We start from the raw sequence: 103,446 nt of genomic DNA, 5'->3' as shown, positions 1-103,446 counted from the left end.
GGTAGCAACCTCTTCGACCTCAGCTGCAGCAACTTCTTCCTAGAAACATCACCAAAGGCAAGGGAAGCAAGGGCAAAAATGAACTCTTGGGATTTCATCAAGATAAAAAGCTTTTGCACAGCAAAGGAAACAGTCCACAAAACCAAAAGACAACCGACAGAATGGGAGAAAAGATTTGCAAATGACATATCAGATAAAGGGCTAGTATCCAAAATCTATAAAGAACTTATCCAACTCAACACCCAAAGAACAAATAATCCAATCAAGAAATGGGCAGAAGACATGAACAGACATTTTTCCAAAGAAGACATCCAGATGGCCAACAGACACATGAAAAAGTGCTCAACATCGCTCAGCATCAGGGAAATCCAAATCAAAACCTCAATGAGATATCACCTCACACCAGTCAGAATGGCTAGAATTAACAAGTCAGGAAATGACAGATGTTGGCGGGGATGCGGAGAAAGGGGAACCCTCCTACACTGTTGGTGGGAATGCAAGCTGGTGCAACCACTCTGGAAACAGTATGGAGGTTCCTCAAACAGTTGAAAATAGAGCTACCATACGATCCAGCAATTGCACTACTGGGTATTTACCCCAAAGATACAAATGTAGGGATCCGAAGGGGTATGTGCACCCCAATGTTTATAGCAGCAATGTCCACAATAGCCAAACTGTGGAAAGAGCCAAGATGTCCATCAACAGATGAGTGGATAAAGAAGATGTGGTGTATATATACACAATGGAATATTATGCAGCCATCAAAAGGAATGAGATCTTGCCATTTGCAACGACGTGGATGGAACTGGAGGGTGTTATGCTGAGTGAAATAAGTCAATCAGAGAAAGACATGTATCATATGACCTCGCTGATATGAGGAATTTTTAACCTCGGGAAACAAACTGAGGGTTGCTGGAGTGGTGGGGGGGTGGAAGGGATGGGGTGGCTGGGTGACAGACATTGGGGAGGGTATGTGCTATGGTGAACGCTGTGAATTGTGCAAGACTGTTGAATCACAGATCAGTACTTCTGAAACAAATAATGCAATATATGTTAAGAAAAAAAAAGAAGAAGATAGCAGGAGGGGAAGAATGAAGGGGAGTAAGTCGGAGGCGGAGACGAACCGTGAGAGACGATGGACTCTGAAAAACAAACTGAGGGTTCTAGAGGGGAGGGGGTTGCGGGGATGGGTTAACCTGGTGATGGGTACTAAAGAGGGCACGTTCTGCGTGGAGCACTGGGTGTTATGCACAAACAATGAATCATGGAACACTACATCAAAAACTAATGATGTATGGTGATTAACATAACAATAAAAATTTTTTTTAAAAATGAAACAAGACGAAGACTGAGAGGGAGACAAACCGAAAGAGACTCTTAATCTCAGGAAACAAACTGAGGGTTGCTGAAGGGGAGGGGGTTGGGGGGATGCGGCGGCTGGTGATGGACACTGGGGAGGGTATTGTTGTGGTGAGTGCTGTGTGTTGTGTAAGACTGGTGAATCACAGACCTGTACCCCTGAAACAAATAATACATTATATGTTAATTTAAAAAAAGGAAGAAGAAATTTAAAAAAATAAGTCCACTGGAATGAAGTGGGAGTTCCAAGTAGTAGTGGCTTCTCAGTGGCTGAGTTGTGACTGTGTCTCCCTGTCTGGGCTGTTGCCTCCAAGGAGAAAATCTTTCGCGCTCCTGCTGGGGTGGTAAAGCCCAGAATGCAAAGTATCTCTTTTCCCTTATGGTCTGCAATTGACCGAGGATGGTAAGGCATGAGAGCTCCCCCTGCTGGCCACCTCACTCCATTTTAAATGAGGCTTCCTTATTCAGCCTCGTACCTTCTAGTTAGAGAGTGAAACCTGGACAAGAGTAATAATAACAGGCATGTATTGGGTGCCGACTACATGCCAGGCAGTGAGCGCTTTTCATGCAACCACCTAAATGACTCCTCCAAACCCCTCCATTTATTCATTCATTGACTCGATAAGTGCTTACAAAGCACTTACTGTGTGCCATTTCCTTTCTAGCTGCAGGAATACGGCAGTGAAGAAGACAAAATTCCCTGCTCCATGGAGCTGCCATTCAAGAGGAGAGACCAACAGTAAACAAGATGAGCCAAAGGGATCTCAGATTAGATGGCACTAGTATTACTGATCCCATTTTACAGATGAGTAAACTGAGTTTCTGAATTGGGGAAGTCGCTTCCCAGAGTCATGCAGAGACAGTGAGCTGGGATCATAATTTGCCTCCCTGGGTCTCCTCCCAGCTCTGACCTCTGGGTAAGCAGATGAAGCACAGAGAAAGGGAGGGGGAAGAGAGACATCCAGAACAAGGCAGGGCTGCCTGGTACAGCTGTGCAGATCATGCACTGCACAATTCCAGGAGTGCCATTCAGAAAGACTACAATGTGAATGCTGCCCCCTGGAGTTAGAAAGAGCACAAGAATCACAAATCTATGTCATGGTCTGGGGTCAGGTTCCAAGTAAGCCCTGGAAAGAAAGTCTCATTCACCATTGGTCCATTCTCTACAGTGTGTTTTTTCCGTTTAATAATATCTTGTGGCCACTTCTCCGTGTCAGCACATGAAAATCTAGCTCAGCAATTCTCCCAAGGATGGTCCCCAGACCAGCAAGATGACCATCACCTGGAAACTTGTTAGAAATGCAGGTTGGGTCCAGTTTTTATTCCATATGAAATGGGGATCCAGGGGCTTTCAGGCTGGGTCCAGTTTTTATTCCATATGAAATGGGGATCCAGGGGGGCAGTTAGCCAAGGTATGACATGATCTAATTTCCTTTCTGACAGGTGCACCCAACTGCGCCAAGCACCCATTGGCCAAGCACCCATTGAACGGCTTCTCTTTGTGTTCCCATGCAGATTTCCAGAGAGTAACAAATTAGCACACCATTCGTTACAGTTGAATATTGAGGCCAAGAAGTATCTGGCAGTACTAAACAATGTACTATACTCTTAAATTTGCATATACGTAAGCCCTAACAAGTGTGAAATGTAATACCAGTTCTTTACAGTGGCAATTAGAGGGATAGTAGAATTGCCTTTTATTTTATTTTTACAAAAGTACTCAAAGGGATTTAAAATTTCAGCTTTAGGGTAGCCTGGGTGGCTCAGTAGGTTGAGCATCTGCCTCCAGCTCAGGTCACGATCCAGGGTTCCTGGGATCCAGCCCCAGTAGGGCTCCCTCCTTGGCGGGGAGTCAGCTTCTCCCTCTCCCTCTGCCCCTCACCCTGCTTGTGCTCCTCTCTCTCTCTCTCTCTCTGAGATAAATAAATAAAATCTTTAAAAATAAAATAAGGGACGCCTGGGTGGCTCAGTACGTTAAGCGTCTGCCTTTGGCTCAGGTCATGATCCCAGGGTCCTGGGATCGAGTCCCACATGGGGCTCCTTGCTCAGCAGGGAGCCTGCTTCTCCCACCTGCTGCTCTCCCTGCTTGTGCTCTCTCTCTGACAAATAAATAAATAAAATCTTTAAAAATAAAATAAATTAAAAATAAAAATAAAATAAAATTTTCAGCTTTAGTTTTATTTATAACTTTGATTATTTAAATAAAATTTGATCAATTAAAATATTTATTTTGAATAATTGCATTTAAACTTTTGATGTTCACTAATTATATCATCAGTACTGTGCAGGGGTTTTTTTTCTTTCTTTTTTTTTTAAGATTTTATTTATTTATTTGACAGAGAGAGACACAGCGAGAGAGGGAACATAAGCAGGGGGAGTGGAGAGGGAGAAGCAGACTCCCTGCTGAGCAGGGAGCCCGATGCAGGGCTTGATCCCAGGACCCCGGGATCATGACCTGAGCCGAAGGCAGACGCTTAACGACTGAGCCACCCAGGCGCCCCAGGGGTTTTTTTTCTTAAAAAACAAATTTGAATGTCTTATTTTTTTTTTATTATGTTCAATTAGCCAACATATAGTATATCATTAGTTTTTGACGTAGTGTTTGATTCATTAGTTGAAATTCAAATGTTTTAAAAGAAAAACGGTTTTTTGGAAATAAGCTATGAAAAATAATTTTCGGGGCACCTGGGTGGCTCAGTCGTTAGGTGTCTGTCTTTGGCTCGGGTCATGATCCCAGGGTCCTGAGATCCAGCCCCGCTTTGGGCTCCCTGCTCAGCGGGAAGTCGCTTCTCCCTCTCCCTCTGCCCCTGCTTGTGTTCCCTCTCTTCGTTCTCTCTCTCTGTCAAATAAAATCTTTTTTAAAAATAATAATAATAATAATTTTCATTTGTGTCCAGGGAGGGTGGGAAAAGGCCCCTGGCCGACCTTGTCCCCATCCCCCGCCCAGACTATTTCCAGAAGCAGGGAGATCCCTTTCTGGGGTCCACCTGATCCGGAGAGGGGACCCCGGCACCTATGCGGTCTCCTCCTGACCGCCAGGTGGCGCCAGAGTCGTTCATCTCCCTGATCCCGGCAGCAGCCTGCGTGACCCGGAAGCCGTGGCTGGCGAAGGGGGAGTGCTTCCGGGTGGGAGCGAGGTGACCCGAGTCGCTGCTGCGGGAGTCTGCGGCGACTGCAGCCATGGGGGCGCATCTTGCCCGGCGCTATGTGAGCGATCCATCGGGGGAGCCCGACCCCCAGCGGATGCCCACCTTCCCCCCCGACTACGGCTTCCCGGGGCGCAAGGAGCGCGGTGAGGCCCAGTGCGCACGCGCGGCCCGCGGGCGTGGGACGCGGACGCTGGCACCCCTGAATCCCGGGGTCCCCAGGGTTGGGCGCGGGCTCCCAGCGCTGTATCTGCGCTCAGCCTTGACCCCGGCCTGGAAGAGTCCAGAGGACACGCGTGAGCCTGGCTGAGTGTGGAGGCATTCCAGGCAGAAGTCACAGTTGGAACAGAAAGCCCAGGGGCAAGAGTGGCAGTCTGGGGCTGAGAGGCGGTCGGAGCCGGGCTTGGTCTTGGAGGCAGTGGGGAGCCAGCGCAGGGTTTATCACGGAAGGGACGTGTCCGTTGTTTCTCTGTCCAGGTAGCACTGCTGTTTGGGGTGTAAACAAAACAGGAGGGGCCCCCTCACGTCGCACATGCTGTCCTGCTCCTTGCTCTTTTTATGTAGTAATATCACAGGCGTATCGAGAGCCAGCCTGGCCAAGTCTCAGTTGGGCACCGCGCATTCAGCAGGCACTGGCTAAAGGGAATTCCAGCCCGGTGGGAAAGACAGCGGAACCAGGCATATCTCGGGGGCGGCACCTGGGGGTGTCAAGGCAGGCTTCCAGGAGGCGGTGGCTGTAAGCAAGATCTGAGAGGGGTAGTAGGAGTTGGCCAGATAAGATACAAGAAGAGGGGAAAGTCAGTGCTTCCAAGCAGAGAGACGTGGCCAGAGTTGCCTAGTGAGAAGGTGCTGGCTGCTGGGTGGGCAGCGACTGGGAGACCTCTAAGCGGGTGGTGTGCAGAGAGAACGTTAGGAGGTGGACTCCGCTCCAGTGTCCCAAATCCTGATGGTCCTGCAGCCCCACGTGAACCTGCGTCCCATCAGTCCCCCACCTCCTTATGTGAATCCTTACCTTCACCCAGGTCTCTGCTCCTCTTGCTAGCTGGGCTAAACCAAAACTGGGCTCAAACTGGGCTCTCCTTGGCATCTATCCCTGTGCAGCCGGACATCACAGGAGAACACCCAACCTGGCTGACTGCTGTCCCCATGACTCCCCTCGCTGACCCTTCATGCTGCTGGTTTTCCTGCTACCTTCCCTGGCACTTGGCTCGCTCTCGTGCCTTCCTAGACAGTCCCACACCTTCTCCCTCAGACTGCAGCACCTCCCTCCAGCCAGTCACTTACACCCTTATTAAGAAAATAGAAGCAACCAAAAGCGCTCAGCTGGGCTTCCTGCATCCTTGCGACATGGCCTTCTCTCCTGTTACCCCGGACAGTCTGCTCCTGCTCTAGCCAAGCCCCCGCTCCAGAAGAACCCTTTTGTGCCACCTGTCACATCCCCTCGCCTACTGGCTGCCCCAACCCTTCTCCTCGCGCAACATTGGTTTTCCCATCAACATGCAAACACAGTTATTTCTACTGTTTCAAAATCCCCTCCAGCTGTCTCCCCACCACTTCACAGAAGGGGCTCCTGTCCAGCTTCCCGCCCACCCCCACTCTGTCTATATCCCTCAACCCCCTTGTCAGTTCTCAGTTCTCACTAACCTGCTGCAGTTGGCTTCGAAGTTGATCGCTACCACTTCCTGGAAACCTGGTGCCCAGGCCCCCGCACACCCACCCACCTCACTGATGCACCCTCCTGATTCCTCCCCACTTTCCTGTCTTGTAAATGTTGAGGTGCCTTGCTGCTTGGGCCTTCTGTCTCCATTCCCACCCATCCCTGGGGGTCACTGCTAGTCCCCTGGTTTCAAGTGCCTTATGATGCTCCCAAGTTTTTTATCTCCAGCTGGGCCTGGACCCTCCACTCCAGACTCGTGGGCATCTCCCCCTCAGCGGGTCCAAAAGAGTTCCTGACATCCCCACCAAGCTCACCCACATGCTTGGGCCGAGATCCCTGGGGCATCCTGAACCTCTCTTCTCACCTGAAGGCCTTTGCACCTACTGTCCCACCATCGGGAATGCGCTTCCCCCCCAGGTGTGACTCACTCCCCCACCTTCAGATGCCTTTCTGAGGGACGCCTGCATCTAAGGCTGTGACCCACGCCCCAACACTGCCTCTCTCTCCCTTGCTTTACTTTTCTCCCTAATACTGATCATTGCCAGACATTCTGTGATAACCTAGTTCCACCTGTTTGTTGTGTCTGCCTTCAAGGGCAGGCACCTTTGTCTGATGGCATGTTCCCTGCTGTATCTCCAACACCTAGCACACAGTAGGTGCTGTGTAAATCCTGGCTCATGCCAGGGCCCCTGGTGCTGGTTGCGCAGTACTGCCGTGGAAGCCAGCAGGGGGCTGCAGGTGGATACCCCGGCCTGGGGCTCAGATGAAGTGAGGGTGGCGGGGGGGAACCAAGTTGGGGCTCATCCACCTGTGGAGTGGCGATCAAAGCCACGGATGAGAGTGAGCAGAGAGCTCCTAGCAAGAACCACTGGAAGCCACCATTTAATGTTTGGGTGGCCAGAGAGTGGTCCCCAGGGAGCTGTGGGAAAAAGAACATTTGAGAAAGAAGCAGGCAGGAAGGTGAGGAAGCATGGAGTCCTGGCGTCTTGGGAGGCCCTGGTGAGAGCCATGTGTGGGCAGTGCTGGGGTGGAGAGGTGGGGGCTGGAGACAGAGAAACGGGACTGGGAAGCAGAGGGGGGGAAGCCAGCCAGGGGAAGGTGCAAGATCACTGCGGACACCTTTTGGTGCTGATGGGAAGGAACTGGGATCAAGATGTCGAGGGGAGTGGGGGCTGCGGATGCATGATGGCTGGGTCTTGGGCGCCCTTGCCGGGCTGAGAGCAGGCGGGTGCAGGCTGGGGTAGGTGTCCAGGGTGATTTCACCCGTGTGCCAGGCAGGCATGGCACCAGGACCAGGAGCCAGTTCAGCTCTCTCTGAGGCACACGTATTCACTCAGGCGATGCTCACTATTGACCCTGGAGCTGGGGACCATCACTCCGCTTCTTAGCAAAGGAAGTGGAGGTGGCCGGCAGGGCAGAGCTGGGATCCAGGTGCCCTGGGCAGCGCGCCCGACCCTGGCTTGTGGCCGGCAGGGGACGCACTGGAGAAAGTGGTTTCTGAGTGTGGGCTCTGCAGGGTGGGGCTGTCTGGAGAGTGAGCCTGGGGGAGGGAGACCCAGGGAAGGGGAGGCACTCTGCGGTGATGGGGCGAGGGGGACCCTTCCCCTGCCTGGGCCTCTGTGTCCGGAGTGTGGTCTTTGTGCAGCTTAGAAAAAGACACTGCCAGAAGGTGGCCGTAAGCCAGGTGCCACATCCCAATGGGTACGCCCCTGAACCGTGGCTCCCGGGAATCAGGTGTGAGGGTGGGGGACGGGTCTCTGGCAGTCAGACCCTAACAAGCCCCCCACCCCTCGCAGAGATGGTGGCCACACAGCAGCAGATGAACGACGCACAGCTGGTGCTGCAGCAGCGAGACTACTGCGCCCACTACCTCATCCGGCTGCTCAAGTGCAAGCGCGACAGCTTCCCCAACTTCCTGGGCTGCAAGCACGAGCAGCACGACTGGGAGTACTGCGAGCACCTCGAGTGAGCCCCAGACCTGCCCCGCACCCCCAGCCCTGGCCTGGCGCCCCGCAGGACACTGCCCCGGAGACGAGGGATGGTCAGCCAGGCCCCAGCTTGCTTGAAAGAGGAGTCTCAGGGAGCCCGCGGGGTGGGCCAGGCGGCGTGGAGGCCCCCTGGAGGAATGGCCAGGCCCGGCTTCTGCCCCGGGCTCACTGGGGTCAGCCAGCTAGCACCGGCTCAGGCACACCCCACACTTGAGCCAGGCACACAGGTCTTTCCCAGTCACAGGCTTCCCAGAGAGCTGTGGGGCACCCGCTCCTGTACCTTCGGCTCCCTGGGGCTTGGGAGGGCCTGGCCGTGGAGCCTGACGCCCGTTCCCGTCCTCTGCCCACAGCTACGTGATGCGCATGAAGGAGTTTGAGCGGGAACGTCGGCTGCTCCAGCGGAAGAAGCGGCGGGAGCAGAGGGAGGCGGATGTGGCCAGAGGCCAGGGGCCCGGCAAGGTGGCCCCCGAGGTCACCCTGTAGTGGATCCGCCCCCACCCTGTGGACCAGTTGAGAAATAAAAGCCTCCAGGCCCCTCAGCCGGAACCGTGCCTCTCTCTGTGGTGTGCTGGTCCCCAAACCTTCCCCCCCAGCCCCCCAAAGAAAGCCTGAGTTCGAGTTTGGCAGGGACAAGCAGGTTTTATTCCAAGTGCTGGAGAATGGTAGTCCCCGCTCCTCCCCCAGAATGACGTTGGCGCAGAGGGGTGAGAGCCTGGCTTGGCGGACCCTGGGAGGCGGGCAGCAGCTCAGAGCAGGAAGGGGATGATGGGCATGCGCAGGGGTGGGTAGTCTCGGAACTCCTTCAGGTAGCTGCGGTGCTTGCCCTTGGCCCAGATGGTCATCTGAGTGAAGCCCACCAGGGAGAAAAGGGCCACTGTGGGGTAGAGCAGGGGTGTCAGGGAGGAGCTGCACAGCCCAAGTGGGCTGGGCCCCACAGAGGGAGGGACAGCGGGCTCACCTGGGAGACACTGTGTCATGATGGCAAAGCCAATCCAGGACCCCACCTGTGGGGAAGAGCGGTCGGGGGTGAGGGTGGGCAGTGCAGGCTGTTCTCCAGAGGCCTCGCCACCCCCCAGGGCCAACTAGTCCCCCAACCCTTTCAGGGCAAGGGAGTGGGAACCAAACTCCAATGCCAGAGAGGCCTTGAGTGAACGGCGGGGGGGGGGGCATCATGTGGCTGCCCCCCAGCCCCCTCGAGCTGCAAGCCTGGCTTCACCCACCTCCCAACTCCCAGTAAGGCCAGCCCTTCCATCTCCAAATACTCCCACTGCTGAGCCAGGCACCCCTAATAGGGGCTGGCATGTGGGACCCCAGCCCCTGGAGGGAGAGAAGGGAGCAGAGTAGACCCTCACCTCGTAGGTATAGTTGGGGCAGGACACCAGCAAGAAGAGCCAGGTGAAGGGGTTCTTGGTGGGGTATGGGATCTTCCTGGTCTTGGACCCTGGCAGGTAGGCCAGGAGGGACAAGTGAGACCTCCTAGCCCAGTCTGCCCAGCCTGCCCACCACCATCCCTTGCCTGGAGCAGGCCACTCACCAGCTGGCCGCAGGTCCCGCAGGGCCATGTGGATGGAGAAGTTGCCAAGCTGGCAGATCTGTCAGAGCAGCAGGGTCAGCCCAGAGCGCACCCCCGCCCCGACTCCCCGCCCCATTCCCCTCCTCCCAGCCTGCTTACCACGAAGATGGCGAGTGCCAGTTTAACCTGCTGAGCTCCGTAGGCTGAAGAGGAAGCAGAGAGGGGAGGCCTATGAGGGGAGAGCCCGGTGGGGTGGGAGGCTCACAGGGTGGGGCGGGGCAGGTCCAAGGCCACTTACTGGGGGGCGTGTAGAGAGGGTGGTTGATGTAATAGGCCATCCAGGCAGCGAAGCCCCAGTAGTAGGTGCAGTTCTGAAAGCAAGCAGGGCTCGGATGAGGCCTGACCCCGCAGAGGGTGGGACTGGGGATGCACAGGGAACAGGGAGTATCCCGGTGGGTGGGGCTGGGAGAACCCGGGCACTCACCTTGAAGATGTTGCGCAAGGGCATGGTGCCGTGGGAGAAGCGGTGCACGAAGAGCGTCTCCAGCAGACGCTTGACGTAGTGGAATGAGTGGCAGATGCAGGCAAGGCTGGGAGGGGGAGCCGGCTCAGCTGGGGCGGGTCCAGCAGGCCTTCCCCCCCACTCCCCGCATCGCCCCCTTCCACCTGGCCCCACTCACTGCACCACCGTGTGCCGGCTGGACGTGAAGTCGTATTTGTGGCCATAGATGAAGGGTACCCGGAAGTAGAAGAGCAGGTAGATGAAGAGGGGCCCTGCGTACTCAGTCAGGAAGACCTAGGGGTATGGGGAGCAGGTGAGTCACCCCAATGCGGCTGATGGGAAAGGAGGCCACGGCTAGGGCTGGGACTCACCGTCACCCAGCTGATCTGGGCCCCCAGGTCCCGGAAGTAGAGTGTGGCCGTGGTGCCCACGGGCAGCTTCTGCAGAACATCCTCATCCTTCAGGGACTTGCCCTCTGCAGAGACAGGCTGGGGCTCAGGGCTGCCCAGACCTTTGCCCACCGCCACCCAGGAGCCTAAGGGTGGCCAAGCAGACAGCTGTACTCACTGGGGTCCAGGCGGAGGGACTGGCGGGCAGGGTACCACTGCGGATCTGTGGGGAGAGCAGGGTGTCACAGCACACAGCATAGCAGAGCCCCCCGGGACGAGGCGAGGCCTCTGAGGCCCGTGCCTCCAGGACACAGCCGGGAACAGCCCACGCAGAGGCAGGATGTTGTCCTTCCGAAAGCCCGGCAAGGGTGTTCCTGCCGATGGCCACGCAGGGACACCTGCCCCAGGCAAGCCAAGCGAAGCCTGGGCCACTCTGGGGGCACCTCTGCAGGACCTGGGGGGAGAGGAGTGCAGGACCAGGTCCCACCCAGAGGCCCCTGCCCAGAGGGGTCACGGACGGCAGCGCGAATGGGCCCTGGACTTACGGGTCTTGGTGAAGAGGTTCTTGATCTCGGCAATGGTGGCATGGGGCTCCACCTGGGGGAAGCGCAAGCCGCAAAGAAATCAGGGCAGGGTCAGGCATGATTGAGGACCCCTCCTGGTAAGGGGGGATGGACTGGGGGACTGGGCAGCTGCTATGGGAAGGGGAAGGCTGGAGTTCAGGCTCCCGCGTACATGGCCGAAAGGAGCAGCAAGGGCCCCGCCACAGTGGGGAGAGCCGCAGGCCTGAGGGCCCGGTTTTACCAAAGGTAGCCAGGACACCCGTGGCCTGCTAGGAGACGGTTTGAGCATAGGAAGCTGGGCCTGCTTCTCTGCCTCTCCTCCTCACCCCACCCGCAGCTCCCCTCACAGTGACGGCCCTCTCGGGGCCAGAACTCCCTGGGACAGGAGCCCCTTCCCCTATGCCGGGCCTTGGCAGGGGGCAGGTCTCAGACTCCCACCTTCTTCCCAGGCCCCAAAGCCCTGCAGGGTCCACGGAGGCTGCTTCCCCTCCTCCCACCAGGGGGGCCAGCTCCTGGCCACACCCAAGGGCCAGCGGTGCCCACTCCACCCCAAGCTGGCAGCAACAGGCCTGGGGAAAGTATTCCTTGTACGCTGAGGGGTAGGTGGGGAGTCAGGACACAGGATGGAGGGACACAAAGGGTCCAGCTGGACAGCTCCCATCTCCTCAGAACCAGAAGCCCCAGGAAGGAACAGGGACCCGGGCCCCATGCCCTTGGCCCAGTACAGCGGGCGCCAGGGTTCTACCTTGTCCAGGAAGCAGAGCTTCTCGCGCGTCTTCGCATCCAGAATCTCCACCTCGAAGAAGAGAACAGCCTTTTTAGGTTTTTTGGTCGCTTTGGCGGGTGCGATCCCAGGAAGGCCATTGAGGCCGAGGCTGGGGCCGGGGCCCTGGCTGGCCTCCCGGGCCACCATGCTCATGTTCAGGTCCATGCCGCCCTGTTCTGCCCGCTGCAGCCAGCAGCCCCAGCTGCCGGCCGTCAGCCCCCACCACGGACCTCCCCAGGCGAAGCAGCCCTGGGCCGGGCCGGCGTGATCAAATTCTGCTGCGGTGCTGGAAAGGAGCCCGTGCCTGCCCTGGCACGGCTGCCTTCTGTGCAGATGTAACCCGAGTGCCCCGCAGCCATGCCCAGCTAAATATAAAACTGCTCCAGACTGAGCCCCCCAGGAGCCGTGCCACACACCTCCTGGGGGCAACCCCCGGGGGCTGGGTCCCCCTGAAAGTGAGGCTTTCGAGTGGACACAGCCCCCAAACAGCCCAGGGGGCAGGGAGACCCCCTGAGGCAGGCATGGAGGCGCCCGGGCCCAGTGTAAGGCAGGGTCAGCCACGGGAGGAGGGTGAGCGGCCCGCGGGCAGCCCAAGCCCCGGCGCCCAGCTCCGGCCCGCAGAGTTCACTGGGCTTGGAGAAATCCCAGCTATTTTGAGAATCCGAGAGCTAGATCATCCATTTCCCCTTCTGAGCTGTAAGAGACGCTGCGGATTATTTTCCTTGTGCATTTATGTTCCCAGGGAGGTGACAGATTCCGGAGTTATTGGTGCAGAGAGCCTCTCTCTAAGTGTGGAAAGGGTCAGGAAACCAGTAAGTTTCCAGCTAGCATCCCCAGCCTGGACTGATGACCCTTGGTCCCTGCCTCCCTGACCTCCCTCTCCACTCATTTCTCACTAGGTCCACCCAGGCCTTGTTCAAGGCCACCTTTGGGGCAGTCTTCCCACGGCATCAGCCCAACATAGCACCTTTGCCTAGGCCCTGACCCCCGCAAAGCCCAGAGCACACAGCCTGGCCACCCCCCACCCCACTGCTCTGCTTGAGCCTCCGGACAGTGGCCAGACAGTAGCAGAGCAGTGGGGCAGAGCTGGGGCGGGAGAGAGCCCTCGGGGATCTGGCCCACCCATCCCAAGCAGGTCTGAGAAGGCACCAGGAGGAGCAGGGAACACAGGAACTGCTGGAGCTAGAGGGAGGCCCAGCAGGGGCCAGCTGATCCCAAAAGGCCCAAGTGCTCCCCTGGGGGGCTTGGCACAGATGCTCTTAGACATGGGGCCATGGCAGGCAGGGCTGGGTCTGACCTCAAGTCAGCCACTGGCCAGCAGGTGCTGAGAATCCTTCCCAGCCCTGGTAGAGCCTCGGTCAGAGGCAGCATGGGGAAAGGAGCAGGACCAGAAACCCAGGGCAGAGCCCCAGCCAGGGCTCTCTGAGGGTACAGCCACCCACCCACAGCGCAGGCAGCACCCCCAGAAGGAAAGGGCTCCCCTCATACATCCCCCAGTGACAGGTGCGCAGTGGGCAGCAGACGGGACTGAGTCTGGCCCTGTCATTCAGTCCCTGGGTGACCAGCCCCTCACTTCTCTCTGAGCCTCAGCTGGGGGGCAGGTTGGTAGGCGTGTAGCTCCAGGGGCTATAAGGGTCATGAGACAATGCGAGTGAAGCATCAGCACGGTGCCTGACAGTGCCCCAAAACCTGGGGCCATGAGGCTGGGCACAAGGAGACCCGGTGGGAAGGGCACAGGCCTGGGTGCAGATCCCGGCCCCCCTGGTGGCAGGCAGCATGTGAGCCTGTTGGCCCATGTACACTATGCCCGCCCCACACCATGGACGGGAGAGGGCCCAAAACCCAGCCCTGGCCTATGCCACCTATTGATGCTGCACCAGATGGAGTGTGCGTGCTGCCGACTGCAGGCTCTGCCCAGCTATGTGGCCTTGGGGGCACGTTACGGAGCCCCTCTGAGCCACACGGATAACAAAGCCAAACAGAAGGGCCAGAAAAAGGAAACCAGTCCTACTGCCCCGAGTGCCAGGCCCCACCGAGGGGACTTGTGGGAGAGGGAAGGGGCACATGCAGAATGTGCCAGAAAGGGCTAGAATAGCAGAGCCGTGGGCAGGCATAGGGCCTGCCCCATGGCTACAGTATATTAATAGTTCCTGGGTCCCAGGGGGGCAGTGCCCACATGCCTTTGGAGCCTGTGTGGGGCAGGAAGGCAGCACTGAGCCTCCTGGGAGAGGAGGCCTCCGAGTTCCTGCTGAACCACTCAATAGCTTAAAATACAACCAGCCCCTCTCCCTCCTGGCCAGCTGCTGGGGGAGGGCTGAAATCCTACCCCTCTCCCCCAACCTGGGCACCAGACCAGGGTCCCAAGGAGAGTCGGGGGCCCCGACTGGCTGCTGGGAGAGGAAGCTGGGTGGCAGGAGGGGTGGCCGGGAGGGGGGACACTCGCCCAGCAGCCGCAGCCATGGACGCGCCCGGTCCGGTCCCAGGCCGGAGGACAGGAGCCTGCGCCCTCCCAGAGGTAAGCCTGGCCCTTGCGGCAGCACCCAGGGGCCCAACCCACCTGGGGTGGGGGTTGCCTCAGCTCAGGGCCACTTTCCTGCCCCCAAATCCCAGGACCCAGCAGGCCCTCACCCAGAAAGAGGTCTGAAAGGCCCTGAGGGGTGAGGGGGATGTGGGACACAGGACCTCTCTGTACGATTTCTGCAATTCCCCGTACGTCTATAATTTTTCAAAATAAAAAGTGAAATAAAAGTTATGCTAAGTGGCAAAAAAGAAGAAAAAAAGTTATGCTAAGGAAAAGAAGGCAGACAAAGAGTCATATATTTGTGTAAAATGTCCAGAATTGGCAGATGCAAGGAGACAGATAACTGTGTTGCCAGGGGCTGGGAAGGGGGGCAGTGAGGAACGTTGCCTAACGGGAACCTGGTATCTTTTAGGGATGATGGAAACATTCTGGAACTAAATCGAGGTGGTGGCTGCAGGGGGGCAGACGACAGTATGAATGTATTTGATGCCGCTAAACCATTCATTTTTAAATGGTTAATTTTATGTGAATTTCGCCTCAATCAATTATGTTTAGGGGGGACTAACAAGCAGGCCCCAACTACCCATCAAAAAAACAGGTCCCAGGGCAGGGAGCAGCAAGGGTCCCTCACACCCACCGGCCCCCTTACAACTGAGGCCTAAACATGGGGACCTGGTCTTGTGCTTCCCTGGCTCCAGTCCCAGAGCTTACCCTCGCACCGCACCCCTCCCACCCCCTGCCACCCCACCCCCTGCTCTGCGCTGAGCATGCCTCCCACACCCTGTGCTTCCCCCTCCCTCCCTCTCCCTCCCTTCCTCCTTCTCTCTCACACACACACACACACACACACACACACACACTCTCTCTCTCTCTCTCTCTCTCTCTCTCTCTCTCTCTCGCCTGCTAAGCCTGATGCCAGCCTGGGGTGGGGACCCAGGGCAGGCCTAGACCAGGTCAGGGGGTGCAGGCAGCTGCCGCGCACAGCCCTTAGGCAGGGTTCCTGGGCACACAAGGGTAGGCAGCAGGCCCAGACCTCACCCCTCGGGAGAAGACAGGCAGGGGAAAGGAGGAGAGGCCAGCCCTCCTAAGGGAGCTAGAGGCAGGGGAAGGGCTGGGAGGAGTGTTATATTCGATGGATGGGTGAGGAGGGCCACCTGAGCCTGAGGTCCCAGCACTGCCCACGAGCAGGGGGTGTAGCACCGCAGCCTCGGGCACAATGGACACAGAGGACAAGGGCAGGGCAGACGCGCTGGCCTGGGACCCAAGAGTGTGGCCCTGCGATGACAGCTCCACTAGCCTGGGACAAATTCTCACCCGGGCGCCTGAGATTCCAGGGTCCAGCCAACAGCAACTCGTGGCATGCCACGAGGTCAGGGCATGGGGGTGGGGGGAGGGGGCAGGACAAAGGGTGGGGGCCACAGCCCACGCTGACGCGGGGTGGGGACCAGGCTGCAACTTTCCCCGGCCTGGAGGGGAGCACCCAGAGCCACTGCTGAGCAGCAGGGCTCATGGCCTTCCCTGTCTTCATGGAAATAAAAGATGCTGCAGATCAACATAGCACTGGTAGAAACGGGGGTGACATTTTCTGAGCACCGTTCTGAGCCAGTGCCGGTGCCCAGAGCAAGGCTCCAGGGATGAACCCCATCTAGCAGATGAGAAACACAGAGCAGTGGAAAAGCAGAGCAGTTATGCAACTACAGGAGAGGCTCAGGGCCTTTGCACATGCTATTCCCACAGCCTGGATCGCTCACCCCCAGACCCTGCAGGGCTCCTTCCCTCACGTCCTTAGGCCTTCTGACAAATTCTCAAGTGAGGCCCTTCCTGACTCAAAATAGCAACTCCCACATACCAGCTCCTGAGGGCAAGGACTGTTCTGTTCTCAATCATTTCCAGCACCCAGAACAGCCCAGCAAGGAGCTGGGCTCAGTAAAACACCTGCATGAGGCCACTGGGTTTGCCCAAGGTCACACACACCAGGACCCTAAAGCTCCCTCCCCACTACCCTCTGAGCCAAGGCCCTTCCTGCTCCTCCTTCACCACACGCCAGGGGGCCGTGCCCACCTTGCCAAACCCCAGAGCGGCAGGGTGGAAGCTGCTGCCTGGAGCTCTCCCTATCCTGAGCCGGGACCTAGCTCCAGAGAAGCCTCTCTGAGGCCCACAGACATGCCCACCTGGCTCCAGTGACCCTGGCGGACCCAGTATTCTGACAGCTGGACCCTCCTCCCAGGCTCTGGGCCACTACTCACCAAGGGAAAGGGTCAATGACCAAGCCAGCTCCAGCTCCTGGGGAAGCCTGCTGTCTTTCCTCACCCGCAATCCCAACACAGAAGGGGCTCCATGGTGACAGGCTCTACAGGGCCTGGGCCCTTAGAGGCACTACCACAGGCCCAGTGGCCTCCTCACAAGGAAAGCTCAAGGGCCTTCTTGGCCATGTGCACATTCCCCAGGCTCTGAGGTCAAAAAGACTCACCTATTTCCTGGCTGTGTGGCCCTGGACAAGTTACTCAACCTCTCTGAGCCTCCATTTTCTCATCTATAAAATGGGCTGCCCCCACCTGCCATCTCACAGGATTACTGTTAAGATTTACAGGGGTAATAACAACTAAAAAAAAAAAGTACATAAACATGCCCAGCCTAAATATGATCCTGTAAAGAATAAATACTACTAGACCAATACTGGCAAAATAGTACTGGCAGATATGCAGGGTGCCAGGCCCTTTCTCCCCAGATCCTGACCATGGCCATGAAGGGGCCCAACCACAGGACTCCAAGGTCAGAGGGGTGGAGTGATGATGCTCCATCCAGCTGGTGACAGTGCGCCCGAACCCTAACAATAGCAAGACACGTGTGGGTGAGAGGGGCAGGGCTGCAGCGCTGTCCCTCCCACAGCCCCCGGCTGGGCTGTGGCGGCGGCCCTGCTCTCCACCGCCCCCTTGTGGCCGTGGACTCCACTCCCACCTGCGGGAAGACAGCCTGTCAACCTCGTCAAGCTGGCAACTCCAGGGCAGGATGGGACCAGGTGGGACCAAGAGAGTGAGCACCAGCTCGGGCTCTGCCACCTACCAGCCAAGAGGCCTCGGGAGCCAATGCCCCACGTCCATTCATTCCTTCCTTCATCCATTCCTGCCTCCCTTCCTCCCACAACTCCGGCACTGCGGTGAACAAAACCAAGCCCCTGCCTTCACAGGATGGCACCCCAGCCTGTGTGCGCTGTAGGGGAGGGGCGCAGACAACAGCGACATGTTTTGTCACCAACAGTTGTGGAGAAAAACGGAATGGAGGCGGGGAGCCGAGACCATCTTCCACAGAGTGGTCAGGGAAGGCTTCCCTGAGGAAAGGGCATCTGAGCAAAGGCAAGTGGGACGTGAGGGACCAAAGCATGCACACCAAGCAGAGGGAACGCCAAGTACAAAGGCCCTGTGGCTGGACTGTGCTTAGCACAGCTGAGGAGCCCGAAGGCCCAAGTGGCCTGAACAGAGTAAGCAAGGGAGAGCAGGACAGGAAGCCACGAAGGGATGGCGCAGGTCATGCAGGGCCTTGTGGGCCACAGGGAGGGCTCTGGGTTTTACCCTGAGTGGGGTGGGGGCCAGGGAGGGTTTGTAAGTAGAGGAGGGAGGGGACCAGGTGCTCACGGGCACTCCTGGGGAATTGTGAGACCAGGGCAGAGGCAACAGTGGGGTCGGGAGCAGAGAGGTGTCCATGGAGGAGTGAAAAGTGGGGTGGGGGGGGGGGGGGGGAGTCTGAAGTTTCTGACCTGAGCCCCAGAAGGGAGAAGCAGCAGGAGGAGTAGGCACCACCTAAGCCCAGGTTGTAAGTGCTGCTCCTACAGGAGCTGCGGGGCAGCCATGGCACCCAGGGCCCAGGTACCAGTGCCCACAAGGCCTCCAGGCCAGGAGCCCGAGCCCCTCTCAAGCCTCAGTGTCCCCATCTTTACCAACACAGCCTGACCCCCTCCATCTGTGAACAAGACTCAGTGGCCTCAGGGCGGAGTGCACATCCCAGGGCCCCTTGGGACAAAGGCAGGCACAGGCCTGAGAGTCAGCTTGGCTTCCAGATTGCCCTCATCAGCTCCCACTTACACACCTGAAACTTTTGTGCACCCTAAAATGGGCCCTGCCCAATGGGTATGCATTGGGAACAGCAGGCCTGGAGCTAGCTGCAGCAGCCTCCCAGACCCCTCTCCTCATCCTCCCCTTCCAACCGCATAGCAGCTGAGGGAGCAGGGCTGTTAGCTCCACTCTCAGATGAGGAAGCCGAGTTCCAAAGGGTGAGGGCACAACCAGGTCACGCCGCAGTAAACACCTGAGCCCAGTGCACACTCCTGTGTATTCAAGAAAGGCCAGCCCCCACCACACACAGGCCTCTGGGGCCGCACCCCCAGCCAGCGCACGCTTTGCAGAGGCCCCAGCAGAGATGGTGCGAGGCAGCATACCCCAGAGGTCTGCCTGCCAGGAAAGGGCCCTGCAACTGGGCCACGTTGTGTGGGACAGCCGGGGCCGTGAGGGACTGTGCGCCCTGGTGGGTAACATCTTCTCCTGGGCCTGGGGCACAAGAGGCCCGCTGTGGGTGCGAGCCCTGCTCCGTGCATCCTAGGACTCTAGGGAAAGACGCTAAGGCCCTGACAGGTCTTCAGCTGACTGGCCCAGGCACTCATGGCCCCCACAGGCCCCCACTCAGGGTCCAAGGGCTGTGGCACCCAGAGGGTGGAGGCCTGGCCTTGAGCAGCAGAGCACCCAACCGGCTCACCCACTTCACAGATGCAGAGGCTTAGGCACATTTGCCTGGACTCAGCGACTCAGCACTTGCAGCTCCTCTTCCCTTCCACTTTCCAGAAGTATCGAAGTCACACTGCTCATGCCAGGGTGGCTGAGAAGACCTTGGGCTCAGCTGCCAAGAAACCAGCACAGGCCACACCTGCTCCGCCAGAAATACCTCCTTACCCAGTGGCCTCAGCTCGTGACCCCCGTTTCCCTGAGATGCCCGGGGGCAGTTGCCCCAGCCTCCCCGATGTGCCACAGTGGGGACAGAACATCACCATGGCTGGGAAAGGCCGGGAGACACTGACCACCCACCCTCCGGCCCTCAACCAGCCAGTTTCCACCTCCCACCCCCACTGGCCAGACAAGAGGAGTCAGTGTGTGAATGCCAACGTCCCTAGGCTCTGGGATGGGGGCCAAGAGAAGCTGGCGGAGCCCCATGCAGCCCAGCAGCATCCTGGAGAACATTCTCTGGGTGCTTGTGTGACCCCGGGTTGGTCATTGCAAACACACAAAGCCGCACCTGAAGGGGACACTGAACCAACATGGCAGGGACTCTGGATCTCAGGCCTGTTGGCCAGCGGCTCACTGGCACCCACAGCCCACGCACCTCCCTGAGCCGGCAGAGGCTGCATCTCCCCGGCCTCCAGGGAGCGCTGTCCCACCGAGAACAGAGCTGCTGGGGCCTGTGCCATTTGCAAGTGCCTCTGCGAGTAATATCTATCAGATGCCCACCTTGTGCCAAGGACTGTGCTAAGACCTTCACCTGCATAACCCACCTAGCCTCACCTGGGTCTGTAAGCTAAGGACTGGGACCCCAGATAGGCCGCTCAAAAACAAGGGAGCCCTCACCCAAGGCACATAGCCAGGAAGTGCCAGAGCCAGTGCCAACCTGCCTGCTTGGGCCCAAAGCCCCCCCACCCCCCTCACCACCATGATGCAATACCACCGCCACTCTAAAAAGCAGGCTTAAATGCTAACGGGGGGGGGAAGGGGGGAAGGGAGGGAGGGGCCCCTGGATCTGATTATCTGGAAGGCATGCCCCTCACTGCTGACACGCCAACTCCAGCACACTAGTCTTGGAAGGTCCAGACTCTGCAGAACACGTCACTTCCACAAGGAGTGCCCTGCAGGGGAGCCCAAGGGCCGAGCCTGCTCCTCCCCAGGCCTCAGCCTCCCGTGGCCCCAGCACACTCAGGGTACCAAGGGTGAAAGGCCTGTCACCTCCTGACACCACAGAGGGTCCCAGGCAGGCTCAGCAGCTATCTTAACGCTTCCTGCACGTTTTCCTATCGTGGGCTGAGGCCATCATGGGTGGAAAAGCAGTGCCCCGGCGGGAGCAGTTCCCAACACTGAGCAAGACTAGTGCTGCTGAGGCCGGGGTCAGACCAGCCTCCCCTGCCTGAGCCTTAGCTTCTCCAGCTGGTCAATGGGAATGTAAGAAAGAGGACATCACAGAGATGATTCTCGTGGCACATGTGGCAGAAGTTCTGCCCTGTGGTCCAGAACCCTGCCTGCTCGTGCGACTCAGCTGAGGGGCCCTGGCCTGGGCAACCTAGGAGGGGGCCCAGGGTCTCTGAAGGGGAAGCCGGTGCCCACAGCCTCAAAAGCTCCCAGGTGACAGATGAGGACAGCCACCTCAAGCACAGCTGCCTTCCTCAAATGGGCCCTGCCCTCTGGAAGAAGCCCAACATCATTCCCCTGAGGGACTCAGCCGGCCCAGGCCCTCCCAATGGGACCTCACCCATTTCCTGTAGTGGCTCCCCACCCCTTCCTTGCCCTGCCCCCTGGGGGCTGTGAACGCCGAGCACCCAGCCACCACCAGCTCACATTGACCGTGTTAGACTGGCACTGTTACCCCATTTCACAGACAGGGAGGAAGAGGCTCAGGAGCACAAGTCGCCAGCCCAACGACACCTGGCTACAAGCTCCAGGGGCAGGACCCCATCTGTTTTTGCTCCTTAGAACTGACTGCTCTTCTTCCAGGGCTGTCCCTGGCCCCAGACACTCAGGGGATGGCCCAGGTCTGTAACCCTGCACCACCTGGCCAGGTCGAGGTTGGTGACCATGTCTGGTCTCAGCATCCCCGGCCAAGAAGCTGGAAGAGGCAGGAGACACTGAGCCCTGCAAACACAGGTTGATGGGAGCAGCAGGAGGAGTTCATCTAGGCTGACCCCCAACCTGCATCCAGCACTTCTGGCCCAGCGTGGCAGGCAGGTTAGTTCACCCCGGAAGCTCTTCCAGAACAGCCCGCTCTGGGATCCCCGTGGCCAGCCTTATACACACAGCCAACAGCTAATGCCTGCCGCATGCTCACCATGTGCCAGACACATTCTCAACACAAATTATCTCTTTTACTATTAATCCCCTTTTGGGGAAACTGAGGCTCATTCATTCACTACATAAATAATGGCTGAACACCCACTACATGCCAGGCACTGTTAAAGGCTCTGGGGATTCAGTTGTGGAAAGAGACTGAAATCCTTGCCTATATGCAGGTGACATTTTAGCGGGGGGTGTATAATGTGTAATAAAGCTACACATAACATTAGAATATGCCATGTGCCACAGGGAAAGCAGAGCGGGAAAAGGGTACAGGCAGTGGAAGGGGACGGGGGAATGTGTGGCTTTATAGCAAGTGGTCAAGAAAGGCCTCCTGAGGAGATGTTGAGACAAGCCCTGAATGCAGTGGAGGAAAGAGCTACTGAGAAATCTGAGGAGAGCATCCAGGCAGAGAAAGGGCCTGTACAAAGGTACAGCATTCTTGGTGTGTTCAAGCAACAGTGCAGAGGCCTGTGTGGCTGGAGGGAGTGAGCAAGAAGGAGCCTGGGGGCAGGTGACAGGTTGTGCAGGGGTCTCAGAGGCCACGTTAAGACTCTGGCTTCTATTCCAAGTGAGGTGGGAACCCTGGAGGGCTCTGGGCAGAACAGGAATACAACCTGACTTAAAGAATCCTTCTGGACTATAGGGGAATGGAGTGGAAGCAGGGAGCCCAATAAGAATTCTGTCAAAATAAAAGATGCCTTAAACCAAGGGGTCGGCAAACTATGGCCCAGAGGCCAATTCTCTGATCCACCATCCGTTTCTGTACAAGCTAAGAGGTCTTCACATTTTTAAATGGTTGGAAAAATCAGAAGAAGCCTATTTCATGACATGTGGAAATTACATGAAACTCAAACTTTAGTACCCACAAAGTTGTATCGAACATGGCCACACTCGTTGCTTAATGTATCATCTACGGCTGCTTTTCTCACAATGGTTGAGTTGAGAAGATGTCACAGGGGCTGTATGGCCTGCAAAGTCCAAAATATTTACCATCTGACCCTTCACAGATAAAGCTTGCCGACCCCGGGCCTGGGCCTGATGATGGCAGGGGGTGGGCTGATGAGAAGTGGCTGCATTCCAGAAGTCCTCTGATGGCTGAGCTATAGGATTTGCGGACTTTGGGATGCCAGGGATGAGAGAGAACAAGCAGAGTCAAACAGCCTAGGAGTGGAGTGGTCAGAAGGCTGGAAGTGCCGTTAACTGGAGTGGGGAAATGCAGGTTTGAGGGGAAATCTGGGGCTCAGGTTTGGATATTAAGTCAGAAATGCCCATTAACAGCCCCACAGAGCACTCCAGCTCTGAGAAAGCACATAAGGCAGAGGTTAGGGGCAGGGGTGGTGTCTCTGGAAGCTCCACAAGCCTTTTCTGCTGAGAAGTTCCCATTCATTCTCTCCGGAAATGCTTACTGAGCCCCTTGATGTGCTGGACCCGTGCTAGGTGCTGGGCTTGATGAATGGAAAGATCTATGTGTGACAGCAGTGTGCTGGGCAGCGTTCCAGGTGCTGGGATAGAATGGTGGGCACAGCTGAGAGGCCATGCTCCCCCACTGGACCTGCTCAGGGGAACAGGCACAAATCATGTGCCTAACCCGAGGTCAGGATATACCAGGTGCTGTGAAGAAAAGAAAGCAGGGCAGGGGGCCCAGAGTGCCACAGGAGGTGGTCAGGGAAAGCCTCTCCAAGGAAGTGTAATCTGAGCCACAGCCAGAATGAAGCCAAAGGGAGGACCAGCAAGAGGCTCCCTGTGGGAAGTGCAAAGGCCCTAAGGCAGCACAGAGTTTGGCAGGGCTATGGAACATGCAGAGGCTGGAGCAGAATGGACTTGAGGGTGAGCAGCTGAGAAGGCTGGAGAGACAAGCACTTCAGGAAGCTGCTGGAGCGCCACAACCTGCTCTGGTTTTGAGAAAGATCCCTCTCGCTGCCAAGGCAAGTGTGGAAGCAGACACAGCAGTGAGTCTCAGAAATAACCCAGGCCAGAGATCTCAGTGGAGCCTGGACTAGGGCACAGAGGTGCCAAGTGGGGAAAAAGACACTCTAATTCCTGGATCCTGAGACACCACTGATTTAAACCAAGTCATCAATTGGGGCGGGGGGGGGGGGGGACAGACCTACCTATATAAATATGAGATGTATATGTGTATATGTATAAGATGAAGCCCAACTTAAAGAACATGAAAACACCAAGGGGGAAAACTGTGCATCCTGGGATGGAGGGGGGAGAGCAGTAACAAGTTAAGAGGATTTCAGCAAAGAAGTGCAGGGTTTCTGGAATGTTTAACATGCCTACCTGCGTCTTTAAAGGGAATGGTGAATTAAGAGGAAAAGTCTGGCTCCCGCAGTTAAGAGAGGGGTCCAGGAAGATGCTCTTGGCTGTCTTCCAACCTGCAGCATTACCTGTGAGCAGCACCCTGAGCCCCACAGGCCTCTGTTGGCTCCACTCACCACTCGGGTGGAGAGTAAAATGAAGGGAGAATGAACCCAGGAGTTCTGTATGCACGTCCTTCCCCGTGCCTTCTCTCTCCAGGGTGCATGTTCCAGGGCCCAGCAAGGGAGACTGGCAATGACTGTACTTCCGTGCGCCATCCACTGACACCCCAGCTGAGCCGGAACGTGGCAGAGAGTGCAGCCCCGAGGCCCACTCCTCAGACTGTGCCTGGAAGGGCCTGGCAGGAAACATTCTTTGGGTCTCTTGATCCATGGCTTAGCACTATGCATGGGATCCCAACCTTATCCTTACATGAAAACTCAGAGTTCAGGTAACTCTGGGCCAAAAGTGGGGGGAAAAGGGGGGCAAACTCCAAAGTGCCAAAAGATGAGCAGTGACCAGCTTCATGACCCAAGGACAGGAGCCACGCTGACACAGTGAAGCTAGCCACACATGCTCAGAGTCAGAACTGCCAGTCCCGAGGAGCAGCGTGCACCCAAGCATGCAAGAGTCCTTCCTCATCATCGGATTGTGGTGCCTGTGGGGGTGGGGTGGGGGTGGGGGGCAGTGCATCAGTGATGTGGCTAACTGCCTGAGCCTGCCCTGTGCCTTGCTCTGGAGGCCAGGGGCTCTAACAGATATGCACATCATCACTTGTTCCAAGGTATGCACTGAAGCCCCCGCCAGGGGCCTGGGCTTACAGACAGCAAGGGGCTCACATACACAAACTGTCAGTAAGTGCTACGTGCTACGTGCAGAGAACTAAAACAGGAGAGGCGCCAGGGTGGTGAGTGTGGCCTGGATGGGTCAGGGGGATCCTCTCAGAGGAGGTGACATTCAAGCTGAGCCCTGAATGACGAGATTCCCAGATGGGAAGGGCAGAGCCACCTCTCCTGAAACACTGGTATTTAGGACAGGGGTGTGGCGTGGCTCAACACAGCCCTGTCCTGGAGTAGATGGTGGGTGGATTCCCATCCCCAGCCAGGAGATTTTGTTAGACTTTAGTCTCTGCAGTGAATAATATTCAACGACCTACTGTTTCAGACTACACATATCTCCCCAAGAATTCTGATACTACCCTCACTCCCCACCAAGAGATATGTTCCCCCAACCCCACCCCACCCCCACCGGAGCCAGACTCCTGAGGAGTCCTGGGAAACAGCTGCTCCCAAGAAGAATGGAGGCTCCAGCTCTGTGAGCCCCTCAAGCTCCGACTGGCTTCCTGATGCTCCATGACGCTCCAGTGCCAGTGTTAAACCGCCCTCCCCCAAACTCGGCCTATACACCCTCACCCCGAGGACAGGCACCGTTCCCATGGGCCCCGCCACAAAACAGGCATGGCCGCAGCCAGTGCTCCCTGGTCCCTTTAAAAAGGAAAAACAGAGTTCGGAAGGACCCAATGACACAAGCCCTGCAGTCTACAGGGCCCACTGAATGGCCTGGGGACGCTGCTTACATAAGAGCCTGGTTTGAGCAGGGACAGGGCTGTGCCAGCCTGCCAGTCACCGTGACCTACTGAGAGGCCCTTTTATCCCTCAGAGGGCTGGGAAAGGCTCGTGGCCCATCTCTAACTAACCACAGGACTAGAAGGCGCAGGGGAGGGGGGAGCCCAAAACACCATCCACCACCCACTAGTCAGTAATAAGGAACAACTACTCTGTGCATTTATGTAACAAACACCTAACACAAGGGCCCCCTCAAGGACTTAAAAATAAACCACCCTCTGAAAATTTTAACTCAGGCAAAATCAACAGAAAAGGGACTTCATAAAGTCCACAGTTCTCAGGATAAAGTCCACAGGTCTCTGCCCAGTTGGCCTCACCACTCGACAGGGGACAACCACAAAGTCTGGCCTCCAGGCCTCGGCACCTGCGGCCCCACATCCCCTCCCTAAAAACCTTCTCCTTCAGGCCTCAGCTTAGATGAAAAGATCTTGAGGGCAGAGACTGTGGTTAGTTCAGCCAGTATTCCTGGTGCAGGACAGGTACAGAGAAATACACTGGAACAAATGAACTAATGAGTAAATGACAGATGGAAACAGGTAAGTGGAGCCCCAAGCAGGAGAACCCTCAGACCAGGACAACCGGCCGGCATCCCGTGCGGCCAGGGGCAGGCCACTGGCAGGTGCAGTGCTGGCAGCCTGCCGCAGGGCCAAGTGTGAGGAGGAGCGGGCGCCTGGGGGGCTCAGGTGGTTAAGCCACTGCCTTCGGCTCGGGTCATGATGCTGGAGTCCCGGGATCGAGTCCCGCATCGGGCTCCCTGCTCAGCGGGGAGTCTGCTTCTCCCTCTGACCCTCTTCCCTCTCATGCTATCTCTCATTCTCTCTCTCAAATAAATAAATAAAATCTTTAAAAAAAAAAGGATGATGAAGAACAGGCTGACCGTGGCTGGGCTGGACCTGGGGCTCGTGGCCAATGGGCCACCAAGAAATCAGCTTCCCTCGATCAGGATCACTAAGGACTGGCTCAGCCCAACACATGAGACACAGTCCTCAGCCAGGTCCCAGCAGCGGCCCCACACTCACCCTTCTGCTCTCCGGGAGCCTGACCACAGGGAGAAGATGCACTCATTCATCCAATCATTCATTCAACAAGGAGGCACTGGCCAGATGCTGGGGAAGCTGCAGGAATGAGACACAAGGAGTCCCTGCCCTCACGGAGCTCACAGTCTGACCGTGAAGTCCCCAAATGAAATGGGCCAGAAGGAGAGGCACGGGGTGCTGGGGGGAGGGGTCAGGGGTCATACTCCAGGTAGGATGGTCCACGAAGGCCTCTCTGCATGACTTTGAAGCTGAGCTCTCAAGAGTAAGAAGGGACCAGGCAAAAACAGAGGAAGAGTATTTCTGGCTGAGGAACTGGCATGTGCTCAGGGTAGGAATGTGGCTGCGGGTGTTTGAGATGAAAACCAGAAGTGTCGTGATGAATGAGGACAGCAGAGGACAGAGGACAAGTCCCTAAGGGATGGTTTTGAGCCACAAGGGCTAAGATCTCCCCACTTACATGGGAGAAGCCCCTTTGGCTGCTGCGGGGTGGGGAACATGGCCGGGAGGGGCAAGAAGCAAAGTGCCTGCCTCGAGTGAGTAGGGTACGACTAACATCAGATGACCAGGCCCACCTGAAGCACCCACTTCTTGGGATGGCTCTTCGTCACAATAAGGCAAAAAGTGGGTTCTGACTGTGCTTGCACTTCGCCAGGGATCTTCCCATAGAGAAAGAGTAGATTGTCCCAAAATGTGACTTGCAATGTGTGTGACAGCGTACCAAGACTGATCACGGGCTTCTTCCTCCATCTTCTGGGCATATTATTTAGCATGAACCCATCCCCAGCAGCATGTTCAATGAATCAAGCCTCATGGCCTTGTTCACAGGCAAGTTTGAAATCATTCAAAAGAGGTCACGTGCAGAAAGCATCTCAGATAACTTGACTGACCAACCATCTGTCCAATGATTTGTCCTTAACCACCTAATGCTCTGTATCTTGACTGCGGGCCACCAAGTGTGCTGGGCACTTTACATGCCCCAGTGGCCCTCCGAGACAGGTGTCCTTATTCTGGCTTCTTAGGTGAGAACACTGAAGCTCAAGCAGGTAAAGTGCCTGTCCCAAGGGCAGACACTGTGGCCACCAAAGATCATGTCCTTCACGACCACATACTTCATTCTTCCCTGAGTGCACAAGCACCTGGGCCCACCCACAGTGTGAAGCCCACTTTGGTCTAGCAGAACCCTGGCTCTGCCACTCACTGTGGGACCAAGGGCGCATCACTTCACTTTTTTGTGGCCCAGTTTCCCCATCTGTCAAACACAGGTAAGAATAGTCCCTACCCATAGACTTATTATGAGGATATAGTGAGTTAACAGATAAAAAGCACTAAGAGTAAGTATTACACTAGTAGTGGCTTGATGATGATGATGATGATGATGCTCTGGCTGTCCCCGGGTATTAAAACATCCTCAGCGGCCACTGGCAAGGTCTGCAAGGTGTCAAGACGGAGGCTGAACTCAACCAACCAGCCCAAAGTCTCTGGCCAAACCTGCCCGTGAAAGTGCAGGGATTCCTAGCACAGTCCCCACTCAGGGCTTTCAACTCTCCACTTGCCTCCCCTCAGGAACCAGCTATTCAAGAGGTTCTGCGCCGCTCAGGGGAGTCCCACCCCCGAGCTCACCCACGCCCACCTCTTCCACCACTCAGACCCTCCCACTCACCTCCCCCTCAGTCCCACCTCCCTACCTAAGCCCCGCCCTCCCCACCCCTCCCAACCCCAGGCTCTTGGCCTGAGGCACTCCAACACAGGAAAGGTCTTTAAAGCCCACCTGCTTTCCTGGCTTGCCAGTCCCAGTCGGGCTCTCACCTCCAGAATTCCTGGGGGCAAGTCCATCCAATTTTAGGGCCAGGGGAGACCCTCTGCCAGCAGTCCACACTGACCCACAGAGCCTCTCCCATCCTCCCTCCAGGGATGTTCTGTTCTTAGAACAATGGAACAGCCCAGTCCTGCCACCAACAGCCTCTGGAAGCATCAGCAGGGACAGAAACGAAACAGGCAAACCCAGGCTGAAGCCCAGCTACACTGCTTCCTGACTCTGTGACCTTCTGCAACTTAATTTGTTTCTCTTAGCCTCAGTTTCTTCATGTGTAAAGTGGAAGTAACACTTGTGCCCACCCGATTCCTCTTCTATGGATGAGGAATCAGACAGACCTGGGTCTGGATCCCGTCTCTACCACGTGATCTTGGGCAAGTTCCCCTACTTTTCTGAGCCTCGGGTCCCTTATCCACAAATGGGGGGACAAAGAGTACCCACCTCTCAGGTTTTTGGATGGACACAATAAATGCGAACCTGTCCCTGCTATTAATCCAGCAGGATTATCCAGCCCAAGAAGAGGGGATCACAACCAGCATCCCAGCCTATCTGCAAATGTAAACTCAATCCCAAAGGCATTTTTGGAAGGCCTGTTCTTTCGCTGCAGCATGCAGAGGGGTGTGAGAGTGAAGAGACCAAGTGGTGCCCTTGTCAGAACACACCTTTCTGCAAACAGGCACCAAATTTAAAGTACAAAAGTTCAAAGAGACCCACATATTAAAACAGAGGCTCAATAGCCAGAAAAACCCTAATTACCCCTCACTGTTCCAAAAGGACACAAGAATTCACAAGAAAAAAAGTACAAAAAACAGCAGACACCCAAGATCCCACCTCCCAGATTTAACAGATATTTACATTAGATTCCTTTTTTTTTCAATAAAACGGACATAGCTGAGGCCCTCCCCACCCCCTCTCTCTCCACTCCCTCTTTCCCCAAGCAATGGTTCCCCTGTGTAATTCCCACACATTTCTGACCTCTAATTGCAATTTATCCTTTTATTATACAGATATCCATGAGCAGTACATATAAATCTCATCTGGTACTTTTTTAAATGTATAGAATCTTTTGCACCCCGCTTTTTTCCACTCAACAGGATGTCTGGAGATTTATTAAAGGACTGGGTAATCAAACTAGATTTTCTTTCATATACTGGAATTGTGCACAACAGTAAAAATAAATGAACCAGAGCTACATGTAGCACCTCGGCTTTTATGCATATCTTTTCATGATATATTTCCAGCAATTTCGTAATGTTCTTTAATACTGGCCTTTGCTTTCCCAACTAAATAGGTTCACTTGCCCCCAGGGAGCAGCCACAGAAAGGCTCAAGCTGTCCTGGTCACACAATTATTTACTAAGTGGCAGAGTTAGGATTCCACCCCAAGCCTGTCCAAAGCCCACACACCTATGACACAATGACAGGTCGGTCTCCTTTCTCCTTAATTTTTGCCTTCCTGCCCAGTTTTCTGGCTCTAAACAATTGCCCCTAGACCAGAACTCTACTTCCAGAGCGTTCACACACTTATTCCTGTGGAGGAAGCTGAAGCAAAACTTGCCTCAGACAAGGTACTATGTTGGTCTAGGATATCTGCAAAATAAGCACCGATAGAACTACCCTTTTTGTGGGGGTGGAAGATCCTACATGAGGGCAGCGGGGACCCCGAGAGGATGAGGCTTCCTCATCTCCAGGGACCCAGCTAAAGGAAGTGGGCGGTGATCTGGGCTCAAAGAGACTGAGAGGCACCGATCTTCGTGGGAATTAACAGGCTCGTTTACAAGATGCAGCAGCTGTTTTTCCAGTTACCACTGGAATCACTACTTTGACCTCTCACCTGCAATGGCAAAAACAGCAACAACAACAAAAAAATACATCCTGTAGCCTGGGGTAAGCAGGATAAGCAGTTCTCTTATCAACCCTGCTCTGAGCCCAAGACAATCCCAAGGTCTGCTCTGGCCTTCCAAGGAGACGACTTCAGCCAGGGCCCAAGGGTGACCTGTTCTATCTGCTTCGTCTCAGGCCTGAAGGGATACTTTTTCCTGCTGGATCAAAGAGGGGAAATTGACAGTGACAGTAAACTGTTATTGAAACAGCAACAAATCCCCCCTCCAGCTGGAACCCAACCTGCCATAACATCAGACAGCAGCCCTCATTAACTCACTGCATGACACTCGGCGCAATTTCACACCTTTCCGAGCATCACTTCTATCCTTTGTAAACTGCACTTCATGATCTCGAGGTCTCTCTCGGAGCCACAAAGGTCTCTGGAGGAAGGCCATCCCCTCAGTGGACAGGGGGTCACATGGGGTGGAAGGATGGACTTAGTCCTGAAGAGAAATATATTCTTTGACGTAGATCATTGAAAGCTTTACTCAAACTTTGTTAAATGTGAGTGAAAGCATCCCTGCTATTTTTATAGATCTGCAACAAACACCTGAAGTAAAACTAATCTGCTTGCTGTGAAAGTGGGCCACAAGACAAGGGCTCCTCCCACACAGAAACTGTAGCTATCACCTCAGACAGTACTTGGCAAAGAGAGATTAGAATAATATTAGATGCAACATATGTTAAGAAAAAAGAAAAAGAAGATAGCAGGAGGGGAAGAACGAAGGGGAGTAAGTCGGAGGGGGAGACGAACCATGAGAGACGATGGACTCTGAGAAACAAACTGAGGGTTCTAGAGGGGAGGGGGGGTGGGGGGATGGGTTAGCCTGGTGATGGGTATTAAAGAGGGCACGTTCTGCGTGGAGCACTGGGTGTTATGCACAAACAATGAATCATGGAACACTACATCAAGAACTAATGATGTAGGGCGCCTGGGTGGCTCAGTTGGTTAAGCGACTGCCTTCGGCTCAGGTCATGATCCTGGAGTCCCGGGATCGAGTCCCGCATCGGGCTCCCTGCTCAGCAGGGAGTCTGCTTCTCCCTCTGACCCTCTTCCCTCTCGTGCTCTCTATCTCTCATTCTCTCTCTCTCTCAGATGAATAAATAAAATCTTTAAAGAAAAAAAAAATTTTTCACTTTAAAAAAAAAACTAATGATGTAATGTATGGTGATTAACATAATAAAAAAAATTTTTTTAAAAGAATAATATTAGAATATAGAAAAGAATAATAGAGGACACAATACCTAATTTTTTTTCTCCAAAGTCACTTCGGGGTTTTTGTTTGTTTAATACATTTTCTTTTTTTTTTTTAAGATTTTACCCATTTATTTATTTATGAGAGAGATGAGGGAACACGCGTGCATGCTCACGGCGGGGGCGGAGCAGAGGGAGAGGGACGAGCAGACTCCACACTGAGCACGGAGCCAGATGCGGGGGGCCTATCCCAGGACCCCGAGGTCACGACCCAAGCCAAAACCAAGAGTCAGACACCCAACCGAGTGAACCACCCAGGTGCCCCTCCCAGGTCACTCTGAATAGTGGGTTTGAAGCTCCCCCTTCCTTCTGGGAGGGAAAAGAACTCAGCAACATAGAACATATTCTCCAGTCCAAACCATGGGCCTCACGCTGTGCCCAGCTTCTGGAAGAAAAGTGCTCATGTCAAGCGTCCTCAGAGGCCTACTTTACCTGACTACTAAGTAAGATGGCTAAAACTACACTTTGCAAGATGCCACAAGGATCTTCCATCCTGCATCTTTTGTACTGTGGCTTTTCCCCCAGGATTGTAACAGGGTTTGAGAGGGAAAACTAGATTAGAACTTTATTCTATAGGGGCGTGTGGGTGGCTCAGTTGGTTAAGCGACTGCCTTCAGCTCAGGTCATGAACCTGGGGTCCTGGGATCGAGCCCCGCATCGGGCTCCCTGCTCGGCGGGAAGCCTGCTTCTCCCTCTCCCACTCCCCCTGCTTGTGTTCCCTCTCTCGCTGTCTCTCTCTATTAAATAAATAAAATCTTAAAAAAAAAAGAACTTTATTCTATAATCATAGAGTTGAATGGGGCGTCAGAGATTGGATCCTATCTCCTCACCCTTGGTACTATGTCAAAAATGAGTCAGGACGTCTGGGGTAAAGGTTTCGAAGATTCTGGGTAAATTACCAAAAATAGTAATTATAAAAGAGACAAACACAGGTAGTGCTATTCAACTTGTAAACAAAACCAAGGAATCTCACTTATATGTGAGGTACCTAATGTGGTCAACTTCATAGAGATAGAAGGCAGTGTGGTGTGGGCGCCTGGGTGGCTCAGTCGGTTAAGGGTCCAACTCTTGATCTCAGCTCAGGTCTTGATCTCAGGGTCATGAGTTCAAGCCCTGCATTGGGCTCCACGCTGAGTGTGGAATTAAGCGACTGCCTTCGGCTCAGGTCATGAGCCAGGAGTCCCTGGATCGAGTCCCGCATCAGGCTCCCTGCTCAGCAGGGAGTCTGCTTCTCCCTCTGACCCTCCCCCCTCTCATGTGCGCTCTCTCTCTCTCTCTCTCTCATTCTCTCTGTCTCAAATAAGTAAATAAAAAAAATCTTTAAAAAAAAAAAGAGAAAGAAAAAGAAAGCAGTATGGTGTTGCAAGAGGCCGAGCAGAAGGGGGAATAGGGAGTTACTGTTTTAATTGGTACCAAGTTTCAGTTTTGCAAAATCAAAAGGAAAGAGTTCTGGAGGTGGATGGTGGTGATGGTTGCACAATGTGAATGTACTTAATGCCACTGAACTGGACCCTTACACTTACAATGGTTAGATGGTAAATTTTATGTTATGTGTATTTTGCCAGTTTCTTAAATTGAGGAGAGAAAAAAAGTATCTCTATCTGCTAGTTTTCACTTGGGGACCAGCATGGCCTAGGAGCTGGCAACTAAGACTCTGGAGTCCTGAGTTCCTCTCTCTGTTCTGCATTTATCATCTGGAGGCCTTTGGGCAAGTCATTTGACATCTCTGAGACTATTTCTTCATCTATAAAAATGGGAATAATAGCCTCCGATCTCAGACGCCTATGAGGACAACAAAATAAAGTAGCAGAATCTCACGGCACAAGAATAATCACATGCTAAATTATTATGCGTTTAAATAATAAGTTTATTACTTAATGTTACTTAAAAGTCAGTAATGATCAAATAATTAAATTATTAATATTATATTATCAGCTTTCCGCTAGGCGCATCAGAAGACTTCGTTTTAAGGGGAAAAGAAGCCCAAGTTAGGAGTCAGAAGACCTGGGCTTCGAACGGCTGTGCCCATGAGATTTCTCCCTGGTGACACGGAGGAGTTAGTTGACTGAGATGATCTCTTAGATTATCAAAGAGCAAGATCAGCTTTGTTGCTCGGCGGGAGCCAGCCCTGGAACTGCACCTCCCTCACCGCCTAAGCTCGGGAACGTCCCGGTCGAGGGAAGGGGTCCAAAGGTCATGCGCAAGAAGGCTGCTTGCAAAGCCCCTTCCTAAGCCTGAGGAGGCGGCATGGTGCAAGCTTGTACAAGACACCCACGAATCGGGAGCAAACGTCTCGTATCTTTGTTCTTCCCCCGCCAAGTCTATCCCAGCCCGCTGGGGGAGCTGCAAGGAACCTACCAACTTCCCAGACCCTGCAGAGACCCCAAGAAAAGGCAACCCCAAAACAGCCTGGGTTGCAGAATTATAAATACCCCTTTGCACATGCGCATTGCAATTTACGAGTGGCCGCGGGGCACAACACGCGCCCACTGCGCCTGCGCGTCCCGGTCGCCCTTTGGGGCACAGGAGCAGGAAGGTGGGTCCCGTGGTCCCGCGAAGAAGAAAAACGAATGAGTCTGCGGCGGCCGCTCAGTGCGGGTTTTCTCGTTCCTTACCTCATAGTGCTTCATGGTTCCCTCAAACGGCCCCTACTGGGCCTCCTGCCGCTGCTGTCTACCTGCGCGCGACCAGGAACAGAATCCCTCACGCACTGGCGACGGCCGCGCGAGACTAATCTCGGTTCCGGGTCGGCCCCGCCCCTCCCTGCCGCGCGCGCCCCTACAGCCAATCAGCGCGCGGGGGGCTCACCTCCAACCCCGCCCCGCGAGGCTGGGCTTGAGCAAGGACTAGCCGCTCTCGCCATGAGGCTGGCCAATCAGCTTGCGGAACACACCGAGGGGGAGGAGCGCAGGCCAGACGGGACTCGCAGAAAGGTCCTTGGCCACCCACCAATCAAAATGAGGCCTCGGAGCCGCGCGCCCCTTCCCCGCCCCTTGGTGGCGTCACTGTGGAAACCAAGGGAAGCGACGGTTACCTTACAGCTGGGGGCGGGAGCAAAAAGTTGAGTGACAGGAAGGGCAGCATCCGCCTGGCGGGCGGCGCGACTGTGTGAATTCCCAGGTGGGCAGCCCCCTGGGTAATGGGGAGCAACCTGAAAGGGCTAGGTGCTGGGGGCGTGTGCTGGGAAGCCTGGATGGAGAGGCCTTCCGGCGCGGGGACCCTCATCTGTCATGAATGGGAGGGAAAGAAAGGGGAAATGACGAAAAGCCCTCGGGGAATCCCCCAGCTTACAACCTGAGTCCTCGCCCCATTCTGGGGGGTGCAAGCCCCGCCCCGTAGGCCGGGGGCGGACATTTGTCTACCTGTGCTGTCTAGTGTGCTCACCACTGGCCACAGGTGGCTAGTGAGCCCTTGAAATGTGGCTGGTGCAAATTGAGATGTGCTGTAAATGTAAAACACCCACCGATTTCAAAGACTTAGTCTGAAAAGGAGACTGTAAAAAAAAAATCTGATTAATAACCTTTTATGTTAATTATAAGTTGAAATGATAATATCTTGGATATATTGGATTAACACATATTATTACAATTAAGTTCCCTTGTTTCTTTTAACTTTTTTAAATGCCTATTAGAACATTTAAAATCAGGTTGCCTGGGTGGCTCAGTCGGTTAAGCATCTTCCTTGAGCTCAGGTCATGATCTTGGGATCCAGGAATGGAGCCCCATCTGCTTCTCCCTCTCCTCTGTGCTCTCTCCCTCTGTCTCTCAAATAAATAAAATCTTAAAAAAAAAAAAAACATTCAAATCAGAACTGGCTTGCATTTGTGGTTGGCAGTTGTGCCTCACACTGGCTCTATTGGACACTGCTGGTCTGGGGTCATGTCATGCTTTTGCTCCTTTGATTATTTGTCATGAGCGGGCTGGGGAAGTTGGATGCCAACACACACACACACACACACACACACACACACACACACACACACACACACACACTGCCTCCTGCACACACTCAAGATTTCAGGACATGTAGCACCTGGCACACTCCCTCACCTTCTCTCCTTTCTCCTCATTCCAGACCCTGCCCCTGAGCCTTCATCAACTGTGGAACCCTCTGGAACTTAGAGGCCTGACATCAGAGACATGGTGAGAAGTCCTCAAAGGTAAATCACTGATTCACAGGGGAGCAGGGTGGGGCAAGGTGAGTCAGTGCTTAGCACTTAGTCATCCAGGTTCAGTTCTGGGAACTTCTAAAGCTACAGCTTTTGGGGACCTGTGGCTGTGGTCTTCAGAAAGTCACTATCTTTTTCACCAGGCCTATCTGGGCAAAAGAGATGAAAACATAAAAGCGTTTTATAATTGTGCTTTCAAAAACACAGATCTTTTTTCTGTTGGCAGTTATAGGGCTTGAGATCCTTTGTGTCCTGACAGGCTTCACTCCCTGCCCTCATTGAGGGGGACAGGAGGAGTAATCACTTAGAAACCAAAAGTTAAAATCTTACCAAGTTGACTTACTTGAGACATCTAATTGTGAAGTGCCGAGGGGCACAGTTGAACCCCTAAAGTCCATCCAAGTTTTGCTACTTTGCCCTGCCAATTTCCGGCTTCTCTAATGTGGGCTAGGTTGGTGTGTCTTCTGTATTGCTGCATCCCAGCTAGGTAAGGTGTGTGGGGTCCAAACAGATGTCTTTTTGGGCAGAGTCCCCATACATTCCTACAGACTCAGAATACTCTGGAATTTACCCTTCAAGACTGTTTTCCTGAGCCCCACATTCACTCACTAGGCACCAAATCATTTTGTGAACCTACTCTGCTCTGCGCCAACAAGGGCATACAAATAATATCCACCCTCTCCTCACCCACAAGAAGCTCATAGAAAGGCAGGATCCAGCTTAGAAAGGACAATTCCTCTTTGTTTTTGATGGATATTGCAGCTGCAAGGACTCCTTATTGGCCTCATCTGGCTTCCAGTAACCAGGCTGTCAGCAGAAATAATATCCACCTTCAGAATGAAGACTGGCCACTTTGTTGAAACCATTCTTGAGTCTGGCTCCTTTCACTAACATAATGCGCTATGCCTGTCAGTTAGGGACAGCTAGACCCTGCTTGTGTCCTCAGCACCCCCAGCACAGTGGCTAATTCATAACAGTCACAACTAGTTTGCTGAGCCAACTGTAATAAGCCCCTTACGGCAATTTCCAAAGGGGAAATTCCAGAAAGGTCTGGTGCTGTGGCAGTGCCAAAGGATAAGCAGGGGGCTCCTTGGATCTCAGATTTGGGGGAACCCATGGTCATTTGAATGTTGAAGTTCTGGTGTGTCTGTCTCACAAGCTCCTTTTGCATTTCCCAGGTGCAGGTAAGGTAGGATCTTGATTTCTCTGGGAACCTGGCTTGGCTTGTTTTGGGGTATGTGATGGAGCTGGTTGGAGCTGTGTGAGAGAAGGTGAAGCCTAGAGTGGACAAGCCAGGGCTGGTTAGCAACTTTCCACTGTGTCAGGAACCCCAGAGAGAGGCTACCCAAGTCCCTCCCTGTCTTACCTTTTTTATTTGTTTTTAAGTCCATAGAATTTTCTTTTTATTGAGCTACAATTTACATACAGTGAAATTTACCTCTTTTAGTGTACAGCTCTGAGTATATACAGTTGTGTAACGAACATCACAGTTCAAATATGGAACATTTCCACCATCCCCCCAAATTCCCCTGTCTCCCTTTGTAGCACATCCCAGCCCTGGGAAACCAGTGATGTGCTTTCTGCCTTAATACTTTTACCTTTTCCAGAATGCCTTATAAAATGGAATCGCAAGAGTAGGGCTCAGACAGCCTTTTGAGTCTGGCTTCTTTCACTAACATAATGCATTTGAGGTTCATCTGCATTGTTTTCTGTACCTGTAGCTCAGTCCTTTCTTATGGCTGAATAGTATTCCATCCTGTGGCTAGACCACAGTTTGTTTATCCATTCTCCCACCGAAGAACATTTAGGTTTTAATGGCTGTTGATAATTGCAAATCAAGCTTTGATAAACATCGCTCATGGGCTTTTATGTGAACATAGGTTTTTTTTGTTTTTTGGTTTTTTTTTTTGAGAGAGAGTCACTGTCTTTATTTTTTTAATTTTATTTTCTTATGTTATGTTAATCACCGTACATGACATCATTAGTTTTGGATGTAGTGTTCCATGATTCATTGTTTGTGCATAACACCCAGTGCTCCACGCAGTACGTGCCCTCTTTAATACCCATCACCAGGCTAACCCAACCTCCCACCACCCTCCCCTCTAGAACCCTCAGTTTGTTTCTCAGAGTCCACAGTCTCTCGTGGTAGGTTTTTATTTCACATGGTATCCCACCAGGGGTGGGATTGTCGGTTCATATGGCTGTGGTGCTTTTGAAGGTCTTTTTGATGAAGAGAAGCAGAGTTGAAAACTCATTTTCTTAAAAATGAAGCCTTTATCATCATCTGAATCACATTGTACGCAAGCTGAGTGTTTACTGTAAACACTGAGTGTGCTAAACACTTTACACTTCAGCATTTTGCTCACTGGGTGACCTCAGGCAAGTCACATGACCTCTCAGAACCTCGGTTTTCCCACCTGCAAAATACAGGTAACACTAGGCCAACCCATAGGATTACTGCAAAGATTAAATGAATTAATACATATGGAGCACTTGGAGCCAGCTTGGCACATAGTAGGGCCATGTCAGCGTCAGCTGTTATTATAATGTTCATTTCCTGGCCCCTCTCAATTTCATCCACATAGCAACCCTGGGAGTTAAGATCTATTCTAATCTCCATTTTATAGAGGACACACCTAAGGCTCCAAGAGATCAAGCAAGTTGTGCAAGATCACACAGGCAGTAAATAAGTAAATAGTGGGTCCCAGATTTCAGCTGAGGCTGCCTGACTCCAGACTCACCTCCTTTGTTCCTATATCAGCCAGGCTTCTCCCAAAGAAACAGAACTGGGATATATGTGTTTGTGAATGTGTGTGCGCGTGTGTGTGTGTGCGTGCATGCGTGTGTGCGTGTGTGTGTGCGTGCGTGTGTGTGTGTGTGTGTGTGAGTTAAAAGACGTATTTCAAGGCATTGGCTTACATGATTGTGGGTGTTAGCAGGGCAAGTCTGAAATCTGCAGGGCAGATCAGCAGGCTAGAGACTCTTGGCCAGGAGCTGACACTTCTTCCTCAGGGAAACCTCGGTATTATTTGCTTTCAAAGCCTTTCCACTGATTGGACGAGACCCATCCCCATTATCCAGGATCATCTCCTGTACTTAAGTCAACTGATTATAGACATTAACTTAACCACATCTACAAAATACTTTCACAGGAACACTTAGATTAGTGTTTAATTGAACATCTGGGTACTATAGCCCAGCCAAAATGATGCATAAAATTAACCATCTCATCTTCTCTGAGTTGAGAGCTCAAGATCTGCAGAGGTCACTTTTCCAGTAACATTTTGAAGTGTCCAGTGAGTGTCCAGGACAAAAAATCCAAAGGAGAGGTGTTGGGGTTATTTTGTGTATTTTGGGGGGCATACAAAAATTCCTGAACATGACTCAGGCTTACTCAAGGAAGGGGGAGTCCCCAGCCCTAAGTTTGCCTCCAAATACAAAGACACCCAAAGCCCTGTGAAGACCTTTGGAGGTCTTCACATTTGTAACTCTAAATTAAATTTATACTATAGGGCACCTGGGTGGCTCAGTCATTAAGCGTCTGCCTTCGGCTCAGGTCATGATCCCAGGGTCCTGGGATCGAGCCCCGTATCGGGCTCCCTGCTCGGTGGGAGGCCTGCTTCTCCCTCTCCCACTCCCCCTGCTTGTGTTCCTGCTCTCGCTATCTCTCTCTCTCTGTCAAATAAACAAATAAAATCTTTAAAAATAAATTAATTAATTAAATTTATACTATAAAATATTAGCATGTAACCATGAGGAAGTTCACAAGTGCTGGGTTTTCCTTCATGATGAGAACTCTCCTGCTATTTATTTATGTAACTTATTTTTTTATTTATGTAACTTTTTAAAATTTGAATTATTTCTCCCCAATGATGGTTCAGGACCCCTGCTGTACTGTACTGATGAATGTCCAGCCCAGACCCATCATCCTCCCAGGTTGGCCAGTGTGTGCACTAATCCAGTCCTTACTGACATGGTTACCCTCGGTGGGGTCAGTGAGTGCCCAAGGATGGCAAGCATCCCCCAACTGGAAAGCAGGGGAAAGCCATGGTCTTCTTTCTCAGAAGTCTTAGCTTACACCAGGGCAGCAGTCACCAGAATCATTTTGCTGTGGTGCTGCCAGAAAGGGGGTGGCTCAGCAGCCCATCATTCAGCAAGATGGTTAGTCACCCCTTTGATAGTACTTCCTCTGTGCCAGGTCTGTCCTATGCATTTTACAAATGTTGACTCACAAGGCAGGTACAACTACTACCCCCATTGTACAGATGAGGGAACTGAGGCCCCAGATGGTTCAGTAACCAGCCCAAGGTCATGCAGCCAGGAAGTGCTGAAACTGGGAATGAAACCTGCTGCCTGGCTCCAGAGCCAGTGTCACACCACCCTGCCCTCCCAAGCAGGTCTTCCAGGAACCTCCCACCTCAACCACCACCACTGCCTACCCCTTCTTTCCTATGGCCTTCTCAGGGGGTACCCCTTTCTGAGCCTCCTTTCCCCATCAGCCCTTTGACCACAGGCACCCCAGACTCTCAGAGCCAAAGGGGATCATAGACCCTCAGAGGTGTATGACACACCCCTGTCCCCCCAAATCATAAATGTAGTGGGGATAAAAATGAAGCAGGTGCATTAAAAACAGGCAGGAATATTTATGAAGTGTCCACTGCGACTGGGTGCCAGATACTGGCAACTGCAGGCTGGGAGGGAGGTGTTTTAGCATGAAGACCAAAGCACAAGATAATTTCAGATTTCACTGACAGGTGGTCTTGAGAAAACGGTAAAGTGAAAGGCATGAGGAACCTTTTTCCCCGGAGAGATCACTCCGGGGAGGTGAGCTTTGGTCCCGGGGCCTCACCTTGCTTTATAGGAACCTGTAAGGTGAGGACAGGGACAGTCCTGGGGCTCCTAATTGCATTCTCCCCACAGCCAAGAAAAGAGGGCGGGTGGTTATTTTTATTGCCTTGTTACAGCAGTCGGGGTAGGGGGGTACCTAGGGCAAGTAAGGCAAGGTTAGCCACCTTGCTCAGAGTCACCCGGGGCGCGGGGGGGGGGGGGGGGTGCAGTGCGAAGCGGGCGAGCGGTTCTACCGTCACCTGGGGAAGGGCGGGGCAGCCTTGAGGGGCGGGGCCGCATCCAGCCCCGCCCCTTCCCGAGCGGTGTGTCGTAACCTATTGACCCAGGCTGGGGACAGCACACGCGGCCGGCGGGGTCCGCGAAGGCAGTGAAAGAAGGTCGTGATTGGCTCCCCGTAAGGTGGGCGGGGCCTTCGTCGCTCGGTGCGCGCGCCGCGGGGAGGCGTTGCCGAAGGCGGAGCGGGAAGGGGCGTGGCCGCGCGCGGGCGGCCGTTGGCGGCGCAGCCCTGCCCCGGACGTCGCGCGTCGCGGACAGGGAGGCAGCGATTGGTCGGAGCGGCGCGGGGGGCGGGGCGGAAGGTTCTGGAGGGGGCTGGCGGGCTCTGGAAGCTTCCGCCGGACGGGTATATAGAGTCCGGGACGGGGCGGCGGCGAAGCCGGGGTGCGGCGACAGCTGGGCGGCGGGCCGCAGGCGGGGGCTATGGGCAAGGACTATTACCAGACGCTGGGCCTGGCCCGCGGCGCGTCGGACGAGGAAATCAAGCGGGCTTACCGCCGCCAGGCGCTGCGCTACCACCCGGACAAGAACAAGGAGCCCGGCGCCGAGGAGAAGTTCAAGGAGATCGCCGAGGCCTACGACGTGCTCAGCGACCCGCGCAAGCGCGAGATCTTTGACCGCTACGGGGAAGAAGGTGCGTGCGCGCGCGGCTGGGGGCGCGCCCCCGCCGTTTGACAGGAGGAGAAACCGAGGCCCGGGGGCCGGGCTGTGGCATCCCCGGGGGACGCCCCGGGCCCGGTGGGCGAGCGGCCCCCGCCCTCCGGCCACGCGGGCCTCCGCCCTCGGATTGGCGGCCTCCCGATGGGAGGAGGAGTCCTGGCCGCGCTGCTTGCCCAGAAGCTTCTAGCATGTCTGCGGTTGCCCCTCCCTAGGCGCCTCCACCCACGTCCCCGAGCGGTCCCGGGGTTGCGGGGGCGGACGGAGGGGGGACCGAAGCTGAGCCGGGCCCGCGGCCCCGCGGTCCGGGGCTCACCTGAGCCGAGGTGGCAGACCTGGCATCCAGGGGCGCAGGGTGGGGCTTCTGGCTGCGCGTCGGGCTCGACCTGCGAGCGGCGAGCCTGCGGATGAGCGCGCCGATTAGCGCCAATCTCGCTCCGGGGCCCCTGTGAGGGCGGAGTGAGGTAATCCCCGTAAAGTGCTTACCTAACCTGGTGCCAGGCACGTAGATGGCAGCCAGCGCACGAGCGCAGTCCAGGTGCAGGGAGCCGTGGGACCCGCCTCTGCCCGGCCTCCTCGGCGCAGGCCTCTCAAGCCAAGAGAAGGGAACTGTCTTGTCCACTTGCCCGTGGATGACTCAGACTGGTTTCTGGGCTGGGTCTTAAGAAATGAAGTGGCTTTTTATGTAAGGTTGGTGCCAGTTAGTGCCATGGTGTGAGAATTTGAAAAGCTGCGTTTATGGTTTTGCTTTCGTTTCTGCTCCTCACACATTCTTAGTTCTTGAGTATTTCTAAGAGTAAACCCTTACTGAGCATTGATCCTGGAATGTGCCTTTTTCATCTGATATCTTAACGAATTTTTTGTAAGTTTTCATATCTTTGTGGGGAGGATAGGTCAGTCAAGAAGAAGTGGAAATTCCGTGGCCTCTACAGGGAACGCTTGAGCCCCTTGCCACTGTCCTGGCACACTGAAGTACCTGGAGGAGGGAGTCCGACTCTGGTTTAGGGTTCTTTTTACTCTTCCTGACAGGCTAAAAAAAAATTCCTCCCACCCCCACCCTTCATGGTTCTCAAGTTTTTTTTCCCTTAGTGAAAGCTCCTTGATGGGGCACCTGTTGGTTAAGCGACTGCCTTTGGCTCAGATCATGATCCTCGAGTCCCAGGATTGAGTCCCATATTGGGCTCCCCGCTCAGCGGGGAGTCTGCTTCTCTCTCTGACCCCTCCCCCTCTCATGCGTGCACGCTCGCTCGCTCTCTCGTTCTCATTCTCTGTCTTGCAAATAAAATCTTTAAAAAAAAAAAAATTTTTAGAAAGCTCCTCGAGAGAGGAAAGAGAGAAGCTCACCACCAACCGTCTGATATCTTCTGATTTTGCCTTTCAGGTCTAAAGGGTGGTGGCCACAGTGTCGGGAGCGGCGGTGGTGCTAACGGTACCTCTTTCAGCTACACATTCCATGGAGACCCTCATGCCATGTTTGCAGAGTTCTTTGGTGGCCGAAATCCCTTTGACACCTTTTTTGGGCAGCGGAATGGGGAGGAAGGCATGGACATTGATGACGCGTTCTCTGGCTTCCCCATGGGCATGGGTGGCTTCACCAACGTGCAGTTTGGCCGTTCCCGTCCAGCCCAAGAGCCCACCCGAAAGAAGCAAGATCCCCCTGTCACCCACGACCTTAGGGTCTCGCTTGAAGAGATCTATAGCGGCTGTACCAAGAAGATGAAAATCTCCCATAAGCGGCTGAACCCCGATGGAAAGAGCATTCGCAACGAAGACAAGATCTTGACCATCGAAGTGAAGCGGGGGTGGAAAGAAGGGACGAAAATCACCTTCCCCAAGGAAGGCGACCAGACCTCCAACAACATTCCAGCTGACATTGTCTTTGTTTTAAAGGACAAGCCACACAATATCTTTAAGAGAGATGGTTCTGATGTCATTTACCCAGCCAGGATCAGCCTTCGGGAGGTAGGGTGCTAATAAGTAGAGTAGTATGTGTGGAGGGAGATGGTTGGTTTTTGAAGTTGTTAGGTATTTGGTTGACAGTTGTGTCTGAGCACTTTGGAGCCAGGCTTGGGAGGATACAGCAAAAACAAGACTGACCAGGGCTCTGTTTTTCCAGAGCTTTCCAGATCTGGGGGCAAGGTCTTAGCTACAGGGGCCTGATGGTGCTTCCCCTACATCAAAAAGCTTCTGGGCAGGAGTTGAGCATCCTAAGCTACCTTCCATCTAACATTCTCTCTTTGCTCTCTAAGGCTCTGTGTGGCTGCACAGTGAACGTACCCACTCTGGACGGCAGGACCATACCCGTTGTGTTCAAAGATGTCATCAGGCCTGGCATGCGGCGAAAAGTTCCTGGGGAAGGCCTCCCCCTCCCCAAAACGCCCGAGAAACGCGGGGACCTCATTATTGAGTTCGAAGTAATCTTCCCTGAAAGGATTCCCCAGACGTCAAAAACCGTACTTGAGCAAGTGCTTCCAATATAGTCACCTGTGTTTCCCAATGACTGATCAGGGACCTTTCCAGAGCTCAAGGATTTCCGGACCGTTCCACCAGTTGTGGACCCGTGAGAGGGCGGGAGGGCCCAGGGAGGGCTTTCGTACTGCTGAATGTTTTCCAGAGAATATATTACAATCTTTCAAAGTCGTGCACTAGACTTAAGTGGTTTTTCGAGCGATAGGGCGGCAGGTGGTGGGGACAGCAGGAGAAAGCATTCCAGTCCGTCACACTGGTTCCTGTAGCCCTCCTCCAGGCGCTGCCCGTGGGCAAGAGAGAGGCAGACCCACAGCTGGACTTGATGCACCTGTAGTCCCTTGACTTGCGGCTGTTAGGTGGTGTCAACCTGCCATCTTGGTTACCAGACCCTGTACACTCCTCAGTTTCTGTTGTGTGATCGGTTCGTGTTTTATTCTGTAAAATCGTCTCCCACGTCTTGCTCTTCCCCTGAAGAATCCTCTTTTCTCTTGTGCCATCTCAAATTGAGAACCAACTTAGATTGTTTTTGCAAAACTGCCCGGCCGGCGCCCACAAGCAATACCTCTTGTTCCAGCAGGACCAAGGGAGCCAGCCTCACGTGAATGAGTTGCACAGACACTTCTCCCTGGAGGGTCAGGGGCCCTGGACAGAGCAGGGGACCTTCTCAACCCCTGACTCTGAGGCCAAGTGCACTCACTTATGGGTCACACTCTTTATTTTTTATTTTTCTTTTATCTGTAAGGCAATCTTTTGGCACACCTGGGGCTTACAAGTGGCCCAGGTAATTTTTCATTTAATGGACTCTGGACTCTTTCAAAAGGATCTGATCCTTTTGAATTTTGCACAGCTCTAGATATAATCCCTTTTGATAAAAGGGTCTTTGCTTCTGATTACAGGAGCACTGTGGAACGTCTGTAAATATGTTTTTATAATTCTGTGTAATGTTGGTGTGCACTTAAAGGAAACCAGTCCATGGCAGCTGCTGCTCTCTGTACGGGGCCACGATGGAATTCAGAAGGAACCTTGGGAGTTGGGGAGGGGGGCCGGGTTGGAACAAGTGTCTGTTCCCTGCAGGCCAGTCTGGTGCTCAGACCTTTAGACTCATTGTAAGTTGCCACTGCCAACACGAGACCAAAGCGTGTGACTTGTCAATGTGCAGCACGACAGCATTAAAGACTGATGCTAAACCTCAGGGGAGCAGTCCTTCGACTCTGTTTGAGGGTTTTGCTGATGGGCTGGGGTGGGGGTTGGGCGTCCCTCCAGAGTTAGGCAGGGTGGAAGGGAAGGGCCGGGGAAGGGCCGGGGAAGGGGAGGGTGGGCGGGCACGGAGGCAGGAGTCCTCTGCAAGGGAGAAATAAGTCTCCCTTCCTGGACTGCATGCGGAGTAGAGAACGTCATCCCATCTGGACTTGATCCAGGCACCCAAAGAGCCCTGTGGATTTAAGAACTGGTTTTAGGAAGATGGGGCCGGAGTTAATTCCCTTCTCGGTCTTCCAGGGCCCAGTTGCTGGGGCCCAGGGGAGGTGCATTGTCTGCCCTTATGATCCCCCTCCACTCCTTTCTTGCTAGAACAGGCTGGGTGTCAGGCAGGCCCCGGCCAAACCAGACTGGAATTCCAGCCCAGGGCTGACTCCGCCCTGGAGAGGACCCATTTCCTGCCCTGGCTTCATTGGCAGGCCACTGAAGCTGCTTTTCCTTTGGACTTTTTTTAAGGAACTGGTTTTATTACAAGGTAAGTAATTACATAGGCTTAAAACAATGTATTGCTACTTTGCCACAAAATGTCTTGAAGTAAAAACTTAAGTAACAGCCTGTTTAAAATCAACCCAGGAGTGGCTTTCCCTTCCTACTGAAACAATTTAACCACCGAAAATGGTGTAGGAGCTGCGTTGTCCAAGAGAAGTTTCTGCAAGTGATGGGAATGTTTTCTATCTTCTTTAAATGGAAATGCTTTAAGATTCAATAAAATAAATTCAGCTTCTCAGTAGCTCCAGTCACAGTGCAAGGGCTCAGCAGCAGTCACACACAGCCAGTGACGGCTGTTGGACGCAGAAATCCAGAGGGCTTCGTCCCCGGATGTAGGACATGCTGCAGTTAGCCCAGAGGATGCCATCCTAGTTGGGAGGTGACCCTGCACATCAGAGCCAAAAGAGGTTTACCGAACCTGCCTCAGGCACCCAAGATGACATTTACTACAGAATTGGCCCTGGCCTCAGTCGGGGTCACAGACCCCCAGGAGTACCATCCCTGTGCCCCAGTCTCTACTTATGTAGCAGGTCCCTGTGACCTTTGCATCAAAGTCACGACAGAAGTGCACAAAGCCTGTAAGTACACACAGTTCTGAGAACTAGAAATAACCTACCTAGAGCGGTGCGTGGGGCAGTGGGTTTCTTTAGAAAAATGTTCATAGTGAAGAGGACAAAGGACTTGGGTGGGCAGAAAGCCTGCCCCCCAGACCCGTTGTTTTGCCAGAGTGGATTGAGCTGTGTGTGTCCAGAGGTGTTTGGTGTATGTGCTGGCAGACTTCACCCTCGCGTCCTTGGCGTCCCTGGGACGGATTTGCTTTACTCTCCCATGTGGACTCTCAGCACATTTCAGAGCCCCTTCCGTGTCAGTACGTGTGGAGCTGCCTCTTTTTAACCCGCTCACGTGAATCCCCCATACCCGCAGGGTCGCATTATAACATGGTTTAAACAGTACAAAACTCAATGTACGTTTGGCCTGTGAAGAGAAATTGAGTCCCCTCCATCCTCTGGGCTACAGGTCCCTTTCCAGCTGTCTGCAGTGTGGACAAGCCATGGCATCAGAGCACTTTTCCTTTAGAAAAAAGAAGAAAATAGACTTTGGTGCATTCTCTGAGAGTCTCTTTATATAAGCATAAGCATAATTTCTAAATTTCTAGGGTCTTTTTGGCTATGTGATCACAGTACTAAACTCTGGAGGGGACAGAGTGAAAATCCTCTCCCCCACCCTGCAGTTCAAGTCCACCCCCAGCGAATGTCCCCAGTTTCTCGCGTACCTTTCCTGAGATGCTGCACAAATCAACTTTTCTTTCTTTATACAAATGGTAGGTACTGTACCCTCTGCATTTTGCCCCCTCCCATATAGGGGAAATAAAGAGCTGCTTCATGCCTGTTATTGTACACCTTTATTCTGCCAGGACTACTTACCTGGGTGTGAAGATCCAAATCAGTGTTCGGTGGCCCCTACCTCTCCCGTAGCCATCGTTCTTGCTCCCAGATTTGAATCCCAGGACAACCACCTTCTAGCTGTGTGACCTTGGGCAAGTGACTTAGCCTCTCTGTGCCTCAAATTCTTCAACTGTAAAACAGGCATAATAATAGTACCTCTTCTAGGGTTGTAAGGGTTTCCAGAGATGGAGATACACACCCACACGCACACACCAGGACCCGGCACAGAATAAGCACTGTGTGTCAGTAATCATGTGAAGGTTTCTTAGTCCACAGCTGGCAACCCCAAAGGCTGAGGCAAGTCCAAGGTCTTTGGGGGTGAGTGCTCTCAGCTGAGCTCCAGGAACCCAATTCCCAGATGATCCCCTGAGACACTCAGTTCCTGTCCTGGCCCCCACCCAGCCTGAGGAAGCTATACCTGAAGCAGGCTCACTCCTATGCTATCGTGACAACCAGCTCACTTGAAAGATGCCAGAGAGCACCAGGCTCCAGAACTGAGCAGCCCCCAGTTTGAATCCCAGCTGTGTCACTTTGCTGTCATGTGTCTTTGGGCAGGTGACTTCACCACTTTGAGTCTCAGTGGCCTCCTTTAAAAAACGAGACAAATGAGGTGCAGACTTCATGGTGCTCTAAGTGAAAGGTGGGCAAGGTAATGCATCAGGGAAGCAAGGAACATGACATGATCAACTTGGCTTCTGTGCCCCCTCAGGAGGTGCTGAGTTCAAGCTCTGCTCACTGCATTCCCCTGAGCAAATGACAGAATCTCTCACGGCCTCGGGTCCCTCCCATGTAAAACAGGACAATCACCGCAGCTAAGCCTTCTCACTGCCCCCAAGTTGGAACTCAGACAGCTAACCCCTGAGAAGGCCTCTGTGTTACAGGCATGGCCCAGAGCAAGTGTGCAATTAACACGAGCAGATATTTCTAAAGCACTTAGCAGAAAGCTTTTCTCAGGTCTTTTTTTTTTTTTTAAGATTTTATTTATTTGAGAGAGAGCACAAGCAGGTGGAGCGGCAGGGAGAAGGAGAGGGAGAAGCAGGGTCCCCGCTGATCAGGGAGCCTGATGCGGGGCTCAGTCCCAGGACCCCGGGGATCATGACCTGAGCCAAAGGCAGACGCTTAACCGAGCCACCCAGGTTCCCCAAATTTTTTTAAGTAAGCTCTACGCCCAATGTGGGGCTTGAACTCCCAATCCAGAGATCAAGAGTCGGACAGTCTACTGACTGAGCCAGTCAGGCACCCCATGTCCCAGGTCTTCTTAAATATTATTCTTATTAGTTAGTTATTGAAGTACACAACATAGCGCCTGACAATAAGTAATTGTCCATTGAATCAACATTTATTGACTCCCTACTATGTGCCCTGCCCTATGCTTGATGCTGGGGACACAGTGGTAAACAAAACTGGCAAAAATTCCTGCTCTTTTAGAGCTAAGGATTGACTGGGGGGAGAAAGAAAATAAAGATGAATAAAACATCTAATGTACTAGACAGTGGGGAGAGTGATGCAGAAATATAAAACATTGGGGGTAGAAAGTTTGGGGCACTTTTTAAATAGCATGGTCAGTGAACGCCTCCCCAAGAAGATGACATATGAGCGAAGATTTGAAGGAGGTAACTTCTTCGGGTGGATACTGAAGGAAGGGTGTTCCAGGCAGAGGGAGCAGCCTGTGCAAAGGCCCTGAGGCAGGAGTGTGCCTGAGTTGTTTGAGGACCAGCCAGGAGCCCAGTGAGGCTGGAGCAGAGTGAGCAAGGGGTGAGTGGGAGGAAGTGAGGGCAGGGAGTGACAAAGCAGATGGTGAAGGACCTGGTGGGCCCCTGGGAGAACTTCAGCTTTTCCTCAGAGTGAGGTAGGAGCTTGCAAGCATTTGGGTTTTTGCTTTGTCTTCATTTTCCTTTGCTGGGATGGGGGGTGGAGAGTGTCATTTGACTATATAACCTGAAGTCCCTGAGATAACGTCATCAGTCTCTTGAAATTTCAATGCACCAAACTTTCACCTGAAAACAGCACAACACAAACAACAAGTGTCTATATTTTCTATTAAAATGTAGTCCTCAAAGTACATGTACTCATGTTCCCTCCCACAGACCTGAGAATGCTTTCCTGGTCTGCTGATTCCACGCCTGCCTGGGACATCTGACTTCTGAGTTCTCAAACTGTGATGATTCAGCCAGACATCGCCTTCCTTTGTCATGAAGGGAGGAGAGACAAACCTCAGGAGAGATCCACAGGGTCCCCCTCCAGGACAACCCTAGCTTCCTCGAGGTCGCCAACCATGCCCTGGTAATCTATGCATCACCAGCACTGAGTGCGGTGCTTGGCCCAGAACTGCCCTCCGAGTGTTTGTTGAATGAGTAATTGAATGACAAACTGATTAGGACAAGAGGACCGGCAACATCTATCCTATGACCATTCATGTTAGAGCCCCTGCAGAGGAGGACAACCCAGCCCTAGGGGGCTGCTGGTGGTTCCCCTGGGAAGGATCCCCCGTGCCCCACTTCCTCCAGCGCCCACCTGGTAGAAGTGGAGGTTCTCTGGCTCCAGGAAAGCCCCTCTTTCCCGGCCTGTTCCTAATTCACGATTCATGGGTTAGTCATTAGGCACAGTTCCTGAGTGCCAGGTCAACGCTAGGCCCTGGGAGACCCAGTGACAAGGCAATGTGGGGGGTCCTCAGGAAGCTCATTGTCTTCTCGGAAACGCAGACTGAACTAAAACAGAGATTTTAGGTTCTCGTGGCTAGAACAGACAGTAGGAGAGAGTAGGGTGGGGCCTGGCTGGGGTGAGACAGGCCAGGTGCCAGGGCCCTGCTGAGGCAGGCCTACATGCCTGAGGCGGAAGGGAAGCCTGTTGAAAGAGTTTGCGTCAGGAAGGACATGGCCTGATTTGCCTTTGCGGGAAGTTGGAGCTGAGGCCTGGGTGGTTTGTCTCAGTGGGGGCCCACCTTTCCTTGGGAAGATATTGGTGGACATCAACATAGCTTAAGCCTGTCTCCAGATGGACTACTTCAGCAAAGGGTGTTTTGAGGGCGGATGGGCTCTTGGCGGGGGTCTTCAGCAACACAGGGGCAGGACCTGACTCAGGAGCTCAGAGGCGCCCTCTGGCTGCTATTAGGGTTGCAGACCTGGGAGCTGTGCAAGAAGTCAACTGCTGGGGATGATGGGGCTGGACCGGGTGGGGGCCAAGGCGGTGGTGGGAAATTACCAGAGATGCATTTCAAAAAGAGAGCTGTCGGGGCGCCTGGGTGGCTCAGTCGTTAAGCGTCTGCCTTCGGCTCAGGTTATGATCCCGGAGTCCTGGCATCGAGCCCCGCATCGAGCCCCGCATCAAGCCCCGCATCCGGCTCCCTGCTCGGCGGGAAGCCTGCTTCTCCCTCTCCCACTCCCCCCGCTTGTGTTCCCTCTCTCGCTGTGTCTCTCTGTGTCAAATAAATAAAATCTTAAAAAAAAGAGAGAGAGAGAGAGAGAGATGGGTGCCTGGGTGGCTCAGCTGGTTAAGCGACTGCCTTCGGCTCAGGTCATGATCCTGGAGTCCCGGGATCGAGTCCTGCATCGGGCTCCCTGCTCAGCAGGGAGTCTGCTTCTCCTTCTGACCTTCCTCCTTCTCATGCTCTCTCTCTACCATTCTCTCTCTCTCTCTCTCAATAAATAAATAAAAATCTTTTTAAAAAAGAAATAAATAAAGAGAGAGAGAGAGAGAGAGCTACCCATTGGCCCTCCAGAAAACAGCAGTGCTTCTGGGTTTTATCATGACTTTCTGAAATCCAGCAGCAAAAGGCAGGTGCCTGCACTGGGTCTGAGGGACCTGGGGCCGTAGGGCCCAGCCCGGTAAGGGCTACCTCCTTTGCTTCCCCTCCAGGTCCATCCTGCTGAGACCACTCCTGCCAGGCGGACAGGGGAAGTCCAACCACAAGCCACAAAAAGCCAGGCAATTAAACTCCGAGATCACTCTGCCAGGGTGTTGTCCCTCAGCACTGTCCCTCCTTGGTCCTCCCTGTCCCCCATGTCTCATTGTCAGGCGCCACGCTGAGGCAAGTATGACCCACCAACCCAGAGGGATGTCACGTGTCTTGGGGTTGAAGCTAAAGCACCATACCCATGAGTCACTGTTCAACTTTGAGTCAGTGGCTCCCCCCCTCTCTGAGCCTCAGTCTCCCCCTCTATAGAATGGGGGTGATACCCAGTGTGATTATTCACGAAAAGCAGGCAGCACAGGCCCCGGCACATAGTAAGAGCTTAATAAAAGCATCTGTTTCTATCCATTTCTATTATGACATACTGTGTTCATTCATCTCTCTGACCTCAACACTGTTCAATAACACCAGCTGGTGTTCACTGAGCATTTACAATCTACCCAGTACCACCGTAGGCATCTGACACAGAATAGCTCATTTCATTCTAGCATAATCATAACAACTTTAGGAGGTGTGTGCTATTATTATCCCCATTTCACAGAGGAAGAGATTGAGGCACACAGGGTGAAGCCCAGGGTCACACAACTGGTGAGCAGCACAGGTGATGGAGAAAAAGAAGACTGTATCCTACCCCACAACGTGAGGTGGACTAGAGATGGAATAAAAGACACAGGGAAAACTAAAACTGTAGAATGAATAGAAGAAAATATGGAAGAATAACTTTGTGATTTAAGAGAAGAGCCTCCTTAATGAAGTTTCACGTGTGCAAACCACAAGCAGATAAGTCCTGTTATATTGCAGTTAGGAATTTTCTCCCAACGAAGGCTATAATGGATGAAGCTAATCATCATGTGGCAGAATTGGAGAATATGTTTGCAACACCTAATACTGTATCTACCTCACAGGGTCGTTAGGAGAGTTAAACAGTTTAATAAGTGTAAAGTTCTTAGAACAGTGTCTGGCACGTGGTAAGCTCTGTCTAAACATTATTTATCATTATTGAAGCTGCCAAGTGCTCAATATCCCAGCGCTACCCAGTAGAACTATGCAAGCACACGTGTAAATTTTAAATCGTCTAGCAGCCACATTAAAATAACAAAAGAAACAGGTGAGAGGAATTTGGGTAATATGTTTTATGTAACTCAATATATCCACATTATTATTATTATAACATATTGTCAGCATAAAAATGAATTAATGAGATGTGATATTTTATATCCGCTTTTCTTTGTGCTGTGTCTTAGAAATCTGGTGTGTATTTTCCACTGCTGGCCCATCTCATTTTTTTTTTTAAGATTTTATTTATTTGCCAGAAAGAGAGAGAGAGCACAAGCAGGGGGAGTAGCAGGCAGAGGGAGAAGCAGGCTCCTCACTGAGCAAGGAGCCCAATGTGGGACTTGATCCCAGCACCCTGGGATCATGACCCAAGCTGAAGGCAGACGCTTAACCAACTGAGCCACCCAGGCGTCCCTGGCACATCTCAATCTGTATTAGCCATATTTCTTTTTTTTTTTTAAGATTTCATTTATTTATTTGACAGAGAGAGGCACAGCGAGAGAGTGAACACAAGCAGGGGGAGCTGGAGAGGGAGAAGCAGGCTTCCCGCGGAGCAGGGAGCCCGATGCGGGGCTCGATCCCAGGACCTGGGATCATGACCTGAGCCAAAGGCAGACGTTTAATGACTGAGCCACCCAGGCGCCCCTGTATTAGCCATATTTCAAGTGCTCATAACCACATATGGAGATTTCGAGGAGATAGATCGGACTGGACAGTGCAGATCTCGACTCCATGAGGCGCACATGCAATCAACAAGTAAAAGATAGCAACCCAAGTGCAAACAGAGCAAAGATTATGAACAGGCAATTTACAAAAAAGGAGAAACTGAAGGCCATCAAGCAAAGGAGGAGATGCTCAAAGTGACTAGAAATCAGAGAAATGTGAAAGATAGCAATGCTGATGTCACTTGACAGTGAGTCCAAGTGGCAAAAATTAGAAGCTGGGTAAAGCCAACAGCTGGAGGAGATGTGGGTCCATGGGCCCCTCTGCACTGCCAGAAGACGTGACCGGGGACAGCGAGTCCAGGAGGCCACAGAGCAAATTGATTGTGTCCTGTGACCCAGCATCTCTGCATCCAGGTCTCTCTCCTAAGGGGGATTCCCACCAGGTCTCTAAGGGGACATGTCCAAGCCTGCAGTGTGGGGAGCTGGAGGCTGCCTGGTGTCCATCCCTGGGGGACACAGCTGTATGATGTGAGGGATACATCTGTGGAGCACCAAGTAGAAATTAGAAGAAAATAGATATAAGAGATGGGCAACACGGATGGATCTTTAAGGACTACTGCAAAACAGGCAAACAAGTAAGCAGGCAATAAAGTGCTAACTGGAAAAGAAAAGTAAGAAGCCAACTATAATGGAACACCCACATAAAACAATACACATTTTCAGGGGCTCCTGGGTAGCTCAGTCGTTAAGCGTCTGCCTTCCACTCGGGTCATGATCCCAGGGTCCCGGGATCGAGTCCCGCATCGGGGTCCTTGCTCAGGGGGAGCCTGCTTCTCCCTCTCCCACTCCCCCTGCTTGTGTTCCCTCTCTCTGGCTGTGTCTCTCTGTGTATCAAATAAATAAATAAAATCTTAAAAGAAAAAACAATGCACATTTTCTTTTTTTTTTAAATATTTATTTATTTATTTATTTGAGAGAGAGAGAGAATGAGAAATAGAGAGCATGAGAGGGAAGAGGGTCAGAGGGAGAAGCAGACTCCCTGCTGAGCAGGGAGCCCGATGTGGGACTCGATTCCGGGACTCCAGGATCATGACCTGAGCCGAAGGCAGTCGCTTAACCAACTGAGCCACCCAGGCGCCCAACAATGCACATTTTCAAGAAAACACACAAAAAGGGGCACTCTGAGCCTACTACAGTGTTGTACCAGAGATGGGAGGAAATCGGGGGTATTTTCCCCTAATGTTTATTTTGAAATTTTCAAAGGTATAGAAAACTCACAAGAATAGTAAAATGAATACCCACATACCACTCTCCTAGATTCGGTGGCAATTGTTACTACCTTGCCACATTTGTGCTCACGTGTATGCACCATCTCTCTCTCCCACTCCCTCTCTCCATCCGTCCTCTATATTAATATTAATGTATACCATATTTTGATAGTGTATATAAAATATATACATATATTTTTTGTGAGCCATTTGGCAGTTGCAGCCATCACAAATTTACCACTAAATAATTCAGTGTGTTTCTCCTCAAAATAAGAACATTCTCTTATCTAACCACAGTACAATGCTCACATTCAGGAAATTTAACATGGATGTATTATCTAATATCCACTCCACATTCAAATATCCTTGATCATCCCAAGAAAATCGTTCAAAGCTGTTCTCCTTTATTTCTTCTTTTTGAAATTTTTATCAAGGATCCAATCAAGGCTCATACATTGATTTTGGTTGTCACCTCTGTCTCCTTCCATCTAGAACTTTTCCCCAGCATTCCATTCATTCATTCATTCATTCATTCATTCAATTAATGGATTGATTTTTTCCTTTCCTGACATAGATCTACTTGAAGAGTCCAGGCATTTTTGGTTTTTGTTTTTTGGTTTTGGGTTGTTTGTTTGTTGGCAGAAAGTCCCTTAATTGGGAAATATCTGGTTATGCCCTCATGAGTAGATCCAGGTTAAACACTTTGGGCAGGACCAAGTGCTTTGCAGGTGATGTCGTGTCCTCAGTACATCACAGCAAGGGGGTATGTGAGCTCGACCTGTCCCATAACTAGTGATATTAGTTTTGATCACTTGGTTAAAGTGGTGACAGGTTTCTCCACGGCACTTTTTCCAAGGTATCCTTCCCCTACTTCCTCCACTGATTAGCCTCGCCTGAATTAATTATCTCTCTATTGGCTGCAAAACGGGGATTTTCTAATTCAATCTTCCCTTCTGCATGTATTAGCTGTCATTCCAGATTATTTTTTCCAAAGGGGGCAGAGGTAGCACTGAAGTCTGAGCTCCTCAGCAGCTGGGCCTCCCAGCCTCTTGAAGTATAAAATTGGTTAGAGGTGGCCTGCTCTGTGCCCTTGGGCAACCCCCCCCACCCCTCCCTGCGGACTCCTCATCAGTCAACAGGTGGATTCCGGTGGATTCTGCTCAGGAGTCTGCTGTCCCCGTGGCCCCACATACTGTCCTTTTCAGGATGTGCAGAGGGCAGCTCAGATGCCAGGCGCAAGCAGGGCAGTGGTTACCAGTCCCACAACTGATCACTCACTGGGGATGGCAGAGGTCCGCAGAACAGGAAGAGAAGGACAATAGCGGTGCGTGTTGCCCCGGTAGTGGCAGTGTTTGCTAGCTGGGCGGGGCGAGACTCGCAGCCCTCAGAGTCTAAGCCCAGGCCCGGCTCTCCTCTTTCACTTCGCCCCTCCGGAGGACCTGACGGGGCTGGGATGCACAACAGCTCACCCTGGGCACTGCAGAGACCCCGTTCAATGAAGCTTGAGCAGAGTCGCAGCCTTTAGAGAACTACAATTCCCAGAAGACACAGCAAGCTCCTGGTCCAACCCCAACTGCCCCAGAGGCCGGCTTTGAGGCTGAAGAAGGAAATCTCACCTGTCCTGGGAACTGAGAGTCCTCCTGGTCTGTACGAGGTGCGTTTCTGTCTTTGTTTCTTGGACCTACTCCTGCCTGAGAAATCCCAGTTAGGAGGCAAACCTGACGATGGTGAGATCACCTGTCCTCTCACTCATACGTGGGCGCTGAGACCCTGCTCGGTGCCAGTCTCCGGACCCGGGCGGGGGGGTGGGGGGGGCAGTTAGGTGGAGGAGACAGCGTCATGAAATGGCAGAGGCTTGGATTGGTTGGGTACCCTTTGAAACCTAGCACATATGTGCTCAGTAAATATTCGCTGGTCTAACCAACAAGCGAGCAGTCCATCTCGCCCTTGCGTTCCCTTCCATGCACCGTTTCATACAGATTTGCTAGCTCCTAGGATATTGCACTCTCCCAAAATATGCTGTATCTCTCAGTCCGGCTTCCAGGCCTTTTGCGGGCGCTGTTACCTCTACCAGAAGCACATTCAGCTTACTCGTTGAAGTATCTGTAGAGATAGCACAGAGCCTGGCACGGAGCAGGGGCACATGAAATATTTGACGAGTGAATGAATGAATGAACAAATGCCCTTGTCCATTGTACACCCCAGGAAGCAGGGACACTCGGGACCCTCCCTATTCATCTCGATCCTCCGCCCGCTCGCCCGCCTGGAATGAATGCATCCTTTTTATCCGCTCCGAGGATGGCCGGGATGGGGCAGGGGCAGGGGCCGACCGGGAGGAGGATCGGATTGGGGGCTGCCCTCGGCCCCCTCCCAGGTCTCCTAAAGGGTCAGCTTTTCCGGACGTGGGGAGTTTGCCTCTGCCCGAAACTTAGCCCCGGTCACCTGACTCCCACGACCAGCCCTCCCGCCCCTTACTATCCCGGACACCCCAGACCGACACGGAGCCAACAGCACGTGGTCCAGGGGGCCCAGCTTCCCATTGGTTGCTCGTCTCCTTCCTTCCCCGCGATTGGCAGAGGCCCCAGCCTCAGGTTTCCCCCCCTCCGCGCCCTGCGGTGGTACAGCCTGCCGCGGCTTTAGGCGGGGTGGGAAGGTCCACTGTGCCGCGGTGCGGGGGGGTCGGGAAGAGCCGGGCGAGGCGGAGGGATCCCTCTGGAATGTTTCCGTCGGACCCACCCGGGGCAGGGCGGCACGGCGCGGATTGGCTACGAACGTCGGACGGCCGCTCCTGATTGGCGGGGCGCGGGCGCGGGCCCCGCCCTCCCTGGCCGCGGCTGCGGGAGAGGCCCGGGCCGGAGTTTGCGGAGGGCCGAGCCGGGCGTGCGCGGGGAGGCGGCGGCGGCGCAGGTGAGTGCCCCCGCGGGCGGGGCGCGGCGCGGCCGCTTCCGGGGACCCCAGCGCTTACCTGCGGGGTCGCAGAGCAGCGGGGATCCGGCGGATCGAGCGGGGTGGGGCCGGCCCCATGGACAGGGCTGGACGTCTAGGTTGGCCTTCAGGATGCCCGAGGCCCCCTCCCAGAGAGGCGCCCATCGCCCCTCCCGGGGCAGGGTCAAACGCCTCCCGCCGCTGGGATGGGGTCGACAGCCCACCCCGCTCCCTGCGCTCCTCTGGACAGTCCCCGTCCCGATGGGCACGGGCGCGGGGTCGGCATTCTGAGCCCTGCATGGGCACCTCCCTGCAGCCGGCCTCGTCCCAATCCTCCAGGGCCTAGAGGGAGCTGGAGAGGACCGAGGTCCCGATAATAATAATGAAAAAATCACCCCGGCTAGCATTTTTTGAACGCTTCCGTGTCAAGTATTTACCATGCGTATCACTGAGTCTAAACACTCTATGGGAGATGCTGTTACTTCTTTTAGAGGTGAAGCAACAGACCCAGAGAGGTGGAGTGACTTGCCCAAGGTGACACAGCTAGTAAGTGTCAGATCGGGAACTCGAACCCGTGCTTCAGAGTCCAGAACTGGAGTCTCAGCCACTAGATTCGATGGCTCCGTGGCTCAGGTGTTCCTGACCGGCTCCGCTGCCCTGCTGCTGCTCCCACCTCCAGCCATGCACACATGTGGGCCACACCTGCTGCTCTTTGCTTTCCCCCCAAGGGGTCACCAGACACCAGCCCTGCCTTGCCTCCCCTGAGCTGGGAAAGACAGGGACTGAATACCTAAGTAGAGAGTGACACCTGCAGGGGAGATAGGGGGCCCCGGGGTCCTTTGCCCGCTGGGCCCCTCTGGGAAGCCTGGGCTGAGGCCTGGGCAGTAGGCGTTCTCCCCGGAAATACCCAGGAGCCGGTTTTTCAAGACTGAATCAGAGGCCTCCTGCCCTCCTCTCCGAAGCAATATCCTACTGGAAAGGGGAGGCTGGGTGTGGTGGCCCCCCTCCCGCAGCTTATGTCAGCTCCCAGGAACCCCCTTCCCCACTTCCTGCTGCCCCCACTGTGACTCTGCGTGATCGTGGGGTTGTTTAGTTTCAGGCCCTTCGCAGGGAAGAGAGGGTGGGGATGCTGGGATTCCAGCCAGTGTGCTTGGCGCCCAGGCTGACACTCTTTTTCCTCCATCCCTATGTTCAGGTTTGAGGGGAACCTGGGAACTTGGGGAGGGGGTAGCAGTTAGCAACTCCACCACATGTTCTGAGGATAGGAAGGCTCAGAGACTAGTCAGAATGAGGACAGAAGGCACATTCATCCATTCTACAAACATTTATTGAGCACCTGTCATGTGCCAGGCACTGTTCTTGGCACAGAGGACACAATAGTGAACAAGACAAAAATCCCTGCTCTGTGGGAGCTGCCATTCTAGTTGGGGGGAAACAGGCAACAAGCAAGTTAACGAGTAAATAAAGAAGGTATCTGCAGATGGTAGTAAGTGCTATGTGCTATGAATAAAAGTGCTATGAATAAAATATGAGGGGATGGCATGGTAGAATCTGTGGGTAAGGGGGTGGCTTGGAGGAGGTGACTTTGGAGACAAGATCTAAATGAAAAAAGGAGGTAGCCCTGCAAAGATCAGGCAGGGGGCCCATCCCAGGCAAAAGCTCTGAGGCTAGACGGCGCTTCGAATAGTGTGGCTGGGGCACCAGCTGCAGTCCAAGTGGCAATTCTGCAGGGGTCTGTGACTCATATTAAGGAGTGTGGAGCTTTTCCTCCGTAAGGTGGGAAATCGTAGGATTCGAAGCCGGGGAATGACGCGATCTGGTTTACATTTTAAAATAGAGACATGAGGTGAAATAGCAGCCTAAGACTGAAAGACAAGAGTTCTGCCAGGGCAACATGTAATTAAGTTCATGGGCCTGACCCGTCTGGACCACAGGGGCGGTTCCAACAGGCTGGGGCAAGCCAGGGAAGCTGCCTGGAGGAGGTGGCCTAGACTAGGCCTCCTCAGGCGGAGTGGACTGGGATGTTCCTGGGCGGGGCAGGGGAGGAGGCCATAATAATAATGACAATAATAGTAACAGTTTCCTCATAGCGAATGTCAGACAAAATGCTAATCAGGTTGTATGCATAATCTCTTTGGATTCCCATAAGCACCCTGAGAGACAGGAATTCTGCTTGTTTTTTTGGATGAGAAAACTGAGGCCCCATCACATGAAGTGACTTGCCCACGGCTACGCAGCTGGTAAGTGGCAGGGGTGGGATTTGAACCCAGGCCACCCTGCCTCTTCTAGTCTGGAAGGCAAATTCATTAATCACTTACTTTCCTCACTACCATTATTCCCTCCTCACAGGTGAGGACGTGGAAACTCGCCTGAACCAGGGCAGCAAGCCTAGGCAGAGTAAGGAGGTTGGGAATGGGTGATCAGGATGTGGAGGCCCTGGGTAAAGGAGGAAATCTGAATCTTGTCAACTGACTGAAAGGTGGTACAGATGGAAATAGTAGTTAAAAAAAAAATCACCATTTATGGAACGCTTCTCATGTGCCAGGAACTGTTCCAGGCACATATATGATTTCCTTGGAGCTCAGAGAAGTTAAGACACTTGCCCAAGGTCACACAGCTAGTAAGAGGAGAAGCCAGGTTCCAGACTCATGTTCGCAGCATCCCGCTAAGATGTATGAGGGGCTGCAGGAGAACCAGAGGAGGTGATAATGAGGGGTTTGGGATTTTTTTTTGTTTTTTTGTTTTTGTTTTTGTTTTTCTTTTTAAGCATCACTGAGTGCGATGAAATAATCTGAGGAGACAGCATTGGTTTATTCATTCAGAATTTGTTTTTTGTCAAATATTCAGCAAATGCCTACTGTGATGGGTGCTGTGAATAGAGAGATGAAGTAACCAATAAAAGACTAGTATCCCGAATATATATAAAGCGTTCCCACAAATCAATAAGAAAAAAGACGGGCATTACAATAAAAAACAAACTGTACAGTTTTTTTTTTAAGATTTTATTCATTTATTCATGAGAGAGACAGAGGGAGAGAGAGAGGGAGAGAGAAGCAGAGGGAGAAGCAGGCTCCCAAGGAGCAGGGAGCCCGATGCGGGACTCGATCCCAGGACCCTGGGACCATGACCTGAGCCGAAGGCAGACGCCTAACCATCTGAGCCACCCAGGCGCCCCAAACTGTACAGTTTTTAAAAATGGGCAAAGACTTCAAGAGGCAATTCACAAAGGGACAGATCCAAGCAGTTAATAAATGTCTTAAAAGTTGTTAAGCATGGAGCACATGGGTGGCTCAGTCGGTTGAGCATCCAACTCTTGATTTCCACTCAGGTTATGATCTCAGGGTCGTGAGTCAAGCCCCGCATTGGGCTCCGCACTGGCAGTGGAGCCTGCTTAAGATTCTCTCCCTCCCTCTTCCTCTGCCCTTCCCTGCCCACCCTATAAAAAAGAAAGTTGGGGTGCCTGGGTGGCTCAGTTGGTTAAGCGTCTGCCTTCGGCTCAGGTCATGATCCTGGAGTCCCGGGATCGAGTCCCGCGTCGGGCTCCCTGCTCGGCGGGGAGTCTGCTTCTCCCTCTGACCTTCTTCCCTCTCGTGCTCTCTGTCTCTCATTCTCTCTCTCTCAAATAAATAAATAAAATCTTAAAAAAAAAAAAAAGAAAAAGACCTCAGTTAAAAAAAATAAAAATAAAAAAGAAAGTTGTTCAGCATCCTTGATTATGAAGGGAATGGAGGGAGTGAAAACAAAACCACAGGGAAAGCTGAGGGAGATACTCTGTGTCTTTGTGGGTAGACGGAGCACCTACCCTGTCCCCAGCACTATGCTGGGAAGCAAAGGATGAGGGCCACAGAGGTGGGGCTTGTGCTTTTGCTGGTGAGACAAGTCGCCCTTGGGGCAGGGACTACAGCCTTGGCCCTCTCTCTCCCCAGAGCCAAGCACAGGGGCTGGTGGGCCAATGAATATTAGGATCAATCATCCATCCAGTCATTCAGCAAATATTTATTGAGCACCTGCTACACACCAGGCACTGTTCTCTGCCCTGAGAATATAGGGATGAACAAGGCAGACGAAATGCCTTGCCCTTTCAGAAAACAGTGAACAAGACAGTGGATGAAACATATATGCCACCTGAAAGAGATGCGCAAATGAGTTGCAGGGATGCCAGAGGGCAGAGTCAAGTGCAGAAGCACTGAGGCTGGGCTGCCCGTGGTGTGCCAGAGGGGCAGGGACAAGGCCCGTGTGCCTGGCGGAGAGTGGCAGGAAGGGAGAGGAGGGAGGTGATGGGGGCAGATCTTTTGGGGCCTGTGGGTAGAGGGGAGGACGTTGACTTTTACTCTGAAGGAGGTGGGAGCCCTGGGAGGGGTCGGAGCAGCGGACAGGCGTGACATGACTTACGTTTTACAGGATCATTCTGGCTGCTGTGTTGACACACGGCGTGGAGGGCGAGGGCAGAAGCCTGCAGACTGGGAGGAGGCAACTGCACTAGTGTAGGTGAGAGACGCTGGGGGCTGGAGCGGGCGCTACCGGAGGAGGTGTTGGAGAACAGACGAATGAATGCGAGCGCAAACAAATGGAGGCACGAGAGTGGGTGCAGCGCCCTGGGTTTGGCTGAATCCAGGACGGCCCCCTGGAGGAAGAGGTTTTAAAGGAGGGAGCAGGAAGTCCCCTTTACACAAAAAACAGAATTTGGCATAATGGGATCCTCGCCTCGCCTGGCCAGGTGGGGGGAATGTCCCCACTTGCAGAGCAGACATCCCAGGCCCAGGGAGATGGAGTTGCTTAGGGAGCCACTCTGCATGGGCATCAGACAGACCCGAGAGTGCAGCCGGCTCCTGTGACTTTGGACGTGTGACTCGAAATGAAGTCCGAACGCTTTCCCAGTCTGGAAGGCCCGCAGAGTCGACCCCTCCCACCCCCGTCACCTCTTGTCCCGCCCCTCTTCAGTCTCTCATTGCTCGCTGCACTGCAGTTACAGTGGGCTCTTGCTGATCTGTGAGCCTGAGAGCCTGCTCAGAACCCTCCCGTGGCCGCCACCTCACTCAGAGCAAAGGCCTGAGTCCTCCCTGGGCGCCCGAGGCCCTGCTCACTCTGCCCGATCCCCTCCCTGCCCGCACCTCCTCCCGCTGTCCCCCTTAGCACTCTGTTCCAACCCCACAGGCCTCCTTGCTGCTCCTCAAACACACCAAGCACGTCTCCACTTCAGGGCCTTCGTACTGGCCGTTCCCTCTGCCTGGAGCCCTCTTGCCTCACATCCTCATATGGATACTTCTTCCTGTCACTCAGGTCTCAGGTTCAGTTTCACCTGCTCAGAGAGGCCCTCTTTGACCTTGTCTGTAGAAGAACTTGTCTTGTTTGATTGTCTTCATAGCACAAATAGTAATCATAATAGACTTTTACACATGTGCTTGCTCACTGTGCATCTTCTCTGGACTATATGCTCTGGACAGCATGGACAGAGCCCCAGCTAACATATGTGGCACCTGGGAGAGAACCGGAAGGAGGCAGCCCTTCCTCCCGGCAGACACATCAGCTCGGCCTGTAGCTCGGCAAGCAGAGCACAGGCTGAATTTCAGTCCCACTTGCAACCCTGGTCTGGTGCTTTTGCACAGTGAACAACCTGTGTAACTGCGCATGGTGGCCCTGGTCAGGGGCCTTGCTTATCTTACTGAAGGCAATATCTACGGTGGTGCATGGAATATAGTAAGTATGCAAAAAATATTTGTTTTGAAAGGAGGGAGGAAGAAAGAAACAGAATGGAGGTAGAGAAAAGAAAACAGAGGAAAGAAAAAGAGTAGATCAGTCAGGACAGGTTTTGCTACAGTAACAAACAACCCCCCAAATCTTAGTGGCGGAACTCCACAAGGCTTATTTTTTTTTGTTCCTGCTACGTCACTGCAGCTCAGCAGGAGGTTCCATTCATTATCAAATGCAGCCTGCCTGGGAGATATAGATCCCCCAGAGTCTCTGGCTCCAGTGATTAAATGCTTCAGCCCAGAAACATGTGTCTCACAACTCATTGGTCAGAAGTAGTCATATGTCTGCCCAGTCACAAGGAGGTCAGCAAGTGTCACCTGCCTGTGTGCTTTGAAGGGAGAGTCAGAAATTTTTGGTGCACAGCACTAGTGAGTGTCAGTGCCAATAGAAAAATAAAGGGGAATGTAACCACTTTGAGCCTCCATTTTCTCATCTGTTAAATGGGCATAATCATAACATAATGTTGTCCCCACGTCCCGATGCGATGTGAGGATGAAGTAAGGTCACAGCGCAGTTTGCTTGGGGTCTTAGTAGGTATTAGCTACCATTATTACTTCCGTACAAGGTATGTAAGTGCTGGGCCCGGGTTTCGAACCGAGGCTTTTCTGTTCTCCAAATATCTCATAAGGCCAGTAGGGTGCTGATAGTGTGGGAGAGGCGGCCCGAGGCCACTGCCCAGGCCCTGAGCCCATTTTCCTGCCCTGCAGATCTCCTGAGTGTGCCTGCGCTTCTCACTGCTCATGCCGCTGGGACTGGGGCGGCGGAAAAAGGCGCCGCCTCTGGTGGAAAATGAGGAGGCTGAGCCAGGCCGTGGGGGGCTGGGCGTGGGGGAGCCGGGGCCCCTGGGTGGGGGTGGGGCAGGGGGGCCCCAAATGGGCCTGCCTCCCCCTCCCCCAGCCCTGCGGCCCCGCCTCGTGTTCCACACCCAGCTGGCCCACGGCAGTCCCACGGGCCGCATCGAGGGCTTCACCAATGTCAAGGAGCTGTACGGCAAGATCGCCGAGGCCTTCCGGCTGCCAGCTGCTGAGGTACCCGTGGGGGAGCCGGGCACCAGGGTCCCTGATGGTGGGCTGAGGCCCGGGCATGCCTCCTGCTCGGGAGCAGCGGCTCAGATGCTGGAGCTGCACATGCCGAGGCCTGCTCCCCAGTGACTTACGGGGAACTGCAGGACAAGCCTGGGTGCTGAGCTCCCTTCAGGCATTGGGAGGCCTGTGCCCCAGCAGCCTGCAGAAATGGGTGGCCAGGGCTGGATGTGACCTTCCCAGCGTGCATCGGGAGGCTTGCGCCCCCGCCGATTACGGGGTCTGGAGGTCAGATGCGAGATTCATTTCTCTGTGATGCATTGGGAGGCCTTACCCGGAGGACCTGGGAGCCGAAGGAAGGGAGGCAAAAAGGGCAACAGTAGGATTGAGCAGGAGGTAGATGCGGGGGTCTCAGAAGGTGTGTGGTGGGTATTCTCTGCCCCTTCATTCATTCCACAAGCCCTTACTGAGCACCCGTTGTGTGCCAGGCTCTGTGCCCTGGGGGCCGCAGGGAGCTTTTGCTAGGACAGAAATATCAGCCCTAGCAGAGCTGCATCCTAGTGGGGGCCACTCTGGGGGGGGACCCCCAGCCCTTTCCCAGCTCCCCCCGTTCCCCCTCAGGCGGTTGTTAGCAAAGGGCAAGGGAAGGAGGTGAGGGTTGAGTGTCTCCCGCCCATGCAGGTGATGTTCTGTACCCTCAACACCCACAAAGTGGACATGGACAAGCTCTTGGGAGGCCAGATCGGGCTGGAGGACTTCATCTTTGCCCACATCAAGGGGCAGCGCAAGGAGGTAGAGGTGTTCAAGTCAGAGGAGGCGCTGGGGCTCACCATCACTGACAACGGGGCCGGCTATGCCTTCATCAAGGTGCTTGGGGTGGATGGGGCACCCGGAGTCCTGAGGGTAAAGATGGGCCATGGGACCCAAGGGCAGAGCCATGGGGGCTGACAGCTCCTCTCCCCACAGCGCATTAAGGAGGGAAGCGTGATTGATCACATCCAGCTCATCAGCGTGGGTGACATGATTGAGGCCATCAACGGGCAGAGTCTGCTGGGCTGCCGACACTACGAGGTGGCCCGTCTGCTCAAGGAGCTGCCCCGAGGCCGCACCTTCACGCTGAAGCTCACAGAGCCCCGCAAGGCCTTTGGTGAGGGGCCTGCCTCCTGGACCACTGCTGTTAGCTTGGGTTCAGGCCACAGTGGCAGGGAGACACCAGCAGGTGGCACCCAAGGCCAGCCAGCTGCAGTAGAAGGTGGGGGCCCCGCCTTGCCCTGGGGTGGGGGTGCTGGCTCTCCACCCAGCCTGGGAGGAGGGTGAGAACAAGGAGGAAGTTGCCCCCACACCCAGCTTCCTGGAACCATTGGCCCAGCCAAGCGCCCCAACCCTGGCGAGCCCCTCCAGTCCTGAGAAGCCAGGGTTGGCTGCCCTGTTCCTGCACCCCCACTTTTCCGTCTGACTTCACTAACTCTCTGGAATGGGCCTGAGGCCCCTGAGGTGGGGGTGGGGGACTCTCAAACACTTCCCCAGGCAGATAGGGCTGGTCTTTGGCCCAGCAGCTGGATCCCCTTGGCCTTGGGGAGAACAGCTCAAGACCCAGGCCCCACCCCCTTCCTGTCCCTCAGGCCCTGGGAACTGGGCCCCCTTCTGTCTCGCCTCCAGCCTTTTCCATTCTCAGCCCCTGGCTGTCCTTCCCCCATCCATGCCAAGCTGGAGTCAGGAGTCCTGCCCTCCCGGGATCACCTCAGGCCCCAACTCCCCAGAGCCTGCAGAAACTTAGAGAAGGTAGAAGGGGGTATCTGAGGCCAGGCTGCCTGGGGTCCTGCCCAGGGCATGCTGGAATTGGGCTTCCCAGACCCTCACCCCTTCCCTGCCTCCCACAGACATGATCGGTGTACGCTCAGGGGGTGGCCGCCCTGGCTCTGGCCCCCAGCTGGGCACTGGCCGAGGGACCCTCCGGCTCAGATCCCGCGGCCCTGCCACAGTAGAGGATGTGGTGAGTGTTCTAGCCCGGCCCCAGCCCTCCTTCCCTGGGCATCCGTAGGTGGCTGCATCCTTTGTTAGCTGAGGGGCTCTGGGCACTAGATTCAAATCTACCTCCGCCCCGTACCAGCTCTGGGACCTTTGTTGGGTAGGCGGGCCTCAGTTTCCTTGTTTGTAAAGTAAGGGGATAGTAATACTGTCACAGGGTTGTGGTGAGGATGAGCTGTGGGTTAGTACACGTAAAGTGGTGAAAAGAGCATCCTGCGCTTAATAAGTACAATTACAAATATATTCACATTATTGTGATGTTATTGTCCCTCCTCCCACCCCGCCCTCCCCCACCCCCCCAGCCCTCAGCCTTTGAGGAGAAGGCGATTGAGAAGGTGGATGACCTGCTGGAGAGTTACATGGGCATCAGGGACACGGAGTTGGGTGAGTGGGGACGCCTGGATCTGGGGATGGGTGCGAGCCTTGGGGAAGGGGCTTCTGGGTCCTGTGGGGCTGGGTCTACCCTGAGTACCTCTGTCATCTGTGCTTCCATTCTGCGCCCCACCCCCCCACCCTTGTCCAGCGGCCACCATGGTGGAGCTTGGAAAGGACAAAAGGAACCCAGATGAGCTAGCCGAGGCCCTGGATGAACGGCTTGGTGACTTTGCCTTCCCTGATGAGTTCGTCTTTGACGTCTGGGGTGCCATTGGGGATGCCAAGGTCGGCCGCTTCTAGGCCCCCTTCCAGACCTCTCAGTGACCTGGCTCTGCTTGGTGGGAGCCCCGAGTGGGAGGGCCACCATGGCCTGGACCCCAGCATCCGGCTTGGACCTTGCTCAGCAGCCCAAGGATGATGCAGAGTGGAGGTGGGGCCGGGCCTCCGCCCCACTCCAATCGGTACCACCCCTCCCCAGCTCCCACCCTGGCTGGGGTCCCCGGTCCCCGCCTTGCCCTGTTCCCCACCTACCTCAGCCGGGTCAGGCGCAGGGGGTGGGGGGGGGGAGGGACCAGCCAGATTGGGTGGCCACCCCCGCCCCCAGCACTTTCCGTATCAGCTGCCAAACTGGTCTCTCATCTCCCTGGGGCCTGTTTGGGGGTCGTGACCTCCCTAGTTTCCTGCTGCAGGGAATGCAGAAGGGGGGCATCCCCCCCTCAGCAAATGCAATAATGCCCTCCCCCCCATGCCCCACCCAGAGAGGAGCCCCCTCACCTTGGAGTCTGTTACCTCCGCATTTGAAACACTAGTCTGCTGTGAACCCCAACCTCCCTCCCTCCCCTGCCCTCTGTGTCGCCCACAGCCCAGCCCCAGACAGAAGGGGCAGGAGGGAGGATGGCGGTGGGCTTTTGTATCTGAATTTGCTGTCTTGAACATAAAGAATCTATCTGCTGTTGGACCTGTGTGGCGGCTTCAGCTTTGGGGTGGGAGAAGGGGGTGAGCCAAGGCTGGGAAAGAATGTAGCAGCTGAAATCCATCCTCCTCGGGCTCCAGATTGAATTAGGAGCCTGGCTGGGCCACCCCCCCAACCCGTTCCGCCTGACGAGGTTTCTGGCTGTGGGCCACCAGGCTTCCAGTCAAAGGCCGGAGCTTCCTGGCCTACTGAGGTTCAAGTCTTGCTCCCTCTCGAACAAGGCCTCCTGCCACCTCAAGCCTGATGTGAACAGTGGGCGCCAAGCTGTTACAGCCCAGGGCCATAGGGGACACCACCAGGGCCCAGAGATGCGGAAGCCTGGCTTGGGAAAAGAAAGATGGGGGGCCCAATCACGGAACACTACATCACAAACTAATGATGTCCTGTATGGTGATTAACATAACAATAAAAAATTTAAAGAAAAAAAAAAGGATGGGGGGCCCAAGATGGAGGCCTGCCAGGGCAAATGCCGTGGGGAGGAGCCCTGCCCCCGAGCCTGAGGGGAGCAGTCATGATGTGGCCCCCGTTCTTGCTGACTCTGGATGCGTGGGGTCTGCTGGCGTCCATGGTGCACTGTGGTTTGCACTGGACATAAACCCAGCGTGCTTGTTTTGACAACCCACTTTATCCTCAAGGATTGAGTGGGGATCAGCGAAGGGGGGCTGGGACCCTGGCCAGACCTGGAGGGAAGGGCAGGAATTGAAGCAAGGGGAGCCAGGCCAGAGGTCCCTGCAGGAATGTCTGAGGTCAGCCCGCTCCCCGTTTTCATCGCTCCTTTCAACGGGAGGGCTCTGGGCCTGCCTGGGAGAGGGGAGCTGGGGGCACTGGCGGGGCGTGGGGTGTGTGCGCAGCCCGTGGTTGTGTTCTTGGGGTGGGATGGAAACAGCTGTTGTTGGGGTCCCTCTCAACATCCCTGGGCACCCACAGGTGCCTGCAGTGTCTGTGCTGGTAAACCACTCAGGTCGCGAAGGGGTGCGGCTGTGGGTCTCAGTGCTGAGACAGTAAGACTGTGTCTATCAGAGTGTTGGTGGTTTTTGACTCCGTTGAGGGAACAGGAGGTAATGACCGTCTTTGTGTTCCAAGGTGTTTGTGGGTGTAACTGGCAGCACCTCTGTGTGGCGTGTGGACATGTAAGTGCAGCTCGGGGGGTGTCCAAGGCTGTGAGTGTGAGTGCCTCTGGGTGTTTTGTTTGTGGGCTAGGTGTTGACCAGCTAGGTCTCAAGATGTCCAGGAGGTGCGACTCCTTGTGCCTTGGGTGTATGGAGTGCACTCGCGAGGCCTGTCTTGGACTGTTAGGGGGTGTCTGTGGGTGCTACGGTGTGTGGCTGGTGGGCTGTCTCAGAGGTAGGGATTATGTGTGTGTCTCAGGACTAGGTGAGACCGGATCTCCCAGCGCTTTCTCAGGGGGATGCATTTCGGCGTGTTGAGAGAAGTTAAAGCCAGTAACAATGGGGGCACCTCTGAGGGTCCTGGAGGTGACAGTCACAGTGCATCCAGGGGTATGATGAAGGCTGATCCTAAAGCTTTGAGGAGCGTGGCTGCTGCTGTGCTGGGGACAGACTGACGGCATCTGGTCTTAGGGTGTTAAGAGGCATGACGGTGTGTGTCTTAGAAGGTGAGACTGTGTGCGTGTGCCCCTGCTTCTCAGGGCAGGACGTGAGGCTGCAGTTGTGTGTCCACAGGTGGCTGGGGACTTGTGTGTCTCAAGAGAGAGACCCCTGGTCACCAGACCTCTTGGTTCCCCTGACCCCCTTCAGCCTCCTCCCCTGCCCCTCCCAGGGTATGACTGGCTGCCGGCCTTGGCCTGAGCTTTAAGCCCCTGTGTAAATAATGGGCGGGTCTCCTGGCCAGGCTGGGCCCGACCCAAGCTGGTCCACATGAGGGGCACTGCCCACCACCACCCCTGACCCAACATCCATGAAGGCTTTGGCAGGGCAAGAGGGTGTTGCTGCCCCCAAGCAGGGTTAGCCCCCCAAGCTCGCAGTCCCCATGGGGGCAGTGGCACCCCCTGCAGCCGCCCCAGCCTGCCCTGGGCGATGTTCACATTTTCCAGTGTTTAGATTTTATCCACTTTATTAATGAGGCAGGCGAAAAGGCCCGCGCCTGGGGGGGGGGGCGGGGGAAGAGGGCTACTCCCGCCCCACCAGGGGGAGGGGGTCATGGGGAACGAGGCCAAATCCCTGGGAGCCCCCTTACTGGTGGGGCAGCTGAGGTCCAGTGTAGCCCCTGCCCATTGCCAGGACCACAGAGGGGTCTCTGCCACGCCAGGCCCCCTCTGGGCGCGAGATGGCTGGAGCGGCCCCTGGAGGCCGGAGCGGGCAGCGGGAGGAGGCAGGGAGCTGAGGAGCCGCCCCAGGAGGGAGGGAGAGGGAGCGGCCTGGCCTGCGGGAGAGCTCTGGTGGAGCGGGCGCGGGTGCAACAGGCAGCGGGGGCCAAGCAGCAGGCGATGGGGACCTGGAGTCCCAAGCTGTGTGGGTAAGAAGAGACTGGGGCATGAGGATCTCTGGTGGGGGAGGAGCGTCTGGAAGGATGGGGCCGTGGCTCGTTCAGTCTCTCTGTCCTGTGTTCTTGACTCTCAGCCCCATCTGTCTGTCCCTGTCAGTCTTACTGTCTATCTGCTTTTCCCCTGTGGCCAGCGGGCAGTCCTGCCGTCTCTGCCCTCACCTCCAGGTTAGCAAGGGATGGGTGGTGCTGGGTCTGCCTTGAGACCTTTGGGGTAGGGACCTGGAGCTGGCAGGAATGGGAGCCAGGGGGCATCCATGGTAAGGCAGCTGTGGTCAGGGGAGAGCCAGGGTGAGACAGTGACAGAACTCAGAGATGGGAGTGTGGGGGGCAGGGACGGTGGGGACACAGATGTAGCCGTAGGGAGAAGGACAGTGCAGTGGAGAGAGAGGTGCCCGTGGTGGTACAGGTGGGGCTGTGAGCATCAAACACGGGACTGAAGAAAAGGTGACATGTGATGGTCAGAGATGGAGCAGTGAAGTCAGGTGGGGCCCTGCGGATCAGAAATGGGTCAGGGGGTGTCAGATGGAGCCAGGGGCGAGAAATTCGCTGTGCTGCAATAATGAGAGGTGGGTGTCAGAGGTAGATCCGTGACGCCCAGAGGTGGGGACAGACACGGAAGGCCGGAGCCCGGGGGAACCAAGGTGGACAGAGAAGGTGGTGAGGGCAAGAATGAGGCCCGGAGCAGGAGATGATGGGCTGATGAGGTAGAGGAGGAGAAAGGGGTTGGGAATGGGGCAGCCAGGGTCATTTGGAGTTGCCGTGGGCAGGGGCGACATTAGAATGCCATGGCATCCAACGGGGCCTGATGATCCGAGGTGGGGCTGCCTGCTAGTCCCATGGGGAGAGTGGGCAGTGTGCTCCTGGCCGGCCTCACGGAGCCCTCCTCTCCTCTCCTCTCCCCAGCCCCAACCCCAGCACCTGACATGAGTCTCTGCGGGCCCCTCAACCTGAGCCTGGCGGGCGAGGCGACCACGTGCGCGGAGCCCGGGGCTCCCAACGCGTCGGCCGGGCCGCCTCCCGGCCGGGCGGCCACATCCCCGGCGCTGCCCATCTTCTCCATGACCCTGGGCTCCGTGTCCAACGTGCTGGCGCTGGCGCTGCTGGCGCAGGCCGCGGGCCGCCTGCGGCGCCGCCGCTCGGCCGCCACCTTCCTGCTGTTCGTCGCCAGCCTTCTGGCCACTGACCTGGCGGGCCACGTCATCCCGGGGGCGCTGGTGCTGCGCCTGTACGCGGCGGGCCGCCCGCCGGCCGGCGGCGCCTGCCACTTCCTGGGCGGCTGCATGGTCTTCTTCGGCCTGTGCCCGCTGCTGCTGGGCTGCGGCATGGCCGTGGAGCGCTGCGTGGGCGTCACGCGGCCGCTGCTGCACGCGGCACGCGTCTCGACGGCCCGCGCGCGCCTGGCGCTGGCCGCGCTGGCCGCCGTGCCTTTGGCCGTGGCGCTGCTGCCGCTGGCGCGCGTGGGCCGCTACGAGCTGCAGTACCCGGGCACGTGGTGCTTTATCGGCCTGGGCCCGGCGGGCGGCTGGCGCCAGGCGCTGCTCGCCGGCCTCTTCGCCGGCCTCGGCCTGGCCGCGCTGCTCGCCGCGCTCGTCTGCAACACGCTCAGCGGCCTGGCCTTGCTGCGCGCCCGCTGGCGCCGCCGCTCCCGACGGCGTCCTTCGGCGAGCGGCCCCGACGGCCGCCGTCGCTGGGGGGCGCGCGCGCCCCGCTCGGCCTCAGCTTCGTCCTCCTCGTCCGTCGCCTCGGTCCCCGGCGGCTCCCCGGGCCGTGGCTCAGCGCGCAGAGCCCGCGCTCACGATGTGGAGATGGTGGGCCAGCTCGTGGGCATCATGGTGGTGTCGTGCATCTGCTGGAGCCCGCTGCTGGTGAGGGGCGCACACGCCCCTCGGGCCAGGCTCCTCCCTGCCCCCCTTCCTTGGCCCCTCCCCCCGTGAGATACCTGGCTCCCTCCCTTCCCCAGCCGGGGCCCCACCCCCTCGAGGCCCCCCCCAGTCAGGAGAGACAGCCCTTTGGCCTCTCCCTCTGACATCCCATCCCCTCCAACCCCGTCCCCTTCTCTTACTGCTACCTGGGGTCTTTGTAGTTCACGCTCCCCACGCAACCTTCCCCCCAGCCCCACTCCTCTAGGCCCGGATGTTTCATTCCCTAGCCCCTTCCACCACCACCCCGCCCCGTTTCTCTTCTTCCCTTTGGTCCCCAGTCCTTCAGGATACCTGAGACTTCTCTCCTTTGTTGCTGGAGCCCCCACTCACGGAAGGCCTTTGCTTCTGCCACGCCTTCTTCGCCCCTCCTTCCGTAGTTCTTCTGAAGAAGACTTCTGTCCCGTTCGTCCTCCCCCCCCCCCGCCCCGCCCCGCCCTGCCCCGCCCCGCCCCGAGCCTCTGCTCCTCCTCACAGCTCCCTTGCCTTCCGGCCACGCTCGCATCCATCCCAGCCCCACCCTTGGCCGGTCCCCTTCTCTTTACACCTGCCCCACCGCTCACACCGGCTTCTCCCGCAGGTGTTAGTGGTGCTGGCCGTCGGGGGCTGGGGCTCCAGCTCCCTGCAGCGGCCGCTGTTTTTGGCTGTGCGCCTCGCTTCATGGAACCAGATCCTGGACCCCTGGGTGTACATCCTGCTGCGCCAGGCGGTGCTGCGCCAACTGCTTCGCCTCCTGCCCCCGAGGGCCGACGCCAAGGGCAGCCCTGCGGGGCTGCGCCTAACCAGGAGCGCCTGGGAGGCCAGCTCGCTGCGCAGCTCCAGGCACAGTAGCCTCAGCCACCTGTAGGCGAGCCAGGAGTCCCAGCGGCTAAGTCAGACCACCCGGGCCAGGCCCAGGACCGCAGCGCCGAGCCTTCAGGGAATAAAGCCATTTTGCGGACCTGCGCAGGGCATGTGTGGGGTCGGGGCTGCAGCACGCCTGTGGCCGCGCGGGGGCGATAGCGGTGCCGCCTGAGCCTACGGGGTGTGCAGTTCTGGGACCTTCCACGCAGAGGCGCGGGGAGGCCAGACGCGGAGCTGGAGCCGCTGGAGCATGCGCAGAATGCCACGGCCCCGGCCCCAGCCCCAGCTCCCGGGAGGTGTCGAGAGCAGAGCAGCTGAGCCAGAATCCGAGGCGCTTTTTGCTCCTACCGCCTGCCAGGGCTGACCCTAGCAACAATTCTCTCATTGTGGCCCTGAGCTCCTCCAACACATCCCCCAGGCCCTACCCCCAAACCACACCCCAGCAGGGCCTCAAAACTCCAGTGTCCCTAAACACAGCTCCCAGCCCTGTCCCATCTCAGCCCGCCCACGCTCCCCACCCTAGTAAGAGCCCGGAGTCCCCACCTTCCCTTAACCCTCATCAAGTGACCCCCATACTAGAACCCAGGGCATCTCCCCGTCACTCCTTATGCCCCCGGCCACCCACTGGATCTGCCCCCACCAACTCTCCCCACTTCCAAGTACACGACCCCACCCCCACCCCCCCATGCCACCATTACTGCACACAAGAGGAGCCGCAGGATGCATGGATGGGGCAAACCGCAAAGGCCTTCTTAAAAACTACTGAGAGCCTGGTCAGGGCAGGGGCAGGGGAGAGGGCTAGCAGCCCGCGGCCACGAAGTCGAAGTCCTGGAAGGCTGCCTGCTCTGTGGCCGTGAGGGGCCGCGCGTCGCGGGGCGGGCTCAGCGTGGGGGCCTCCCCTGTGAACTCCTCATCGAAGTTGCTGACATCAGTGCGGCCTGACAGCGTGGGCACGAAGGGAGGTGGCAAGCGCCGGGCCAGCAGAGTGTCCCAGCCCAGTGTCTAAGTAGGGGAGAAGGGGGAGAGAGGGGAAGGGGTCAGCATGGGGGGCGGTGCAGACTTCGAGAGGGGCCAGCCCCGTGTGCCCCGTCCAGCCCTGCATCTGTGGCGATTAGCGTAGGAGTCACAACACAGAGGGGTCAAGTGGGGGACTGGGGGCCCAGGAAGGATGACAGTGTGAGTATGGGGAGCCCTGGGGTGGGGGAGAGGGAGCCTGGGTTCATACGCATGGCAGTGGGCCCACCAGACCAGCCTGGAGTAGATGTGGGGGTAGGAGGGTCAGTGGGTGCGAAGGAGCGGGGAGGGAATAGAGATGATAATGTTGGAGGGGAAGTGACTAGATCTTGGTAGGGGAGAAATGCATAGGCCCTGGGGGTCGGGGGGATGACCAGGTCTCTGGTGGGGAGTTGGCCATGCACTTGGGGTGACCTCACCCTATAGAAGGGCTGCTTTTTCACATCCTCTGCATCCCTCTCGCTGGATCCCAACCTCCGCTCTGGATTCCTTCGCAGCAGCTGGGGGGGGGGGGGAGAGGTGTCAGTCTTGCCCTTCCTGGCCCCAGAGCCCCTCCCCAGACCCAAGCAGGGGGGGCTCCTCACCCTGCGCATGATGCCAATGGCTTCAGCTGACAGGAACCGTGGGTAGCGAACCTCGTCATTGACTATGCTGTCAAACACCTCCTCCTCGTCGTCCCCTGGGAATGGGGACTGGGGACAGGGAGAGCCAGGATGAAGGAGGCCCCTCCTCTGGCCACTCCCCTCCCAGCCCCACCTGAGCCCTCTGCTCCCAGCACACCTTCACCTGGGTGCTGGCTGATGTGGGAAGGTAAGTACCCCATTTTACAGATGCGAACATTGAGGCTAGGGAGGCAAAGCCAGCTGTCCCCATCACACAGCACATGGAGGCACCGTCTGATCCCACCCCTAGGCACAAGCAGTTTCCAGCATGATCCCAGGGTCAGGCAGGGTAAGAGCAGTCTGGGGCCTCACCTCGCCAACCAGCATCTCATAGAGCAGCACGCCCAGCCCCCACCAGTCCACGGCCCGCGTGTAAGATGTGTCTGTCAGCACCTCGGGGGCCAGGAACTCCGGGGTCCCACAGAATGTGCTGGTCCGGTCCCCAAAGCCCATCCCTGGGGGCAGTAGGGCCATGTGAGGTTATGGGGGGAGGGGGGGCTCCCAGCCCAGCATGGGGTGGCCCAGACAGCCAGCCCCATCCCAGGGTCAGGGTCGGGGGTAACCCAGGTAGGGCTGGGGACTCCATTCCCTCCCCCACTCTGTCTAATCCCCAGAGGCCAGCCCTTCAAATCCCAGCCCCGCCCCTCACCCTCCTTGCAGAGGCCAAAGTCTGCGATCTTGACATAGCCCTCGGTGTCCAGGAGCAAATTGTCCAACTTCAGGTCCCTGTGATGGGTTGGGGGGATGTAAAGAGGGATGAGGGGGGGGGTCTGGGCCCTGCCTGAAGCCTGAGGGCCCCCAGTGGGCAGCGCGTGCATACAGGAGCACATACACCGAAGGGCACATACCTGTAGACGATCTTGTGTTCGTGGAGAAACTGCAACCCCAGCACCACACAGGCTGAATAAAAGCTGCAGAGAGAAACTGGTGTGATGGAGCCAGGCCTCCCAGCAAGGAAGGCAGGCCACGGAAGCCTGGCTCCCACATCCTCGAAAGCTCCCCAGTCCCCCCCAAAACTCCAGGAGGCTTGCGGGGAGGGGGAAACGGGGGCCGAAGGGGGCTGCCACCGCCTGTTGGGGGTTGAGGCACGGGCGGGGGAGCTCACACGGCGCGTGGCTCCGAGAACACGTCACTGTGGATGTGCAGCATGAGATCCCCACCCGCCGAGTACTCCATCACAAAGCACACGTGCTCTGGCGTCTGGAAACAGCCGAACAGGTTCACCAGAAAGGGGTGTCCTGCTCTGGTCACTGCTGCCAAGATCCGCTTCTCACACATCAGGCTGGGCAGGGTAGGGGGCGGGGGTCAGAGATCACAGCAGCCCCCCACCCCCACCCTCAACTCCCACACTCCCAAGAAGTCCTTGATCATCAGCTGTTTGCTGAGGACCTCGAGTGGGTGGGCAACCTTGGGCAAGTTGTTTAATATTTCTGAACCCCAGCAGCTTTGTCTGCTAAACAGGTACCCAGAAGCCAACTGTCATCCTAGTAACAGCCCCCCAATATCCCTTTAGGGACCAGCCAGGGTGGGCTAATTGGAGCACCCATTTTCCTGGCCAGGAACTGGTTTGGGAATGGGCAAGCCAAGGTAGTAGGGCTCAATCTCAGGGTTTCTGCTGGAATTATTAAGGAAGAAGGGCTAAAACTAGTGGATGAGCCTTACACTGCTGTGTAGGGGGTTATCTCTGCCCCCATGAGAGAACTGCAAGCAAAGCCCACAAAGAGGACAGCCAACTGAGAGACGTCATCTGAGCACCTGGATGTAGCCATTCCTGGAGGTAGTCCAACCCTGGACTTTTCTGACCCAGACCAATAAATTCCTCTTTTGCTTAAGCCTATCTGAGTTGGGTTCCTGATTGACAAAAGGATGTCAGGAAGACTAGGGACAATCTCGGTGCCTCTGCTGGGCCTTTTTACAGGGGGCCAGGTATACTGTAGAATGCTCTAGATGCATCCTCTCACTTAATCCACCTGACAACCCTGCAAGAAAGGCATTATTACTACCCTTTTACAGATGGTGAGGACAAGGATCAGAAGGGCAAAGTGACTTCCCCAAGGTCTCTAAGCACATTTGTGGCAGGGGTGGGATTTGAACCCACGGCCCAGCCCTGACCCAAAGCAGAGGCAGGGCAATGGTGCCATTAGAGGTACAGGCTTCAGAGCCTGAGTCCCTAGGTTTGAATCCCTGACCTGCTGCTTACTGGCTTTGTGACTCTGGTCAACTTGCTCAACCTTTCTGTGTCATCAGCAGAATGGGAACAATAACGATATTTACCTCATATGGCTGTCGTAGAGAACAAATGAGTTACTGAACATGAAGCGCATAGTGGGTGCTTTCCAAGTTATTATCTTAAGTACTAGCTTAATAAGTGCCAGTGACTATTATGAATCACTGTCACAGCAGCTCCAGAGAGGGGACCGCCCTATCTCCCATTTCCCAGAACAAAAGACTGAGGTTCTCAGAGGGCCTGGGCTGGGTCCCCACCTTTCAACCTCGTCTCGGGCCACAATGTCGCCTTTCTTCAAAGCCTTGATGGCGAACAGCTCCCCGTTGGGCCGGAATTCGGAGAGCAGCACCTGGAACCACAGTGGGCAACGATGGCCTTCGTGGCCAGCCCGGGGACTCCCTGTTCCCCCAACTCCTTGCCCCCTGGCCTCACCTTCCCAAAGTGACCCCGGCCCAGCACTGCCAGGAATTTGAAATCCTCGAGGGTCAGAGGTGACTTCCTCAGAGGGCTGTGGAGAGAGAGCACTGATGGGCACAAGGACAGCAGGTGGGGGGAGGGGTGGTGAGCGGGGGAGGGGTGTCACCTGCACAGGGCGGGGCCTGGGGTCTCCTGGGTCTCTGAAGGCAGCTCGGGGGTGGTAGCCGTTTCCTGGATCGGGGAACTCTGCAGCAGAGAAAGGGAAGTCAGAGGCACCCCATAACCACAACAGCCACCCAGGCTCCCGTCACCTCTCTGACCTCACTGCTCCTCCCACTCTGCGCCCTCTTGCTCACAGCCACACTGTGCCCCTCACTGTGCCCTGAACACACCAGGCACGACCCCAGCCCAGGAGCCCAGGCATTCTCTTTTCCCGACATTGGCACGGCTCCTCCCCTACCCCCTTCGGCATGCGTGCGGATGTCACCTTCACGGGTGGTCAGCTGACCATCACAGTAAATAACTAGCAGGAAACCCCCCCCCACCGACCGTCCACACACATACTCCCTGTCCCGTTTTGCTTTTTTTTTTTTCCCATGCTGTAAATACATTTTATCATTCACCTCCATATTTCCTTTATGGGTATTTGCCCTCAGAGCTACTTAACGCTTCATACCACATATGTGCTTGTAACTCTGAAGAGTCAAAATTAATATTGCAAATGGGGACATAGGACAACTGGTTCATCATCCTCCACTACAGACACGGTTCTAAAAAGGCAATCAGTCCAAATAGGTGTCTGGTGGGACACACGGGCCTCTCGTGCCCCAGCCACCCTCCCTAGAACCAGCCACCGTTAATGATTTCCTGAGTACCTTTCTAGATATATTCTATACCCACACAAGCGAAAGTGACGGCAGAGGCTCCATTTTCCTTGCACCCACTACTGACGATATCCTCATCTTGCTTCTACTGGACAACCTGTCCTGGAAATCGCTCTGTGCCAGCCCTGGGAGGCCAGCCTCACTTGTCACAGACATGCACTATCCGACTTTGCCATTTATTTAGCACTGGCTCTCCCACCAATGGGCCCTGACCTGTCCACTTTCGCCTACACAAAGCCGCTGCGGCGAACTGCCTGGAGGTGCACACGTGTGAGTGTCCAGGGTTGGAACTCCTGGGTCAAGACGATGCCCATTTTTAGCTCAGCCAGCTATGCCCTCCCAAGGAGATGGAACAATGTGCACGCCTTCCGCTGACTGCCTGTTTCTCCGCGTCCTGCCCAGCATTTGGTGGTATTAAACTTTTGGATTTTGTTTTGCCCAACTCATCTGAGGATGTAGATTATTATATTATTATTATTATTATTATTATAAATATAATACAGAAGCATAGACTATTATTTTCATTTTTTTAAAATGAGGTTATCAAATGCACTTGGTCAGCTGGGCCAAGGGGCGAGCTCTTACAAATGTGTCCTCCTGGGTACGCGTCGCATAGGGCAGGGGGTGGGTAAACCAGGTTTTGTACAGTCTGTGAGCTGAGAAGAGCTTTTATATTTTTAAAGGGTTGGGGGAAAATCAAAAGGTGAGTGATATTTTGTGATCTGTGAAAGCGATATGACATTCAAACTTCAGTGTCCATCAGTAAAGCTTTACCGGAACACAGCCATGCCCACTGGCGTCTGTACGCATCGTCTATGGCTGCTTTCTACAATGGCAGTGTTGAGTCATTGTGACTGAGACTCTCTGGCCCACAAAGCCGAAAATATTGACTCCATGCCCCTTTATGGAAAAGGCGCACATGCTGATCTCTGACCTAGATGAAGATACACAACACCACGACCCCGACAGGCTCCCTTGTATCTCCCTCCTATCCATAAACCGCCCAGCCAGAGAAAACCACCATCCTGACTTCTATCCTTGAAGTGAGTTTTAAACATGCCTGTTTTACGGCCCAGTGCCCAGAGCACAGCAAGGGAGAGCAGCTTGCCCTGGGTCGCACAGCTAAGAACTGGCAGAGCAGGGACATGGACCCAGGTGGCCTGGCTCCTGAGCTCATGTTTTTATTCAGGATAGAGAGTGGGACCCCGCCTCTAGCAGAGATGCGTGACCCAGGGAAGCTCCTGGTGGCCTCTGGGCCTCGAGCTGGGAGAGAGGCCTGGAGGGGAAATCTCTGACGCTGCCCCAGCCAGGCCTCGGCGGGGAAGGAGTGGGACACTCACCAGGATCGATGGGCTGGAAGGAGGACCCAGAGGACTCTTCTGGGGCAAGCTCTCCAAGTCAGCCCCGAGGTTCAGCTTCTCCACAGATATATCACTGGAGAACGAGGGAGGAGGGTGTGTCTGGGACCCAGCACCCTGGCAAGCAACCACGGACAGCCTAGACCCCACGGACCTCCCTCCTTACCCTGTGGACCGGGCCTCAGGTCCCGGAGAAGCTCCAGGGCTGAAGGTGCCTGTGCCCGTGGCGTTGGGGATGAGTCTTCGAAGCAGCCGCACCCAGGTGGCAACATCAATGTTCATCTGCCTCGCACGCTGGAATGCTTTCCCTGGGGAAGACGGGGACGGGGTCACCCTTCACGACGCCCCTGGGACCCTCTGGCCTCTGCCCCACTTTGCCCACCCCCTCACCTTGTTGCTTGGAGAAAATTTTCTTCTGCCTTCGGAGCCGGGGTATCCTCTCGATGACAGGGTTGCGGAAGGTAACCTGGGGAGAGGGGCCCATGGGTGAGAACCCACTCCCACCTCTAGGTGGTGGGGAAGCCCTTAGGAGCATAGGCATGCACACCCTTATGTCTTGGGGGTTCCAATCACTGTGGCACCACATCCAAACACAGCATATTAAGAAGTTGGAACATAGTGAGGGGTTATCAAACCAATCCATTGCCTGGTAGGGCCACCTCCCGAAGTGCCATCTTAGAAAGGCAAGAGGCAGGCAACCAAGCCCTCCTCCAGGAGTGGAGAGGGGGGTCTGACCCAACAAGATGTACATGCAACTCCAGCAAGGTCCTACAACATCTAGTGCCTTGATTCCCCGAGTGTGGTCCCAGACCAGCAGCATCACCTGGGGACTTGCCAAAAATGCACCTGGACCCACTGAGTCAGAAACACAAGGGTGGGACCCCGAAGTCTGTGTTTCAACAAGCCCTCCAGCTGATGTGGGGAAGCCACTGGTCTAGCTGAATTCTCCCAACTCCGAAGCATCTTCTAGAAGGTGTTAAATCACAGAACTGTGTGACTTTATGTGTGTCTGATATCGTTGCCACTAGCCACACAAGGCTATTCAAATTCAGTAAAATGTAAATAACATTAAAACTTCAGTTCCCAGGTCACCCTAGCCAGGCTTCAAGTGGCTGGCCTCTAATATGTTGGACAGTGCACATATAGAACATTTCCACCTACGACAGAATGCAACTATTGTAGGTTCATCCACAACAGAATTCTAGAAAGTTCTATTGGCTGGCACTTGGGGGAGGTGGAAAAACCAAACAGAATGCTATAAGTGAACCTTGAAGGTGAGCAGGACTGCTTCAGAATTCACCCCCACCCCCACCCCCTTTCCTGCTTGGTTTTGGCTGGTCTTCCAAACGGAAGAACAATTTCACTGCCCTGCCACTGAAGTCAGCCCTTCCCCTGCTCTTTTCCTTCAGTGGTCCTCGGTTATGAGATCCCGTCAGAATTCCCAGAGGGAGACATGGATATGTAACAGGGCACACGTATATTTTAGGGGCACATTTAAAGAATTTTTTAAGACAATTTTGGCTGAATGAGGGGAGCCAGTGGCTTTCCTACCCTGCCTCTGTTTCCTCCTCTGTCAAATATGACTAATGATGATCCCTCCTGAATTGGGTCGAAGTGGGTCATTGTGAGGATTAACAAGTTAATGCCGGCAAAGCACATAGGACAGGGCTTGACTCACACCACAAGGGGTCAGGTAGGAATGTCATTTAGATTGTGGATTCTCAACCAGGGGACAGTGGCGATGTCTGGAGACATTTTTGATTGTCACAACTTGGGGGAAGGGCGGTGCTGGTTTCCTGTGGGTGCAAACCAGGGATGCTGCTCAAAACCCCACAGGGCAACTGAGAATGGTCTAGCCCACTAGGGCGCACCTGTCCATAGTGCCAAGGGTGGGACACGCCGATTTAGACCTTAACCCTGACACCACTGCAGAAGGAATTTCTCTCTACTGGACTGTGGCTCTGGTAACAATCTTCTTGACATGTCACCAGGTTTTTCTCTTCTTTTTTGGCTTGGCAAAATTTTGCAATTTTTTTTTTTAATTTCTTCCCTCAGAACAAAACCAATCCCAGCTTAAGTGGTGTCACTGACGTAACTAATTACATGTATTTTTCTATCAAGGTTCAGAGACCAATCCAAAGCATATCTTCCCCTTCTAGAAAACCGGGAGCAGGAGACACAAGAAGTGTTTTCACAGGGTCAGGGGTCGGGGTTGTACCTCGGCCACCAGGCAGCCCTGGGGTTCCATGTCCAGCTGCACCTCATGCCTCTCGTTGTCCAAGAAATCCTCCAACTTCAGGAATTTGAGGGCACACAGGCCCCGTTGGTCCCGCCAGAACACGGCCAACTCCAGTTCCCGAGCCTTGATGGAGCGGAAGTGGGCCATCATTTGGGGATGCCAGAGGTCCAGAACCCCTCTTCCTCCTCCAGGCTCTGCCATCCCCCGACCTAGCTCACCCTTTCCAGCTCCAGGGTGAAGCTCTGGTCCCAGGCATTGGGGCCACACGGCTTCCAGGATGTCTGCCCCACCACTGTGTTATCCAGCTTGAGCACAGTGCTAACTTCGCCTGGAATGAGGGGAGGGGAAGGGTGTCAGAAAATGTTTGGAGTGGGGGGGAGCACAGCTCATGTCTTAGTAAAGAAATCCTTTACCTCTTTCCAGAATGTAAATTCTGCCATGCTACCCTGACAAATCTTTATGGTTCTGCCTTTCACCTCAAGGTGTTTAACCAACTTCCAGTGGATTTCTGTGTATGGTGTGAGGTAGAGATCCAAATTCACTTTTACTTTATATGCAACTTCCAGCAATATACTCCTAAGAATTTACCCTGGAAAAATGCATGCAGGTATACATTGGGAGGGTGCCTGGGTGGCTCAGTTGGTTAAGCGAATGCCTTCGGCTCAGGTCATGATCCTGGAATCCCGAGATCGAGTCCCGCGTCGGGCTCCCTCCTCAGCGGGGAGTCTGCTTCTCCCTCTGACCCTAGCCCCTCTTGTGCTCTCTCTCTCAAATAAATAAATAAAATCTTTTAAAAAAAGGTAAACACTGAGAGATATATATGGCCCCAAACTAGAAATATCTATTAATAGGAGAATTGATATATAAACTATAATATAGTCTTATTAACTGATATTCAACTATTACTATATTTTACTTTAAAAAGCCCCAACAGGGCGCCTGGGTGGCTCAGTCGTTAAGCGGCTGCCTTTGGCTCAGGGCATGATCCCAGGGTCCTGGGATCGAGCCCCGCATCGGGCTCCCTGCTCCGCCGGAAGCCTGCTTCTCCCTCTCCCACTCCCCCTGCTTGTGTTCCCTCTCTCGCTGTCTCTCTCTCTCTGTCAAATAAATAAATAAAATCTTATAAAAAATAAAAAATAAAATAAAATAAAAAGCCCCAACAATTTGATATGGCCCAGTCTAAGACAATGGGCTATTAGACAGGAGTTAAAATGAATGAATGAACTACAGCTTCATGAAATGACACGGATAAGTCTCCCAAACAGTGTTAAATGGAAGAAGCCATTACCATGCAATACATTCTGTACGATTCCACGTATATAAAGTCCAAACACCAGGCAAGATTAAATTATGTTGTTTTGAGATGTACAAAGATGCTAAAACTACAAAGAAAAGCAGGGAAATGATAACCATACATTGGGACAGTAGCTACCTCTGAACAGAGGAAGGGACTACAATGGGGAGGAGGGGCAAGGGGGTTTCCAGAGAGTTCTATTTCTTGACGTGGGTGGTGGTAACATGGGTGTTTGCCCCACTGTTATTCTTTCCATGTACTTTTTTGTATGTATTAGGTTTTTAAAATGGTCGTAAAATTCACATAACATAAAATTTACCATTATAATCACTTCTAAGTGTACAATTCACACTTTGTACAATTACACCACCATCCATCTCCAGAACTTTTCACCTTCCTCAACTGAAACTCTGTCCCCATTAAACAACAATTCTCCATTCTCGCCTCCCCTTCCCCCCTCCCCCTTCTTTCATCTCTATGAACTGGACTACTCTAGGTACCTCCTAGAAGTGGAATCATACAGCACTTGTCTTTTTGTGACTGGCTTATGTCACTCCGCATAATGTCCTCAGGTTCATCCGTGTGGTAGCCTGGGTCAGAAAGCCCTTCCTTTTGAAGGCTGACTACCAACTACCCCCCTGCACACACATATCACATTTTGTTTATCCATTCGTCCGTCAACGGACACTCGTGTTGCTGCCACATTTTGGCCATTGTGAATAAGGCTGCCAAGGACATGAGTGTCCAGATATCAACTTGAGTCCCTGCTTTCAACTCTTTTGGGTATATACTCAGAAGTGGGATCCCTGATCATAGGGTAATTCCCTGTTTAATTTTTTGAGGATCTGCCATAACGTTTTTCACAGCCGCTGAACCACTTTACCTTCCCAACAGCACTGCAAAGGGTTCTAATTTCTCCACATCCTCCCTAACACTTTGTTTGTTTGTTTGTTTTTTAACAGAATCCATCCTACTGACTATAATATACTAGTTTTTTAAAGCGTTACGAGTGTGTGACATCCCAGGATCCCCACGGCATCTCATCCCTCCAGGCCTCAACGCCCACTTACTGGTGTTCTCGGCTTCCACTTTGAGGCTGCTCCGGCCACTGAGGCTCCCACTTCGGCTGTAAAGGCCCCGGGCTGGGCGGCTCAGGAAGGTGGTACGGCTGTCGGGGGTCCCAGGCACCCCCACCAAGGGTGAGGGGTTCCAGGGGATGGTCTCTGGAAGGTCCTTGCAGCCTACCACACGTACCTCCAGGGTTCCTGAGGGAGGGGCAGGCTCAGGGGGGGGCCCACAGCTGGGCCAGGCCAAAGGGAGGGGAAGTGGGCATGTCCAGAAGCGGCCAGCATACAGGTGGGAGTTGGTGAGGGACAATCAGGGTGGATTGATACTGGTATCAGATTAAATCAGGATCTGATACTGGGATGGCTGTGCCCAGAAGTGAGAAATATGGGGCAAGGGGGAGGGGCGAGGCTGGGGCGTGCCAGGCTGGGGAGGGGCTCTGAATGCTTGGGATTTAGTGACAAGATAGGTTTAAGGCTTAGGTCGATGATCAAGGCAATGGGGAGTCGGGTTGGTCTAGGGTGTCCAGGGTAGGATTCAGGGAGCTGACCTGAGGTTTGAGATGGGGGTAGGGATCTACGGTAAGGCTGGTCTAAAGGAGAAGTAGTGGCTGAGGGGGGTCTAAGGAGGGAGGACCTGGCTGGCTTCGGGGTGGGGGGCAGACAATGGTTCAAGGTGAGGGTTCTGAGAGTGAGGGGTTGTGGGACTGGGCTGGGGGGGGCTATGGCTGGAAGAAAAAACGGCCAGGTAGGGAGAGGTAGTGATGGGGACATGGCGGGCATGGGGGCAAGAGTCCAGTATCAGAGGGCAAGCTGGGGCCAGAAGTCCAGAGTGCATGGGGCTGTCTGGCCTAGGGAGATGGGGCCCAGGGCTACAGGGCTGGGGTGAATGGAGGATGGAGCCACAGTAGGATGGGAGTCCAGGGGTAGGGAGAGCAGAGATCTAGGTTAGGGGTCTCGGGACTTGGGGGAGAGGTCGAGAGTACAGAGCTGCGGAGGTGGGGTCTGGGTGGGGGAGGTGGGGACCCACCTGTGAGAGGCGCGGGCTTGCACAGGGTGCTATACTGAGTGGGGGGAAAGGGCCCAGCCAGGCGAGCACTGAAGGCTGCAGACGAGGCCGCAGCAAGCTCCTCGCGTAGCAGCCGCCCCTTCGGATGGTCTGCGGGCAGCTCCCCGAGCCGCCGCTCCAGCGCCTCCCGCAGCAGCCCCAGTTTCTGGTTGGACTCTGTTAACTTCTCCTGGGCCTGTAATGGGAGGGACAGAGTGGGGCTGGGGGTGGGGCCTGGCTAAGTCTTACCTGGCCCAAGCCCTCAAACCTTCTGGGTCCCATTCCTGGGCTCCCTGGAAAACTAGGCCCCGCCCCTGGCTGATGCCCCACCACCCCTGGACGAGGTCCCACCCCACTGAGGTCCCACCCCCTGCTGAAGCCTCACCCCTCAAGGCCCTCCTGCCGATTGCCCCCACTGTGCTGGGGCCCCGCCCCCGCCAAAGTCCCACCCCTCACCGAAGCCCCACCCCTCGCCTCGCTGAAGCCCCACCCCTCACCTCGCTGACCGCCTTGCGGTCGGGGGCCTTGGCTGCGCTGAGCAGGCGGAGCACATTCTTGGCACCCTCCGCCACGGCGTGCTCCACTCGGAAGTGGTGCCTCAGCTCCTCAATGCGCAGCTCCACGGCCCCCAGGTCTGGACTCCCTGTGGGCGGGGGGCGCCAGGTGGTGAGGCCAGCCTAGCACCCAGGTCCAACCACCCCAGCCCCAGACATGCACCAATGCGCAGGAACAGGCACCGGCAACAGACAGACCACCACCAAGCTGCGTCACGTTTTTCCCAAGCGAGGGGTCACGGTCAGTCACACTTCCACCCAGACGCAATCACTCTTTTTCCAAACACCCACAGGGTCCATCCCAGGGACAGAGCTGAGCTGTCACACAGGGCCAGTCATACACCCAGGTATACTATCAACAGAGGCTCAAAGGATAGACATGTTGACAGGGTCCCATTTCATCCCCAGGGACTGTCACAGGGACACTATGGCCATCTGGACAGCCAGAAGGAGACAGTCACACAGGCACAGGGACACATGCAGGCAGTTTGGCCAGATCTATCAAAATCACAAACGCAACTGCCCTTCGATTCGGCCGTCCCAGGTCGGGAACTCTATCCCCCAGAAACACCTCTGCACTTGACACATGCACATGGGTATTCACTGCAGCCTTCTTTCTCAGAGCAAAAGATTGGAAATAACCCCGTTTCTTGCAGGCGGAGCCCCGGTGAGTGAATGTGGCTGTCCACAGGTGAAATATAAAGCAGTTGGGAGAACAAGGGCACCGTCACACAAAGATCATCACACTGTCACTCACAGGGTAACAGCGTCACTTTGCCACTAGGGTAGCACGCTGTCCCCCACAGGCGGAGGAACACACACTCTCACAAGATACAGTCACGCCGCCACACAGGGACACTGTCACAGGGCAGAGAGACGTGATCACAGGACACAGACATCCTTATGGCACACGTTTACGCGGTGGCAAAACTCCTGGGCCTCTAACTCCAGTGCCGGGAGAATCATGATCACACTGGCACATGGATAAGGCACAGGGACAGGCAAAGAAATGCCATCACACTGTCACACAGGCAGGGCAGCATCACCAATACCCACGGGCTCAGAGACCCAGTGGTGCAGGGGAACAGACTGGCTAGGTCCCAGTACAAAGACCCAGGGACACAGCCGTGGCCCAACATAGGATGACCACGGTCACCCAATGGCATAGGGTAGGCATGAGGACACACTGGTACCAGAAGCACAAGGCCGTGGCCACACTATCCATGGCTGTAGGTTCCAAGGACAGTCTCCCTGTCCTGGATGTTGACCCCGACTCGGACCCTGGCACTCCGTCAGAGAGAGCCACACTGTCACTCATGGGTGTGTGACACTCACCGAGGCACCAACAGCAGAGGCACAGCGTCACGGGAACCCTGATATCCGGAGGCACATCGTCTTATAAACACAGTCACACTCTCGCCCCCAGGCCTGCTGTCCCACGTGCCCAGATAGTCACCAAGACTCTTACGGAGACAAAGTCACACCAGGAGTCAAGCTTACGCTGTCACCCAGAAGCACAGCGACATGATCACGCCATCATATACGGTCACTGAGAAGCCCATCATGTTGGTATTCCCAGTGCAGGGGAATGTCGGTCCATCACACCGACGCCTCCCCTACCCCAAAGACACACACACACACTGTCATCTGGGTCACAGACCCCACTACTATAGGCTGAATGTTTTTGTTCCAAAATTCATGTACTGAGACTCAACCCCTAATGTGACGGTGTTAGGTGTCAGGAGGTGGGGCCTTCGGGAAGAGATCAGGTCCTGAGGATGGAGCCCTCGTGAATGGGAGCAGGGCCCTTGTTAGGGAGGCCCCCGGAGAGCTCCTCCACCCCTCCAGCCCGGGAGGACTCCCACAGCGAGAGAGAACGCAGCCGTCCATGCGCCCAGAAGAGGGCTCTCGCCAGACACTGGTCAATGTCACATTACTATCCGCACACACGAGGAGCACAGCTGCTGTCAACCTTGCACAAAACACCTCAAATCCTGTCACCAATTCAGGCAGACAATTAGCTTGAGACGCCCCCAGGCACTCGCATGCAGACACACCCACGGGAACGGACACACACCGTGGACACCCACAGTTCTACACAACCGGGGCCAACATGGCAAGGCGGCCACCTGGTCCAGGTCCAGAGGGGTCTGCAATGTCTTTTCCTAAAGAGCCAGGGAGTGGGTATTTTCAGCTCAGTGGAACACCCAGGCTCCGCGGCCCCTGCTTGCACTGCTGTCGTGTGTAAAAGCAGCCTTAGGAGCTAGGCAAGGAATGGACGTGGCTGTGTGTCAGTAAACCTTTATTTACACAAGTAAAAAGGCAGTGGCAGCTTTGGGCCCTGGGCTGTGGTTTGCCAGTACCCGACCTAGTGCAAACCTTCCACGGGACAAAACGGGCAATGGGGGGGCGCCTGGGTGGCTCAGTTGGTTAAGCATCTGCCTTCAGCTCAGGTCATGATCCTGGAGTCCCAGGATCAAGCCCCGAGTTGGGCTCCCTGCTCACTGGGGAGCCTGCTTCTCCCTCTCCCTCTGCTGCTTCCCCTGTCTGTACTCTCTCTCTCTGTGTCAAATAAATTAAAAAAATCTTAAAACAAACAAACAAACAAACAAAAAAAACGGGCAACGGGCCCAGAGCTGGTCGGGAGTGGGTGCGGTCAACCTGCGTGTCACAGCAGCCCCCTCCCTGCCTCAGGAAGCGTCTGCTTACGGGGCTAGGGGCTGCGCTCTGCACGGCGGGGTGCAGCCTAGCCTGTCTGGGCGCGAGGGGCTCACCTTGGGCCTCGTCCGGGGCTGCCTGGCTCTCCAGCTGTCCAGCCTGCAGGGCGCGGCGGAGCTGCATGCGGATGATGTCGATCTTGGTCTTACTGTCCTGCAGCATCTGCTGGGCCGTCAGCAGCAGCTTCCGGTCCTGGAGGTGGGGACGGGCTGTGAGGGGAAGGCTAGGGACCCGGGGTCTGACCACTGGCCCTCTGGCCGCACTGCGCAGGCGGCGCTGACAGTGTCACAGAGTAGGATGTGCGGGTGTGACCACAGGAATATCCATGCATTCCGGGGTGTCGAGGGGAGAGGCGGCCCACGGCACTGGAATCCCTGCCACCTAACACCCGGGTACCTCCAAGCAAGCCCCCCACCCCCCGCCCCGGGCCTGTGCCCTCCTCTGCAGTGACGGGAGTACGAACGGCACCGACCGCCACTGGGCTGAGGGTTGAAGGAGCTGACCTGTGTGCAGGGCTCCCAGCCGTGCCCGGCGTCAGGACGCACCGTGTTTGTCAGCTGGCATACGTGTGGCATACGTGTGGGTGAGGGCTCCCTGCTGGCTGCAGCCACATGGGTGAGTCCGAGGGGGACGGGGTGGGTGTGTGCGACAGCTGCGGTCAGTGGCACCGAGGGACACCGGGACTGGGGTGTGGGGGTGTCTGTGTGCCAACTCCAGTCTCTGGGTGTGAATCTCACAGTCTGTGTGTGTGTGTGTCCAGGTGTACTGCTGGCCTGTGCCATGTGTCCTGGGTGTTATACGATGGTGCGTGTCTCTGTGTCTGGAGGTGGCCAGGGTACTTATCCTCCACGTGTCTCTAAGCGCTGTCACGCTGACGCCATCTCTGGATGGTATGACAGCGCATGCATGTTGCCGAAGTGTTGATACGACTCTGTGCATCTCTAGATGTCGCCAGGACCATGGGTGTTTCTCTGGATGTTAGGATGATAGCATGTGTGCATCTAAGTGTTGACCTGACTATGTGTATATGTGTCAGAGAGAGAGGCCACCAGCAGAATCTGAAAGCTGCCCTGACTGTTGACATCCCTCAAGTCTCTGGGGTAACTGAGTGAGGGGGGAACAGCCTCTGCTTTGTGTCTAACACCACACACAGCCATCCTGTTTCTCATATGCTCCCACAAGCTGCCCACACCCCAGTCCTGCCTCCGAGTCACCCGTCAGTCCCTCTGTCCCCAACCCAGAGGGCCCCAGCTTCCCAAGGGTCAGGTGGATGTAGGTGGCACCCCAGTTCCCACCCTGCAGCCCGCCATCTGCTCCCCGGTGTGCACGCTGCCCCTACCTTGGTGCTGCCGTTGCTGTATGTCTGGATCATGTTTTCTGCCCCCTGCTTCACCTTCAGCTCGATGGCCAGCTGCTTCTCCAGGCCGGCCACACGGCTCAGGTTGGTGGCCGAGCAGGCCTGGCTACCTGCACCAGGGGACTGGGGGGCATCTAAAGAGGGGCGGGTGGGACAGAGTCATAACGGCTCTCACCTCCGTCTGCCTAAGAGGCTTTGCCCAGCTGAGAGCATCCATCCTCTGCCCAGCCTGGGTTCTGCCCCCAAGGCCAGGGAAGGAGGAAATGAGGGCCAGGGCGCAGAAGGTCCCCCAACTCCAGCCCTCCCAGGGATAGCCTGGGCCCTGGGACAGGAGCAGCATGAGTGTGGGCAAGCATCCAGGTATACGTGAGTCCTTGGTGTTGGTGTGACTGCGTACAGAAGGTAATGTGCGTCTGTACCGGTCAGGCAGGTGTGTGTGGGGGGGTGTGTGCGCACACGCACATGTTTCCCTGGGTGCTGGGTGGCAGTACGGAAGTCTCTGGGTATTCACACGATAGCGTCCAGGTCCTTGGGTGTTGTCTGGGTGCTGGTGTCGACTGTGTGTCAGGGTCTCTCGCTGCTGATGTGATGTGGAGGGGTCGTCAGTCGCAAGATGAAAAGTTCTGTAATGTCTTGTGTGACAATGTGAACCTACTGAACACCACTGAACTGTACACTTAAAAATGATCAATTTTAGGTTACGCATTATTTTTTACCACAATTAAGAATTTTTTAAATAAATAAAAATTAAAGAAATTTTTAAAAGAATCTTTGGGTGCCGTCTGGATGTCATACAACTGTGTGAGTCTTTAGATACTCATGTGACACCGTGTGGGTCCTTGGGTGTTGTCTGGGGCGGGGTGTCACTGTGCAGACCTTTCTCTGGGTGTCAGCTTCATTGTTTTTTTCTGGTTGTATGTCGAGGCTGGAGGCTGTCAGGACCTGGTGTGTCTCCCTGGGGATCCGCGGAGACAGGGCTAGCCTTGCTCTGGGAGAGTGTGGGTGAGCCCCTGGCAGTGGAAGCCCCGGAGAAGCCCCAGCTCACCTTGGGCAGCAGCCGCGGGGTCAGGTAGCACCACGTGGGCATGCAGCTCCTGCAGCTGCTGGTGCAGCAGGTCAAGCCGGCGGGAGGAGCCGCGCAGCAGCACCTCCACGGGGCCGAGACTGCGGCCCAGGTCGGTGGTGGCCCGCCGTAGGTTCTCGGCACCCTCCTTCAGCTTCAGCTCCTTGCGGATCTCCCGCCGCAGCCGCTCCCGCTCCAGCTCCAGCTGCTGCTGCACCCCAGGAGCCGCCAGGTCCGCACCTGCCAGGCCCAGCTGCTCCAGCAGGGACCAGCTGCGTGGCTCACTCTGTAGGAGATGGAGCATGGTCAGTGGGGCTGGGAGTCCAGGGTGTGGACCACGCTCAGCCAGCTTGATCTGGCCTCTTCCTGGCCTGGGGGCTTCCGAGACGTACTCTGACTCCCAAGACTGGGGGGTGGGGGTGAGACAAGGTCCTGTCCCTGCTTCCTCATTCCCCCAAACTGTGAGGTCCCAAGGGCAGGGCCTTTTCCCTTCCCTGTCCCCTCAGACTAGGGGACCCCATAAATACAGTCTTGTCACCCTTCATCTATTCCTTATACAGTAGGATTCTGGAGGACAGGCCCTTGGAGGTCCCCAAGTTCAGGCCCTATCTCCCATTGCCCCCCCAAAACAAGGTCCTGAGAGCATACCCCTCTCCCTTCTGTTGTCCCCCTCAACTAGGAGGTCCCAAGTATAGGCCCCAATTCCCCTCTACTGTCCCTAAAACCAGGTCCCGGGGCGCCTGGGTGGCTCAGTCGGTTAAGCGTCTGCCTTCGGCTCAGGTCATGATCCCAGGGTCCTGGGATCGAGCCCCGCATCAGGCTCCCTGCTCCATGGGGAGGCCTGCTTCTCCCTCTCCCACTCCCCCTAGCTTGTGTTCCCTCTCTCTCTCTCTCTCTCTGTCAAATAAATAAATAAAAATCTTTAAAAAAATAAAAAATAAAACCAGGTCCCGAGGGCAGGCTCCATTCCCCCCCCCCCGCCCCCGCAGCTCCTCAAACAAGGAAGTATCAGGGTAGGCGTCTGCTGCCCCCCCCAAAAAAAAACAATGGGCTTGAGATCCAGACAGCAGGCCCTTTTCCTCTCTGTTGTGCCCTCAAACTGGGAGGTGCCAAGGACAGGCCTCACCTTCCCTCTGCTATACCCCCAAACTACGTCCTGAGAACAGGCCCCATCTCTCTCCTGCTGTACCCTCAAAGTAGGAGGTCCTGGGACAAGCTCTATCTCCCCTCCACTCATCCTCTACAACTGGATCTTAAAGAGCAGAGCCCTGTCTCCTTCTTTCTCTATTCCCCCGATCTGGGAGCCTCAAAAAACCCACATAATTTCATTTTCAAAACAGAAAACTCCCAAACCCATCTCCTCCCCTTGGTCCAAAATCAAGAGGTACAGAGGGGAGGGCCTCCAGCCTGTGTCACTGGGGTCCTCCTTGCCCCCACCACCCCAACCCCAGCCCCCACCTCCAGCTCCTGGTCCAAAGGGGGATTGGCCTCCGCCATCCTGGGTCCCGGCTGAGGGCCCCGCCCTCTTCCTGAACCTCAGCCCTGCAGGGCCTCTTGACCGCCACTTCCTCTTTCCTGCTAGCTCCCAGCAGCCCCTGCGTGGGGCCAGCTCTGGGGCTCTGGGGCATCTAGCGGACCTTCTCCCTCAGTGCCCCCTCCAGGCCTAAGCCTGCTTCTCAGGAGGCAACCAGGGACAGCCCTCGCTCTATGTCCTAGGAGGTTGCTAAGGTGTGCACACATCTCACTAGTGTAGATATGGAGACCAGGCTCCCTTGAGTGTACACAGGCTCCGGGGGCTGACCTGGGTGTATACACCCTCTCGTTTACCCACAGGCATGTGCACAAAACAGGCAGGCAAATGTGTGCACGCCCCTGTGCCTACCCCATGTACACTGATATGCACATGCCGGCCAATGAGTGCTCGTATGGGCCGGCCCCCTGCCTGCAGATGCAGGCCGTCCCAACTTCCGGCTTCCTCTCAGTCTGGTCTACCCACCGCTGTGACCATAGCTAGGGCCCACCCAGGCCAGGGGCACCTCCCTGAAGCCCACATCGTGAGGAGACAATGCTGGAGGGCTGGGGTGAGGGTGCCCACAGGACAGCGGCCCAGTAAAGGCCAAGTATGACTACTAATAATAAGAGCAGTTATTATGAGCCCCGCCTAGGTCACCTAATGCAAGTCCACAAGGTGGGTGCTGTTATCACCCCATTTTCAAGACAAGGAAACTGAGGCCTGGAGTGGTGACATAGTTTACCCCGAGGCCCCACAGCCAGCAGGAGGAAGGGCTGGGATTTAAAAGGGGAGTACCCACAATCTGATCACCAGCTAAGTGTCAGGACTGGCACTAAGTGAGAATCCCCACTCAGGAGAACCTGTTTCACAGACAGGAAAGTCGTCGTTGGCTCCCAGCCAACCCGGAGGGCAGCTGCCCCCGGCGAGGTTTAGTGCAGGCCAAGAGTGTCTCTCCCACCACTCCACCAACCCATCACATGAATCCTGAGCCACTGCCACTATTCTCCCCCACTTTCCAGGCAAGGAAACAGGCTGAGAGAGGTGACAGCAGCAGTTGGGGGGGGGTTATCCCCACACACACCTCCAGGGGCACTGGGCAACATCCAGAAACATTTCTGGTTGTCACAAGTGGGGGTAGGGAGGGTGTGCTCCTGGCATCTATTGGGTCGAGACCAGGGAGCCTGCTCAACATTCTCTGGTACACAGGACAGCCCCCACCTCAAAGAATGATTCAGCCCCAAACATCAACAGCGCTGAGACTGAGGAACCGTGCATTAAAGGACACAGAATCACACCCTGGGCTGCTGACCATGACCACCAGTAAGGATTTCCTAGCAGCCCCACCTGCAGAGCACAGGCCCATCTACATCTCTCCCTTTGGATGATGAACACCCTCTTTGATGAATGCGCCCATTTTTCTGGTGGCAGAACCACGGCTCAGAGAGGCAAAGGCTCTAGGTCCAGAACACACAGTGAGAAAGTGACAGAGCTGGAATTTAAACCCAAGTTCACCTAATACTACCAGCTGGTGACCAGTCCCCGCCCACCACCCAGCCCCATTCCATCCCTAGCAGGCAGAGCAGGGTACAGCCAGGATCCAGCCAGCTCAAATAGGGAAAGTCCAGGCAGAGAGGAATAGAAGCTGAGGCCTGAGAATACCCAGAGCAGGGAGGAAAGGAGGGAGGCCCAGCCTCCTGGGTTCTCTTCCCTTGGGTGACTCACTCCTACCCAGAGGGCAGGGGTCACCCGTGGGCCAGCAAGGCAAACCCATGATCAGGAGCCTGGCCCAGCCTTAGAGAATCCCTCCTCCCCCACTTCCCACCATGGCACACGAGACCCAGGTCCAGAGGGTCCACCTCCCAGAATCCCCCCCCACTTCCCAGAGCAGCCAGGGACCTAGACCCTCACGTCCGGAGATTTCAATGCTTTGGGCGTTTCTGGAATCTGGACAGGACATCCGTTTGCCGGACACAGAACAGACAGCCATACGTCGGGACAGACAGAGGGACAGGGTGGCAGGCCCAAGCAGGCACAAGAAAGGGATGACCAGGAGGGGGAAAGAGAGTGGGGAAGGGATGGGAGGGGGGACCACAGCACAGGTCCAGCCTCATTCCAGGAATCACAGCCTCCACCCGGGTCATGTTTCACACATGCCAAGTGCATGCATGCGCCGGAGGATTCCTATAGAGCCCTCCCAGGGCTGGGGGTAGAGGCAGAAACCCCAGCCCACCCCAGCCCCAAGGTCTGACCTTATGTGATCGGCAACACCAGATACGCCCAGCTCCACGGCAAGGCTGACAGGCCATCAGCAGGACTGGGGTGGGGGACAGGGGAGCATGGGGGAGACACAGAGGGGATGGGGGCAGGTGCAGAAGGAGACGAAAACCCAGTTACACAGCAACCACAGGACAACGGAGGGATTTTGAGGCATTAATGAGGGCACCAGAGGCACACAATGTGCCTCGATTCTGAACCAAAGCTCAGAAGTCACCCTGGCCTTGCTTGTCATAGATGTGGAAGGTGAGTCCCAGGCTGTGATGTTCACAAGGTGGTACATGGAGAACCTGGCTGGTGGCAGGTTGGTGCCAGGCTGTGTGTGTTTGCGTGTGTGTAGGGGGTGACGCAGCCCTGCCACCCATGCCCAGGTAGGGTTCCAGGTACAAGAGAATCCCCCGTCTGGGATAAGGTTCCACCTGGTAGCCCTGAGGGTGGCCGTGTGGGTCCCCCATTCCTCAACCTTATGAAGTGACTCGGGCACTTCCGCCAACAGGTGCCAATCTGGGTGGCGTCGGGACCATCATAAAGCTCAGTCTGAAGGGGGGGAGGGGTGGGGGGGACCGCCAGAGCTTTGTTGTGCCGGGGAGGGGCAGGGACCAAGCGGCCTCCTCCCCTCCAAGCCACTGCGCCAGGCACCTGCCCCAGGTGGAGTGGCACTTGCCAGGAACCGAACGCGGGGGGCGGGGGGGGGGGCGAAGGGAGTGCCGAGTTGAGTGGCGGGGGCGACAGGCACCGGGACACACGGCCAGCCACAGACGCTCGAGTAGAGCCTCCGCCGCACCCCCTCTAATTCTCGGGAAGGGGCGGAGCTTGGGGGTGCGGCGGGGGCCTTCGGGACCTCCCCGCTCCCCCTCGGTGCGTACCTCCACCTGCCGAAAAGTGGACCGTGCTGGCTCCACGGTGTCGGCCCAAGGAGGGGGCGCCGGGCGCTCGGGAGGCCCCCACCTTGGCCGCCCGGGCCCCAGGGGCCCCGGCAACGCGCGGCCGGGGGTCCCCGGCGCTGGCCGGCCGCCGGGCAGCTGCGGACGCAGGTGCGCCTACCTGCACAGCGTCGCTGGCCATGTCCTCGCGCCGCCCGCCAGGGGTCCCCGCGCGGAGGGAGGGGCGGCAAAAGGAGCGCGCGTGCGCCCCGCACGGGGCGGGGAAGGGGCGGGCACGGCGCAAGCCCCCGCCAGCGCGCGGCCCGCTCCGGCCTGCTCCGCTCGGGCCCCGCCTGGCCAGGCCGCCGCGTCCGCGCGCCGCGCCCTCCGGCCCCAGCGGCCGCCGGGCCCGGTCACGTGACCACCGAGGTCGGCTCCGGGGGAGGGGGCGGGGCCGAGGGGGCGCGGCTCCCGGCGGCCCCCGGGGCTGCGAGGTCTTGCCTGCAGGGTTCTCCCCGTCCGCGACTGAAATCACCGTGTCTGCTCCCCCGTCGCCCCCCGACCCTTGTCTGGTTCTGCATCCTCACTCTGCCCAGGGGTCCCCCATCTGAGCGCGCGGGAACCCGAAGAAAAGACCGAACCACGTTAAATCGGGGAGTGGCAGAGGCCTTTGGGCCTCCCGGAACCCCTCTAAAAACAAGAACAAATCATATCCTCCCGCCGCTCCTTTGCAAGCTCAGGTCTTCTGGGAAGGATCCCCCATTACCTGGAGACAAGCTTTGGACAGATCTGGGTTCAAATCCCAACATCCCATGCCTTGGGGGAGCCCCAAAGTCCTAAGAGCGCCTCATCTGTGAAACGGGTTTTACCCACCCACCCCTCGGTGTTGATAAAATTAAATGAGATCGTGCATATCAATTGTTGAGAACACAGTAAGCGCTCAATAGATGTTAGCTGCTGTCATTTTTAATGTTATTGCCGTTGTTATGAAAATGGCTTGAATCCCGACTCCTTCACTGACTCACTGTGGACCCTAAGGATCCTGTGGCCGCCGAGCCTCAATTTTCCCCGTTGTACTATGGAGACCTTTTCTTCAGAGCTGTTGCACGCAGGTGGCGTTCCATAAATGCAGACTCGTGCCCAAGCGGAGGAGGAGAGTGGAAGCCTCTACGGAGCTTCTCCAGGGTCTCTGGAGTCTGTAGATCGTGCAGCTTGGCTCTTGGCCCACCCGCACTCCCTTGGAAATCCGGTGAGTGAGCCAAACCTTGGTCCCTGGGGCTCGGGGCGGGGAGCGCTCCCTGGCGACTGAGCCTGAACATGGACGCCCTGCAGGGACCAGCCAAAACACAGAGGGCTGCGGGAACCTTGGTTACCTAGAGACCAGGGCGCGATGTTTTCTTTTCCTTTTCTTATTTAGAAGGTTTTAACAGAGAAAGAAAAAAAGAGGAGGAGAATGACACCGGTCCCGAATCCGCCCACTTTTCACCCCTTCAACAGCCCCCACCTGGTCCGGTGTCATCGCTCACCTGGACCAGCGCAGTAGCCTCCTCCCAGGACTCCGGGCTCCGCCCTTTACTTCCTTTTATCCACAACAGCCTAAGGTTGCCTGTGAACACCTGAGTCAGGTCACGTCCCCCCTCCGCCTAGATCCCTCCGTGGCTCCCACTTTCTTTAGAGCAGAAGCCAAAGTCCTGCTGGAAGACCACAGGCCTTGCACTATTTACCTCCTTCACCTTCGCTTTCACCTCTTCCCCTTGCGCACTCGGTCCAGCCACACCAGCCTCCTGGCTGTCCCTCGATTATTTATCAGTTGAATTAAAGAACCCTTTGAGTTATTTCTTTTGCTCCCAATTTACAGATGAGAAAACTGAGGCACACATCTCCCCAAGACTTTTGGATAATTTAGGTCTCCATTTAAACGTCACCTTCTCTGGGGCACCTGGGTGGCTCAGTTGTTAAGCGTCTACCTTTTGCTCAGGTCATGATCCCGGGGTCCTGGGATCAAGCGCCACATCAGGCTCCCTGCTCAGCAGGAAACCTGCTTCTCCCTCTCCCACTCCCCCTGCTTGTGTTCCCTCTCTCGCTGTCTCTCGCTCTGTCAAATAAATAAAATCTTTAAAAAAGAAATAAATGTCACATTCTCTGAGAGACCATTCTATGCCGTCATATTTACTTAAAATATGGCCCTGTTTTATTTAAACTGTCACTCCTCTGAAATTGACCAGCATTTGGCCTATGCTCACTCAGGTTTTGTGGAATGAGTGAGTAGACACAGGGTGAGGTGTCCTCAGTTGTAACTGAGGAGAATCCCCGGTTATGGAGCTGGTGTGTTTATAGCCCTTGCCCTGTCTTCTTCTAATTCTTCAGCCCATCTGTTTTACAGGTGGAGAGGATGTGGCAAAGCTAGGCTCCAAGCTGGCCCAGGGACTGGGCCACTGTGTTCAGGGATGGGCTTTTTGCTGCCTGCCAGGTCCCAGGCTCCCTCCTCCCTGGATGGAGCTGCGGAACCCTGCCAAATTCTCACTCCAACCTTCCAACATTCGTTTATTCAGTGGATATTTATCGATGCCCACTGGGGACTTTGGTGGCACTGGAAACAGAGTCGCACTCAGGCTTGAAACAGGGAGACCAAGGACTCATTGTGCAATCTCAACTAAATATGATAACTGCGCTGGCACCACCCTGCAGCTGCTCTGGCCCCTCTCCAGTCTGCTTTGGGGCCTTGGAAACTCTAACCTGTCCCTGGTTCTCTGAAGTTCTTAGGAAAAACACCTGCCCCTTACCTGGTCTACAGGGTAGTCTTATCGGGCCTCTGCCCACCGGTCCAGCCGCATCCCCCTCTACTCCCCTTATCCCCATCCAGCAACACTGGTCTTCCTTCTGTTCCTCAAATATTCTCACTTTACTTCCAACCAAAGGGCCTTTACACTGGCTGTTTTCCGGTCTGGAATGCCCTTCCATCCCATCTTGGGGACAAGGCTAGCCTTTTTTGATCATTTAGGTCTCTGTTTACACGTCACCTCTTCTGAGAGACCTTTCCATACCCTATCATACTTATTATAAATATGGCCCTGTTTTATTTATTTTAACTGTCACTCCTCTCTGAAATTGCTCAACATTTGGCCTACACTCACTCAATCTTTGCAGAATGTGGGAGTGGACACAGTGTGAGGTGTCAGGAGAAAGGTATCCCAAGACGACCCATGCCTTAAGGAAGCAGCTGCCCCAATGTGGAAGAGGCAGAAGGGCTGGCGCTAAGGACAAATTAGGAAACCACAAAGTAGATAAAGAGGAATAGGGTGTCTGGTTGAAGGAACAATAGGGGCAAAGCCCTAGAAGTGGGTGAGGGAGAACTTGGCACATCCTGATTCTTCCCCTCATCTCCATTCTGCTCCCCTCATTCACACCACTCTGGCCTCCTCACCACTCCTCAAAAAAGCCCATTACTACCTCAGGGCCTTTGTACTTGCTGTTCCTCTCTGCCTGCAGTGTTTTTCCTTCTCATCTTGGCATTCTTTCTTCTTCATTTCATTTCCATGTTTGCTCAAATGCCTTCTTAGAGTACTCCCTGCCTGCATCTTGACCTAGAACAGACTCCACCCCATCTCTACCAAACTGTACCCCTCACATAGCTCCATTTCTCTTCCTTGCAAATTTTAATAGATTTTACTCTATTTTCTTCCTTGTCTGTCTCAATCAGGATGTCAGCTCTCCAAGAACAGAGATCATTGTCTTGTTCACTGCTGAGTCCCCAGCTCCTAGAACAGTGTCTAGCACATGCAAGGTGCTCGAATAAATAGCTGCTGGATGAACAGGTGGTTGAACAAACAGGACATCATGGGATATGGCTGGAGTGTTTAGTGCTGATGAACCTGGAGTAGGGACAGTCTCCACATGCCACAGATGGCGGGGATGGAGGGGGTCCAGCACCTCCCCAGAGTTCAAACTTGACCCTGAGAATGGTGGAAGCCGCTGATGGATTCTTAGCAGGGGAGGAACTGAATGAGGATTCTTTCTCAAAAGGCTCTTTGCAAACCAAATCTCCCACCAGCCAGCTGGGGGCCAGAAAAAGAAACATTCATCTGATACCAGAAAAGCTAAATGTATCAACAAAGCTAAACTCACAAACTTTGGGTTGAGGGGGGACAAAGAAAAAATAAAAGTAGAAAAAAAATGATACAGTTTGCTACTGTTTATATTCAATTACTGGAAAACAGAAAGTGAAACTATGTATCAGGTTTATTAAAAAATGCACGTAGTGTGTTCCTGGTGTGCCTGGCACCCTGGATGAGGTGAGTGAGGTCATCTCTGTTCAAGTCCTGGCACCACTACACACCAACAGTAAGATTCTGAGGAAGTCACTCCTCTGCTCTGTGCTTCAGTTTCTTCATCTGTAAGAGGGGATCACAGAGTGGCACCAGCCCTCATAGGATTGCTGGGGAGCTTAAATGAATTAATTCTTGTAAAGCACAGAACAAGGGGTCAGTTCAGTATAGTTCTTTTTATTTAGGTTGTTTCTGTAGTGGGGGAGTGGAGGGGAAGTGGGAAAGTGAACACAGGTGACTTCCATTTTAACTATAAGGTGTGTCTTTTAATTTTTGATAATTACTTTGAGGCACATCTTACATCTGGTGAAGTTCACAGATTGGTGCACAGCTCTGTGATTTTTTTTTTAAGACTTTATATATTTGAGAGAGACAGAGAGAGAGTGGTGGTGGGCAGGAGGACCAGAGGGAGAGGGACAAGCAGACTCCATGCTAAGCGACACAGTCACAATCCCATCACCCTGAGATCATGACCTAAGCTGAAATCAATAGGCGCTTAACCAACTGACACTCCAGGTCCCCAGCTCCATGAATTTTTATATATGTATACATTCCTGTGGCCACCACCTAGTCTATTCCCCTGCTGCCTGCATTTTACTTGTGTCCTTTGCCAGGCAACCTTAGGGAAATTGTATCACCATAGATTAATTTTGCCTGTACTTGAACTTCATACCACATGGGATTATTTTATGATTTTTAAAAATATCTGTGTTTTTTATGCCTGAATTCTTTCATTCAACATGTTTTGTTTTTTCTATTGAAATGAAATTCATGTACCATAAAATTTACCTTTAAGTGTACGAGCCCACTGATTTTCAATATATTCGCAAAAAAACACATGATTTTTAAAAAGTTCTATATGTTTATTTTTAGTAACCTCTACACCCAACTTGGGGCTCAAACTCATGACCCCGAGATCGAGAGTCATATGCTCTTCCAACTGAGCCAGCCAGGCGCCCCAAGAACATGATGTTTTTGAGATTCATCCATAATGTTGTATACATCAATAGTTTATTCCTTTTTATTTTTACTGGTATTCCAGGATATGAATGGACCACAGTTTCTTCTTTATTTATTTATTTTTAAAGATTTTATTTATTTATTTGACAGAGAGAGACACAGCGAGAAAGAGAGAACACAAGCAGGGGGAGTGGGAGAGGGAGAAGCAGACTTCCTGAGGAGTAGGGAGCCCGATACGGGGCACAATCCCAGAAGCTTGGGATCATGACCTGAGCCAAAGGCAGATGCTTAGTGACTGAGCCATCCAGGCACCCCAGTTTCTTCCTTTTTTAATAGTTGATTATGTATGTACGCGTGTGTGTGTGTATGTATTTAATTGAATATAGTTGGCATACAATATTATATTGTATATAATATTAATTTCAGATGTGAAACATAGTGACTTGACAATTATATACGTTATGAAATGCTCCCCACTGATGTGTAGTTACCATCTGTTACCATACAATATTATTGTCTATATTCCATATGCTGTACTTTTCATCCCGTGACTTATTTATTTTAAAACTGGAAGTTTGTGTTTCTTAATCTCCTTCACCTGTTTTGCCCTTCCCTTCAGCCCCTGCCCCTCTGGCAATCACCAGGTTGTTCTCTGTATTAGCCTGTTTCTGATTTTGTTTGTTTGATTGGTTTTTTAGATTCCACGTGTAAGTGAAATCATATGGTATTTGTCTTTTTTTTTTTGGTCTTTGTCTGCCTTATTTCATTTAGGATAATACCCTCTAGGACCATCCATGTGGTCCCAAATATCACTGTTTTTTTTTTAATAGATGAGTAATATTCCACTGTATGTGTACCACATCTTCTTTATACATTCATCTATTGGTAGACATTTAGGTTGCTTCCATATCTTGGCTATTATAAATAATACTGCAGGAGACATAGGGATGAATATATCTTTTCAAATTAGTTTTCATTTTCTCTGGGTAAATACCCAGAAGTGGAATCGCTGAGTCAGACCACAGTTTCTTTATCCCTTCACTTTTTTTTTAAGATTTTATTTATTTATTTAAAAGAGAGAGAGAGAGAGAAAGATAGAGAGCATGAGCCGTGGGGAGAGGCAGAGGGAGAGGGAGAAACACACTCCCCGCTGAGCAGGGAGCCCAGTGCAAGACTTGATCCCAGGACCGCTGAATCACAACTTGAGCTGAAGACAGATGCTTAACCAACTGAGCCACCCAGGTGCCCCTACCCATTTACTTGTTGATGGACATTTGGGTTATTTCCAGCTTGGGGTTATTATGGAAAGAACTTTCCTTGTTCATATCTTTTTGAGGGCAAAAAGTGTTTCATTAACTGTTAGATCTATACCTAGGAGAATTGCTTAGTCATGATGTCATGATATTTAGCCCAAAATATCTCATCTGGAGTGATTTTGCCCCCTCCACCAGGGGGGACATTAGCAATGTCTGGAGACATTTTTAGTTGTCACCTCTACTGGCATCTACTGGGGGAGACCAGGGTTGCTGCTCAACAGCCTACAATACACAGGACAGCCCCACCTCGAAGAATGTTCCAGGCCAAGTGTCAGTAGTGCCAAGACTGAGAAACCCTGGTTATTACAAACTGCGAAATCATTTTCCAAAGTATTTTCCCCATTCTACATGCTAGCAGTGGATGAGAATTCTTGGTCAAGCCATTGGTTGTGTCACTTTCTTTCTTTTTAGCCATTTGAGTGGGTGTTTTTCTTTCTTTCTTTCTTTTGAGTGGGTATGCTTTAAGATCTTAAAATAATTCTGAAGTGAATCAAGCCAATATGACAAAAGTTAACATTTGTTTATCTTGAATGGTGGATGTACTTTAGGAGGCTCTGATTATCTCTGGGTTTAAAATTGGTGTTCTGTTTCTGAATAGTAGAAGCTCCCCCTGGCTGCATGGATGGGGGTGTGCTGGGGTGTTTTCCTGTTTCCCCAGAATTTTGTTAACCTTAAACCATCAGTTATTTTACTAGCAAAATCGGTTTGTTTGGCAATAGCAGAGAATTTTAACTTGTGAGAAGTAAGCTATGGCAAAACCATAGGCAAATCCAGAGAACAAGGTGGAAGAATGCACTTTCACAGTGGAAAGAGGGAGTTGGGAGGGGATATTATAAACAAAATTCCATTGGAATAAACTGGGAGTTCAAAGGGTAGAGGCTTTTTTTCTTTTTTCTTTTTTTTCTTTTTGATGGGGGAGGGGCAGAGGGAGAGAGAGAATCTTAAGCAGGCTCCATGCCCAGGGCAGAGCCTGACACAGGGCTCACTCACGGCCTTGAGATCATGACCTGAGCCAAAATCAAGAGTCTGAGGCTTAACCGATTGAGCCACACAGCACCCCTTTCTTTCTTTCTAAGACTTTTTTTTTTTTTTTTAGTAATCTCTATACCCAATGTGGGGCTCAAACTCACAACCCCTGAGATGGAGTGTTTCCATGCTCCACCCACTGAGCCAGCCAGGTGCCCCTCAAAGTGTAGTGGCTTTTCATTGGCTGAGTTGTGACCGTTTCTCATTGGCTGGGCTGTTGCTAGCTCAGGAGAAAAATCTTTCCTCCTCCTGCTAGGGTAGTAAAAGTATAAGCTTCCAGGTGGGAATCTTAAGGGTTGACAAGGAGTGGTATCGTGTGAGAGCTCCCTCTTCTGGCCTCCCAACTTTATTTTAGTGAGCTTTCCCTTTATTAATTTTCACACCTGTCAACAGGACTCAACTGGCTTTGGCTGTCTACACCGTAACTCACCTCAGATGATTTAATTATTCCAAGCTTGCCTCTCCTCTGCTTTCCTGGGGCACCTCCTCTTTCCCCAGGGACAGGTTTTCTCTCTAGGCTTCCAAGTTACCTGGCTTTGGCTTCTATCTCCACCTTTGTAGGATGTGGCCAAATCTAATGGAGGGAGATGGCTTGGGCTTGGATCCCTGCCATCGATGTGACCGCGGGGCTGGAACTAACCCTCTCTGGACCTCAGGTCACCTGCTGACAATGGATATGCTAATATATGCACTAATCTGCTTCAGGTGGGGGATTCAGTCAGTTGATAGCTTAGATTTCTCAGAACGAGACTGAGCACCAGGGTGGGAACTAGGGTGAGGAGAGTGAGGCATTCGCTTCAGGTACAACATTTAAGGGGGTGCCAAAAATCAAGACCCACAATGCTTTAATGCAATAATTTTTGAAATCAAAATCAATGCAAAAAGTCCAGATAAAGACAGGATCAGTAATCCTGATCGTTCCCTTTTGCCTCGGGCACTAATATGGCTTTGCTCCATGCAGCACTGTTACTGATCCTGTTTTTACTTAACATTTTGGTATTTTGTTCATCATAGATTT

The 103,446-nt window shown here is 54.5% G+C and overlaps 6 protein-coding genes across 18 annotated transcripts; 4 read left to right on the top strand and 2 right to left on the bottom strand.

Moving 5' to 3' along the window:
* Nucleotides 1–4,457: 4,457 nt before the first annotated feature.
* NDUFB7 (NADH:ubiquinone oxidoreductase subunit B7) lies at nt 4,458–8,696 on the top strand. Its single transcript, XM_027582332.1, has 3 exons — nt 4,458–4,651; nt 7,959–8,127; nt 8,501–8,696. Exons 1-3 carry the CDS (start codon nt 4,540–4,542, stop codon nt 8,631–8,633), a joined length of 414 nt encoding a protein of 137 aa, XP_027438133.1. The 5' UTR covers nt 4,458–4,539; the 3' UTR covers nt 8,634–8,696.
* Nucleotides 8,697–8,769: 73 nt separating this feature from the next.
* TECR (trans-2,3-enoyl-CoA reductase) lies at nt 8,770–34,166 on the bottom strand. Its single transcript, XM_027582331.1, has 13 exons — nt 34,019–34,166; nt 11,863–11,913; nt 11,100–11,151; nt 10,733–10,777; nt 10,537–10,640; nt 10,344–10,459; nt 10,148–10,253; nt 9,962–10,034; nt 9,823–9,866; nt 9,685–9,742; nt 9,503–9,591; nt 9,109–9,154; nt 8,770–9,024 (listed from the first exon to the last, which is right to left on the bottom strand). Exons 1-13 carry the CDS (start codon nt 34,031–34,033, stop codon nt 8,897–8,899), a joined length of 927 nt encoding a protein of 308 aa, XP_027438132.1. The 5' UTR covers nt 34,034–34,166; the 3' UTR covers nt 8,770–8,896.
* A 275-nt stretch (nt 34,167–34,441) lies between these two features.
* DNAJB1 (DnaJ heat shock protein family (Hsp40) member B1) lies at nt 34,442–45,013 on the top strand. 3 transcript variants are annotated; one of them, XM_027582328.1, is made up of 4 exons: nt 34,442–34,523; nt 35,478–35,562; nt 42,734–43,314; nt 43,602–45,013. In XM_027582328.1, exons 3-4 carry the CDS (start codon nt 42,823–42,825, stop codon nt 43,830–43,832), a joined length of 723 nt encoding a protein of 240 aa, XP_027438129.1. In that variant the 5' UTR covers nt 34,442–34,523; nt 35,478–35,562; nt 42,734–42,822; the 3' UTR covers nt 43,833–45,013. The 3 variants fall into 3 exon arrangements, with proteins under 3 accessions (XP_027438129.1, XP_027438127.1, XP_027438130.1); XM_027582326.2 differs by lacking the exons at nt 34,442–34,523; nt 35,478–35,562 and adding an exon at nt 41,011–41,329; XM_027582329.2 differs by lacking the exons at nt 34,442–34,523; nt 35,478–35,562 and adding an exon at nt 41,689–41,816.
* Nucleotides 45,014–55,261: 10,248 nt separating this feature from the next.
* On the top strand, nt 55,262–66,970 carry GIPC1 (GIPC PDZ domain containing family member 1). 8 transcript variants are annotated; one of them, XM_027582321.2, is made up of 10 exons: nt 55,262–55,565; nt 58,986–59,076; nt 59,186–59,233; nt 61,238–61,324; nt 63,295–63,615; nt 64,291–64,476; nt 64,576–64,861; nt 65,490–65,602; nt 65,940–66,021; nt 66,161–66,970. In XM_027582321.2, the coding sequence occupies exons 5-10, from the start codon at nt 63,328–63,330 to the stop codon at nt 66,310–66,312; spliced, it is 1,107 nt and encodes a 368-aa protein (XP_027438122.1). In that variant the 5' UTR covers nt 55,262–55,565; nt 58,986–59,076; nt 59,186–59,233; nt 61,238–61,324; nt 63,295–63,327; the 3' UTR covers nt 66,313–66,970. The 8 variants fall into 8 exon arrangements, with proteins under 8 accessions (XP_027438122.1, XP_027438120.1, XP_027438124.1 ...); XM_027582320.1 differs by lacking the exon at nt 55,262–55,565 and adding an exon at nt 56,657–56,818; XM_027582319.2 differs by lacking the exon at nt 59,186–59,233.
* Nucleotides 66,971–69,057: 2,087 nt separating this feature from the next.
* Nucleotides 69,058–72,811, top strand: PTGER1 (prostaglandin E receptor 1). The gene is made up of 2 exons (XM_027582316.2): nt 69,058–71,355; nt 71,990–72,811. The coding sequence occupies exons 1-2, from the start codon at nt 70,327–70,329 to the stop codon at nt 72,254–72,256; spliced, it is 1,296 nt and encodes a 431-aa protein (XP_027438117.1). The 5' UTR covers nt 69,058–70,326; the 3' UTR covers nt 72,257–72,811.
* A 133-nt stretch (nt 72,812–72,944) lies between these two features.
* On the bottom strand, nt 72,945–95,187 carry PKN1 (protein kinase N1). Of its 4 annotated transcripts, none has more exons than XM_027582302.2 (22): nt 94,983–95,187; nt 90,134–90,437; nt 89,071–89,222; nt 87,788–87,923; nt 84,957–85,102; nt 84,442–84,655; nt 83,418–83,612; nt 81,272–81,381; nt 81,033–81,176; nt 79,205–79,280; nt 78,981–79,122; nt 78,797–78,890; nt 76,739–76,818; nt 76,588–76,663; nt 76,413–76,504; nt 75,034–75,210; nt 74,777–74,839; nt 74,578–74,654; nt 74,241–74,383; nt 73,851–73,958; nt 73,686–73,766; nt 72,945–73,254 (listed from the first exon to the last, which is right to left on the bottom strand). In XM_027582302.2, the coding sequence occupies exons 1-22, from the start codon at nt 95,001–95,003 to the stop codon at nt 73,051–73,053; spliced, it is 2,835 nt and encodes a 944-aa protein (XP_027438103.1). In that variant the 5' UTR covers nt 95,004–95,187; the 3' UTR covers nt 72,945–73,050. The 4 variants fall into 4 exon arrangements, 3 of the variants coding, with proteins under 3 accessions (XP_027438103.1, XP_027438104.1, XP_027438102.1); XM_027582303.1 differs by lacking the exon at nt 94,983–95,187 and adding an exon at nt 94,805–94,921; XM_027582301.1 differs by lacking the exon at nt 94,983–95,187 and adding an exon at nt 91,610–91,663.
* Between the last annotated feature and the right edge of the window lie 8,259 nt (nt 95,188–103,446).

The sequence above is a fragment of the Zalophus californianus genome, chromosome 1, assembly GCF_009762305.2.
Source record: "Zalophus californianus isolate mZalCal1 chromosome 1, mZalCal1.pri.v2, whole genome shotgun sequence".
NCBI classification, from domain to species: domain Eukaryota; kingdom Metazoa; phylum Chordata; class Mammalia; order Carnivora; family Otariidae; genus Zalophus; species Zalophus californianus.
The sequence above is the reverse complement of the archived record's forward strand: the minus strand, read 5'-3'. Positions and strand labels throughout refer to the sequence as shown.

Bases quoted from the DNA above. Each gene is read 5' to 3' on its own strand.
- NDUFB7 (XM_027582332.1), top strand. From the start codon at position 4,540: ATGGGGGCGCATCTTGCCCGGCGCTATGTGAGCGATCCATCGGGGGAG. The intron at 4,652-7,958 runs GTGAGGCCCAGT...CACCCCTCGCAG, and splicing joins CCCGGGGCGCAAGGAGCGCG to AGATGGTGGCCACACAGCAG. The intron at 8,128-8,500 runs GTGAGCCCCAGA...CTCTGCCCACAG, and splicing joins GAGTACTGCGAGCACCTCGA to CTACGTGATGCGCATGAAGG.
- TECR (XM_027582331.1), bottom strand. The intron at 11,152-11,862 runs GTAGAACCCTGG...CGCTTCCCCCAG, and splicing joins AGCTCTGCTTCCTGGACAAG to GTGGAGCCCCATGCCACCAT. The intron at 9,743-9,822 runs GTAAGCAGGCTG...CTGCTCTGACAG, and splicing joins TGGCACTCGCCATCTTCGTG to ATCTGCCAGCTTGGCAACTT.
- DNAJB1 (XM_027582326.2), top strand. From the start codon at position 41,119: ATGGGCAAGGACTATTACCAGACGCTGGGCCTGGCCCGCGGCGCGTCG. The intron at 41,330-42,733 runs GTGCGTGCGCGC...TTTGCCTTTCAG, and splicing joins TGACCGCTACGGGGAAGAAG to GTCTAAAGGGTGGTGGCCAC. The intron at 43,315-43,601 runs GTAGGGTGCTAA...TTGCTCTCTAAG, and splicing joins CCAGGATCAGCCTTCGGGAG to GCTCTGTGTGGCTGCACAGT.
- GIPC1 (XM_027582323.2), top strand. From the start codon at position 63,328: ATGCCGCTGGGACTGGGGCGGCGGAAAAAGGCGCCGCCTCTGGTGGAA. The intron at 63,616-64,290 runs GTACCCGTGGGG...CCGCCCATGCAG, and splicing joins TCCGGCTGCCAGCTGCTGAG to GTGATGTTCTGTACCCTCAA. The intron at 65,603-65,939 runs GTGAGTGTTCTA...CCACCCCCCCAG, and splicing joins CTGCCACAGTAGAGGATGTG to CCCTCAGCCTTTGAGGAGAA.
- PTGER1 (XM_027582316.2), top strand. From the start codon at position 70,327: ATGGGGAGAGTGGGCAGTGTGCTCCTGGCCGGCCTCACGGAGCCCTCC. The intron at 71,356-71,989 runs GTGAGGGGCGCA...CTTCTCCCGCAG, and splicing joins TCTGCTGGAGCCCGCTGCTG to GTGTTAGTGGTGCTGGCCGT.
- PKN1 (XM_027582301.1), bottom strand. From the start codon at position 91,648: ATGGCGGAGGCCAATCCCCCTTTGGACCAGGAGCTGGAG. The intron at 90,438-91,609 runs GTGGGGGCTGGG...CATCTCCTACAG, and splicing joins CTTTGGACCAGGAGCTGGAG to AGTGAGCCACGCAGCTGGTC. The intron at 85,103-87,787 runs GTGAGCCCCTCG...CCCCGCCCACAG, and splicing joins AGCCCCGGACGAGGCCCAAG to GGAGTCCAGACCTGGGGGCC.